Here is a 106,928-nt window from a genome sequence, read left to right as displayed (position 1 = left end):
AAGGTGTGGGCTTTCCTCCAGAACTGACCATGTGGCTAGACAAGGATTCAGGAGAGGATCCAGGTTTTGGGGACACCAGGGGGAGCAAGATGAGGCCCTGCCCCCTGCTAGGTGGGCGCTGGGGGATGCTGACCACAGCAGGACGCCGTTCCTACTCACTGTCTCGGATGATGGTCCTGGGATGTCTTGTCTCAACCTCAGCATCATCAGAGGAGTTGGGGGACACACATGTCTGTTTCTCAGGACAGGAGAACTCATGGAAGCCACATGGCCAGCTCAGAGCCGCTGGACTCAGATCCCTGCCCGGCACCAATGTCTAAGTGCATGCATGCTCAGTTGTATCCAACTCTCTGCGACACCATGGACCAGCCCACCAGGCTCCTTTGTCCATTGGATTCTCCAGGCAAGAATACTGGAGTGAGTAGCCATTTCTTCCTCCAGAGGATCTTCCCAACCCAGGGATCAAACATGTGTCTCCCGAATTTCCTGCATTGCAGGCAGTCTTTGCCACTTGAACAAGACTGCTTGGTAAAAAATCTACAACTCCAGGCACCTGTCTTGGAGGCAGGGCACTTGTGAGCTTTAGTGTGTAGTTGAACCCGGTGAAAGTGCCAGTATGTAGCCAGTTGTTGACCTTCAAAAGTACAACTTTTGTATTCATCCTGGAACATTAAATTTCAGAACACAGCGTGGGCTGATGGTGATCCTCCACACTGTGGCTGATGAGATGTCAGCACATTGGAGCTGAAGGCCAGGACCCCTTCCTGGAGCCCATGGACAGGCTACATGTGAACATCACAGAGCCCAGCCTGTCACAGACCTGGAGGAGTCTCCAGGCCTCTGCCTCTCTGCTCCTGTCCGCTGTCTGATCTGCAGATTCTCCCGGCCAGAGGAGCCAAGCCCTCATCCTCTGTAGCCCCTGGCTCTGTCCCCTGCCTGTGGACTGACCACAATGCCCTTCCCAGACAGCCCTCCTGGTCTGCACCTCCCGCCTGCTGAGGCACTTGCCATGATGTCCATGCTGTCTAGGCGTGTGTGCCCTGTGGACCTGGGGCCAGGCCAGGTTCAGAAGGCAGCAGACCTTCAGGGAGTGGGAAGTCAGACCACCGAACTGGTTTCTACAGGGGAATTTAGGATACAGGACACCTCAAGTGGTGCACAGCACACAGAGCCAAAACTCAAAGCCTAATTTAAAAATATACACAATATCATTAATTAATGAAATAGAGAAACATGGGCCCTGAGAGCCTGGAGGAGGCCATGTGCCCCAGGACAGTCCAGGTACAGGGGGTAGTCCTGGGGCACTGAACTGCTGGGTCACCACACAGCTATGACTGGAGGCCCCCATCCACCTCACCCCTCTAGACGCCCCCAAAGCCTGAATTCACCTGATGTGACTGAGCAAGACTAGGGATGTAGTGGGCCAGGGGTTCACCCAGGACACAGCTGCCAGGAGAGACCCTAGGACAGAAAGGGGGTGAGGCTCCCCTCAAGTGAGGCTGGAGGTGTGCCCACCCTCCGCACTGGCCTTCCCAGCTTCCAGGCCCTGCAGTACAGGCCCATGTGCAGCTTGGAGCTGGAGGAGCTGGCCGCCCAGCTGCCCTCTTGTCCCTGTGAGCTTGGCCGGCCCCTGACTCATCCCGGTGTTGCTGGATATACCCAGTAGCCAGTCAGCTCTGGCCTTGGGAACGTCCCTCAGTCTCGTGTGCACATGATGAAAATGGATTCAAAGATCCCTGGTGTTTCAAGAGCTGCAACCCTGGAAGTCTGTGTCCCCTTGCTGGAAGCCTGGGAGGGAGATGTGGGCAGGGGGCAATGCAGCCAACCCCAAGATGCTGACATTGTCGTGTGGGGTGGGGGTCCTCCCCCAACTTCACCACCTCCAACCAGCCACTGAGCTGCGGGGCTGCTGGGGACCTGTCCAGAATGTAGGACCAGCCCAGCCAGCACTTGGAGTAGAAGCCAGCACTGGGACTTCCCTGGTGGTCCAGTGTTTAAGACTGCACTTCCACTGCAGGGGGCACGGGTTCCATCACCAGTAGGGAAACTAAGATGCTGCATGCTGTGCTGTGCACCCAGCAAGTGGAAAAAAAATTTTGTAATAGGAGAAGACAACAGGGCACCTGAGGACCCACGGCCGCTGCCCTGCAGCCTGAGCTGGCACATCATGGGCTGTGCCTGGCCCTGCTGCCTGTCCCTCGGCAACCCCACACTCAGGCCTCTTTCCTGGGCTCCTGGCTGCAGCCTCCTCCGCCTTCCACACCAGGCTCACTCCTGCCCCAAGCCCCCACCAGCCCTGGTTCACTTGAATGTCACTTCCTTATCCTCGGTTGGGGGTGGGGGGTGCTGTCGAGATCACTCACAACTGCTCCCACTGGTCTCAAGCCTTCCCTGGCCATCCTGGGAGTGAGCTGTCCCAGGAAGTGAGCCATCCTGGGAACCAGGAGCTCTTCACCTGCTGCATGCTGGGCCCTACTGTTCAAAAGACACCAGCAGAGAGGCAGAGCTGGTGCTGCTGGGCATGCTGGGTCTTTGGGAGGGGCCTGGGTGGCTACCCTGGCCCCCACAGTGGTCTTCCTAGGATGTGTCCCGCCCCCTCAGACCTTCTCCACCTGTCAGCTTCAGTGTGTGGTGGGCGGCAGGGGGTTGGGGTGGAGGGGACGATCCCACGCTTGGCTGCGCTGCATCCACAGAAGATGGGTTCAAGTCCCAGCCCAAGGACCTGGGAGTGGCCTGAGTGGGAAGTAGGGTCTTTGCAAGTGTAACCAAGGTGAGTACGGCAGGGAACCTACTGCAGAATAACTGTGTCCTCATAGGAAGAGGAAGCAGAGGCTCCGGGAGGAGAAGGCAGAGTCCAGGGAGGCTGCCAGGAGCTCCACCCTCAGTCGCAGAGTCTGCTGAGCCCTGGATTTCATCCGCACACTCCAGGGCAGACACCTGAGACCGCTCAGCTGCTGGCTGGGCCCAATCTCACCACCTCCCAGGGCTCAGCACAGACCCAGCCGTCTGGGGGCAGGCTTCCAACGTCCAGGCTCCAGGGTGGGAGCACGTGGCCTATGGCAACCGCTGGCGTCCCCATGGACTGTGCCTCTTCTGCCTGATCCCACATTCCCTGCATCCCTTGGTCCCCTGCCCACTATCTACAGGTCTCACAGGGGCGGCCAACCCTTGTCTCAGGCCCCCCGCCCCAAGCACACATTCACATCACGAGACCACCTACTCTTGCCCATCCAGGGCCCGGGGAGCCCACAGCAGCTGCTGCAGACAGGCCTAAAGCACAGCAGGTGCCCAGTCCCCCACGGGGCCTCCAACATCAGAGAACCCAGAGTCAAGATCACATCCAGTTGCTGCTTGATGCTTGCACTCTGGTCCAGGGGCGTGACGACGGGTGTGGGCTGGTTTCCCTCCCTAGAAACACACTCTGGGCTGAGCCGACATCTCTCTCCCACTCTGAGTCCAAGAAGCAGGTGAAAAGCCGCCATCCACCCAGCCTCCTAGGCCTGGGTCTCCCCTGGGGGTCACTCTCCCAACAGCCCTGGGAGCTGGAAGACCACTCACCTATCACCTGGCCTCTGCGGGCACCCACCAAGGCCAGCCTGGGCCCCCTAGGCTGCACCCTCTGTTCTGCTCCCACAGAAAGTGTGCATCAACCCCCCTCCACGCACTCCCAGCTCTCCCTGTCCCCTCCCCCCACTGGCCCCCAGCACCCTCCTCCATTTGTGGATGGCAGTATTGGCTCCCAGCCCTCCACTTCCCTCCCGCCCAGACCCTCCCACCCTTACAGAGCCTTACCCCCAGCAGAGGAGGCACTACTCACCACTGCCACACTGCAGCCAGGAGACCCCTCCTCAGCCCTGACGCCGGCCACCCGCCGCCCCCCCTCCCCGGGTCCCCGGGTTCCCTCCTCTGCCAGGGGTCCCTGGAACTTTCCCCACCCTTTCTGATGACCCTGAGCCTCCCCAGTCATGGAGCCCACCAGAAGGGTGACGGGAAGAGAGCGGGAGGCGAGGGGGAGACTGCCAGCCCAGGCCCCTGCTCGGGCCACAGTGACCAGTGAGACCCTGCTCATGGCCTCGTGCCCATCCCGTGAACTGTGGCTGCAGCACCAGCTCTGCCCAGGGCCCAGCTCTGGCGGGAATCAGCCAACAGCTGAATCTCCACTGATGCCCCTCCCAGCTGCTGGGGCCCCCGAACAGGACTCAGGGAATGAGTGAAATCAGGAAAGGTAAGCAGTTCCTGTGAGGCTGGGGCAGGGATCCCAAGTACCCTCCAACCTGGGCTAGGGCCAGACCCCGCTCTGAATGTCAGCCTTAGTCACCCAGGTCAGAAGACTGTGCATAGGTACACCCCCCAGTCCAAGCACTGGCAGGCATGGCCGGGTCCACCGAGCCCCACTGACTGACGAGATCTGCCCTCACTGCCCCCAGGAGAGCCAGCCTTGGCTGGGGCGGGGAAGGACCCTCCTTACCACACCGTGCCCTGGGCTCACAGCTGGTGCCTCATCGCCCCTGACCCCAGGTCCCGGCACTTCCCCTGCCCACAGCCCCTGGGGTTGGCAGTGTCCACCAGACAGGGCTCTGCTGGCCGCAGTGCTGGGCAATGCTCAAGGCTGGGGAGGAACCTGGAGCCATGGTGGCCATGGGAGCCTAGACAGGGGTTCACTCTGTCCCTTAAACACTGAACCTCTATGGCCCTGCCCACAGGACGGGCGCCAGGGCAGGTCTCGGTCCAGCGCCCACCTCCTGCTGACCCAGGGCCTGACCTGGCCTGGTGATCCAAGAAGAAAGAAACCTGAGCTCTGCCCCTCCCTCCAGTGGCGTCTGAGGGTCTCAGCAGCCCAATCCCTGAGGGGATCCTGCACCCCTGCCGCAACCGCTCATGTGGTGCCTCGCAGAGTCCCAGGCAGATCCCAGGCTGCCCCTCCGGCCCCAGAGGAGGGACCCGCAGCCTCCAGAGTGAAGGCCAGGCTGATCCCGCTGCAGGGCCTGGAGCAGGGCCGCTTCGCTTCGGGTAACGCCCTTTCCTGTTGAGTTCTGATCTCACACACCCAGGCCCCTGGAGGGGTGTGGGCACAGGTGGCCATCTAGGCTGGCCTGGCCACCACCCCAGGTGTGTGTGACATGCCAGCTGTTGCAACACCAGTGTTATCACACCAGAGGAGCCTGTGAGTCACTGCCTTAGAGCAGGTTGCATCCAAATCCTTCAGAACAAAGGTCTTTTGTCCCCGTGCCCCCACCCTCCCATCCCCCACACACTGTGGGCGCCATCAGACGCACCCTCAGATACCCCAGCCCCCCGACACCATTGGCGCTGTCTGACACACCCTCAGATGCACCGAGGGGCAGGCATGCTGATCAAGGTGGTGGGCATAGACATGGACACGGGTCATGGGGGAGGGTGTGCCTAGTAGCCAGCCAGGTGGGCTCCCCAGCCTATCTTGACCCAGCTCCAGGGGCTGAACTGGGGGAGACCCCAGGCTGCTGGAGGCCTCAGCTCCTGGATCAGCTCCTGGATCAGTCAGGTCGAGACTGAGCACCTCCAGGACCTAGGGCGGGGTTGGAGCGGCCTGAACGTGGAGCCCAGAAGGCATGTGGCCAAGCCCAGTCAGTGAACACAGCCCCCCAGCACCCACTGAGCGAGGGCCCCTGGGCGCAGCCAGGTCCCAGGTCAGAACACCGAGTGCCGGCTGGGGGCCTCAGATGAGATAAGGCTCCCTACGGCCCCTGAAGAGCTTCTGCCCCAGGTTGGGGGTCTGGAACCCCTCTCCCTTCACCGAGAGTCCCTGTTCATCCGGGGAGTCCAGCTTCAGGTTTCAGGGAACTGATCCCTCCCCACCCAGGATCAGTGATGGTGTGGTCACCAGCCCAAGTGTCAGAACAACAGCCTCCAGAGCTGGACAATGCCAGTAGTTCTCCCAGTGCCAAGAACCCTGACTGTACCAACCTGAGCCCAGGGACTGCCTGGCCAGGGGCTCAGGCCACCAGTGCCTGGATACCAATTCTGCATCCACCCTTGGGGGCCCAGTGATTCCAGCTCAGGCAAGAAAGCCTAAGCCCCAGGGCAGAGATGAGGGACACACAGAGACCCCCAGACACACCACACAGACACAACGGACTTTGGCGGGGCTCCACTTGGACCACAGAGTCAACGTCATGATCAGCACTGGAACATTTGGGGTCAACTTGGGAGGCCAAGATACACACAGGCCAGGAGGAGGGTCAGGGCCCCCCAGAGGACACATCCACCCAGGCCCCAAGAAGCCCCCCCACACCCCCACACCCTCAGGGCACTCTGGATCCTTGGTCGGGGTCACAGGAGTCAGCGGTCTAGTCTGGCTGAGGATGGGAGCTGTGGTGGGGAGAGGCAGTCCAAGAGGCCCTTGGAACAGGCCCCCCTCCCAGCCCAGGCCCAACCTGAGGGGAAGATGTTATACCCACGGTGAGTCCCTGGCCACAAAGAGCCCCAAAGGGCCAGTGTGTCCTGGCTGCACCCTAAGGGCCACACCCTCCCTGGAGCCCTGGCCCAGGCAGTTGGGTGGCTCTCGGACAGGCCTCACCCCTACCCTGGACTATCTGCAGCCCCCAGAGGGACCATGAGGGTGGGGCCTGGAACACCCAGCCTGCCCACCCCTGTCCTCCCCAGTTCCTGCCACAACTATTCCCAGCCCCCAAGAGAACTTGCTACTTTACTAAGTCAGAGGCCCATTTCCTGTCTGCACTCCAGCCAGATAACAGCAGAAGGTGCTGGGAGCAGGCTCTGACTTGACTGGGAGACATACTGGCCCCCAGAACCTCAGGGACAGCCTCAGCCTCAGGGCCAGGAGGGATGGTCAAGGGAAGCTGGCTACAGCCCCAGGCCCAGGGCTCAGGGAGTGTCCTCCATCCCAGGAGCCCTGGCATGGCCAGTCCCCAGCTCTGGCTGCAGGCAGATCAGCGGAGATTGAAGGCAGTGAGCCCTAGAAAGGCCAGCAAGGTCAGCCCAGCACCTCCTGCAGCTCCAGATCAGGGCTCGATCAGGGCTCAAGCTAAGGCTGCCCAGTGCAGTGCTGGCCATCCCAAAGCCCAGCTTGGAAACCAGAGTCTGGGCCAGAAACGAGCCCTGTCCCCAGGCCCCCCACCCCAGACCCCAGTGAGCCCCCCTACCCGGAGCAGCAACAGCTCCTGCAACCCACCTGAGGAGCCCCTGCTCAGGCCAGGTGGGTGTGACCCAAAGGGCCCAGGGCCCAGGGTCCTGCAAACCCTTTCAAGGCTCGGAGGCTTAGCAAACACCCCAGTTTGGGTCTGGCTCCAGGAGATGGCGGAGCTGAGAGAAGATGATGCAGCTGGGTCTAGGGTGGAGTTTCGTGCGGGCTTTACCCTGCACTGGCCCCTTATCTGTACTGAGGGGTCAGCCTACGTCCTTAAGCGCCAGTGTGGGCCTGAACTCCCTGCCTCCGCACTCAGGTGCCTAGACCCGCCTATAACAGCCACTGCTGCCCACACAAGCCCCCTATTTCTTTGCTCCTGCACCCCCAGCACCATGCTGGGGGCTCAGTTGGAGACGGCATATTCCAGGGGAATTATAGTTAAGTGGTTAATGACCTCCCATTAGGGGCAGAAGCCGGGAGGAAGACGAGACAGACCGGGAGGTGGTGGAGTCAGGCGCCAGCCCTGGCCACCTGCCCAAGGGAGCCCGGGCAGCTGGCTCATCTGTCCTGTCTGTCTCTCTTCTCTTCATCTCCTGTCTCCCACCTGTTACCCCAGCAGAGCCTGGGCCGAACCCTGTCATCACAACTCCACGACAGGACCAAGTGAGGAGGCAATCCCTGCCCCCTCTCAGGCCAGGTCGGGTGAGGGATCTGAGAGGCTTCCTGAGCCAGAGGCCCATCTCCTGTCTGCACTCCAACCAGATAACAGCAGAGGGTGCAGGGAGCAGGCTCCGACCCGACTGGGAGACATGCCGGCCCCCAGAACCTCAGGGACAGCCTCAGCCTCAGGGTCAGGCGGGATGGTCAAGGGCAGCTTGGTACCAAAGGACTGTCAGCAGAGTCCTGGGAACAGGGAGGAGTCTGGCTGTGCGTCCTGCCAGGCACAGCCTCAGTGTCCCCCGTACGTGGGCAGCAACACTGACTGTACTTGCAGCCAAGCCGGACTCCGGATGGATGGCTGCCCCAGGAAGCCTGGGCTCCGGGGCCCACACAGGCCCTCAGTGATGTGGAGCAGTGACCCTGGCTTCCCCTATTCTCCTCCCTCGCCCAGCAGAGAGACCCCAGCTTGGCACTCACGCATCCCCCTTGCAGGGGTGGATACACCTGTCTCAGATCATGCCGCTGTGAGGCTGAGAACCACCCCCCAGACCCCTGGCTCCTGTCGCCACTGGGTGGGAGGCGGGGGGGACAGGTCAGAGGCCAAGCCCGCAGCTACAGGGACTGGCGCCTGCCCGGCACCAGAGCTTTCTTGCCTCATTACCCAGCGGGCTGCAGGAGGGTCGGGGGAGCAGCTGGTAACCTGCCTGCTATCCCCCCACCCCCCACCCCTGCCCCTGAGCCCCTACTCTTCCCTGCAGCCTTGGAAATGGGTCTCTGGGCCCCACTACTACAGAGCTGAGCGCCCCCTCACCCCCACCCTCCAGGCTTATACAGAGGGGTCACGTGGGGCCACCCACTGCGGGCCCAGGGGCCAAGCAGAGATGGTATCTCGGCAGCTCTGTAGAGGCCTGAATGACCCACCACAATTTACATTCTTCAGTCTGAGTTTGCCGAGGCTGTGAGGGGTGGGGGCCAGACCTCAGGGTGGCAGCCGCCAAGAAGGTGGTGAGAAGTCAGCTCCCTTAGGGAATGAGGGGATTTGAGGACCCTGGGGTTCATACGGGGGGCTGGCGGCCCTGTTCACCCACAGGCCCAGGCCCCCCTGGGGCACCTTGCCTTGCCCTGCATGCCCCGACATGTACCATCCTGCACCCCAACCTCGAGTCCTCCATGGCCCTGCGAATGTCCACAGACTGCTGCCCTCTGGGGTGGGACTGGCCCGGGCTGGCTGAGGGGCAGCCCCAGGTCATGGGCAGGGCCAAGTGGCAGCTTGAATGGACAACTGTCCTTGTCCTCAGAGTAAATGTGGCTCTTAACAGAAGCAGGGGCTATTGGGGCCACACCCACGCTGCCAGGGTGATTAGCCAGAGCCTCCACCTCCCCGGCCAAGCCCTCACCCATACCCATGGCCACTCTGCACCACCCCCTGCCCCTTCCCCAGTGACCAGGCGACGGTGGGGGCTGGGGAACCTTTATTTATTGCTATGATCACAGGCCTACCAGCGGGCAGAGTGGTGGGGGCGGCAGGGTGACTACTCTGAGGCCCTTTCCATCCCTCACGGGCCCAGGAGCAGGCCGGAGAAGCTGGAGCTGCTCTGCACAGTGAGAGCTGCCCCGGAGCCATTGTCCACGAAGACGGAGGTGTACTGTCCAGCCTGCAGACACCCACAGTGGACGTCACCACCCATGGGGCCCAGCTGCTCTCTGGTCGACACCCAGCCCCACGAGGTGGCCCCTCCCCAGGCCTTGCAATGCCCAGGCTGAGGCTTAGAGGTCCAGGACCCCACCCCCGGTGTTCCTCTGACCCCCGCACCAGTGGCTCTGCCTCACCTGCAGCTGCAGCAGCCCCTGCACGTGCATCGAGAAGACGCTGCCACTGCTCTCCAGGCTGGAGATGGCTTCCAGGGACCTGAACGTGGGGTCCAGGGATGAGGGGCCAGGGCACAGTGGCCGTGGGGGGAACACCCCTGTCAGTGCCCAGAGACCTGCGTGCTCCCACCTCAGGGCTCACCACGGTACTCTGTGTTCGGGGCAGCCCCCCTCTGTGGGCAAGGCGGTAGGTGGTCCCCTGCCCCTCAGGACACCTCAGCGACCCCCAGGGGGCTCACTCACATGTGGCGATGGCACAGGGACTCAATGCAGACCAGCACCCGCACTGTGTCCCGGGCCCTTGGCCGGACCCTGCCCTGCAGCTCCCTGGGATCTGGGGAGACAGGCCAGGTCTGCAGTGCCCACAGGGAGGACGGAGCAGAGGGGGAGGGGCCTGGGGGCCTTCGGGGCACACTGTGGGCTGGGGAGGGTGGGCATGAGGGCTGTCCAGTCCCCAGTGGGTGCAGGGTTAAGGCAGGAGGTGTCTCTGCAATGGGACTGAGGCCTGAGGTCTGTGACATTGGGGCCCACCTGGAGGGCCAGCCCCTCCCCATCACCCACACCCTGGCCAGATCTGCTCACCCACATGCAGGCTGGCGGAAAACTGGAAGATGGCAGTCACCGGGGCTGTGAAGCGACCAGAGGCCAGGCTCAGGCCAGACCCCCGCAGGAAGGCACCCTGGGCCGCAGGCTGGAGTGGGACAGCAGGGGAACGCAGCTGCAGTCTGGAGCCCAACCTCCCACACCCAGCCTGGTGCAGGAGGGTGCCTGCAACCAACAGCCCTCAGCTCAAGCAGACCCCAGGTGGGCAGGGCAGGACAGAAGGGTGACCTGTGCATCCATCCCCACCAGGACTCTGGGCACCAAGAAGCCCCACAAGGGAAGGCATCTCTGCCCCGGCTTCCTCACACCCTACCCCAAGCCTCAGTGCTGTGTGGAGGCCCAGGGTTGGACGGGGGCCACTGTGGCCTGCTCTCCTGTGGGGCCCGCCCGCCACGTCCACTCACGGCCTGGAAGCCCTGCAGTTCCACCAGCGTCTTCTTGTCCACCAGCACCGGGCCCCTCAGCCGACAATGGAAGGCCTCAGCCACCAGCTGCCTGCCTATCCCCTCAGGCAGCACAGGGCCCAGCAGCCCCAAGGACCGATGCTCGGTGGCCTCTGTGGGGACAACGGTGCAGGTGTGGCTCGTGGCAGCATGGGGTTCTCTCCCACACCCAGGAGGAGAGGGGGTGGAGGGGGCCTACCCTTCAGCATGTCCTGGAACTCCCGCAGTGCAGACTCTTGGGGGGCCTCCACACTGGGGTGGCCGGGGGGGCCAGAGAGGCCTCGCTGGGGGAGGCAGGAGAAAATGAGGCTCCCAAGGGGGCACTCACAGCCACCCCGACCTGGGCTCAGATCCCGGGGCTCACCGATTTCTTGTCCTGACCTCGGCACCGCTTCTTTGAGGGCCCATGATCAGGGCGCCGGACAAAGTTCAGCCACGTCACATGGGCATCTGTGAACTCAGGCCCTGAGGCCTCGGGCAGCTGAAGGGTCAGAGGACAAGCCTGTAAACTGACCACCAGGCCCCGCTGGGTCCTGCCCCACTACCCCCGGCGAACAACAGGAATCTTAGGGCCCAGGCTGCTGGGGTGGGACTCGGTGCAGACACAGGAAATATGGCAACGGGACACTGCAGGGCTCCCCTTGGGCTCAGGCTGGGGACCCGTGTCCAGAAGCCTGCGGTCTGCTGCTGTGTTGGGACCCACATGGCCCCTCCTGCTGCTTCCTGTTCCCAGGCAGACGGGCATGGCCATGTGCACATGGAGCCAGCCCTGCCTGTCCCAACAGAGGTCCAGCCTGGCTGAGGCAGGCAATGGACAGGAGTGCTTTCCAGAGTCATGGTGAGGCTGGGGAGAGTGGGCGCTGGGTGTGCAAGCTGGCGGCCCAGGATCAGACCCTCCAGACATCTCTCGTACACCCCATTTCTGCACCAGGGCAGTGGGAGGGATAGGAACACACCCAGCCCCAAAGTCAGGGCTGAGTGAGGGGGTGTGAGCTGGGGGTTGGTCCCTCTCTGTATCCAGGTCTCACACAGGAGGGCCACAAAGTGACCAGGAGCACAGCAGACACTGGTCTGGTGGGGGAGAGCTACTGCCACGAGGCCAGTGGAGCCCCGGCCACTCCTGGAGAGCCAGCTGTCCAGGAAGACAGGCCAAGAGGTCCTGACCAGGTCTGGGGGTCTGGGAGGGCCAGGGTTTCTCCCTTCTGCAGTCCACCTGTTCCTCCGGTCACCATAGACCTGAGCCATAGTGGGCGGACCCGGGGGGCAGGTGGAGCAGGAGCCCACTTTCAGCAGGAAGAGTGGGTCTCCTGACGCCTGCAGAGGGCTGTCCTGGGGTGGGGGTGCCATGGTCAGGGACAGCCCTTGTCTGCCCCCAGATTGCCTTGCCTTGCCATGGCTCTGGAGGGGCAGCCCAGGCAGGTGGGGCCAGGCAGAGCAGGAACTGCCCCCAAGGATCCTCCCCCGAGCAGCTTTCCCAGAGCTTGCTGGCAGCCCACTCCCCTGGCAACAGGGCCAGAGGACTTGCTCTCCTCAGCCTGCCCAGCTGGAATATGGGGCCTCAGGCTCCAACGGGGCGCGTAGGCCGAGAGCAGCCGGGCTGGCCGCCATAGAGACGCCCGCGGGAGGTGAAGGCCAGGATCAAAGGCTCAAGGGCTGGCAGGGGGCCTGGCCCAGCAACCGCTGCCTCACTTCAAGTCCAGGAGCCACCAGGCCCTTGCTGACGGGGTCAGCTCCGAGACCCCCTCAGGGAGCCCCAGCCCAAGAGGGTGGAGACCGGAGGCTGAAGCAGGTGTGAGAGGCTCTCTTAGAGGGGATGCCAGGGGGTAGGCTGGAGCCAGGGGCCTCCCAGGACCTGGCCTCCTTCCCCATCCCAGAGGCCGTAAGGGATGCTGGCTACTCAGCAGTGGGTCAGGGCAGGGCTAGCCTTGGCCACCCCAGAAGCCCGAGTTGGAGCACCAGATTCCATCCAGGGGTCTGAGCCAGCTGCCCAAAGCACCTCCCCAGTTTGCAGTCTCACCTCAGGGCAGCAGGTTACTCAGGGCTTGATGGTCCTTAGGCTTCAGTGGGTTCAATGTAGCCCCCACAGAAGCCCCTCCACCCCCTACTCCCTCCCCAGGCCCAGAGAGGGTCCCCTGATCCACACTGTTATGGTTCCTGCCCAAAGTCCCACCCCACTCTGACAGGGGAGGCGGGCTGGAGAATGGCTCACGTGGGCCCGTAACAGATCATGCATACCTTGGGGAAGCCCAGTAGCCCCTCGCTGCCCAGTGTGGTGGTGCTGGGGGCCATGGGGCGCTGGCTGGACTGCCGAGGCCTCTTGGGCTCCCGCCGGGCCCCGTTGCCCCCGAGGAAGGAGATCTGTGGCCAGAGGAGGACTGTGGCGGCCACCCAGGCCCAGCGCATGTTGGCTGCGAGCTGCCGGGTCCGGAGCCCGCAGCGGCTCAATGCTGTTGAGCCCAGGCAACCGGAGGCACTCAGAGGCTGGGCGTGGGGGCGCAGCCCCGAGGGACGCCTGACTGCCACTGGTGCATGTCTGCACAGGATGAGCTGGGCTAGTGAGGGACGCGCCCCCAGTCCTGCAGACTCCCTTGTGAGCAGTGCCCTCCCCGCCCGCGCTCCCCTCCTCCCCAAGGCTGGCGGGCTCCAAGGGGGCGGGCCCACAAAGGAGGAACCTCAGCCTCCCAGGCTTCAGGGCCTGCGGCAGGGGGCGGGGTGGGCGCGTGGAGGGGGGCGGAACCCCACTGACAGACCACCCACCTCCCACATAGCTGCTACCCAAGGGGAGAGGTTGTGCACTCCCCATCTCAGCCCCTTCAGGGCGGAGCCCAGCGACCCCAGGCGGGGACACACTCCGTGGGGGTTCACAGCCCCTTCCTGTGACCTCACAGCCTGTCCCTCTGGCCCTGCTGCCCGGGGCCGTGGCTCTGCTCCCGGGAGGGCTCCCAGTTGATCCCAGCCTAGGTAACCCTGGGGGTTCCTCACCAGGGGCCAGTGGGGCTAGCAGGGAAGAGACAGGTCAACCTATAAGCAAAGGCATGGCACGCATCTGCCCCTCCTCTTGGGCCTGCCCAACCCTCAGAGGGGTTGCCTTCACCCAGCTGTGCCCCTTGGGTCCTCCAGCCTCCAGGCCTATCCCCCCACTGGAGGCCAGCGGAAAGCTGAGGCCCCAGTGGCTGTGCCCTGCCAGACAAGCCACTCTGGCAATGGAGAGCAAGCGAGAGTGGGCAGGTCCCCAGGGAGAGCTGGGGCCCTCCCTTACCTTCCTACGAGCTGCAGGCAGCATGAAGCTGTGGCCCTGGTGGGGCCAACACCTAAACCAGGACCCTCCCCCTTCATCAGCTGCCCCTTGGCTAGTGCTGCCTGGGGCTAAGGGTGGTCAGAGTTGTGGCTGACCTGCTGCTTGCAACCCAGACTTGAAAAGGGTGGGGTTCCCTGTCCCAGGGGCAGCACGGAAGACCCCTCCAGACCACCCCCACCCCTGACAGAAGTCCAGCACGAACAATGTGGGAAGGAGACAGCCAGCCTTGGGTCACGTGCAGGGTTGGCAGATTCAGGCAGAACCACCTCAGAGACAAGCTGGGTGGGGACGATGTGAGGAGTGTCTGCTCAAGGACACCTGTCCCGCTCCTTACTCAGGTAGAGGTGGTCACCTTCCAGGACAATAGCAGCCAGTCTCTGAATCCTGAGCTCGCCATTGGGTCCTCAGCTCTCTCAAGTGTCCAGCTGGCGAGCCCAGTCTCAAGGAGGTCACGCCACAGAAGCCCCTCTGCATCTGCCCAGTTAAAGCCTTCACGTGCCCTTGGCCAATGCCCAGCAGGAAGGGACTGGCAGACAGACGACTCCTCTCCAGGCTGAGCACCTGAGTCCTGCTGGCCCGGCACATGTGGATGCGCCAGCTGTGCCAGCCTCCGGCAGTCCCCACGAGCCCCAGCCCTCCTGGCTGATTGAGGCCAGACCAAAGGGAGCCTACTCTTTGAGTTGTCCACACCTCCTGGCCACAGCCACCAACTGCTCCCTTGAACAGGCTCAGGTCAGCTGACCTGGACCCGACAGTGGACACCCCAACACCCCACAGGAGGACAGGACCTTGGGAGCCCCCATTACAGCCCCCATCGGGTTGTCCACCCACCGCCCAGGGGAGGTATCCCACCCTCTCAAACCAATGAGAGGACAAAGTCATCTTTTATTCAGGGTCACATCAGACAGCAAGCCGCCATGGGCGCCGGGGAGTCTCTGTACAGCACGGACCTGCTCCCAACGTTGGCTGAGGATTTTTGAAAGTCAAGATTTCATATACAGAAAAAATCCATCTGCTAAACGCTCTGCCTCCTGAGGCCCTCAGGCAACATGGCACACCTGGAAGAGGTAAAGGCCTCCACAGACACGCCCCCGTGCTGGCAGTGGGGGGAGGGAGGCCCAGCAGAGCCACTCCACCAGTGGCCAGGCCCTGCAGTGAGCCCAGGCAACAGGTCCACTGCTGGTCACAGGACGCCCAGCTCCTTGGCACATGCAGCAGCTCTGGCCCCACAGGCCACCTCAGCACTGGGTGGAGATGGGCTTGTGGTTCACACACACGAAGAGCACAGAATTTAGGAACAAAGACAAAAGGATTTTTTTCACAGGAGTGGGTCAAATACACAGAAGTGGTAAATCAAAGAGTACTTTTAAGTTGATCAAAAAACAAAGAATGCTGAAGGTGCATCAACGCCTGCCGGCACGCAGTGAAGTCACCACCCGCTGTCTGGTGGCCCCCAGGCACAGCACCTTCCAAACACTAAACACTGTGCAGGTGACATCATTAAGCAGAGACACAGAGGAGGAAGACATTGGCAATCCAGGGAGTCACAGATCCCAAGCCTGAGAGGGTGCACACTGGCCCTGCCCCTGAACCCAGCTGTCCATCCCTCTTTGCCAGGTAGCCAGCCTCTAGGAACTAGACACAGATCTGCTGTGAAATGATCTTTGGGAGCCTGTCTCCAGGGCAAACAAAGGTCTGGACCACAAGTGCGGAGCCTGTGGAGCAGGTGGGACCCAGGGAACCGCTGAGGGTCTCCTCCTGCCACCAGCGCAGCACATGGAAGGCTGCAGGTGTGAAGGGAAGCGGGCAGTGTGACCAGGCAAGAAACAGCTCAGCCTTAGTGAGAAAGCAGATTTTCAACTTCAGCACAACAGCCCGTGTGCTCCCCTAAGAGAAACCTGCTCGTTTCTAGTGAACACAAGCATGTCTTAAACACTAAGGCCAGACAGAGCCCACACCCTCTGACCCACCCTTGGCCACCTGCCAGGCCCCGCCCCTGCCTGCCAGGTCAGAGTTCTGCACTAAGAACACACGCAGAGTGTTGGATAGGCATCGAGTTTTATATTTTTAAGTGACCAAATCTAATAAAATGAAAAACAGGTTACTAAAACAGGTCCAAAAGACAATACGGGAGATAAGCTATAAAACCAAAGCGTGAGGCCTCCTCGTGGACATGGAGCCCCTCAGCCCCTGCCAGATGCCAGGGCGAGCATGGGGGCTGGGGATCTCACGTTTCCTCCAAATCCAAACTACACGCTTTGGTTCTTGTTTTCCTTTTAAAGGTTTTTAAAAAGCTAACCCCAGGAGTCAGCCAGGCCTGAGTGCTCCGCAGCACGTCCAGCCAGCCCACGTCGAGCTCGGGCCCAGCGTCCTGCGTGTCCGACCCCTCTGCTGGTCGTGGTGGCAGCTCACTCCTGCGCTATGCTCCTCAGCACGTACTTGACCGTGTAGGCGAAGGCCGCAAAACCAACTATAACAAACAAGTTCGCCAGGGCCCCGCCCAGAAGTCCATGGTGCCGGTTGGCCTGCTGGAGCCCCGCCAGGTGCGGCCCGGCCCCCGGCGCGTGCCCATTGAGGAGCGGGAGCCCGTGCTGGCCGTGGTGCGTCTCCCCGTCTGGAACCACGTCCGGTAAGGGGAGAGCCTGGGGTCTGCTACTGAGTTCGTCTTGTGCTTTCTGTTTTTGTTTAATTTCCTAAGAGAAAAACAGCAGGAAACAAGGGTTGGTTTAAACAAGCCACTTCCTTCAGGGCCTAGAAGGGGACTATGGTATACCACGGAGACCCTGCAGGGTCAGTGGTCACCAGCTGTACACATTTCATCCTAACAACTGCCTTTGAAGGTTGAGCTGCTGCTAATCCTGTCTAACAGACGCAAGGGCCTGTGGGAACAGTCAGAATCACCATGCCTGTGCCTCAGGGACTGGGACTGAGCCAGATCCGATCTGCTCTGACCCACCAGGGCCCCAACCCCCATGAGGCCCAGCCTCCCCTGCTCACAGCCACATTCTCTGCTCCAGCACCAAGACCAGGGAGTATGCCCGCCCCTCACTCCTGGCCACCCATGACCTCAGCAGGCCCACCACCCTTTCCCTGACCTGCCCCCATCTCCAACCCACCCTCCAGCCCCGAGGTGCCCCAAGGAGAGGGGCAGGTCTGCAACACCTGCCTGTTTGCACCTCAGTTCCCCTCTCCATGTTTGTAGCACAAGAACACACAGGAATACGTTCTCATGGAAAAAATAGAATCAAAGTGTTCCTGACTTGGGGAAAGCAAAACCGATGGCAAACTTTCACTTTCTTACCTCCACAACTTCAGGAAATAATTCACAGAACACTTTGTCTTTTAAATTAAACACTAAACTTTGTGCAGCCAGTTGTCTTTTCTAGGAAGAAAAAGAAGGAAAATGTCAGTCTGGTGGCTGCTTTCAGTTCCTTCATGTTCCAGAAACAGACTAAATGACAGTTGAGCGACTGGTGTCTTCATGTTGTGGAAAGCAGTCCACAAGCGTGCTCCTCAGGACAGATTGACATGGAGTCTCCCAAGGCCATTTACCTTTCTGTATCATCAACTGATCTTAGACCTGATGCCAACTAGTAATGGAGGAGTCCCTGTCCTAACTGGGCTGAGGAGACCAAGCATCCTCCTCACCACCCCCAAGCTCACCGTGAAGTCCGATGTCTCGATGCTGCCCAGGGTGGGGCCTTTCTCCACCATAAAGCTCAGGAGCCCCGTCAGGATGGTGGAGACGGACCAGGCCGGGTTCCACGTGTCTGGGTGGAAATCCGTGATAGAAAGACACAGCCTGGAAAAGGGACCCAGTCAACGGGGCACAGGTTCCTCAGGACCCCAGTCCCGCACCCAAGCATGCAGGGGCACCTTACCTTGTATTGCACTTAAATCTTCCATTGGGAGTTATCATATAAATACTAGGAGGTTTAAAAGGAAATTCTCTGGGAAAAATTAGTTTTCCGTGGTAATAGCCACCTGCAAAAGAAGAGAGAAGCAGCCTTGTCATCGCCACAGTGGGCGCAGCCCTCACAGTCCTCAGTCTCCCACACACCCTACTCCTGCCCACGAGCCCTGGAACACACATGTAGTGCTGGCCATCTCGCTGTGGCTCACAACCACCAACCTAGAGAGGCCTTACCACCCATCTCACCCCATGCCGAGCGCAAGCCCCTCTTCCCTCATTGCGCACCTCTCTTCCCGAGAGCAGAGCATCAAGACAGAATCTGCACAGGCTCCTCACTGGCCCTACCCCCATATTCTGGTCCCCTCATTCCTGCACCTCTTGCCTCCCATTCTCCACCAAACCACACCCAGCAACAGGTGAATAGCTGTCATTCCCCCCTGAAAATGAGTCAACAACGCAACGTTGACCCCTACCCCCTCCAAGCCCTGTGAGCTACTCCCTCCCCTGGAGAACCTTGGGCCCACCCAGACTGGCAAGGCAGAAGAACGTCACTTGACAGGACTTCCAGCAACATGCACGTGTCTGTGTGAGTGTGTGCATGCACAATGAGGCTTGACAGAGCTGCCATCTTCCCACTGGGGCTCCCTGCTGGCCCCCAGCCCCACAAGTCTCTGCACAACTCTCCCAACTGTCTGGGGCAGTCTCCCATGGTGAAGGAATGATGGAGGCAGAAAAGTGTGTGTGGGGGGGGGGCGGCGGTGACGGGCAAGTGCCACCTGAGGCCACCTCTGCACATAGACAAGCCAGTCAGAGAGGGATTAACTCTCGAGACGACGCTGGAGCACGCCCGCACCACGAGCACTGAGAAAAACCAAACTGGAAAAAGCGCAGGAGGTGGAAACAGGGGCTCAGCCCAGAGGAGCAGGAACATTCACACACATTAGTGGAGACCACTTAGCGGGGGGGGGCAGTGCAGGGTGTGTGCAGGGCGGCCAACGTGCCCGGGCAATCCAGAGGACTGTCAGCAGCACCCGCAGCCACTGGTCCCCGGCAGGAAGGCCTCCGCATGCAGTCACACACTGAGGGGCTGGGGCAGAGCCACGAGCAGGGCCTGCAGTTCCCCCGGCACCCAGATGCCCGCTCTCACCGCAGAGCATCTGTCACAGGCCTGGGGGGTAGTGCATCTGAGGGTGTGAGAGGCTGGGGGTGGGGGGGCAGCAGGAGGGAGGGGTCTCTCCTCTGGCTTCATTCCAAGCGTCCCAGCCAAGCCCTAGGACAGACACCACTGAGAGTGCCCGGCTCTGGAGGAGGGAGGCCTAGGAGAAGCACACCGGGAGCCAGGGCAGTGCTGCCCCCGACCTACTGTAGGGGAGCTGAACCCGCACCTCCCTCCAGGGCCAGCACACCGTCCAGTCAACACGACACCACTAGGAGTCTCAGAACCAGGCACAGTGACTACTTCCGCTTTATGATTTTAAAAACCATTTTAGCTTCTCTGAGTCCCTCACTTTTCCATGTAAGTTTTAGAACCAATTTTTAGAATAAACCTGTGTGTGTCTACAGAACACTCTCCTAGGGTTTTAAAGGAATAATATAAAACCTCTAGACACAAATCAACACTCGTGTGTCAGGAAGCCCACTTGAACCGTGAGCCTCCCAGTTCTAGAGCAGCACTAGCAGAGTTCAGAGCAAAGATGGGGTCAGCGGGCAGCTGACATGGAACTAGACAGATGTGGACGTGGGAGAGTGGCTAAGGAGACTGCGAGGGAAGGGTCAGAACACCCACAAGTCAGAGGAGCAAACGAGGAGGGAGCCAGAGTCTATGCATCAGAATCCACACAGGCCCAAACACTGAGACCCAAGAGCTGTCCACCAGGTACGGCAGCTGAGGGTCCCTGGGAGACCCTGACGGAGCAGAGTCATTGGAGGGTGGCACTGTGGGCAGCGGGGCCCTGAGCTGAGGCAGGGACAGGCATCAGGAGGGGCACAGCAACAAGTGCGAAGGGGAAGGGGGAAGGTAGTGGCAAGGTGGGCAGCAGAAAAAGCCCTGGTCTCTGAAGGAACCCTCCTGAGGAGGAGGTGGACTGTCCCAGCCCGAGGACCAGGAACAGCAGGACACACAGGAGAGTAGACCAGACCTGGGCCAGCAGAGTGACGGGGCTGGGCCGGGGAAGAAGGGACTTTTATCATCAGTCAGAGCGGCTGGGCGATGGGGAAGTTCCTGCAGTCCAACCTCCCACCCCTCCTATATGGAAAACACTAAATCCACAAAGAATAAAAAACCTTTAAAACCAGGCATAACCCTACTTGCGAAAGAACACTGCTCGTCCTTAGTGTCTCTTCAGGTTTGTTAAAAAAACAGCATGTATTTGGTAAGTACGATCCACACAGGCTGTCCTGCAGCCCATCTTCTGCCCTGTGGTCTGGAACCCCACGCAAAGCCATGACCAAGCCTGACACCCTGTGGCAAAAATGACATGCCACCCAAGTGCTTTCTGTACTATTTCCTCAAGACAGGGGATTCCCAAGCCAGCAGAGTCCCATGAGGCTAGTGACGTTTCTGCCAGCCTACCCACAAGGCTCGTAAGTGGCTTGTAGGTCACCCCACCCTTCCTCCCAGCAGCACAAGCCCTCTAGGGAAATCGCACACAGAACCCCATGGCAAAGCAGCAAGCGGGCTGCTCCAGCAACCAGAAATCAGGACCTAGGCCTAGAGAGCGGCCTGTCTGGCCACAGCTCTCCCCTGGGCTCCAGCTTCACCTGGAGGCTGGCTCCAGGGCTCAACTCGAGCCCTGGAGACTCACTGACTGACAGCTCCAAGTTCTACTCACAAACACCAGAGGCCACTGGGTGGCAGCAGCCACCCTTGGCAAGCCCTGCGGGCCCCCACGTTTTTGTGCCCCACCAACACAACGTGCCATGCCGGAGCTCAGAGGACACGGCGCAGAGCGAGCACTCGGGAAATGACTTCCTTTCCCTCAACAACACACACGCTGGTCTTCCTCTTCCCCGTCTGTTCTCCCAGCGCTGACTCCACTGAGACAGGACGCTGAGCAAACTTGATACTTTAGCAGTCCCTGAAGACAGAGAGGCGAAGTGAAGTGAAGTGAAAGTCGCTCATTCGTGTCTGACTCTTTGCAACCCCATGGACCATACAGTCCATAGAATTTTCCAGGCCAGAATACTGGAGTGCGTATCCTTTCCCTTCTCCAGGGGATCTTCCCAACCCAGGGATCGAACCTGAAGACGGAGACACATCAGCAAAACCAAACCCTGAGCAAACACCTCTAGGACTTGGAGGAAACCAGAACAAGCTCCAAATGTGCGCAGTCTACCTCTCGCACATCCAAACCAGAAAGAGCACTACTGACAAACAGACGGAGTTTCTCAGGTAAGGTCTCTTTGGAACACAGACGCTACCTCTTGTTCATCTAACTCAGAGCAAAGACTTACCTTCATAGGGAGTCATCTCAGGGCCTCGGACCACATAGTGCCTGAGGGACGAGAGAAAATGAGTTGGCTTTGGGGATGGCATCACTCCAAGGCTGGGGTTTTTGGGGCCCACCCGAAACTAATATACTCATAGACATCAGCAGGTGACTAAACTTGACCAGCTACACAGCTCCCTGCCTTGCCAACAGGATCAGAGAGGCTGTGCCCTCCAAGTTTTCTACAAAGTGCCTCTGAATCCACAACACAGTATGCAAAAAGCTAACCCTCTTTGACCATTAACATCAACTGACAATTTAAAAATTCACTTCACAGGACTTCCCTGGAGGTCCAGACGTTAAGACTTGGCACTTCCAATGCACGGGGTGCAGGTTTCAATCCCTGGTTAGGGAACTAAGATCCCACAGGCCGTGCAGTGTGGAGGAAAAAAACAAACAAAAAAACAAAAATTCACAATTTATAGTTGAGATGTACTTGAAATCTGATGCTTTTCAGTGTGCCCAAATATCATGCAGTAGCTCACCAGGAATAGCTGGAGACACGCAGAGACTGTGCCCCTGGCCCTGCTACCCTGGAAGACTCAGACGTGACCTCGAGAGCAGCTATCTTCCAGCAGGAGGAACAGGGACAGTTCGTGGTGGTCACCAAAGGCCTCACACAGAGGGACCACAGCCCCATGGACTCTGCTCTCCACACAAATAAACAACACTTCATCTCTATGGCAAGAAGCATTGGAAATACTCAATTTTTTGGGGGGGCTGCTCTGTGTGGTTGATGGGATCTTAGTTCCCTGACCAGGGATGGATTCAAGGCCCTTGGCAGTGAGAGCTGAGTCCTAACCACTGGATCACCAGGGAAGCCCTGAACTTACAAATTTTCAAAGAAAACAGAAAAGCACAAAGAAGAATACAGAACCAACCAGAAACACAAGACCAGACACAACTGTGCACACACGCGTAACCACCTCGCCAAACACTACTTCCCACCAGGACACTTCGACAACCCCTGCTCTCTACTGGCTGATAGGTCAGATTCAAAAAATACCATCATCCTATGTCAGCAGACCAGGAATAAACTGGGAAAGGTGGCCTTAAAATGGGGAACGTGGCCTTAATTTGTCACTGCTCCCAATTCCTCTGTCCAATCTAAGGACATCAGGAAGGGCCGGGCAAGCAGTGCTCTGAGTGCCTGACAGCCCCAGGGCAGCAGAGTGAGGAAAGCCTCGAGTACAGCCCTCTCCAGGAGACTGCTCTCTTCTCCAGCGGCGGGGACAGACACCCCGGCTGGGAAGAGCCCACACAGCAGGCCCAACACGGCCGTCCTCAGCCGGTGTCTGGAACTGAATGCCAGGGGGTCTCATCACCTTAACGGCACCTCAACTAGGCAAATATGTGGTCAGTGCTGAAAGGAAGCCTGCAGTCCTTCTGGGAGTCTGGAATACTGGGGGGCTCCAGGCAGAGGTTCCTGTGACCCACTCCCCCTGAAATCTCTGGTGCTCAGTCCCAAAGGAGCTTCCCTGAGGACAACCCGCCAGCATACAGCTTGTCGCAGCTCGTGGCAAGGAGAGGAAGCCTGTGTCTGGTCTCCAATGGACTCCGTCTCGCGCCTCTCTAGGGAAGACCCTAGTTAACAGTAGAACCTGGGACCTGACCCCCACTCAGGAGGGTCCCCCACATGACAAGGATGTCCCCTAGACTGCCACAGAGTCCATCTGTCCATCTGCTAGCTACATCCTGGGGGCAGGGCGGGTTGTTATACTGATGTCTCCCCCACACACCAAGGCTGGACTCCCTGAGACCTTCTGCCCACCTGCCAGCGCTGACCCTTCTCTGCAAGCCAAGGAATGTGGATCCAAAATCCTTGAACACCTGTCCAACCTGGAAAAGACTTTTCTTCAACTCAGATCTCTTTCTTCTAGATCTAAAAATTTTTTTTACAGCATTTAAGATCAAAACATAAAATATTAAATACCCTCCAAACAGAGAAAATGCTCCTTAATGTTTCAGCCCTACACTGTTTCTCACAAAATCACCAGCACACTTGATAAGGGCAGCGCTTCTGTGGCGTGGCAAGTTCCCATGAAACGCACGTCCACAGGCACAGAGCAGGGTTCAGGACCCATCATCCCCCATCACAAACTTGCCAACGTAGGACAGGCCACCTCACAGCATCAAGAAGCAAAGAGCAGAGAAGAAGAGTCAAGACAAGGAGCTTCTCCAACAGGCGTGAGTCTGCAGGCCCCAAAGTCACCCCTAGGAAGGACCCTCTCTCTGGCCCCAGCGTGCACAGCTCAAAGACAGCCTGCCACATCCCGGGTTGCTATCCATTGTGAAGACAACCAGAGAGCATCTGCAGGCCTTACGGTCCACTCACGCCCGATGAGGGTACAGGAACCCCCTTCCCATGCTAAGAGGGCCCCTCTGGCCCTAAGCCCATCAGGGAGAAGCCAGGTGGCAGGTGGTACAGGGAAGGAGGCGGCAGAGCCTTACCACTCAAGGATGTTGGAAGGGAGGGGCTCGGCACAGATGTAAGGCACGGGGTCTTTCTTAATCCGGAGATAGTCCTGCTTCAGGCGCTGGGTCGCTGTCGTCGGTGCTCTCTTACCGCTGTTGCTGCTCATCTGTGGAGACAAGTCTACACTGACACAGGACAGAGCAAGGCAACCCCCACTGCCCACACCTCTGCCACCCGGAATCAAGGCCCCTGGGCTGCTCCAACTTGCCCGCCCTCTCAGACACCCATGAGCCTTGCAGAGTCTTTACTGCCTGTCCCAGCAGGTCCTTCGCCAATGTGACTTTCCTCAGATACAAAGGTTAAGAGAGACCCTGCAGACTCACCTGTGTCCTTGAAGAAGCTTCAGAGGGAGAGAGCCCTTGAATTCGTCAGTCGTGAGTGGAAGCGAGCTAAAGCCAGCCCCAACCACCTGCCATGTGCATGTCTCCCCCAGCGCTGCACTGGGTTCCATGCCCCTCCCAGAGCTCCTTGTTAAACATTTTCCAGCATGTTTACCACTGACCACAGGTGGGTGGGAAGAACAAGGGAATAGAGGAATAGCCTCTTTCTGGGACTGGAGAGAGAGAGGGGGCCCCAGAGAGACCCAGACACACATGCAGCACAGAAGAGGAAGCAGGAGCAGCTGGACAGGCTAAGGTAAGGAAGTGTGCTGTGTCCAGGGCACAGCACTGGGCCGAAGCACTGTGAATGGCAGCTGACGAGGCCGACCAGGGACTCAAGGCCAGGCTGTCAGGTGGCACCCCACAAAGTTTTTAGGCCCAGGTCTTAAGTCAAATCAGGTCTTCCGTTAGAAAGGGCACTCTGGAGGCCCAGTAGAGGATGACTGGGACAGACTAAGACAGACAAGATGGCACGGGAGGGACAGGACAGTACTAAGGCTGGGATGGGAGGGAGGGAGCAGCCATCATTCGAGAGAAGAGACCTGGCCTGGATCAGGGGACCTGGGACGCCTCAGCTCTGCTCCAGAGGTAGGAGGGCAGGACGGGGAAGTAGAAGTCGGGCTCCCCACTCTCAGGGGCACCAGAACAGCTCCAGCTCCGTCTACTTAACAAACTAGAACGTCTCATAGATGGAAATTAGGTGCATAAATGAAAAAGTTCTGCTGCTAAAAATAAAGCAAGAAAGCCACTGGTGTAAAACAAGGTGGAGATGGAGGACACACAGGGTGTGCAGCACAGGATAGAAAGAAGACGGGGGAGGCTGACTAGACAGGGCAGCAAGTGAGCAATCACTCTGCCCAACCTGTGTTCCCAACCTGTCCACCACAGCACAGGACGTCAGCAGCCAAACCTCCACACAGACCTCCCAGCCAGTACCCACTTGGCACTGCTCCCCGCCCCAGGCCGGACCCTCCTCACCTCACTTGCACCCTTCCTCCCATCAGTTTCTGCACATAGTGCCTCATTAGAGGCTATGGACTCCTGCCCTGTGCCCATGGGATCCACCTCAGAGCACCCGCCCCGCCAGATGACGACCAGGGCTTGCTGTCTCACTCTGCACTCCCACGGTGCAGCAGTGGTCCCTCCACATGCTCAGCCCTGCTTCCTGCCCTGGGGTCTCTAAACCTCAGATACCCATATGCTTCCACTCTCTCCATCCCACCACACACCCCCGATGCAGGGCCCACTACACTGCCCATCAGTTATCACGAGACGTCCAACCAGCCTCTGGCTTCCAGTCTCCCCCCATTTCAGTCCATCTTGTTCACTGAAGTCAAGCTCTGGCTGGAGCTTAGGGGTGGTGCTGGGGGAGCGCTCCCCTCTCAGACCCTTCTCATCGCACAGTTCAGATCACAACCTTCGGGACTCACTCAAAACTGAACAAATATATGTCAACACCTCTGCCACCTGCCAAGTCCTCAGCCCCAGGCCGCCCTCTATCCCCTGATTTGGACTCCCACAGCCCCTGACACTCCTACAGCCTGAGCCAACCCCTCCTCACCCCAACCACGTGGCCATGTCCTCGCCCAGCCTCTACCAGTGGATGCCTTGCCGAGGCCCTGCCCAGTCCAGTGCCTGACTCCCCTGGTCAAGTGCCTCCACATTCTGCCCTTTGCTGGCCTTCCTGTTACCCAGCTGCATATCGCACAGGTGCCACCAGGCCCCAGCAGACACTGCTGGCTGGGGTGCCCACTGCGGGTAGTTAGGGTCTAGCCTGAGAGGGGAGTGCTCCCCCAGCACCACCCCTAAGCTCCAGCCAGAGACGGCAAGAGGGCCAGGTGGTTCGCCATGGGCAACATCTAGTAACAAACACCATGACAACTCAAAAGCAAGACCATCCATCACCCAGGACTTGTTTCCTTTAACTATTCAACTTAAGTCTGACATTCTGCCACACACAAACCAATTCACTGGATAATTCAAACACACTTGTGCTTGAACTGCATCGAAGTGGCCGACTTCGATGCTTCATGAAGGTTAGAGGACAGCCACACAAAACAAAATAGATCCTGCCTGGCTCCTCACAAATGAACTTTCCTCTCCCTCTTGCTTTTGAAATCATAATCTTTAGAAGCCCACTTACAATTCAACTGCTCCGTTTATTAAAGGAAAGGGATCTCTCCGCCTCGCTCAAAGCAGTGCCTTCAGGTCCCTCCAGATGACAGGCGAGCCAGTTTCTCTGTCTTCCCCAAGCACACAGGGTGCATATCGGGTGCCTCCACAGACCCCAAAGTGCATCTCAAGGTCCCTTCAGGCCAAGTCCCCACAGACAGAGCACAAGTGTTACAGGAGACATTAAAAAACAAAACAAGAAGCACAGTCCACAGAAAAAACTTCAGTGCAGACAGCTTGAAGGCCAGTAGCCTGAAACAACATCCCGGCAAGAGTCCCTTCAGTACCACGTGTACAAAGACTCGCCCCTCACCCAGCACTGCCCGCCCGGCTCCTCTGGCTCCTTTCTCTCCGCCCAGAGACCTTGGTCTGACCCACCAGAGCGCACGTGACACCCCCGTGCCCAGGACTTCCACGGAAGTCTCTTCCTTCACCAGTGGGACTGCTTCACAGGCTGGACGGAGGCCCGCGGCTGATGGAGGCCACTGCACCTGCCACTCACTCCCATACCTGCACAGAGGTCGGCTCACCTAAGGTGTGCTGATGACAGAGCACTAGTTCTAGGCACTGGCATCCAACCGTACCTGCAGAGAGCCTGGGCTTTTCAAGTAAGCAAGACCCTAAAGTTACACCGAGGGTCCCTCACCCAGAGAGAACAGAGCCCTGACCACTGCCCAGAAAACTCTCAGGCCCTCACTAACTCCCCAGGGGCTGCCCCGGGACCTCTCTAAGCATTTCCAAGCCGGGCCCGGCTTGAGTTTGAGAATGGATGTGAACTAAACATAGTCCAGATAAGTGGTGTTAACTGGGAAGGGGGCGAGAAGCGTACATCTGGCCAGGGGTGGACCCAGACAAGTAACTGGCAGACGGGGAGGGCAGGCAGGCACAGGCGAGAAGCCGGCCCAGGGTACTCTCCAGCCACCCAGCATGGAGCTTCCCAGTCTGACCGCCCGAATTCTGTTTCCACCCCAGACGTTCATTGCTCGGGGGACTTAAGAGGCGGTCTGGGGTCCTAACTGATCGAGATGAAGCGGCGGCGGCGGCGGGCTCAACGGCAGCCACCCCACCCCGATACCGATTCCCAAGATACGTTTACAAACCAAGCTCTACGCCGGCTCGTCCTGGCGGCGCCCGCAAGTGTGCCACTAACGGGAGCCTTTCCATGGGACGTCAACCGTGTGGCCACCCGAATCCCTAAGTTGGCCGGAGGAGGGACGACCCGGCCCGGAGCCCCGGGCGCCCCGCTATAACCGACCTCGGGTTCCGCGCACAGAAGCTCCGGGCCGGGCCCCGCGAGCGCGGACGCGACGAGGACGGGCAGTGCGGAGGCCCCGCGCTCCCCGCTCGGGCCGGCTCCGGCGGGGCGGACGCGCGGAAGAGGCCCCGGCGGGGGCCCGCGGCGCGCGCTCACCTCTCCCCGTCGCCGCGCGTGGGCCGCCGCCGCGCTCAGGCTCGCCGTGGTCGAGGCCGGAGCAGGGAGCGGAGAGTGGGGCCCGCGCCGCAGAGCTGCACCGCGCCGGGAGCGAGCCCACCCGACCGCAGCCGCTACCGCCGCCGCCGCCGCCGCCGCCGCCGCTTTTGCTGCCGCCTCAGCTTCCAAGATGGCCGCCCACGGGGCGGGGCAAGCCGCGCTTCCAGTTCCGGGGCGCGGTTAGTTGAGGCGGCCGCTCTAGACGGCCAGGCGGAGGTCGCCTGCATCTCGCTGTCGCCTTTAGTCCCGGGAGGCAGAAGCAGTCGGCGCATGCGCACTGACAGGCAGCTCCGAGGGGCGGAGAACGAGCTCAGGGCAGGTCTGGCCCAATCAGCCACGGCTGGCCCTCCTGTTGGTCCCTCGGCCACATCGCTGTCAGCGGCCGCCGGGCTCCGGGGCCCCCCGACCCTGCACGTTCCCCTTCTCATGATCCCCTGCCTTCCGCGGGAAAACAGGCCCAGTTAGAAGGTAACCCCCGAGATGCCGGGATGAGCCCCGCCCAAGTTCCCTGGTACCTCGACCCTCCCACCGCCCCCTTCCAAAGAATCGGCCCAGTCCCGCCTGGAGGACCCAGTTCTTGTGCCCACTTAACAGGGAAGCGCTGAAGGCAGTCCGCGTCCCTGGCGACTGAACCACCTGGGTCCCTGAGAATCGAATCCTTGGTGACCTTGTGTGACCGCAGTGATTGTGGAGCCAGGAACCCCACTGGAACCTGTGCCAGGTGGGGTCCAGCGTAGGAATCCTGCCCAGCCCCTGCCCAGGGGGAGAGCTGTCCTCATAAAAAGAGTTACACTGTTCTCCGACTGAATTTTCCGCCTAGCCCATGAATAGGGTCATTATTGCAGCAGTGGCCGCTGCACTGAGCCTCACTTTCTGCTCCCACGGTCCCCTCCCAGGCCCTGGGGGAGGGGGAGGCAGAGCAGGGAGGTGAGGAGTCCAGGGAAGTCCCTGGGGAGCAGAGAGTCTCTGGGATAGCACTGGGAAACACTTTGGAGCAGGTGAGGATGGCATTCGGGTGGGGGTTTGGATACAGGAGGGCTGGGCAGCAGGCGGGCCAGCACACTCCTCACCACCCTTCCTGGTGAGTGGGGGCTGGGGTGTGCCCCCACAGGGCTGTGCCAGGGCAGACGCTGCACTGACTGTGAGACAGGCCTTGGTCATCAGCTGGGACTAATCCAGAGAGGCTGTCGCTAGGCAGATCTGGGGTTCAAACCCCAAAGTCTCACCCTTGACCACAACCCTGACTGCCTTTCAGTATACAGCACCAGTCAGGGGTACTAACCACATGACCATTGACAGTGGACCCCAAGCTCCAACGGGTCCAGCCATGGCCACTGGCAGAAGGCAGACGGGGCCATGATCGCCACTGAATCTGGCCCACCCGGGGCACCTCAGACAAGATATGAGCAGTCACTGCAGTGCTGGCCCAGGCCCAGGGGCAGAAACAGAAGTGCCCATCGCCCCTCAGGCCAGCACCAGGCCAGCCAGCCGGGGGGAAGCAGCCTGCTACCTCCCCCTGCCGTGAGTGAGCTTCGCTGGCCCTGGCCCTCCTTCCTCATGGGGAGGCTGGCGGTCCCAGGCTCCACCTCCTGCTGCCACACTCAGAAAACATCTCAAGCTTCCTTCTCTCCCCTGCCTCCTCCGGGCTCTGCCATCCCCACGCAGGGCGGGCCCAGCTGTTTTTAGCTTGAGGAGAGTTATGTAAGGGAGGCTGCCCTGAGGCGCTGGGTGTTTCAAGCGCAGGTGTGAGAGAGACACAAGACCAGACCCTGAGCCCCACACGGGCAACATCACACACTCGGCCCATCTCTAGTGGCCAGTACCTCGAGGAGCCCCCTCCGTGGTGGCCGGAATCCCTGCTTGACACTGCAGTCAGGACCTGGGGGACAGGGAGGTGCTGCAGTAGCACCGAGGAGGCTTCCTACTTGCCAGTGGGCAGGGACTCCAGATGGTGCAGCCCCCCAGGCTGGGGCGGATGCCCCTGGCCCCCAGAATCTGGCACACATGCAGAGCCCATTGGCTCAGACTTCATAGCTGCTGCACCAGAATCCTTCCAGGACCAACTCTTAGCTGTCTCTGAGGGTGGAGACACCCACAGGTGTGAAAGTGGAGCCCAGGGGTCCCATGAAGTGCTGGGTGTCCACAGTCTGGAAGGAGGCACATTGGTGTCCCTAGGTCCAGCTTCAGGGAAAGCCACCACTTGAAGGCTCAATGGGGCCATGCTCAGCAGGCTGGGGCCAGCTGTCCCTCTGGAGAGAGGGTGGGGGACATAGGGCCCTAAATAATTTCTCTAATTCTCTCAACACACAGCTGTCAAGGAGCAGTCACACAAGCCCCTGTTGTGTGAGAAGCTGGAGATGCCCTGTCTGGTCCCAGACAGCGCCTTCTGCTCCTCCAGGCACTGGAGGAGCCTGGGGAGGCAGGAGAGGGGTCAGGCAGGGAAGGGAGGAGGGGGCTGCTGGCCTCACTGCCACTGGCCACAGTCTCTGTGTCTCTGGCCTCCCAAAGGTGGGTTCTGGGGCAGCCTCCTCAGAAGCAGGAAGATGGGGCTCTGATGCGAGCTCCGTGACATCACTTGGTCTCACCTTTGAATCTCGAGCTTCAAGAGGAAACTCAGCCCCACTTTGTGCTTGAGGAAACGGGCTCAGAGAGGTTGAGTAATTTGTTCAACGTCACACAGCCGATGACTGAGGAAGCTGTGATTCGCACTCACACCTAGATGAGTCCAGGGCCAGCTCTTCCCTGAGCGTGACTTCCCTCTCCCAGAGGTCCCCGGCTGCCATCTGCCCCTTCCAAAGGCAGGAGGCTGATGACCTCACCCCTCCTCAGAGCCAAACCCCCACCAGAAGGGCCTAGCGAAGGTGGGGGCTTCCTCCCTCATCTCAGCACCCATTTGGGGTGGGCCGTCAGGAACCCAGAGCCTGTGTGGGAGGGGCAGAGGGCCAAGCGGAGGGTCTGATTATTTGGGATGGCGAGGCCTCTGGCCTCATGGAACCCTGTTGGGTTCCCCGTGGGTCCTCCTGGGGGCTCTCCAGCCTTTCACACACTGTCTGGCCTCAGGCAATCACTCTGGGGCCGAAGATTTCAGCCGGGAGGTGGTGGACTTGGACCCTGAATGTGGTGTGTGGCTGGCGCAGGGTCTCTGTGCCTCCTGGGAGGCTGAGCTATGGGCACCACCTGCCCACCCAGGCCCCAACTTACTCCCACAGTAGGTACCTGTCCCAGGGGCTGGGCAGCCAGCACCAAGGGACACCCATGTTCTGGGAGTGGAGGCCCCTGCCTGGGGACCCCTGGCCACAGACACCTGTGGTTAGAGCTGGGCAGGTGGAGGCAAGCAAGCATTCTCCCAGGCCAGGTGGGAGGAGAGTGGACAGGGGAGGGGGCCAGGCACCCCAGGGTCTACCGGAGTGGGGTCCCTCTTCACCCTCCAGAAACCTGGAGCCCCTCACCCACTGCCAGGGCCAGGCCCCCAGACCTCACTTCCAGGAACGTGGGCAAGAGAGCCTCACTGAGGTGAAGGACCCCCATCCCTACCCCAAAGGCTTCCCCTTCCGGGACCAGAGCAGATGTGGCTTTCCCTGCCAGGCTCCGCCCCACCACCGCTCCCCACGCCCAGCCTGTTATAAACAGGAGGCTGCTTGGCCAGCCTCGGGCCACAGCCCACTTTGTCACCTGCTAGAAGTGCCATCAGCACTGCTACAGTCACCGCTGTTGCAGCCGCCAGCACCAGAGGATGGATGCCCATGCACAGGGAGGGTGCAGCCTCGAGGTACCAGGGCATCAGGGCGGGCCGTCACTGGGGTCTCCCCGGCTTGAGGTGGAGGGGCCATGTCCCCCACATCGTCTGGAGCACAGGCACAGGCGGGGCAAGGGCAGAGGCTCCCATCCACGCCTTTGTCATGCACCCCTACTGACAGAGGGCTTGCTGTGTGTGAGAGGAGTGTGTGTGTGTGCACAGCTGTGCGCGTGCGTGTACTGTGTGGAGGAGTGGTGCACCCCCACTCCTGCCGTGGCTGAGGTGTCGGGGACCCCACCCCCCATCTCAGGAAGCTACCTTCCTCCTGCCTGGCAGCCCCAGCCAGGGTGGGAGGTGGCCAGTCTGGAAACATGGTTACTGGAGTCGGAAAGAACCTTCTGGAGGCCCTTTTCCCTCGCCTATATCACGAAGCTAAAGGTCCTGCTGCCCTGTGAGGGCTCCATGTGGTCACGGGACACCCGTGTGGGCAGCGCTCTGTGCCACAGGGGGCCCACCAGCAGCACCCATGCTGGCACATTTTTCTGGCCTGGCCGCCTCCACAAACCTGAGGCCCGGGCTGACCACCCCCACCTCCTACCTGGGCCCCAGGCAGCTGGTGGGTGCTGGGTGTCCAGGCCAGCATGTGCTGGCTGAGACACACCAGGCCCTTCCTTGGCTCAGCCCCCTCCCAAGGCATCAGCCCAGGCCCAGTTGCCTAGAGGGGCCAGAACCCAGGAGGCTACACCCCAGCTGCAAGAGGCCTAATGATTCAGACCAAGATGGGGACACTCTGGAAAGTCCGTAGGAAGCCCAGGCAGTGACTCAGTGCGTGTCCCGGGCCAGCCAGCCTGACCTGGTCAGGCCCCATGGCCCTGTGCACTGAGGGACCAAGGTCCCAGGATGCTGGAGCCTCCGGGTGGGAGTGGGGCCAGGCAGGCCTCAGGTCAACCTCCCTGGAGCCCTCAGGTCCCCACCATGTCTGGCCAGACTGCTGCCTACTTTCTGGAAGCCCGAGGCCCACAAACAGAGCATCCCTGGACTCAGCTCGGCGGACAACACCCCCACACAGGCCCACAGTTCCCAACAGGCTACAGGCCTGACCCTTGGCCCAGATGTGGCTGGACTTGTGTGGCTCCATTGGCCCCAATCCAGCATGGCTATGCTGGCCACTGAGGTTTGTTGGAGGCTGTTGGGGCCCAGGGTTCAGTCAACCCCCAATGCTGGGCCCTAGGCCCACTCAGAGCAGGTCACCTGGCTGCCCCTCACCAGAGGCCCCTGCCCCACTTGGCAGATGGCAGCAGAGACCCACCCAAGCCTCCAGCCTTGAGCCACCTTCCAACAAGGCCTGGCACAGCCTAGAGCCTATGTCCCCTGCTGTCCCTGCTCCACCACCCAGGCTCAACTCTGGCCATAAGACACGCCTGTAGAGGCTGCTTGGTGCCCTGCTTGTCACCACGGGAGTAGGGGCAACAGAGTTGGTCCCATGTTATGGACCAGCTTCTGATGGGGTTTTTCTCAAGCATCAGCAAGCCGGGCTAGGCCACAGGTGGCTGAGGGATGTGACAATTCTGGGAATTCCCAGGCATGGAGAATGGAAGGCTGATGGCCCAGGTGGGGAGACCCGGGTGGGGTCAGGCCAAGTGGTGGGCTGGAGCCCCGCTGAGTCTCACTTCTCAGATGCAGGCTGAAGGCACGGGCCAAACAGTGGGTGGGGGGCCAGGAACCTGGACATGCCCCCAGGCATCCCCACCGACGCTGCCCGAGGAGGAACATGGAGAGAGGCTGGTAGAGCTGCACGCCTCCTTCAGGGAGCTGGTCACCTTCTTCTGCACCAACTCCACTATCCACGGCACCATCCGCCTTGTTTGCTCCAGCCAGAACCGCCTCAAGACGGCCTCCTGGGGGCTACTGCTGGCAGGAGCCCTGGGCGTGCTCTACTGGCAGTTCGCACTCCTCTTCGAGCAGTACTGGCGTTACCCGGTCATCATGACAGTGTCCGTGCACTCGGAGCGCAAGCTCTTCCCATCGGTCACTCTGTGCGACATGAACCCACACCGGTGAGGGCTGGTCCAGCCTGGGGGCCCCTCCCCTGGTGCGGTCACAGCAGGACAACCCACCTCTTCCTGCTCTGTGCCCCAGGGGCAGGGCTAAAGGACAAGAAGAATAAGCTGAGTGTTACTGTGACCAGTGCCAGGCTGGAGGGACCTTCAGGAGTTAGGCAGCCCAGGATGGGGAGGGGAGGAGAGCCGGAGGCTTTCCAGAAGAGCAGGTGCCCAGGAGAGGGGAGCAGGGTAACATTGCAGTGTGGAGTCAACAGAGCAAAGACAGGGAAGGGCTGTGAATGAGCCAGAGGAGGATGGGGTCCCGGGGGTGGGAGGCAGGCCAGGCCGGGGGTCTGACTTCCCTCTGCAGCCCCGGCTCTGTATTCAGAACCACCTTCTAGGTTTCTGAGGATGGCACGGGGTGGGGGGCTCCTATCCTGTCTGCGACTTCGGGATCAGTGCCTGGGGGCCAGCTTGGCTCTCTCCAAAGTGCGCGTGCTAAGGGGCCCTGGCTCTGACTCTGACCCCCACCCCTGCCCTGCCCCCAGGCCACACTTAGCCCGCCACCATCTGCGGGTTCTGGATGACTTTGCCCGGGAGAGCATCTACTCCCTGTATCGGTTCAACTTTAGCGACAGCATGGACGCCCTGGGGGCCGAGGTCCCAGGTCCAGAGCCCGCCTTCCATCTGGACCGTAGGATCCGCCTGCAGAGGCTGAGGCCCTTGGACGGCCAGAACAGAGTGGGCTTCAAACTGGTGAGTGTCCAGCCCGGGGGGTCTGCATGGGACTCGGGCAGGCCAGTCGCGCCCACACTGACCCCATGCCCCACAGTGTAACAGCACTGGCGGCGACTGTGTTGAGCGGGCCTACTCCTCCGGCGTGGTGGCCGCCCGGGAGTGGTACCGCTTCCACTACATAAACATCCTGGCCCTGCTGCCCGCTGCCCACGAGGACAGCCACGGCAGCCACTTTGTCTTCTCCTGCCGCTACGATGACCGGGACTGCCATGCCCAGTGAGTACAGACCAGTGTCCGCTCCCCCCACCCCACCCAGTGGTCTGCCGGCCCCATGGCTCCCTCCAGAGACAAGGCACCTGTGCTCCCCTCCCCAGAACCCCAGGCCACACACAGCAGGGTGGTGGGTGGAGGGCGTGTGCTTGTCTGAGCATGGCCCCTGGTTCCAGGCACTTCCAGACATCCCACCACCCCACCTACGGCAGCTGCTACACTTTCAACGGTGTCTGGGCCGCACAACGACCAGGCGTCACCCACAGTGAGTGCCAGCCGGGACTGGGTGCGGGCGGGGTGTCCAGGCCGACCTGGCCTCACCCCTGGCCTCCCCCAGGGATCAGCCTGGTCCTCAGGGCTGAGCAGCTGGACCACCTCCCTCTACTGTCCACGAAGGCTGGCATCAAGGTCATGATCCACCCACAAGACCACACGCCCTTCCTGGAGCATCAGGGCTTCAGCATCCGGCCAGGGACAGAGACCACCATTGACATCCGTGAGGTGGGCCTCCCCTGCCTCCAGGCTCTCAGCCTGTTTCCAACCCTGGGGGGTGGGGGCAGGACCTCCAGCTCGAGGCAGCAGGACTGAGTAGCCCCCCTTCCCCCAGGACGAGGTGCACCGGCTCGGGAGCCCCTATGGGCAGTGCATGGACAGCACAGGCAGCGTGGACGTGCAGCTACTGTACAACACCTCCTACACCAGGCAGGTGAGTCTGGGCGTGGAGGATGGGGAGGCGGGGAAGGGGCCCAGGGAAGGGGCTGGGGAGTGGGTGGGGGAGCAGGCCAGTGGGAAGGAGGGGAGGCAGGCAGGCCAGGGAGAGGGGCAGCTGCTCCGGACCCCCAGCTTCAGCCCCCACTGTCCCCCTAGGCCTGTCTGGTCTCCTGCTTTCAGCATCTGATGGTGGAGACCTGCTCCTGCGGCTACTTCTTCTACCCTCTGCCGGCGGGGGCCGAGTACTGCAGCTACATGCGGCACCCAGCCTGGGGTGAGCTCCCCGCCCCACCCTACCAGCCTGTTTGGCCGACAGCAGACCTCCCCACCGCCCCTGGGTCGCTTCTCATAGGTTCACCCGTGACTGTCTCCCCAGGTCACTGCTTCCACCACCTCTACCAGAAACTGAAGACCCACCAGCTTCCCTGCACCACCCGATGCCCGCGGCCTTGCAGGTGAGGGGGTGTGCTGGGCTCTGTTTGGTCTGCCGGGGGCCAGCACACAGGGGTGTGACGGGGCTGTCTCTCCCAGGGAGTCTTCGTACAAGCTCTCTGCCGGGACCTCCAGATGGCCTTCCTCCACATCAGCTGTGAGTCCCCAAAGTGGGGGTTGAGGGATGGACAAGTAGGGAGATCATGGGCAGAGAGCCCTCCCAGGACTGGCCTGTGTCCCCACAGTCCTGCCCTCACACCACCCTGCAGCGCCCAAGGGCCAGGAGGAGCCGCGGCCACAGCAAGTTTTTTGTGTGCAGGACTGGGTCCTGGCTGTGCTGGGTGAGCCAAGCCGACGGAACCCATGGCCATCTTCTGCCTCTATCAAGTCCTGGCCGCTGCCCCTGCCCTCCTCGCCCTCCAGGGCCCGCACAGAGGGCCCCACCAGCAGGTCTGGGGCTCAGCCCCTCTCACCTGAGCCCTGCCCCAGCATCAGCCTGGCCAAGGTGAACATTTTCTATCAGGAGCTCAACTACCGCACGGTGGACGAGACACCGGTCTACTCGGTGAGCTGCCTCCTGGGCCAGGGCCGGGAGAGGGGTGGGGCCAGCACCTGGGCCTCTGCTCACCACTGCCAACACCCGCAGGTGCCACAGCTGCTCTCAGCCATGGGCAGCCTCTGGAGCCTGTGGTTCGGTTCTTCCGTCCTCTCGGTTGTGGAGGTGCTAGAGCTGCTACTGGACGCCATAGCCCTCACCCTACTGCTGTGCTGCCGCTGGCTCTGTGGGTCTCGGGGCCAGCCCAGGGCGGCCACAAGGGTGCACCCTCCGAGCCAGAGGCCAGCCAGTGGACCAGTGGCTGCAGACACAACGTCGAATGCCCCGGGGCCTGGCTGCCTTCACCTACCAAGATGCTGCCGGGACTTCAGCAGGAGTCTCGGCTGAGTTCAGCCAAGCGTGGGCCCCAGAGACCCCTGACACCTGAACCAGTCTGAACCTGGCCTGATCCTAGGGGCAGTGGCAGCGGTGGGCTCTCCTGACTGCCCAGGGTGGGCCAGTCAAGCCCCATGGGGCTTCCTGGGCCAACCAACCCAAACCTGGGGCCCAGGAAGCAGCAGCACCAGAGCTGGGGGGTGGCTCGCCGCCAGGCAGAGCACAAAAGGGCTTCTTGTTAGCCAATCCACCCTGCCCTGTCCAGTGGTGGCCTCACAGGTCTCAAGGAGGCCCAGGGCAGGCAGGGAATAAGGGAGCATCCCCACCACTCTGGATTCCCGTGTTCTGGTTGTGATGGAGCATCTGCCCAAGTGGAGTGTGTGCCCGTGTGTGGGGGGCGCTCCACATGGGAGTGTGTGTTTGTTGCCAGTGACATATGTCCGCATGTTTCTGTGTCAACAGGTCTGTCTGTACCTACATGTAGGTGTGTGCAGGCATTGGGCAGAGCCTCACTCAGCTTGGGGCCAATGGGAGGAAGGGCAGGGCCAGGCCCAGGCACTCAGTGACCTGGGGACACTTTGCAATAAAATGATTTCACCTGGTGGCTAGGGTGTTTTCTCCTGCCCTCCTGGTTTCCTGAGTGAGCTGAAAACCTCCAACCAGATAGTACTGCCACATCCTCAGTCACAGATTCTGTGGGGGTTGTGGGGTAGGGGACATGGGGCAGAGTTTGCCTAGGGGACAAGGCTAGGACCAGACCATCCTCGCCAGTTAGTGTCTATCCTAGAAAAGGGCGGGGCAGCCAGAATGGAGTATCAGGAACTGATTTTAATCAATGGAGCCCAGGTTTCAGGCAGGCCCTCAGGTTCCAGCTTACTGCACCCTTTGAGGGCACCACTGGTGCTGTCCCACGCAGGGCCGCCCCTTGGGGAAGGCAGGTGACCCCCCCACCCCAGTCGAGACAGAGCAGAGTGAGGCGGGTGAGGCAAGGAAGCGGGTGCAAGCGGCTGTTTATTAACTGTGATCTGGAGTGGAGGCGGGTCCCGCCAGCTGAGGCCCTAGCAAAGGCCCTGGCGCAGGCAGTGGGGTGGGAGGTGGGGGCAGAGCTCAAGCAGGGAGAAAGGAAGGAGTTAATTCTGCTCTCTGGGTGTCACAGCCAGCAGGCGAGGGAGTTGGGGGCCCACCTTGCTGCCCATGGGGCCTCCCTGGGCAGCCTTTGCATAGTGACCAGCCAACTGGCCTTGGACTGGCCGAGGGTAGAGATGGGGAGAGGCCCAGCCACTGCCCCAGGGCTCCAGGAAGGGGAATGCAGAAGGCATCAGAGGGCCCTGGGGGTGAGCTGAAGCCCCATGGGCTGAGCCAGGGTCAAGGCTGGTGAGGGGGCAGGGCTGAGCTGCAGAGCCCCCGCAGCAGCGGGCAGAGCTGGGGGTCAAGGTGGTCCTTGAGTCCAGAGAAAAGACGTGAGACAAAGTGAGAACGAGGTCATTGTAGAAAACCCCTCAGTCCATGACAAAGGACATCAGATGCAGGGGTGGGAAGAGCGACGCACTTGCCACTCGCTCTGGGAAAAGGCAGGGACAGATGGGGCTGCATGGCCAGCCACACGGCCTCAGGACGTCCGTGCCCAGTCAGGGCTGAGGCCCCAGGCCAGAGCCCCAAGCACCCAAGAAGCCCAGCCTGGATGCTGGGGTCGCTAAGTGAGGTACACGGGTTGATTCCCTGGATGGGCGGTCCCTTCTGCCCTCACAAGGTGCCGGTGGCCAGCCACCAGCCCCAGGGCCCAGCGGAGGGGCTAGGGGCATGGGAGGGACCCAACTAGCAGGTCAGTGTCCTTGGGCAGTAAAGTGGGGGCACGAGGTGACACAGGCCCTGAGGGCAGAGTGGGGCACCAAGTGGCATGGGCCCAGGGATAGAGGGGCAGGAGGTGACACGGGCCTGGGGGAGCAGAGAGGAGCACAAGGTGACATGGGGCCTTGAGAGTGGTTTGTGACACGAGCAACCCAGGCCCCCTAGGAAGGGGTCACCTGAAGACACAGGGTCCCTGGGCGGGGAGTGATGCAACACCTCCTGGGGAAGACTGGAGCTTCAGAAGACTCAGTGCTGGTCCTGCTCCGGCCCGGGGTGGGGGCCGCTGGAGGAGGAGGGCAGAGCCGGCAGCAGGGCCTCCAGGAGCTCCGGAACACCAGTGCTCTCCGGAAACAGGCCGGTGGGGGGGTCCCGCCCACCCCGCTGCCCTAGCTCTCGTCCAGGTGAAGGCTGATGAATTCCTGGATGCACCTGCGGTACTGGAGCTCAGTGGGGCTGCTGCCGGTCAGAGAGCCCGGCTGGCCAGAGGGCGCCTCGGCCTCACGCATCTCCTCGGCCATTCGCGCCAGACGGAGCCTGGAAGAGGGCGGGCCTTGGGAAGAGCCTAGCCCGCCCCCACCCCACTGCGTCCCAGACCTGAGGAGGGCGGGCCTTGTGAAGTGCTCCGCACCGCCCACAGGGTCCCCCACGCACACCGCCCTCCTGCTCACAGCGTGACGATGTCGGCGTTTGCTTCCTGCACCGCGATGCTCAATGGGTCCTGCTGAGCGTGGTCCAAGGCATGCTGGTCCGCCCCCCTCTTCAAGAACAGGCAGACCTGGCTGAGAGCGGAGGGGTCAAGTCAGGTCAGGCCTTGGGCAGGTACTGGTGGGCTGGCAACCCGGGCCCATGGGGCGGGGGGAAGTGAGGGTATGACCAGCCCACGACTCACCCAGTACGGCCAAGGAGCGTGGCGTGGTGGAGGGGAGCCCGGCCGTGGCTGTCTCTTTGGTTCACGTCCGCTCCGTTTTGCAGGAGGAATTCACAGACGATCAGGGAGCCCTGGGGAAGCGGGCGTGGGGAGGCGGTATGGTTCAGACGGAGCCAAGCCACGGAGACGGTTCCTTGCAGGCCCCCCACCTCCCACCACACCCCGACGCCCCTTCAAGCTGGCGCACCAAGGGAGAGCCGCTGTGAAGACGCTGCACCTGGGCCCAGGCGCAGCCGGGCGCCTACTTACCCCCAGTACAGCCTGCACCAGCGGCGTCTTTCCCTCGTCCTCCGCGTCAGCCCAGTTGACCTCCGCCCCGTGCGCCAGAGCCGCCGCCAGGGCGGGAAGGTCGCGGGTGCGCGCCGCGCGGTGCGCCAGCAGCCCCGGATGCAGCTCGCGCACGTCTGCCAGGCCCCAGGTCTCCGCCTCTCCGTCCGCCTCGCCGCTGGACTCCTCCGACTCTGCACCCTCTGCGAGGACAGGGCGATCAGGGCCGGTAAACCGGCCCGGAGCGGGGGAGGCGCAGGGCCGGAGATGGGGAGCCGCGCACTCACCCTCCTCAGCGACGCGGTCCACCACAGAGCCCACGCCGAAGGCCAGGACATCTGAGCTGCCGTCGGAGCTGCCCCCTAAGCCGCTGTCGCTGCTCAGACCTGCAAAGTCCACAGCCAGAGGGGGTCCTGAGAGCGTCTGGGGGAAGGCTGGAGGGCCGCCCACACTCCCGGGGATGCTGCCTGGAGCAGGATCAGTCCCCACTAGCGGGCAGAGGAGAGCCCTGCCCAGGATGGGAGGAAAGGTGAGGAAATCAAGTGACAGCTCAACAGAGTCAAGGATTAAGCGCCCCCTAGGAGCACAGCCGTGGGTGTGATCCCCACCCTCGCTCAGGCCGGCCCTAGCAGGACGGATGGGCCGAAGCGCCGCCATAATGCAAGCGGGGAGGTCTCCATCCAGACGCGGTTCCAGGCAGCAGTGAGCGGCACCCAAGAGCAGCCCTCACAGAAGAGCCCAGAGCTGAGGGACGGCGAGGCAGCGCCCTCTGCTGCCCGAGGGCACCCGCTCACCCCATCAGCCCTGCCAATTCTTGGCCCCCGTCTATGTCTTCTGTCCACACTGCCCAGAAAGGCGGCCCAGACGCCCCCGGCCAGTGGGTGCTGTTAGACACTTTACAGGCAGGCGACAGGGCGGGGAGGGCCCCAACCTGCAGCATGTGCCCCCTACCCCCACTCCAGGAGGAGCTGGAGAAGATGCACACAATTGTCTTTCAGGAGCTGGTCTGGCACACAGCTGTCCACGAACACACATGTATGTGCACACACCCATGTGTGTACACATGTACACACTCACATGTATGTACCCATGTGCACAGTCATGCCACACACACACTCCTGTGTGCACACTGCACACGGGTCTCCCTGAGGGTCATGGCTCCAGCCTCCAAGTCAGTGGCTGAATTACCCCCAGCCCCTGGAGATACTGTCCCAGCCTTAGCCCTGCTTGGCCCCCAGACTCTCCCCATCCCTACACTAGTCCCTCCTGCAAGGAATGCCCATCCTTCCGGTCCCTGGGTGAGTGGCCATAGCTGTCCCGTACTTGTCCACCCTCTGAGCAAGCATGCCTGGTCCCTGCTCTGAGCTGCCCTGGCTGAGCTGGGGGTGGTGGGCAGCAGGGGACTTACTGCGTGGGCCGGCTGCAGCAGCCCCTGCATCGAAGTAGGAGAAAAGGGAGTCCAGTTCGTCCGGGCAGAAGAGCGAGTCCCTGCGGAACCTGGGCTCCATGGAGCCTGCAGCAGGGCAGTAACCGGGCCAGGCTGGGAGGCAGGCAGAGCTTGGGGCTCTGCTCCTTCCTTCCCCCACCCCTGGCCTCCCTGGGGTCCATAGTCTGGAGGCTCACCCCCTGCCCAGGCCTGTGAACTGGGGTGCACCTGCCGGCCCCCTCCCACCTGAGCACAGGGCTGCCACAGAGGGCAGAACGGGCTCCATCCGGACTTTGCTGCGGCGGGGGGCAGGGGCTCGGGGAGAGCTGTGGTGACGCTGGCACTTCTGCACCCTCCAGCGCTGTGGGGCCTCCCGGGCTGGTGCTGAGGGCGGCCTCCGCACAAACTTCTTCTCCACATATTTGTCCTTGATCCAGGCCTCCTTGTCCTGTCTGGACCAGGACCAGACATGAAGCCGCACTTGTGGGTGGGGGCTCCCCAGGCCTGCCTAGGCTACCCCACACCTCACCTGGGGCTGCTGGCTGTAGGCTTCCTACTGCCCGGCCCCTCACACTGGGCCTCGTAGATCTGGTTCACGGTGCTGTTTCCAAGCTCACACATCAGCTGGCAGGAGAGGGTGAGGCCAGCATCAGCCCAGCCCACAGACCTCCCCTCAAGTGGGCAGACCCGGCTCCTGTCTCCCCACCCTGCTACCCCCCCCACCCCCGCCAGCTGCCTGAAATGGACCCCACACACCTTCAGTAGCTCCGGTTCCCATGAGTCCAGGGTCAGGGACCGCACCTTGGAGCAGTGGACGCCCAGGCTCCTGGATGATGAGGGAGGAGGAGTCAGGGCGCGGCTCCGCCCCCACCCCCTCCACACCGCCCAGGAGGCCCACCTGTGGATGCCTGAGCACTCGATGCAGAGCAGCACACCCAGGTTGATGCTGGCCCAGCGCGGGTCAGGCTGGCCGCAGTCACCACACTGGCTGTTGCCGGCCACGTTCTGCACCCGCTGCAGCACACTCTCACCCTTGACGCTGCGTTCCCGAGAGTCCGTGGCAGAGTCAATGCTGCTTGTGGACGGGGAGGCAGTGCGGTCCAGCCTCTGGGGACCGGGTGAGGGGTCACTCAACCCCATGGGAGCTCCAACCCCAGTCTCCCCAGCGGGGGCCCCCTCTTCCTCCCCAGATACAGGGGCCGACACAGGACAGGGTGCCTGAGGCACGAGCCTGCACCCCCATGTGGGCACACACACTGATGTGCACATGTGTGCTGGTGTGTGAACGCACATGTGTGCTGGTGTGTGGCCTGTGGGAGTTGTACATGCACATGCAGGGAAGGCCCACCTCACTGTAGCAGCTGTCAGGGCTCTCCCGATAGGCGGAGGCAATGCTGGCTTGCACCGCCTGAACCCAGGCCTGCCGCAGTTTCTCTGAGTCGGCTTGCAGCATGCAACTCCTGCAGGAAGGGGCCTGTCAGCCTGGGCAAGCAGGGGCTCTTGCCACATCACGCCCTGGGCAGGACCTGCTTACTTGGTGGGCGACACGACCTCAAAGCAGAACCTCCGCTCGACGTCCTCACAGGGCTTCACAGAGCAGAGCCGGAGGTCGTCCACTACCACAGTCAGCACGTCCTGTGGGCATGACCGCCTTGGTCCTCGTGCTCAGCACCCACCCCTGCCCCACCCTGACCACCCGTTCACTGCTCTACCCAGGACACAGATTGCCTGGGGTTCAAGTGGTCTCTGTCCCTGGCCACTCAGGCTATGGTGCCCATCCGTGTCCTCAGCCCTGTGATACCAACCCCCCCAACTGCCCACCCCCAGGCCAGGTGAGAAGGCCCAGGAGTTGCTGCCCTGGGCCCAGTGCACCTTGAGCTTCTTCTGGTAGACCAGCTGGCTGTTCTGGATGGAGAACCAGCGCCTGGGTAGGGAATGGGCCAGGAGGGGTCAAGCCAGGCTGGGCACCCTCCCCCACCTATCTGCCCTGCAGTCCCCTGAGGAAGGGCCTCCCTTACCGGTTCCATGTCTTGAAGGCGTTGCTGGCCCTCTTGAAGAGGTAGCCTTCCATCACTACCCCACTGGGTGCATCCACATCAAACTCCACCTTGGGCTCATCGTAGGAGAAGTCCTGGGAGCAGTCGGAGCCCAGCCCCCATGAGCACCCACCCACTGCTGTGTGGACACGGCTGCCCTCCCAGGCTCCCCCCAGCCAAGGTTGAGAGGGTGGGTCTTCACAGCCACTTCCTGACCAAAACCCCATGGGGGCAGATGCCTCCTGCCACAGCTGGGGGCCCGGAGCGCTCTGGCCCCACCCCCTAGCTCCCCCCGCCCAGCACAGACAGCAGCCTCTGGGTAGGATCAGGAAGGAAGCCGCCTCCCTTGTCCTCAGTCCCCCATTCAAGTCGCCAGCTGGGCTGCTCCAGCCAGCCTGACAGAGCTCCATTCACACGGGCCAGGGAGACACTGAGCGTTGTCCTGTATGTCCGGCAGTGGGAGAGGAGGCCCAGCCACCTGCTCCCCTGGCTGAGTGGGGGCGGGAAGGGACAGCTGCAGCTGCTCCCGAAGGGGACTCGGTCCCAGCTCAGCAGCCTCCGCTGGTGCTGGGCACACCCCGGGAGGTGTTCAGGGTCGGAGCGCCGGGGCTGCGGAGGTGTCCTTGGTGCTGAAACAGGGCGAGGCGGACAGAGGCCCCACCCACCTGTCCCCCCCCCCGGTGGGTGCCCACTCACCTGCAGCAGCGTCTGAGGGCGGGAGCGGGAGGAGCGGGAGCAGGGAGAGAGAGAGCCAGTGAGTGAAGCCCTGCTGCCTCCTCCTGGGAACTAGCAGCTCCCACCAGCAGTCATCTCCGCCCAGGGCAGCGCCATGACAGCCGTCTGGCCAGGAGCAGAGAGGCCCCAGTAGGACCCTCCACCCAGCCCCAGCCCTAGCGCCCGTGGGCTGAGGGGGCTGGTCCTGGCCTCTAAGTGACCTCTCACGGTGCTGAGACCCTGAGGGATGAGGACTCCCACCTCTGACTGCTCTTCCAAGGAGGATCAGAATCAGCCTGAGCATGGGCAGGCCTGGGGAGGGACGGGGAGTGTGTCTTTGTGGCAGGCTCCCAGGTCCACACTTGGAGAGGGCTGAGGGGCCCCTCCACAGGGAGGCCAGGGCTGCAGGGCCTCACCCGCTGTTGGATGGCGGCATGCTTGCGCTCCATCTCCCGCTTCTCCACTGCTGAGTCGATCACCAGCTGGTCCAGCTGTGGGGAGGGGTACAGAGAGGGAAGTGGACCCCCTCCCCTGACACGCTGGCCCTGGCTTCCCCTCCCCGCAGGCTCACCTCGGCTGCCAGCTTCTTCATGTAGGGGTCCAGCTGGTGCAGCAGGCTATAGCCCTGCTGGAAGAAGCTGTACTGGGCATGCATGAAGGACAGCATCTGGGGGGGTAGGGACACAGGTGAGGCCCGGCTGCCAGCCATGGTGCCCAGGGCCCCAACAGGTGCACCCAACCCCAGCACTCACAGAATCCAAAATCTCAAACTTCTTCTTGGCTTGGAGGACGTTGATCTGCCAAGGAAGGAGTGAACAGGTGAAGATATCAGGGCTGAGCCTGGACCTTGCTTGTGTTCACTCAGGGTGCTTGTGGCTCCCCGAGACCACCAGCTCATCTGATGCTCCCTACACTGGTACCCATCCCTCCTCTCATGGTTTCTCCATGGACAAAGCCATGAACTCTACCCCATGCTCCAAGCCGTCCTGCAGCCTCTGGCCCTGGCTTGTCCCAAGCACGGCCTCACCTCTGGGCCTTTGCCCGGGGCATTCCCCCCTCCAGGTCCCTCCCCAAGCATCTGAAGTTTTCTCAGGTCACAGGGGCCCCTCCAGACACCAGGTCCCTGTCTGCAGTGACACCCAAGGCCCAGCGACTCACCTGGAGCACATAGTCCAGCGCCAGGTGGCGGAAACACTTCCGGGCGAGGATCAGGGCACCCGTAGCTTCCTCTACCTCGTGGGGCCGGTGCCTCGGGGCCTGGGCATTCCTCACCAGCGACAGCTCCATGTCCTCCCGAACTTTGTCAAACTGCTTCTTGGTCTCCTTGAACTTCCGCACGTCCCTGGAGGCCGGCGGGTGTCAGGTCAGGGAGACTGAGGAGGGGTGCACTGGGGTCTCCCCCCTTCAAGAAAGGCCCTCTTTCTGCTCCTAGCCCCTCTGTGCTCCACAACCCTCTTCCCCACCTCCCTGTCCTGGCCTCCCACCCACTACAGCCAGCACTCCCTGCCGCCTCCTCCTCAGGTCCCTTCCCCAATCCAGGGCCCCCTTTCCCTTCACCACCTCACCCACAGGATTGGTCCAGCTTGGGGTGACCCCTAGCCTTACCCTGGACTCCAGATGCTCCACTTGGGGGATTCCCAACTATACACACAGCACTGAGCTGAGACCCCCGCCAAGTCCCCACCTCCTGCTCTATGACCCCGACCCTGACCCTTCCATGGTCCTGCCCTCACCTCTGCCTGAGGGCCCTCTTGCTGCCCTCTGTGGTCCCTGCCCTCCAGCACTGTTTCCTCAGCCCAGTCTTGGCCTACACTGAGCCCCCCACCCAGAGCCTGCAGACCTTGTGTCAGGGCCCCAGACTCCCTCAGCTCAAACACCCCAGCATGGGTGTGGCCTCGTGCCCTCCTGGGGCCTAGAGAGGCCAGGCCTCCCTTGGGGCCACTCACTCTTTGACGAAGTTGTGGAGCTGCTGCCGCACAGACCTCTGGGCCTGGTCAAACAGGATCTGGGAGCATAGGAAGGTGGAGGTATCAGGGACCTGCCCCCACATGACCCCAGAGGCCAGGCCCCATCCCCTCAGGTAAGAACCAGAGAATGCCCTGTCCAGCCCCACTTAGGCCCCAGCTGGTCACCCTCACAGAGCAAGCCTCTCAGGGTCCAAGGGACCAGGTGCAGCCCCCAGGCCTGGGTCGGCGCCCAGAGACAACAGCTGTGACCACCTGCCCATCTCCCCGACTTGGCTCTCAGACTCGAGGCCCAAGCTGTCCCCCTCCCATGGCCCAGACAGAGCAGGCACACCCAGGGTCCCTAGTGACAGCCAGTGCCCCAGCCTGGGGAGGGGCCACCTTAAGGATGACCAGCCCTGCAGTTGGAAGGGTCCGGCTGTGGCCGAAGCTCCTGAGTGATCTGGCCTGGGGGCAGGGTGAAGTGGTTGTAGGGGGCTGGAGGAGCTTCCCCCACAGTGCTAACTGGACCCAGAATCAGATCCGCTCAACATGGGGAGAGGGTTGGGCCCTAACCAGAAGCAGACAGACACATAGACAGACTGCTGAAGCCGGACGAGCTGTCCAGCACTGGTTTATTTCTGAACTTCCCCTGTGGGGGAGGGGCCCCTTGTTTAGTCTGGGGCTCTGGTTTCCAGGCCACGGTCTGACCACCCACATGGGCCTCATTCTGTTCTGTGTGTCCATGCGGGGGGCCCTTGAGGGGCTCAAGGTCATACAGACCCATCCTGGGAAGCAGTGGGGTCAGCCTGGCCAATGACCCTTGTCTGATGGCCCTGGATAACCCTCTAAGGCACCTATGCCAAGCCCCTACCACCCTCAGCCCCAGACGGGCAGGTTCCAGGCACCTCCTTGCTGGCTATCCAGCCCTCACCTGGGACACAGTAGAGTTTCAGCAATGTGGGCCCCCCACACCCAGACTGCAGGAGCAGAAACGTGGCCTCCCCCACAGCCCGCCCCTGCCAGCTCAGCTCTCCCAGAGCCAGCCCAGAGCCTTCCAGGCTGGGTGGGGCCTGCAGGAAGCCCGAGGGGTGGCTGCCTGGGAAGGGATGACAGCGATTATAAGGAAGCGCAGTGCCCCCCTACTCCCCCCATCAGGGCTCACCATGTGGTAGGTGACCATCTCCTGCAGGCTGTCTCCAAACCTCTGCAGACATTCCTGGGGGTGGGTGGGGAGACCCTTGCTTAAATGGGACTGCCGTGCCCCCAGTGTCAGTACCTCCCACCCACTAGCCACAGAGTGGCCCCTGTGGCCCAGCACAAACGCCCACCTGCTCCCAGGGCAGGGGCACCCTCAAGGGGCTGCCTGCCTGTGCCTGCCCCTGCCTAGAGGTCAGAGGTCAGCTGCCCCTCACCGATATAACAGTGTCGCCCTGGCACTGCTGGGACAGGTCGCGGATGCCACTCACGAAGAGTCTGTTGGTGGTGACGTAGGCCTTGCCTGCCTCGATCATGCTGCTACATAACTTCACCAGCTGCAGACAGGAGAGGACGGATGGGGGACACTCATGCCACCTGTGCACCCAGCCCTCACCACCACCAAGGCCAGACCACATGGGCTGGGACCCTGCCAGGGCAGCCGGAATTCAGCTCAGGGCCCATCAGTGCCCAGGACACAGCTGGGCAGCCCTAGGCAGAGAAGGCCACTGCCCGCCACCTGTCCTAAGCCCACCTGGTGCTGGGCAACAGCTTGGCACTGCCCAGGCCTTGGCTCCAGTGTGGGAGGTGGGAGCAAGAGAGGGAAGCCAGGAGCAGGGACCCAGGACTGGGGTGGGCATGCAGTCCTGGCCAAGGAACAGCAGGATCAGCCAGCAGGGGCTCATGGATGCCACCCCTCCTCCCCTCCTGCTTGTGCCCCAGGCCCCTAACCCAGCCACTCAGAGGCACAGCCCCCCAGCAGCTGCCCCTGCCTCCCCCAAGACTCCCCTCCTTGGCTTGGCGAGAGGAAACTACCCAGACACAGGTGTGTGTGCGGCAGGTATGAAGGCCAGTGACAGCCAGGCCCACGTGCTATGCATAAACACACACTTGTGCTCGTATTGGTGGCTGTGAGTGAGCTGGACCAAGCCCTCTGTGTGCCCCCAGGCCCTTCCCTCACCTTGTCCAGCTTGGCCTCGATCTCAACCACGTCCGTTTCCACCTCATCGATAGTTGCCCTGCGACGGGTACAGGGTGGCTGGAGACCCGCCTGCAGCGAGCCTCCCCCACCGACTTAGCCGGTCTTCGTCTCCCCAGGCACCTCCCCAAAGGGGTCTGCAGTGGGAAGGGGCTGCTCTGTCGATAGCCACTGGCTCCTGCAGGGCCACCTTCCTCCACGCCCCTTGGACAGACTAAGACATGGGGACTGGGGTGGGGGCACGGAAGAGGGAGGACGAGAGGGGGCAGGACCTGGACCGTGACTCCACGGCTGCAGAGCCTCCAGGGCCCACCACCATCCCAGGCAGATAGAGGCCTACTCAGCTGTGATGCCCCCAAATGGGGTCTGTGGACAGGAGAGGGGGTGGTCCCTAGCACAGAGGGAGGGGCCGGGGCCCTGTGGAGGGGGACATGCAGGGCCTCACTAGTCACTGCCCCCCGGCCCAGCCTATACACCTCTCCAAGGCTAGAGTTGACCCCAGACCCCATCTGGACCCCCCAATCCTTAGCTTCAGCTGTAGCCCACTCTGGCCTGGGGCTGGCGGACCCTGGCGCAGACCTGTGTCAGCAGAGCCTGCAAACCTGGGGCTGCTCCCTGGCACAGTGAGACATCCAGCAGAGGCATGCCCCTACCTCCCAACTACTCCCCCAACCTCAAATACCAAGTTGGCCCTGTCTGCCTGGAAGGAGCAGTGGGTCAGACCTTGGAGGAGCCCACTCCCACTGGGACGGCCTAACAATGGGGCTGCCTTGGGGAGGGAAGAGTTAACGATGACATCACCAGAGAAGCCAGTGGACAGAGAATCCCGGAAGGCGAGGCGAGAGGCAGATGGATCAGGCACGTGACTCCCCACCCCCCCGCCCCCAATGCTCTGGGAACAGGAAACAGGGAAAGAGGGCCAGGATCCCAGGGCCCCCCCAACCCACTCAGCTGGTGAGCTGGGCCCATCTGGCTTCCTGGGGACAAGGGACAACGTGGAATGGAGCTCGGGCCAGGGGCTGGAGGCAGCCTCCAGGGCCAGGGCCAGGGCAGAGGAGGCTGTCCAGGTCTAGTGGCCCTTTGCTGCCCTGTGGCTGGTAGAAGAGGGCCATGTTCCAGGGTTTCCCAGGCTTGGGGGAGAGGGACTTAGTCCCTCATGTGCGGGGCAGCTCAGTACTCCCTCAGTTAGGAGCTGTGGGGGAGGGGTGCCAGGCTGCCTTGTCAGGGCCCTTGGAAGATCCCCTGTCCTCCTCCACTCTGAGCAGCCCTCATCCCTGCCCCAGGGCTGAGGGGTCTCTGAATTCCAGAGCAGGAAGGGGTCAGAGGGGACGTCTGCTTAGACCAGTGTTGCCCCACCCCCAGCAGGATGCCCAGCCTGAGACTACAGGATCCTGACCATCGCTGTAGCCTCTCCCCTCCCCACAACCCAGGGGCCCAGGGTATGGAAGGACCACCCGCCCAGGAGAGGATACTGCAGAGCAGAGCAGAGACACGGCCCCTGGAGCCCCAGTCACCCCAACTGCCCTGGGCAGCTGCATGGAGGGCCATCTCCCCTGAGCCAGGAGGGTGGGGAGGGGGCAGCTGGTCCCTAGAGAGCTGGTGGGGGGCGCTGTACCAGATGGTGACAATGTGCTCATGGGGGTGAGGTGGGCACTCAGCAGAGAGCCCATCCTGGGGGCCCCATGCCCCTCATCTCTCTCCTCCCACCTCCATGGACCAAGGCCTCCTCTCCTGCCATCCCTCCAGGATTTCCTCAGCAGCTTGGATGGTGGGTAGGAGGGTGAGGCTGGCTTCCCCACCAGAGCCATGACTCAGCGCCTGAAGCCCCACCCAGGGGAGGGGGCACTATGAACAAGGGGTGGGCGGTGCCCCGGTGAGTCTAAGAGAGCCTGGAGCCCTCCAGCCACAGGCACCCAGGGCTCTAGGGCTCTGCCCAGGCCACAAGCACACAGACAGGGTCCCTCTTCCCCCAGGGCTGGGGTCACTTGGCCCTATATGCTGACCACGTTCTCCCACCCAGCTCTACCCTAACCCTGGCCCCCAAGCTGGCCTCCAGGAAGTCCATGTTACATCCTCAGCAGCACCTGAGGGCACACGGACAAGGGAACCCCCCAAAGGCCTCAAAACCTGGTTAAATCTCAGCCCAACCCTGAAACCCACACAGTGCAGCTTCTGTGGCCCAAGGTCAGGGGCATCTCCCTGGCCCCCACCCTGGGGTCTTAGCCAGGTACTTTCAAAGAAAACCTAGCAAAGCCCAGGCATCAGCTGCATCCACTGCCCCACTGTGGGTGCCCCCTGGCAAGCAGGCTGGTGTGGGAGGGAGGGCCTGGAGCTGCCCCACTGTGGGTGCCCCCAGCCCAGGATCATAGGTACCTGAGTTGCTCACATTCCCCCCATCAACTGTCAGGAATGTAAGATGGGAGAGCAGAGGTGACCATTAGCCCTCTGCTCAGGGCCAGGGGCCACTCTCTGGTCCAGTCTCAACCCCTCATCCAGTCTTCCCTGGCCTTCATTGCTGACTCCCTGTGAAGCAGCTGGGCAAGGCGCTGGATCCAGGGACTCAGAGGTGAGAGCACCGATGCTGAGGCCCACAAGGCACCGCACACAGGCCCTCTTGCTAACACACCTCAAAGACTCAGCACACACACATACACATGCACACAACCCAGTGCAAGTGTGCCAAGGCCTGACAGGCACATGTGCCATCAAACATGGACGCACGCAGAAGCACAACACACACAAAGTGTGTACTCATGGATTTGCTGCATAAACACGTACCCTGTGCTGGGATACAGAGGAACAAACTAACATGCGCTTAGTGCCTAAACTCATCCTTGCATGATAAACACCCACTCTGTATCTAGCAGCAGTCCAGGGGCGCAGCTCACCCACACATTCATGTCCAAGGGCTGGCACCTCAAGGGAGGGTGCAGAGGGGCAGAATTCATACGAGTGTACCCAAGCACAATCATGAGCACCTGACACACAAGAGGTGCCCCGTTAGAGCAGATGCATGCACACCATGAACATGTCCACACAGATAAGCCCGCCTGCACTCCCAGGAAGGACTAAAAGCACAAACCCATGGCCAGGCACAGCCCAGAACCTCCACCAGTCTCTCGAATCCAGTCTGCTCAGATAGCCCCCACCCTGCCAGGCATCTAGGTCACCCTGCCAAGCAGCTTCCCCAAGCCCTAACTGTGGCTCCAGCTGCCCGCCCCCTTGACTACTCCGGGCACAGGAACCAAGACAGATTCCAGGGGCAGACACCCGACGCACCCAGACGACCCTAGCCAGAGTCGGGCTGCAGGGCCCGGCAAGGTCTCAGCTCTGTGCAGGTGGCCCGCAGAAGGTCTAGACACAAAGCGGACGGACACTCCCACGGAGAGGTGGCCGCGCCAGAGGCCGCCCCGCCCCACGCGCGCACCCTTCGCGCGCGGCGATCGGCACAAGGGGCATCTTTTGTTCCGGGCTCTAGGGCTGTGGTTGCTGAGGGCTTTGTCCAAGGCGAGTCCTCCTGCTCTGGCCTCCAGCCCGGGCGCCGGGTACAAAGGCGGCACCGGCTCCCCCTCCCGCGCCCCATCCCCCGGCGGTCCCGGGTACCCAGAGGGGCTGCGAACCGGCGGATCACAAAGGGCCGCGCCGCGCCCGGGGGGCGCACCTGAAGCGCGGCGAGTCCTTGATGCACTCCTCGAACTCCACCGTCATGGCTGCGGCGGCGCGCGGCGCTCACTGGCACGAGGACCGCGGCGGCCCGAGCGGCATCCCCGACCGGCCTGCCCGCCCGCCCGCCCGCCCGCCCGCGCCGCGCCGCGCGGCGATCGGCGCCCGCCCGCCCCGGAACGAGGCCGCTGCGCCACCGCCCCGCCCCGCCTGTCACCGCCGGGGAGCGTCGCTAAAGTCCTCCGTCCGCGCGCGCCGCCCGCTGTCACCGCCGGGGAGCGTCGCCAAACGCTCCGACGTCCCGCCCCCTTCGTCCCGGCAGCGGGTCGGAAGAGTGGATGGGGCCAGTAGCAGTCTCAGGAGCCGCTGGGCCGCGCGCGCTCCTGCGATTCGGCCTTAGGCAACCTGGGGGATTGGCAACATGCGCTCATCCGGACCGCGGCGGGAGGATTGGGGTGGGTGCTAGTGGGGTGGGCGCGGGAGCTTGCGGGTCTGCGAGAGGCTGCGGCGGCGTTTCCCCTGGGTGGGGACTTTGCATCCGCTCCCTAAGTCTAGTCCCGCCTCGGCTCCCCAGCCCTGGGCAGCCTTGCTAGGCTGTCTGGGCGGGGCGAGAGCACAGGCGCAAGCGCCGGAGCGGCCAGGGGGCGTAGACAGACGGGGTGCGCGCGCGCGTAGCCCCACGTGCGGTTCCAATCTGCCTGGCTCTCCGCCTGTCCCGCTCAGCTCCTGCGGCTCCACCTTGTCCAGTCTGGCTATGGGCGCGGGCTCGGTGCCGGCGCGCTACCTCGTGTACTTCCAGTACTTGGGAACGGACTTTAAGTACGTCCTCTGAGCCTCCTACCCGTGCCCGCGACCCCCGCGTGGAGCCCGGCGCCGCGGGGAGCACCCAAGCTCGAGCCGGAAAGCAGCCGAGGACTGGCGCCCGAGGGGATGGCAGAGGCTGAGTTTAGGGTCCTCACCTCCGGCCTCCGGCCCGGGCAGCCAGGGTGGAACGGCCGCCTTTGATCACAGTGGGCGGGGCGGGCGGGGCCCCGGGCTCAGCAGCCTCCGCGCTCTAACTTCCACCTTCCCTGCCCGCAGCGGGGTCGCGGCCGTCAGGGGCGTCCAGCGCGCCGTCGGAGTCCAGAACTACCTAGAGGTGAGCTCCAGGCCCGTGCCCGGGAGGGAGGAGGGCGACCCCGGGGAGAGGCAGATGGGAGCCCGGCCCATCTGTATCTTATACACCCCTAGGAGGCCGCAGAGCGGCTGAACTCCGTGATGCCGGTAAAGTTCACCATTTCCAGCCGCACGGATGCTGGGGTCCACGCCCTAAGTAACGCGGCGCACCTGGACATCCAGCGCCGCTCAGACCTGCCACCCTTCTCCCCTGAGGTCCTGACGGAAGCCCTCAACACCCACCTGAAGCACCCTGCAATCAGGTGAGCACCGCTCTCCTGGGATCGTACACTATGGTAGAGGCGGGAGGTGAGGACAGAACTCCTTGGGGTGATGGGGGAGATGCCAAGGTGTCACATCGCTGCGGCAGAGGGTCATTCCTGGTCTCGCTCCCACAGGGTGCTACAGGCCTTCCGTGTACCCAGCCACTTCCATGCCCGCCATGCAGCCATATCCAGGACCTACCTGTACCGCCTAGCTACCGGCTGCCCCAGGCCTGACAGGCTGCCTGTATTTGAACGAAACCGGTGCTGGGCGCTTCAGGCAGAGTGAGTGGTTTGAGTGAGCAGGGGCTTGCCAGGCCTGCCTGGCCAGCCATTCGCTCCTGACCACTCATTTGGCTCCCTGCAGCTGCTTGGATGTGGCTGCCATGCAGGAAGCCGCCCAGCACCTCCTGGGGACACATGACTTCAGTGCCTTCCAGTCGGCTGGCAGCCCAGCCTCCAGCCCGGTGCGCACCTTGTGCCGGGCCTCTGTGTCCCCCGACCCCGCCAGCCCCTTTGTCCTCCCCGAGGAAAGCAGGTGAGAAGAGCAGCCTGCACTCCGGTCTGGAGGCTGCAAAGGCTAGATTTAGCTCCAGAACCTTCCCTAGTGCTGCACTTGGGGCTCCCTGGGTACCCACCCATCCAGCTTCTGGGAAGAAGAGGGTGGCTGTCAGCCATGGTGTGGGCCTTCTAGACCCATGAGCCTCGGTCCGGAAGGCAGAGCTCACCAACTCAGATGAATCCTGGTGGTCAAGGACAAGGTTCTCCTGGGGGAGAAACACCAGGCCAGTGGTTCTGGTCTAGGCTGACAAGGGTTGTTTCTACTGCCCCCCACCTCACCCCACCCTCACTGTCCCAGGGCCTCCAGCCATCCAGCAGCTACTGGATTCCAGAGCCTTCCCAGTTAGGCCCAGCCTCCAGCTCCTGCTGAAGAGCCCAGGGCTGCCTTACAGTTGCCTCTGAGCTCACACCAGGACCTCAGCCCCGACAGCTCTACAGTCACCTCACAAGCACCAGTCATCTGGCTTTAGTCTCCCTTTCACTGGGCTCAATTACAGTAAAGCAGGAGGGGGGTGGCATTTGGACCCCAGGGTGGGAAGCCATAGGTCACACTGTGAGGTGTCTGTGTCTGCAGGCAGTTGCAGTTCTGGAGCATGGAGTTTGAGAGCCAGTCCTTCCTGTACAAACAGGTGAGCTCCAGCCTGGGGTCTTCCCTGGGGGTGGGGCCTGGGGCTTGAGCAGCTGCAGCAGTGTTTGCTTTGGGTCACAGGTGCGGAGAATGACTGCTGTACTTGTAGCCGTGGGGCTGGGGGCTTTGATGCCTGCTCAGGTGAAAGCCATTCTGGAGAGCCGGGACCCCCTGGGGAAACACCAGTCCCGTGTGGCCCCTGCCCATGGCTTGTTCTTGAAATCAGTGCTCTACGAAGGCCTTGGTAAGAGGAAGTGACCTGAGGAGGTCCCTGCTTGTACCCTGACTGGCTGACCCTGCCCAAGGTTGAGCCTTCACCAGAAGAAGGGTGCTTGGTGGCAGTGCCATACCCCAGGAAAGCCCAAAGGCAGGTAGCCTGGAGTGGGTGCCATAGCCCCTCAGCCAAGCCCCGTCCTGACCTGGCCCTGGGTGGTGGAGGCGGGGAGGGAAGCTGAGAGGATCCAGTCGGCAGCACTGGGTGGAGGGACTTGAACTCTGGGGCAAAGGCAGGGGCTCTGCAGTTCCATGGAAGGCTCTCGCCTGGCCCTTGTAGGGACCTTCTTGCCCCCAGGATGACCTGGGGTCTGTCCATAGGTCCCACCTCCATGCAGCCTCCTCGCAGGCCCTCAGAGACCCAGTACAGAAGTCACAGGTAACCCTCTGCTGCTCCGCTGCTTGACCTGCCCTGCACCGTGCAGCAACCACAGCAAGCCTGTACCTGCCACAAGTCCCCACTTCCCTGGGCACCTGCCCAGGTGGGTTGCCACAGAGGAGTGGTGCAGGAGAAAGCATCAGAAAGGAAGACGCCCAGACAGCCTGTGGTGGTTTTTATTGGAGATCAACACCCCAAGAGCCCCCACCCATCTCCTGGGAGGCCAGGAGTAGAAATAAAAGGTGAAAAGCCTCCCAGATCCGTTTCTTTGGCCAAAAGCAGCCACTCGAGCAGGTACGTGGCCCTGTGTTCTCTACACAGATGAGCGATGGGATCTACACCCAAGGACACGGGGAAGACGGGGGCATAGACGGTCCTGGAGCACAAGCCAGGTCCCTCTACTGTCCACGGGGCTTCAGCTGGCCTGGGGCAGGCCCTTCTTGAGCAGAGATGTGAGGTAGCTTCCTAGCTCCTCGTCCTGCAGCCACAGGCAAGAAGGGCTGTTGGTCTATCCCCCTGACCCGCCTGCCCCGGGTGATAGGGAGACCCAACCAGTCCTGCCCTCACCTGGTAGGTCCAGGAGACCAGTAGCACCTTGGTGCCTGGGTCCTCGGAGTGGGCAGCGGCCTGGACTAAGATGGACTCCACGGTCACGGAGCCGTCAGGAAGGTGCTGCACACAGTGGTCCTTGAGGACACTGCAGGGAATCCCAGTGAGGCCCAGCCTGGCGCCCCCACGTGTGCCCTGCACCCATGGGGAAGGGCGGCCAGGACGCCTACCTCTTCAGGTGGCTGTACACGCGCATGGCCATCTCCTGCTCCTTGCGTGTGTCGTGCAGGTGTACACGGCAGGTGAAGCGCAGCTGGTGCTCGGCCAGGCCCAACTCCTTGAGGGCCTGCTCTGAGGACACGAGCCGGAAGTTCTGTGGGGGAAGAGTGGGTCAGAGCCGGCAGAGACAGCCCCCCAGCCCCATGGCGACTGCAGCACTCACACTGTCCTTCATGATCAGGGTGCCATGCAAGAGCCGAGGCTTCTTGGCGTCAGGGAGCAGCCCTGTGGGGATGGGGCACTGGTTAGCACTGTGAATGGGGCCACCTGCCCAGCAGCTGCCCTGCCCCCCAACCCCCACCGCAGCTGGCCTTGCCACTCACCCTGTGCCATCTCCCGCTTCAGCAGCCCCAGTGAGATGCCCACAGGGATGCTGGGGCTTGTGGGCAGCGTCACCGTCTCGCCGTTGGCCGGCATGTAGCAGTTGACCCCTGGCCGGGAGATGGAGAGAGCCTCAGTCCAGGCTGGAGGGCCCCGCCTGCACCAGACCCCCCCACTCCCCTACCCTTGCCTGGACTGCCTACGGAATTCCTGCTCAATCTTCTGCTTCAGAAACTCCATCTTCTTGGCCTCGCCATGCACCAGCAGCACATTCTCTGGCTCCGCCTGGCCCACCAGCTGCATGATGCCCTTGGCATCTGCGTGGGCACTGAAGGACATGTACTCCACCTGCATCTTGACCTCCAGCTGTAACATCGCAGTATGTGGGCCATCAGCACAGGTGGTGGTTCCGAGGGCCTCCACCCACCCAAGTGGGATCCACAGGGCTGGTAGAGAGAGGTGAGGACTCACCACCTGCCGCCCCTCCATCTCCAGCTTGCGCTGCCCACTGAGGATCTTGTGACCCACGGTGCCCTGCACGCAGTAGCCAGGCATGATGACCTGTGGGAGGGAGGGATAGACGAGTGGCTCCCCTGCACCTCCTGCCTCGGGGCTTCCTCCTGGGACATTCCCCCCACCCACCCTTCTGCCCACCTGAACCTGAACCCTTGATGGAGAGCCCTCCCCTTCAGGGCCCACTGCAGACCCTGCAGAAGCAGGCTCAGTGGTCTCAGCACAAGCCCACCCAGGCCTGACCCCCATGATGGCGCTCAGGAAGCCAGGGGCTTTCCTGCCTGGTGCAGATGGTCCAAGACACAGTGAGAGTCAGCCTGGGTCAGACCCCAGGCACCAGCATGCCCAGCCTGCTCCTCCTAATGGCAGCAAGCCCCCAGCCAGGGCAGCCCCTGCCCCCAAGGAGCCAGCCCTGGGGCCCAGACCCCTCACCATGTTCTTCTCGTTCCCTGCCCACTTCCGGAAGATCTGTAGTGACTGGCCAGCATGCAGCATCCCTGGGGTTGCAAACACGACCTTCGGGGCAAATGTGGGGACAGTCAGGGCAGCAGATGCTCCCCCTACCCTCAGAGCCTTCTGCCCTCCCATCTTCCCAGCACAGAGGCACACTGCACCCTGCAAGCGAGCCTGAGCCTGGTGGAACTCCCTGCCCCCCCCCAGCTGCACCGGGGCACACCATGGGTCCTGGGCTGTCAGCAAATGCCCGGTCAAAGGCCTTGATGTGCTTGAACTCGAACATGTTCCTCTGTACAAAGGTCTTCCGTATCTTCTGGTTGGTCCAGGGAATGAAGAGTTTGTAGTAGTGATTGGCCTTCTCTGTCAGGCCCGTGGAGAAGTAGATGGGGGCTTTCAGGTCCATGCGCTCCCTGCAGCCAGAACAGGGCATGGTGGGGAGACTGTGGAGCAGGGCCAGCCAGTGGCCCCCATGTGCCCTCAGCCTGGGTCAAGTCCAGTGCCAGGAAGGGTGTTCCCCCACCCACAGCTAGCAGCACAAGGCTTAAAACAACCATCTTGGGCTGCACCTACCAGAAGGTCTCCAGCAGGATGCAGAGCTCCTGAGCACGGCCCAGTGCAAACACAGGGATCAGCACCTGTGGGGTGGGGCTGTGAGGCCAGCTTGGGCAGGAACCCCTGGCCATGCTGTCCCCCTCCAACTGTGTCAAGCCCAAACCACACGGGCAGGCAGTCACTCCCTATGGCTGCCTTCTCAGAAGACCAGCCCTGCTGGCAGCTCTGGGGGCTTGAGGCCCTGTGACAATTGTGTGTAGCTCCTATTTTGTCCCAGCAAAACTGACCAGTGGTCAGCAGACACTCTGGCCAGCCCTTCACTGGGGTCTGAGGTATGAGGGGTGAATAAGCCCTGGCGGAAGGGTCTTCCCAGGGCTGAGCAAACCTTCCTCCCTCTGTCCCTACCCTGACCACATGCCGGAAAGCCAAAAGACCTGTGCAGCATGGCCGGGGCACATGTGGCAAGTCCCACCCGGGGCCCCTGCGCCCTCACCAGCTACCTTCCCACCGCGCTCCACGGTCTCGTGGACCTTCTTCAGGAAGTCTCGCTCCCTGCAGCGCTTGGAGTCCCGGATGGTGGTGGCATAGGTGGACTCTGTGATGAGCAGGCTGGGCCGGCACTTATCAATCCAGGCGGCGCTAGAACACAGGTGGGGGTGGCCAGAGGGGGACAGTCCACACGGGAGCTAGGCTGTACACGGCCACGGCCCTCCTGTACCCTCTGGCGGGCAGCCTGCCTTCTCTGCACAGGCCCAGGCCGCAACGCTTGAAGGGAGATAGGAGGACACCCAGGGGACAGTGATACAGACCACTCAGGTACCCGACACACCCCGCTGAGGGTCACTATACCCTTGCAGGGACCTCCATGAATGAAACAAATGCACAGGCCTGCTTACCCCAAATGCCGGTCTGGGGTCATGTTGTAGTCCCCCTGGCAAAGAATGTGGTGATGAGGAGGGGCCTCCTCCCTCTCCTCAACCAGGCAGCCCTTCCTGTGCCCCAAGTTTCCACTGACCGTGTACACCACAGACTCTGAGCCCACTTTAATCTGGAACATGGCCGCCCCCAGCACATGGCCCGCATAGTAAGCCTTGATTTCCAGCTCATCGTCCACCTGCAGAGAAGAGGGCTGACCTCAGGTCTGTGGGCTGCACCGGTCAGAGGGCTGGGAGGTGGAGTCTGGGACATCATTCCAGCCTTTCACTGTGCCAGTTTTTTTTCCATATGCAACATCCAGTTCTGGTCAGAAGCAACTGGACACAGGAAATGGGACAATAGGGAAGGAAAGAGGAGAAACAACAGTCTACAGAAGCAGACTCGGGGCACCTGGGGTTTTCAAGCACAGGCTTTAAAAGGATTGCTTTTAACACATTCAGAGAAAGAATTAAGAATATTAGCAAAAGACTAGAAACTATTAAATACAGTGGAAATCTTAAAATGAGAAAACTATAACCCAAATTAAGAATTCAATAGAGCCATACTACCCAAAGCAATCTACATAGTCAGTGCAATCCCTATTAAAATACTGAGGCTTTCCCGATGGCTCAGTGGTAAAAAAAATCTGCCTGCCAATGCAGGAAATGCAAGAGATGCAGGTTTGATCCCTGGGTTGGGAAGATCCCTGGGAGGAGGAAATGGCAACTCACTCCAGTATTCTTGCCTGGAGAATCCCATGGACACAGGAGCCTGGTGGGCTGCAGTCCATAGGATCACACAGAGTTGGACATGACTGAGCAGCTGAGTACATAGCACATCAACATAACCATTTTTCACAGAACAAGAACAAATTTTTCACAGAACAAGAACAAATAATTTTAAAATTTGTGTGGAAACACAAAAGACCCTAAAAAGCCAAAAGAATCTTGACAAAGAACATAGCTGAAGGAATCACACTCCTCAATTTTAGACTATGCTGAAAAGCTACAATCATCAAATCTACATGGTAAACGGAGAGAAAAATGAAGAAAAACAGAACTGGAGTTATCAGGCTCCCTGACTTCAGACTACTACAAAGCTACAGTAATCAAAGCAATCTGATACTGGCACAAAAACAGAAATACAGATAAGTGGAGCAGGATAGAAAGTCTAGAAATAAACCCACACACTTACGGTCAATTAATCTACGACAAAGGAGGCAAGACCATACAATGGAGAAAAGAGAGTCTCTTTAATAAATGGTGCTGTAAACACTGGACAGATACATGTAAAAGAATAAAATTAAAACTTTAGCACCACATACAAAAATAAAACAGATTAAAGGCCTAAATGTTAAAGAGCAGACACCATAAAAGCCTTAGAAGAAAACAAAGACAGGATACTCTGCAGCATAAATAACAGCAGTATCTTTTTGGATCCGTCTCCTAGAGTAATGGAAATAACAAATGTAAACAAATGGGACCTAAATTAAACTCAGAAGCTTTTGCACAGCAAAGGAAACCATAAACAAAACAAAAAGACAACCTACAGAATGGGAGAAAATATTTGCTTATGATGCAGTCGACAAGGTATTAATCTCCAAAATACACAAACAGCTCATACAGCTCAATTATCAGAAAAACAACTCAGGACTTCCCTGGTTATCCAGTGATTAAGAATCTGCCTGCTACTGCAGGGGACGTGAGTTCAATCCCTGGTCCAAGAAGATTCCACTCGCTGCAGGGCATCTAAGCCCGTGCACTACAACTCCTGAGCCATGGGCCACAACTACTGAAGCTCTTGTGCTTCGCAACAAGAGAAGCCACTGCAATAAGAAGCCAACACACTGCAACTAGAGAGTAGTCCCTGCTCACCACAACTAGCGAAAAGTCTATGCACAGTAACAAAGACCAGTGCAGCCAAAAACAAAAATTATTAAAAAAAAAAAACAAAACACCTCCAAAATCCAAAAATGGGCAGAAGATCTAAACAGACATTTCTCCAAAGAAGACATACAGCTGGCCAACATGCTCCTGAAAAAATACTTATCACTGCTAATTAACATAGAATTGCAACTTAAGACTACAATAAGGTACCACTTTACAAAAAAGTCTACAAATAATAAATAATACAGAGGATGTGGAGAAAAGGGAACCCTCCTATACTGTTGGTGGGAATGTAAATCGGTGCAGCCACTATGGAGAATGGTATGGAGGTTCCTCAAAAAGCCAGAATTAGAGTTGCCATATGATCCAGCAATCCTACTCCTGGGCATACATCCAGAGAAAACAGTAATTCAAAAAGATAACATGCACCCAAATGTTTACTGTTTACTATTTACAATAGCCAGGATATGGAATCAACCTAAATGCCCCTCAACAGATGAATGGATAAAGATGTGGTATACACAGACACACAGGACTACTACTCGTTTAAAAGATGAAATTTTGCCATTTATAGCAACATGGATGGACTTGGAAGGCATTATGCTAAGTGAGATAAGTCAGATGGGAAGACAAATACTGTATTGTATCACTTAATGTGTGATATATAAAAAAATACAACTAGTGAATGTAACAAAAACCAAACAAGGCTCACAGACATAGAGAACAAACTACTAGTAGGAAGAGGGAAGAGAGAAAAGGTGAGAAGCATGGGGGATTAAGAGGTACAGGCTCTTATGCATCAAATAAGTTACAAGGATACACTGTACAGCACAGAGAAGAGCGCCAATATTTTACAATAACTATACATGAAGTGTAGCCTTTACTGATCTCCTAAAGGAAATCAGTCCTGAATATTCACTGGAAGGACTGATGCTGAAGCTGAAACTCCAATACTTTGGCCACCTGATGGGAAGAACTGCCTTACTGGAAAAGACCCTGATGCTGAGAAAGACTGAAGGCAGCAGGAGAAGATGATGACAGAGGATGAGATGGTTGGATGGCATCACCGACTCAATGGACATGACTTTGAGCAAGCTCCAGGAGTTGGTGATGGACAGGGAAGCCTGGCATGCTGCAGTCCATGGGGTTGCAGAGAGTTGGACATGACTGAGCAACTGAACTGAACTGACTGACACATGAAGTATAGCCTTTACAAACCATGAGTCACTGTACTGCATTCCTGCAACATGTAATATTGTAAGTCAATTATATTTCAACTTTAAAAAGAAAATTCAACAGATGAATTTAACAGCACATTATACACAACCAAGAAAAGAATTAATGAACTAAAATAAATAGAAAAGGCTATCCAGCATGAAATATAGACATGAGGACAATGGAGGGTCTGGAGGAGAAAGATCTCTATTCAGCCTGGAGGGAGCTGGGGGCAGCTCCAGGGCCTCACACCTGAGCAGGAAGGGAACAGGTGGAGCCAGCACAGCCACCTGCCAGTCTGCAGGAAAGGACAGAATCCCACAAGTCGCCCAAGAGAATTCTCCTACAAATAGCAGATGGAAGACTTGAGTCCTGGTAGTACCTGCTGCCCTAGAATTCTGAACCTAAGGGAGAAAGTCTTTAATAATAAAGGCGAAATAAACCCATCTGCAGACAAATAAAGTTGAGAACATTCATCACCAGCAGATCCATACTGATGCTCTTCATTGCAAATATGAAGTGAAAAACATGGGAAGGAGCAGGGACACAGCTAGGGTAATGCAGATGGTACGTGGCAAATGGTGAGGGCCTTGGGGTCTCATAGGCTGACAGAATTAAAATCCTGCTATATGGAAACAAGAGCTGGTGAGTAGGAGAGGGGTAAGTGAATTTAAGATGCTCTGAGACGCTTTCATTGTCCAGGAAAGAGGCAAAAGTTCCAAGTACCTTAGAGCTGAGTTGTCATGGATGTGTTTTGTAATCTCTGCCACAAAAAGAATTACGAAAGAACATATAATTACTTACAAAATAAGAGGACAAATGGAGTTTTAAAGACTCAGTCCGGAAAAAGACAACAAAGGAAATAAAACATAGAACAGGATGGACAAACTGGAAGTAAACGGAAGAAGATACACCTAAATCCCAAATTATTACACGTGGAGTGCACACCTCTCCTACAGGACAGGCCATCAGGTTGCATTAAACCCAAGCCGTGGAAAAGAGTCACATTTAAAATATGATGCAGAGGGACTTCCCTACTGGTCCAGTGGTTAAGACTCTGCACTTCCACAGCAAGGGGAGCAGGTCTGATCCTTGGTCAAGAAACTAAGATCCCACATGCTACACAGTGCAGCCAAAAAACAAAAATAAAATATGCAGCAGAAAGGATAAAAGTACTAAGAAGGGCAAGGATTCAAGGTGTGGGAGGGGCGAGCTTTCGCCAGAAAGGTAGACTCGAAGATAAAGCATTATTGAGGATACACAGAATGATTCAACTCGACAAAGGGTTCAACCTGAAAAATAAGATGACCCCAAATGTCAGACTCATGAAAACAAGCAAAACCTAGACTCTTGAGAAGAAGACAAATCCATAATCCTTGTTATAAATTTTACATTTGATGTCACTCGCCTGCCTCAAGTCTTACCCCTCCACCCTGAGTCAGTCCACTGCAGTGAGCCCACACTCTGGTCTCTGACCCACCCGGCCTGCTCCTATGTACTCAGATGGCACAGTGGCCCTCTTTGGCCTCTTCCACGCACTCAGGCAGAGCCAGGGAGTGGCAGGGGCCCTGCTCAGTGCTGGATCTGAGCTGGGCCCCACGCTCACCTTCTGCCTCCAAGGGTCCCTGGGATGGCAGCAGAGTGAGTTGGGGGCGGGTAGTGGGGGGCTGACCTGCACTGTCTGGTGGAGATGGACGGCCACCACTTTCTTCATGCAGTCCTTGATCATCTGGGACGTGAAGAAGTTGGCCTCGCCCTTCTTGTCCACGGCAATTTTGCGGTAGTCCTCCAGCAGGATGGGGCAGATGGCTTGGGTGGGCTGGGTCATGTAGATCGGCCCATCGTAGCCCACCATCTCACTGAAGTAGGGGAGTGCCCCGCAGTGGTCCAGGTGGAAGTGGCTGCGGGCGCAGCACCAGTCAGCTGGATGCCCCCCAACCCCCCATTCAGCAACCCTACTGCCATTCCTCTGCTCACTGAGGGCCTACTGTGTGTCAGACACGGCCCTGAACATGGAAGAGGGAGAGGGCAAAAGGGACTCAGGCCCAGGTGTCCAGCGACGCCACCAGCAGGCAGTTACTGTGGGATCAGCTTCACGTTCCAGGAAGGAACAGGAAGGGGCTCAGGGCAACACGAACCAGGATGCCACTTGGGTAGGTGGTTGGGTCTGGGGTGGGGAGGGCGCCCACCTGATGATCACGCAGTCCAGAAAGTCGGTCAGTCGGCCGCTGCGGGTGATGTAGGAAAAGTCGGGGAAGCGCCTCTGTGGGGGAGAAGCAGAAGTGTCAGGATGCCGCCCACCCAGGGTTCAGGTGACTGTCGGGCAGCCAGGGCTGTGGGGACGGCCCCTGGGTCAGGGTGCAGTTGAGCCTGACATCCACACCCTGCAGGCCCACTGAGGCCACCAACTGCTCAGAACCCCTGAGCATGTAGGGCAGAGGTCAGGCTGCTGAGCCAGTACCTGAGAGCTGAGACCCCCAGCTGTGCCCTGGCTCCAGTACAGTCTGGCCCATGCAAGTGCTCCACCTGTTGGGTGACCGTGGGGGCTGCCCTCCTACCAGTGCCCACTTGCCCCCCTGTTCCCCCTCTGTAGTCAGAGCCTGAGACTCTGAGGCCCAGGTCCCTTGGTGACGACGCCGAGGAGCAGGCTGGATGCCAGGCATCCCACCCTCGAGACTCACATCGTCGCTGAAGCCCATGTGCATCCCACAGTCCAGCATGACGTTCTTGCCCGCAATGGACACCAAAATGCAGCTTCGGCCCACATCCTGGCCAGCCCCTGTATGGGAGGACCAGTCAGAGGCACGGCCATGCCCCCCTCTCTCCCACTGCCCGGCGAGGATTTGGGGTAAAAGAAGCAGTAAGAAGACAGAACTGTTCAAAAGTGAGCGGTGAGAAAGATGCCATAGGGGAAAAGAGGCTGGAAGGAGAACCCTGCAGAAGCCCCTGGAGAGGAACCAGGTGCGAGGACAGCGTGGGGCTGAAGTGGCCAGAGGGGAACCGGAGCCAACAGGTAGGAGAGGCGTGAGGGCACCTATGGCGGGGCGGGATGCGTGCTGTGCCCTGGTAGGCCAGGGGCTAGGCCACTGCAGCGGGAGGCTGGGTGGGCTATTCTGAGAGTGCACCACAGAAGAGAGCATGGAGAGCTGCGGGGGACAACACTGCTAGAAGACGCTGCGGACATATAGCCGTGGCAGGGGGGCAGGTTCCCGAAAAGCCCCTGGCACCTGTGCACAGAAACCCCGGCTGTTCCGATTCTGAGTGACCTACTGTACCTCCTTCGCACCAATGTACTGTTTGGGCCTTTAAACTATGCACTTACATCTTCCGCAAAAGGCAAGCTGGGGGGCGGGGGGCGACGTTGGTTTTTGTTTTTAACGCTGCGCCGGTCAAGCAAAACAAGGTCTGACTGACGTGGGGTGAACGGCTCACGGGTAAACGGAGGCTGCAGGGAAGCCGGGCTCGAGACATATGGAACAGGTGGAAGGCAGCGAGTGCGCGAACGCAGAGGCAGGAAGAAGGTGCACTGAGCACCGGCGCTGGGAGGGGGGCCGCGCGGCGAGGAAGACACGTCCCGGGGTCCCCAGACCTCGGAGCCCCCAACCAGCCTTCCTCGGGCGCTCCCCGCGCCGCCCAGCACTCACCCAAGGGCGTGACCCTGATCTCGGGCATCCTGCTGGGCAAGCCAAGCGAGCGGGCGGGACCACCACGGTCCCACGAGACCCCGGGGCCCGCGACCGGGTCCCGGCCACGCGCACCTGATTCGCGGCTGCGCACTGCGCAGGCGCAATCCCAACGGCGCCAGTTTCCGGCGCGCCGGACGGAAACGCTGGCCCGCGCAACGGGCTTTCTGATTGGGCGGCCGGCAGCCAGTCCCGGGCGACGGGGCGGTGGAGCTGTGGCTGAGGTCCGGGCCGCCGGCCCCGCGGCTGCAGCGGCAGCACAGGTGAGCAGCTGAGGCGCAGGTGAGTGTGGCGCGACGGGCTCAAGGCGGCGCCGAGGAATCCTAGCTCAACCGAGCTGGGCCTGGGTCTTGCCGAGGGGTCGGAGCGGGACCCCCCAGGCGTGGGAGGAGGCGGCCGAGGACCTGGCCTGGACCCCGAGCCCCTGTCCCCTCCCTAGGGACTCAGCTGGAGCAGGACCCGCGCAGGACAGGGGCCCACCCTACCCGAGTGGGTCCCAGCCTGGCGCCACCTGGAGCCCCCTTCTCAGGCGAGATTTCCAGGACTTCCCCGCTCCCACCCTCTGGGCCTGGGGTGCCGGAGGGCCGCCCTCTTTTCCTGGGGACCTTCAGCTTGCCGTCAGTCTCAGGACGAGCCCTGACCTTGGGGCCATGGGCTGCCCCTGGGGGAGCCTTCGCGATTCCCTGCATCACCTCCTCGGAGCTGGCAGCCTGCCCGACCCCGCTGCGCCGCCACTGCCCTTCCTGTTGTTTCCAAGCTCTGAAAGGCTGCTGGCACCTCCCGTTGGCTGCTGGCTCAGGTTCCGGGCAGGAAGGCTAGGCCCACAGGATGGCTGGTGACCAGGAAGGTAGTCCTGAGGACCTCAGAGGCCATCTGTTTGGTGGACAGGACACTGAGGCCCTGAGAGAGGGGAGGGTTATGCTGAAAGCCTCCCAGTGTCTTCTTCCTGAGGTCAGGCACTGCTGTCCCCCACACCTGAAGACGGGGTGAGCTCACCACCGGGCACTCCACCTAGTGCCAGGCGTGTGACAAAGGCATAGGGCCTGCAGGGCCTCAGCACCCACTGGGCCCCATCAGAGGCTCCCAGCAACCTGGGTGGTGGGTAGGGCAGGATGTGCTGGCCCATTTTCCCTAAACCTGTGGGACAAGATCTTAGGTCAGTGCATGACTTGCCCATGGTATGGAAGGGATCCACGTGTGCTCTCTTGGCTGGGCTCTCACCACAGCTCAAATGGCCGCCTCCCATGCAGGCTCTCACAAGACTTCCAGCACTGAGGGCCCAGGAACCCCTGTGCCCAAAGGGGTAAGATCTTGTCCTGGACAATGAGATGAGACACAGCCTAGTCTCCAGGGCCCATCAGAGCCACACCACATTGCAGCCCTGGGCACGCAGGGAGGCAGGGGCTGGGGTGTCCAGGAGCACCTGCTAACCTTGGGCACTTGAGTGGCATGACTATGGGAATGCCAGCAGAATCTAGAGGAGTTCTGTGGCCTGGGGCACTTCTGGAGTCCCTGGGACCGGGGGAGGGCCTATGTCCAGCCTTCCTTCTGTGTGGGACATGACATCTCCTTGCCCTCTTCCTACATTCTCACCGGGCTCCAGTTACTGTAGGGGTGGAATATCTGGTGTCTGTCCTCTGGCAAACGCTGACCCCACAGCCTCTGTTCTGGGTTTTGGGATATAGCTGCAAGCATGGAAGGGCATGACGCCCCCCCTGCTTCCGCCCACAGTCTGTCTCTCCGTGGTTCTCATCCTTTTACTTGCTACGTTGGACTTCCTGTCTTTGTTAAAAACCACACACGCACACACCCACCACGAGGATGTCATCCCAGTGGGCTGGGCTGTTGGTTGCACTCACAGTGCACCCAGGTGGCTGCCTGGCTGTGCGTGGGGACTCAGCAAATACTTCTCCAGTTAGTAGGAACAGACACACCCTGGAGAGACACAGACTGTAAACAAGCAAGAAAACCTGAGCACAGATGCTTTCCACAAGTGAGATGTATCAGGTTTGAGAAGGCTGAGTTATGGGGGGCCATGCTGAAAGCAAAGGGTCCTGCTGTGGCCCAAGCAGAGCAAGGTGGCTTCTGGGGAGGAGGGGCTGACCTGGGGGTGGGAGTCCTCATGGGTTTTCACTGGGGAGCTATGGGATCCCAGCTGTTTCTTTCCAACTGCCTCTACTCCCCCTCCCCAAAATAATGACCCAAAGAGGAGCCTTCTTACCGGGAGACAACCCACAGCCCAACCCCCTGTGTGTTCCAGCTCCTGTTGAAAATGGATGACTTGGAGTCAGAGTTCAATCTGAAAGTCGTCCTGGTCAGTTTCAAGCAGTGTCTCAATGAGAAGGAGGAGGTGCTACTGGAATACTACCTCGCTGGCTGGAGGGGGCTGGTCAGGTGCGCAAGGGGCTTCCCCGGCCACACGTCCTACCTGTATCCCGTCGGCCCAGTGCAGGTCGGCCATACTCACTTGCGGCCCAGGAGGTGGGAGTGGTCTCGCCCACACCCAGGCTGAGAGTGCCTGCTTTCTTCCTGCAGGTTCCTGAATAGTCTGGGCACCATCTTCTCATTCATCTCCAAGGATGTCGTGACAAAGCTGCAGATCATGGACCAGCTGCGAAGCGGCCCCCAACAGGAGCACTACAGCAGCCTGCAGGCCATGGTTGCCTACGAAGTGGGCAACCAACTGGTGGACCTGGAGCGGCGCTCACGCCACCCTGACTCAGGCTGCCGGACGGTGCTCCGGCTACACCGTGCGCTGCGCTGGCTGCAGCTCTTCCTGGAAGGTGTCCGCACAAGCCCTGAGGATGCACGCACCTCCGTACTCTGCACCGACTCCTACAACGCCTCGCTGGCCACCTACCACCCCTGGATCATCCGCCGGGCTGTCACTGTGGCCTTCTGTGCGCTGCCCACACGCAAGGTCTTCTTGGAGTCCATGAATGTTGGGTCCTCCGAACAGGCTGTGGAGATGCTAAATGAGGCCCTGCCCTTTATTGAGCGTGTCTACAACATCTCCCAGAAGCTGTACGCCGAGCACGCCCTACTGGACCTGCCATAGGGGCTGGCGGACCCACGTGGGGTGGGCTTCCCCTGATCCAGAGGTGGGCAGGGCAGCCAGGACCCATCAGTCCCACCATGGAACTTTCTGGGCTCCCCTGTGAGCTGAGCTTGTCAGGAGCCACTCAGATTGTGCACATGGGCCACAGACGGGCTTCAACAGAGAAGGCAGTCACTGGCCATCTGCTCTGTACCCGACCTCTCCCTTGCCCAAGCGTCTCATTTTTACCCTCTACCAAGTTACACCCATGTAGTTAGGCCTCTTCTGGGTGGGTGAAGTGCTGGAGGTGGGGGGCAGGAAGGATCAGTGTTCATGGAAAAGCTGCCCCTATTTGGGGGTCAAGTCTGTGGGCTGGGGAAGTCACAGGGCCCTGGATGTAGTGTTTGCCCACCTGGGCTGTCTTGAGCCTTCTATATCAGCTAGCTGACCCCAGAACAGGGAGAAAACCCCTGGGCAGGGGTCAGCTCTGTGGGATTTCTCCCTGCCTCTGGCCTCCTCCTTAGCTAGAGGTGCACATGTCCTTGGCTGTGATAGCAGGACCTGAAGCCCCGAGGGAAGGCCTGCTCTGCCTCCACTGCCCTGCACGCACACACGGCCTCCTGCAGCCTCAAGTCTGCACAGCACAGTCCTGGATGAGAATCCCAGAAGCCCAGGACTCCTGGGCCAGCGCTCGCTTCTGCCTCCTCAGCGTCCACACATCCAGATGCTGTGTCCCCTCTTCCTGGCCCCATACTGCTCTGTCCCCATGTAGCTCAGGAGACCTAGAATGACATAACACGGGAGGGAGCCTGAGCCACTTCACCTTGGTGACAGGCTGACAGGTGACCACACCCAGCCTGGCCATCATCCAGTGATTGGGGGTCTGGTCCCACCCACTTCCTCTTTGCGAGCCCAGGATGTCAGGAGCCAAGGGGACAGTATCCACCAAGAGCAAATGTGTGTAAGTATGAGCTTTCAGGGACCCTAGGCGCTGTAATACAGGTGATGGCTTTTCCAAAATAAACAAATTGCACTTACAGAATGAAGTACTGCGCTCCAGGACAAGGGTGCTGCCAGGCCATCAGGGCAGTGTCAACCACAGGGGCATGAGGCATGTCCTTGCCAGTGTTGGGGTCCTTCCCATCTCTGTGCAAGATTGGTCCCTCAACCAGTGCCAAGGTCTGAATTATCTTCGTTGGACAGGTGAGAAGACTGAGTCACAGAATCACCTGAGTGGCTGAGTTGGAAGTGCAGATCTGAGGTCAGCTACCTCCCCTGTAGAGAGAGGAAAATCTGCCGAGCTGCAGCCAGTGGAGAGGCTGCTCTGTGCAGGGCCGTGGTCTGGACAGAAAGAGGACGTGTGTCAGGCAGGGTCCTCACAGACGCTGCTTGATGGCCAGAGCTGAACAGCAGCGCCCAGCACAAGCCACTTCCTGGTCTGCTGCTGCACCCTGTCCAGCTCTGGCCATACCCATGGGGGCCAGAGCCTAGAAGGTTACTGACAAAGGCCAGAGAGTAAGGGCTGCACGTGTGCCTGTGTGCATACGTGGGTGCTGGTGTAGGCACTGTGTGTGTGGTGTGCGTTCTGTGTGTGCTGTGCCTCGTGCGCCCTCCCTAAGGGTGTGTAGTGCGTGTGTGTGTTTGTGGTGAGCGTGCCGTCCATGTGTGCCCCCCCCAAGGCCATAGTTTCAGGCAAAGACCAGGTTCCTAGACCAATTCCGTGAACGTCTGCCAGACGCCACTGCACCCTGAAGGGCATCTCTAGCCTCCCCCAGCTCCCTTGGGTGCCTGTGGCCTGGTGTCAGTGAGGCCCCCAGACCCAGACTTGGGGAGACCAGTCCCCGGGCACCCAGTGGCTAAGCAGGAGCCACCAGCCTGGGCCTCAGGTCCATTGCCACACCTGGTGCTGGTATGACTGCTGCAGCCCATTTGGTTACAGCATTTCCTCCCTTGTTTGCATGCCTCCCCACCCAGGCCCAGCTGTGAGCTCTGTCCCTGAAGGAAGGCACCTGCCCTCTGAAACCTTGTGGCCTCCGAATCTTCTAGGCCACAGACCCTCAAGGTGCACTGTTCCCAGGCAGGCTGAGGCCATGACCCCCACCTCGGGACCCTCCCCACCCAGTCATGGGTGAGAGCCATGCTGGCCAGCCATCCACTGTACTTTTGGTTGCAGGGCTGTGCGATACCCCCCCTCAGGCTGCCCCTGGGCTTGCAGTCCACCCTGCTCCACCCCGACTATAGACAGTGCCTCCCTGGGCTGGGGGGATGGTGTGCTGCCCCACTGGCACCTCCATGACTGTCTCACATCAGCTGGAGACTCCAGGGCAACCCCTGCAGAACAGGTGGGTACCAGGGGTTTGGACACAGGTAGCAATGTCATGGGCAGTAGCTTCCTAGAGCCTGCCTGCCCAGGTCACCATCACCCAGAGGGCCTGTTGGTGCCATCAGGATAAGCCCAACGTGAGTACACCTGAGAGGCCCAGGAGGTGGGGGCGACTCCAGGGCCCCAAGGAGGCAGGTGAGCAGGCAAGCACTTTGCTAAACAAATCCTGTGCCCCTCCCCGCCTGACTCCCCATATCTGGGGCCCCAGTCTGCCCGCCCACTTGCTACTGGAAGTTCAGGTGCAAGCAGTCTGTCCTGCTGCTGGAAGATGCCGCCTGCCATGCTAGGCCTGACCTTCCTGGGCCTTGTGGCTGCACTGGGTATCAGGCCAGGGGCCCCATTGTGCCTGTCCCAGCAGCTCAGCCTGCCGGGGGACTATATTCTGGGTGGGCTCTTCCCCCTGGGCTCGGCCGATGACACCGGGCTGGGTGACAGGACGCAGCCCAATGCCACCGTGTGCACCAGGTAGGGAGGCTGGGATTGTGTGCAGGGGTGGGGCTGGGGGAGGTTGGTCAGGGGGAGAGGGGTTGGCCACCCGCAGCCCCTGTGGCCCCAGGTTGTCGGCCCCCGGTCTGCTCTGGGCACTAGCTGTGATGATGGCCGTGGAGGAGATCAACAACGCATCCACCCTGCTCCCTGGGCTGCGTCTGGGCTATGACCTTTTCGACACATGCTCGGAACCCGTGGTTGCGATGAAGCCCAGCCTGGTGTTCATGGCCAAGGCAGGCAGCCGCAGCATCGGCGCCTACTGTGACTACACGCAGTACCAACCCCGTGTGCTGGCTGTCATTGGGCCCCACTCGTCCGAAGTTGCCCTGGTCACTGGCAAGTTCTTCAGCTTCTTCCTCATGCCCCAGGTGCGCCCCCTCCCCACATCCCATCCTCCCGCCCACCTCAGGAGCCCCCGTGTCAGGAGCCGCCTTCGCCTGCAGGTCAGCTACGGTGCCACCACCGACCGGCTGAGCAACCGCGAGACATTCCCATCCTTCTTCCGCACGGTGCCCAGCGACCGCGTGCAGGCGACAGCCATGGTGGAGCTGCTGCGGGGGCTGCACTGGAACTGGGTGGCCGCCGTGGGCAGTGATGACGAGTATGGCCGGCAGGGCCTGGGCCTCTTCTCCAGCCTGGCCAATGCCAAGGGCATCTGCATCGCTTACGAGGGCCTGATGCCACTGCCCCGTGCTGGCGGCACGCGGCTAGGCTCTGTGCAGAGCCTGCTGCACCAGGTAAACCACAGCAGCGTGCAGGTGGTGGTGGTCTTCTCCTCCGCCCAAGCCACCTACAGCCTGTTCAGCTACAGCATCCGCTACAGGCTCTCACCCAAGGTATGGGTGGCCAGCGAGGCTTGGCTGACTTCAAGCCTGGTCATGACGCTACCAGGCATGGACCGGGTGGGCACGGTGCTCGGCTTCCTGCATCAGGGTGCTGAGATGCCCGAGTTCCGATCCTATGTGCAGACCCGCCTGGCCCGGGCTGCGGAGCCCGCCTACTGTGCCTCGCTAGAGGCAGGGCGGCTGGGTCTGGAGGAGCATGTGGTGGGGCCACGCTGCCCGCAGTGTGACCGCGCCTCCCCGGAGAACGTGACCGATGGGCTGCTATACCACCAAACTTTTGCCGCCTACGCAGCTGTGTACAGCGTGGCCCATGCGCTTCACAAAGCACTGCTCTGCAACTCCTCCGGCTGCCCTGCACAGGAGCCCGTGCGGCCCTGGCAGGTGAGGTCACAGAAGCTGTGCCTCTTGGCTCGTTCCCCAATTCACTGGCACCCCTGAGGAGGAGATGGGGGACGGGGAGGGGGGTCTGGCCAGTGGCGACTCCCTGCCCAGCCCCACCATCCCCTGATTCCCCCACCACCCCCTGATCTCCCCACTGCCAGCTCCTGGACAACATGTACAACATGAGTTTCCACGCATACAACCGGACCCTGCAGTTCGACACCAGCGGAAATGTGGACCTTGCTTATGACCTGAAGCTGTGGGTTTGGAGGGACCGGATGCCCATGCTGCGCACTGTGGGCAGCTTCAACGGCAGCCTGGAGCTCCAGTTCTCCAGCATGATCTGGCACACCCCAGGAAACCAAGTGAGCACCAGTCCTGCCCGGGGAGCAGGGGCGGCCCCCAGGGCTTGGGCCAGTGTGGCCAGCCACGCAGAGCCTGAGCCCTGCCGCCCGCCAGGAGCCCGTGTCCCAGTGCTCACGGCAGTGCAGGGAAGGCCAGGTGCGCCGCGTGAAGGGCTTCCATTCCTGCTGCTACGACTGCGTGGACTGCAAGGCAGGCAGCTACCAGCGCCACCCAGGTGAGCCCTCAGGGTCCAGCCCACGCTGAGGCCTGAGTGAGGGCGGGTACCATAGGGTCAGGTCTGGGGCAGAAGGAAGGCCAGGAAAGCCAGTGGTCCCCAGCATGCCCTCTCTCCTCCCTTGCCTTAGACGATGCCCTCTGCAGCAAGTGTGACCAGGACCAGTGGTCCCCAGACGGTAGTACCCGGTGCTTCCCCCGCAGGCCCAGGTTCCTGGCGTGGGGGGAGCCGGCTGTGCTTGGGCTGCTCCTGCTGCTGGGCATCGTTCTGGGTCTGGTGCTGGTGGCCCTGGGACTCTTCACCTGGCACCGGGACAGCCCACTAGTTCAGGCCGCAGGGGGACCCCGGGCCTGCTTCGGCCTGGCCTGCCTGGGCCTGGTCTGCCTCAGCGTCCTCCTGTTCCCTGGCCGGCCCAGCACTGCCAGCTGCATGGGCCAGCAGCTGCTGCTCCACCTCCCCCTCACCGGCTGCCTGAGCACACTATTCCTGCTGGCAGCCGAGATCTTTGTGGGCTCAGAGCTGCCACCCAGCTGGACAGACTGGCTCCATAGCTGCCTGCGGGGGCCCTGGGCCTGGCTGGTAGTGCTGCTTGCCATGCTGGCAGAGGCGGCGCTCTGCTCCTGGTACCTGGCAGTCTTCCCGCCAGTGGTTGTAACAAACTGGCATGCGCTGCCCACGGAGGCACTGGTGCACTGCCGTGTGAGCTCCTGGATCATGTTCGGAGTGGTGCATGCCACCAATGCCATGCTGGCTTTCCTCTGCTTCCTGGGCACCTTCCTGGTACAGAGCCGGCCTGGCCACTACAATAGCGCCCGTGGCCTGACCTTTGCCATGCTGGCCTACTTCATCACCTGGGTCTCCTACATCCCCCTCTTTGCCAATGTACATGTGGTCTCCCACCCCCCTGTGCAGATGGGCACCATTCTCTTCTGTGTGCTGGGCATCCTGACCACCTTCCACCTGCCTAAGTGCTACCTGCTGCTGTGGCGGCCAGACCTCAACACCCCCGAGTTCTTCTTGGGAGGGGGTCCCAGCGATGCCAGAGGGCAGGGCGGCAGTGGGCACGGGGAGGAGACTCAGGGGAAAAACAAGTGATCCTTGAGTCAGTGACCTCACCCCAGTGAATTCAGACCTCGTTGAGGTATCCCCAAACCAAGTCTCCATGCAGCAACCTGAAGACTGTGCTTTGACTCCACTGAGACTCACAGCCCTAGATTCTGCTCACGTTGACCCCAGAGTGACCTCCAGAGTGCATAAGCAGCCTCAGCCCAATGGGATCTCATCACCTGGGGCCCCAGAGTTAGGCTCTGTCTTGTCCTGGCCGAGCCCTGGCCTACACAGGTGACCCAGCCCCACTGTTCCAGTCAGAGGCCCATAGAGGATTCTCGGGGCTCCATGAATCCTACACTGAGCGCTCAGGGAAGACCCCAGGGACCACATGAAGGCAAAGCTGGGTGTCACTTGCCTGGCTGGGCCCAGTGGGAGGCCCCCACCCAGCATCCTCTCCAAGCATCACAAGAGTGGGATATTGGGAGGTGGGTGGGGCTTTCTCAACCCCTCTGCAGGGGTGTGTACCTGACCTGGGCCCCAGCATAAGGCAGAGGCCTCCTCAGAAGGGAGGGGGCACCCAGCTTCCTTCTCTCTCCCTGGCCGGTGAGCCAGCAGAATGGGGGCCAGTCACCTCCAGCACCACGGACAGAGCCCAGGCAGGGTTGGGGGGTCAGCACTATGGCCAGCACCAGCCACAGGGACCCCTACCCCCCACCCCACCCCTGCCCCAGAGCCAGGAGCCAGCACCACAGATACAAGACTGCCTGCCAGGTCAGCTGTGGGCAGGGCCTTGGTGAGCTGGCACCCAGAGGACAGCACCAAGCCAGTCCTGGGTCAGTTCTCAACTGGACCCTGGGGAAGTTGACCCAGCCCCTGCATCCCAACCTCCTGAAGTGTGGAAGAGACACAGGTCACACATCAGTCCCATAAAATTAAACGATTTTTAGTGTTTAAAATAGCATTTACACAGAAGCAGCTCTATTAACTATCTGGATGATGCTCCCAACTAGATATAGTATCTACAGTGCAGACATGTGCAGGCCAGAGACGCCGGACGGAAGCGACGTGTATGTGTGTGTGCGTGCGTGGGTGGGTGGGTGGGATGCCACCCCAAGATCGCGAGGAAGGCTGAGCTGGCCATGCCCTCTGCTCTAAACTCTGCCCCTGCAGCAGCTGTGCGCGTCTGTGGCCCTCCCCCGCTCAGGGTCCCCCATCCTGCCGCCTCCCCCTCACTGTCTTCCCGCACACCTCCAGACATGACCTGTGTCCCTGCAGGGGGGATACACGAAACTGTTCCGGTGGTTGGGGTAGGGGACAGCTGACTTGGCCGCCACCCCACAGAGCACACAGGCCAGACAATAAATAAATAAATTAGATCCCTACCTTGGGCAGCCACAGAGGGACCTTGGGGCTATGATTCTAACCCCGAGAGGAACCCCCCAATCCTGGCCTAGGCAAGATGGGTGGGGCCTGTGAACCTGGTGGGGCCCAGGCCTAGTGGCCACCTCTCAGCTCAGTTTGAGGCCCCATGTGCAGCTCTGTGGGCAAGCTGGGGTCCCTGAGGCATATGCCAAGAGGAGAGGGTCAGACTTGCCTAAGCACAGGGAGATGCCCCTCCTGCCCAGGGTCTGCACTGACAGCTCCAGCCAGGGATGGATGAGCCACCATCCAGATCACGGTGGTCTGGGCTGCCCTCAGCCCCTCCCCTCCAGCCTGCTGCCACTTTGTCCAGGCCCAGACTCCATGGCAGCAAGCACAGGTCTAACCTGGAATGGCCGCTAAGGCAAGCCCACACAAGCTCCAGGAGCAGAGCCCTCCTGCAAGAGCAGGACTCTGGGACTCCCCACAGCAGGGCTGGGCCGAAGGCACTCTCGCCTCGGTCACATGATATCCACGAAGAACTCACAGGGGTTCCCCATGGCCTTTTGGAAGGACTGGCGGCTGCCCGTCAGCTCTGGCGGGACAGCGGCCAGCTCCCGGACAGGTGGCCCCCCAGGTGGCCCACCCACCACTGAGTAGGCCTTTGTCAGGGGGTGCAGCGGGGGGAGCCCTGGGGCGGCGGCTGAGGCCTGGCTGCGTGGGCTGCTGCCACGGCTGAGCTGGCTAGGGGGACGCTCCCGCCAGCCACTGCCACCCGCCCCGCTTGGCGCTGTGTGGTCTGACTCGCTGCCACTGCCCCCAGCTCCAGCCGACCGGCTCTCCTTCTCGCGGCCCAAGGCCCGACGGCTGCTCCCGCCAGCACTCCGGGTGGACCCACTGCTTTTGCTTCCTGGGGTCAAGAACGGGGGAGAGGAATGGGATGGTCAGTACTAGACCTTGCCTCTTCCAAGACAGACGGCCATGGCCGGGACCACCAGGGGCAACACCAGCGGTCCTGAGCGGGTGCAGGTTGGGGTGGGCAGCCATGCAGATGTGAGGGCTGGACTGGCCCAGCCCAGGGAAGCAGGAGCAGCTGCAGCAGGCAGAGAAGAGATGCAGTTGTGGGGGGTGGGGGGTGGGGGGCAGGGCGGGCAGTGGCAGACAGGCAGGGATGCTCCAGGGCCAGCTTGGTCCCCACTCCTCACACCAGTGCCTGGATCGAGGGCCGTTTTGCAGCTGAGAAACGGAGGCCCAGAGGAGGCCATGTGCCCGGGGCACTGCCAGCCATCGTGGGCTCCCCACCCAAGACCCGCCTTTCATCTGCCCCCAGAGCCCTGGCCGGCTACTCAGCTCAGCCCCTCCTGGGCACTCAGGACATGTCGGGAACCTGAAGATGCCCACTGGCTAGGGACGTGCGGAGGGGGACGCCGAGCAGGACCCTGGCTTACCGGCCCCGAGGGTCCGCTCCGCTAGTCCTTCAGTCTAAGGCTTGCTCAGCACAAAGCAAGGGATAGAGGAGTTACACACCAGCGGCCGGGCACCCACACCGCCAGCTGGGCCTGTGCAAGGTCCACCGGCGCCCAACACGCTTCCCCTTGGACACTGCTGCCCCTGATCCACTGTTCTCTCTCCCCATCCCCTCCTGGGTCCACCAAGCCACCCACCAGACCTCTCCCCAGACACTGGGGGCATGTGCCCACTGGCCTTAGCACCCGACATGCTTCCCTTTGGAGACTGCTGCCCCTAATCCATTGTCCTCTCTCCCTATCCCCTTCTGGGTCTACTGAGTCACCTACCAGATCTCTCCCCAGGTGCTTTTAGGAGCATGTGCCCATGGGCCTCACTAACCCCCGACTCAGCCTCAGGACAGTGTCCCAACAGGTGCTCCTCTGTGACACCACAACCCCCCTGCTCAGCTTCCCTTCACGTCCCAGCAGCGGGCTGCAGCTATCTATGGAACTGTCACCTCTGCTCCCTGCTGTGCTGCAGGTGCTGGAGGGAGGGTCCCAGGACCCCTCTGCTGCTCCCCCACCCTGGGCCATCACATCCCATGCCCCCATTTCCACACCATCTCTCTCTGCCTTTGCCACGTCTGGACCACCAGCACACCCACACAACCCCTTAAGACTCTAAGCTCTTCTCCCCAGCCTCTGACCACTCACCCCTTTCAGAAGAAGCCACCCAGGGCCCGAGCACAGAGCAGATGGGAGTGCAGGGCAGGGGGCGGGCACGCAGGGCAGAGCCAGGCTGTGGGGGATGGGGCTGGGCTTGGAGGTAGGGGCCCTCACCTTCACTCTGCTGACTCCCAGCACTGCCGCTGCCGTAGCCGAAGCCAGGGTCCTGATATGCAGGCGGGAAGCAGGGCGGGGGCCCTGGGTACTGGTAGGGGTAGCCCTGACCCAGAGGCCAGGGGGCAGCCGGGTGGGGCAGTGGGGCCAGCGTGTCCTGATCAGAAGCCCCACTAGAGCCACTGTTGAGGTTCAGGGCGGCAAGATCTGCGAGAGGGGAGGGCAGAGGGAGTGCGGGTGAGGGTGGGGAGGGCGGCCTTCCCTTCTGGGACTCCACTCCGCAGCCCCACTCACTGCTGCACAGGTCCCCGAAGACGTAGTAGCACTGCTCTGAGAAGGTGACCTTGTTGACTGTGTGCCGCAGGAAGCCACGCTTCAGCATGCTGCTGGCGTACTTGCGCGCCTCCCGCCGCTCGCGGAAGCCCTCCAGGTGCGCGTACAGCCAGTCCACCACATCTGCCCCTGGGTGGCAGCAGGCAGCAGTCAGGACAGGGACCCGGTCCCGCCCCCTCACCCCCAACCACCCCCACCCACCCACCCACTGCTTGCGGAAGCCCTCCAGGTGCAGGCACAGCCAGTCCACCACATCTGTGCCTGCGTGGCAGCGGGCACGTCAGGCAGGGACCTGGCCCCAGCCCCGGGTACAGGACCCTCACCGATGACGGCATTGGCGATGGTGATCTTGAGCCACATGCGGTCCCGGATTTCCAGGCCCGAGTCCGGCAGCTGCATGACCCGGACAACAGCACCCATGTCGCTCTTCACCGTCAGCGGCGCCTCCTCCAGCTCTGCAAGGCATGGCCCCCTCCTCAGCCCGAGTGGCTGACGGGCGGCACAGGGTCAGAACAGACCCCAGGCCCGGCCTGCTTCCCCACTTCAGAGGCCAGGCTCTGCTGGCCAAGCAACTGTGGGGCTCAGTGCCAGCGCTCAATGGCCCTGCAGGGTCAGGGAACAGGCACTAGGCGGGAGGGGTTTGGACCTGCATCTCCCACCCTGTCCAGCTAGGGCAAGGCCCCCTGACCCTGCAGACCAGAGCCCCAGGGGCCAATATCAGGCGTCTTCTACCCCCTCCCCTGCGGGCTGGGGCTATTAGTCATGTTAGTGGCAGGAAAGCAGGGTGAGGGCCCCACACAGGCACCTGCCTCTCCCTGCCCCCGCCACGCAGACCCCAGGGCTCACTGAGCCCCTCCAGGCATCTCCCACTCCCATTGCTGGGACAGAGAGCAGGGAGGAGGGCGGGACCAGGCAGCCCTACATCTGATCATGAGGACCCGGCAGCACCGTGAATACTCAAGGCTGGTGTGGCCCTCAGGGGCGACCGCACCCAGTGAGTGCCTGGCCAGAGCCTCGGTTCCCAACCTTGTGAGCTGCCACTTACGCGGAGCGCCAGGCACAGAGCTGGTTAGTGAGGAGGAGCTGGTGCGCGTGACGGCGCTGGAGCAGGGGCTCGTACCATAGCGGGGCAGGGCTCCCGTCAATGCTGCCGTGTGGGACAGCCAGGCAGCTGGGTCGATGGGCCGAACTGGATCCGCTGGGCAGCCATAGCATGGCAACAGACGGACAGATGGATGGTGTTGGGGGGAAGTGGAACACAGGACAGAGAAGAAGCCCTTCAGGCTGGGCTAGGTGCCCCACTCCCACCCCACTGGCCCCAGGGGGTCACTCACCCCTCGGGATGGTGAAGTAGCTGCGGGGCGTTGGGTCCCAGCACTTGGCCACCGTGAGGCTGATGGGCCTGTGGGGTGGGCGGGTCACAAGGTGACCCAGGCGGCCCCCTCCCATCCACTGTCCCACCCCTACATGTGTCACCCCCACACGCCTCACCCCGTCTGGGACACGATCTCCCGCAGGACTCGCACAGCATCATCGTTGCTCATGTTCTCGAAGTTGACGTCGTTCACCTGGGGGCAAGAGGTCAGCATGGTGGGTGGGGGTGCTGCTCTTCCCCCCACCAGAAGCTCTCCCAGCCCGCACCTGCAGCAGCATGTCGCCTGGCTCGATGCGGCCATCAGCAGCAACAGCCCCACCCTTCATGATGGAGCCGATGTAGATGCCACCGTCGCCCCGGTCATTGCTCTGGCCCACGATGCTGATGCCCAGGAAGTGGTGCCTCTCTGCAGGGCAGGGTGGGTGGTGAGCAGGTGTGCCCCCAGCACCACTGTGCCCTGCCCAGCACCCCCCAGAGGCCTCACCCATGTTGAGTGTGACGGTGATGATGTTGAGGGACATGGTGGAGTCCGTGATGCTGCTGAAAGAGGAGGCCTGTAGGGGACGCCAGGTGAGGGGCTGTGAGTGGGACCCATCTGCCCGCCCCAGCCTACACCTGCTCAGTCCACACCTGACTGGTTCACACCTGCCAGCCCACACCTGCCCAGTCTGCACCTACCCGGTCTGTCTGCCGCAGGCGCTGTTTCCGCCGCCGGCGCTTGTGTTTCCGGATGAGCCTGGAGGAGGTGCTCTGCTCCGTGGAGCTACTCAGCCTGGGGGGGCCCAGAGTCAGGGTCTGGCCACCCCCACACAGTTGAACTCAAAGGGGCAGGGACAAGGCTGAACCTGGGGAAACCATCCCCACCCTGCAGACAGTGAGCAGCCAGCAGGGTGTCCTGCCCATGTGCACACGCACATGCATATATACATGTGTGGTCCAGGGCACACACCCTGCCCCAACTTACACCCCCACCCTCACCCACCGGCTTGTGTTGTCATCTTCATCCGAGTCGATGAAGCTGCTGGACTCAAGTTCACTGCTCAGCACGGTGGACGCACTGTCAGGGGGCAGCCCCAGGTCCCGCCGCCGGTCCCCCCTTGGGTGCCCGTTGGTCCGGGCTGCTGTGGGGACAGCAGGGACGGGGCCTGGCCATGGGATCCCCTGGAAGTCATGGGAAGCCCCTGCAACCTCATGCACGCTTTCACCTGGGAGCTGGCAGGGTGACTGCAGGGCTGCTGAGGGGTCACTAGGGTCCAGAGTATTTGGGTCTGGAACCTCTGCCAAGGGACCCCCAGGGGAAGAGGGGCCAGCAGGGGCTTGGGGTGCCCACGGGGGTCCCAGGGAGGTCAAGGGCATGGCCTCATTACCCTCTTCACGGTTCCGGCGTCGGGCTCGCTCCCGCCGGTGGCTGACCAGTGACTCCGTGCCAGTCTCGTTATCCATCCCATCGCGGCTGCCGGCCACATTCGGGCTGTGCCGAGGAGGGCTGGGCTGGGGCGGCCAGGCCACTCATGCCTCAAACACCCTCTCAGCTCCTCTCCTCCCAACATCCAGTGGGACCTCAACTCCAGCAGAGCCCCCATCTACCCGCCGGCCCACTCTGGGCCTCTCCACTTGCCCCTCCTCTGCTGACCAGCACCTACTGACCGTGGGTCCCTGCTCAGCTGCCCCTCCCCACTTCCAACAGGCTGGCAGGACGCAAGCCCCTCAGCTCCACTGGGCTCAGCACAGCCCCCCAGAATCCTTACTGGAAGGAGGGAGGCCGGGAGTCCCCGATGCCACCTGTCCGCTCAAGAGGCGGGGGCAGGTCTGTGTGTCCATCAGTGCCCTGAGACCCTGCATCCGAGTGAGCACCCTCAGCCAGAACCAGCTGTAGACAAGAGCAGGGCTCAGGAACCAGCGTCCAGGTGACCCCAGCAGGGCACCGGCATGGGCAGTCACCTTCTTCCACTCCCACCAGCCCAGGGCCCTCTGCCAGCATCCCATGGACTTACCCAGGAGACCACACGGCCGTTGAAGCAGGGCAGCTTGGCATTATCGTCAGAGATCTCCTCCTTTACAACCCTGCAGGCAGACGCAGCTGTGAGGCAGCCACACTGGGGCCTGCTCCCATCACTGGGCTCTGGACTAAGGCCCCCAGCTTGTCCGGGGTGTGGGTCACATGGGGTATCTGGCCACACGGGGCATCCGGCCACACACCCATATGCCAGTCTGTGCGGATGCCCTCACCCAGCACCTCCGCTTCTGGGGACCATCACCATCCTTCCAAGGACTCCACCCAGGGCCCATGGGGCCCAGATACAAATACAAGTATCCTCCTTGCTCTGTGTGACTCCCCCAGACTTTGTATTGTGACGGCAGGGCTCAGTTCACAGCAGGCTTCAGCACAAGTAGGGTGTGGGCAGAGCCCCCAGGAGATGCACGGCACACAGACCTGCAAGCTCACACTCCAGGAACGGGCCACCACCCTCCTGACCTGTTGGCCCAGCCAAGGAGACAGAAACAGATCCCCACTAACAACACTGGCCCAACTCGAAGGGCGGACAAGTGCAGGGCCAGCAGGGCCCATGGAGAAGCCTCAGGCCCTGAAGGTCACCAGCTCTACCCACTGCCCAACGGCTAGCCTGGCCTGTCCCTTCATGCTGCCCCCAGCAGGTGGGCCGGTGGGGACAGGAGAGGCAGGTGGCCAAGGCCCAGTGCAACTCTAACTGGGAAGGAAGCCAATGACCCTGGGGTCAGAAACAGGTTGGGGAGGTCCAGGAGTCCGGTTCAAAGGGGTGAGAAGGGTAGCAGAGAAGGGCCATGGGGCAGGGCAGACAGTGCTGTGGCCCAGACACATCCCACACTGTGGCCTCCCGGAGGCCCAGGGAGCAGGGTAGGCAGGGCGGGGCCAGCAGCAGGCCCCTGGAGCGCAGCCCTGCCCAACACCGCAGATTTCCACACCTGGGATGAGGGCCCAGTGTAGAAATAGGAGCTACAGACCAAGCAGGAAGTAGCCTCGTGGCCTCTGGGCCCAGACACCTCAACTCGGCATGTCCGAGGCAGCAGCAGGGGGCAGGAGGCCCCAGAGAGCAAGGCTCCAGTCCACCCCACCCACCAGGAGAGGCCCAAGACCTCAGGGCAGAGTGCACAGAGGAGACAGGGCAGCCTGGAGGGGGCACTCCGCCAGGGTCCTATGGTGACTCCATCAGATGCCTCCCAGGCCAGCCACACAGGCACAAATGAGGTGGACAAAACAATGGACAAGAGTCATTTCTCAGGAGCCCCTCTCCCCAGTGAGGAACAGACAAAGTGTCTGCAGCCTCCATCATGCACCACAGTCCGGCAGAGCTGAGCTCTGAGGAGGCCGAGACCCAGCCCAAGATGACAGAAGGTGTCACCACATGAAGACCTGTGGTGGCCTGGGGACACTTGGGGTTCTGCTGGCTGCAGCCAGGAGACAGGGGGTTGCAGCAAGCCCTCCAGGGGACCCAACAGGCCCCAAGCACCACCTCTGAGTCACTGCAGCAAGAGACCCAGGGGGACCTGGTTCTCACTTCACAGCCCAGGTGGCCTGGCCCGCAGCCTCCCCTCCCTCCCTGCACTCATGTTCCCGCCCTTTTGACTCACAGCACAAGGTCCATGGGGCTTCCCAGAGGTGGACACCTCAGGCGGCACCCTGAACCCCCACTGCCTGCACGGCCAGTGCCTCCAGACAATCGGTCACCCAGAGCTGCCTGAGGCCCCCATGCAGCCCACTCACACATGAATGCCCTCGACCAGGGCCCAGAGGCCCTGCTTCCCCAGTCCTCTCCAGTCTGAGAGATATACACCTTCTGGTCAGAACTAAAGGGCACCCAGCCTTCCCCCTGGGGGTCAGGGCATCGAGGAGCAGCTAGTCAGGATAGCAGGGAGGGAGAGGGAGGGCCTTGCCTTCCCCAGGGGCACGCCCAGCACCAGGGGCACGGTGCTGCCCATCCCTAGTGATGGCCAGGAACAGGGACGAGGTTGGGGGTGGGGTTTGGGGAGGCCTCAACCAACCCTGGGGAAATGCCCCCCAAACAACCAGAGCGCCTTCCCTGAACCTGAGAGTAGACCTCAGGAGCTGTGGTCAGCAAAGACACGAACCCTCAGGGTGGCCACCCAGGGGAACCTCCATTGGCATGTTGCCCCCAGCTCTGGGATTCCTGGTGAGATCCATGATAACCTGGAACTTGGGCTGTCCAGCCCCACCCGCCACCCCCGCAGACGCGCCCCAGCCAGGAATCTGCTCAGAGCAGGGCCCATACAGAACAGGCTCCCTGCTCCGAGCCAGGAGCCCAGGGACCCTTGGGCTTCCAGAGACCCAGTGGGATGCCCCGCCTGTGTCCTCAGAGACACAGGGGTGCCCCAGGAGTCAGGATCCTCAGTTCCCACAGAGCCTTCATCTGTCCCCCTACTGCCTCCTGACCAGGCTTGGGCTCTGAAGGCTCCAGGGTGAACGGTCTAGACCCTAGACGCTCCACGCCTGACCGCAAGCTCCAGGGGGTGAGGCATCTAGAACCTCTCAACACCAGGGGCACTGGCTGCAGAGGGCAGAGCTGCAGAGGGCAGAGTGGGAGCTCAGGCAGCCTAGACCAGGCCAAGCACAGCCCCCACCACAGCCCCCAGGGCCCACAGACAGATGGCCCTGCAGACCAGAGCTCCTGGCCCAGAGATGCAGGGCCCAGGGCCACTGCCAAGTCCAGGGAGGCCTGGAGTCCACAAGGCAGTGGAAGCCTGTGAGCATGGCTGCACACCAAGCCCAATGCTTAGCACCTCTGGGTCAGACCAGCACAGGCTCTGAGAGCCTCCCCAGCTTCACTGGGACACACAGCTATGACCTGGATGGGAAGAGTGGGAGGGAGGTGCAGGACTCTCTACCCACTTGCCAAAGATGCTCTACCCACTTGCCAAAGATGCTCATGGAGAGTGGGGCCTGGCCAGAGCAAGTGGCTATGGCCACACCTTAGACTTAGCAAGGTTTCCCTTCCTGGCCAGAGAGGCCAAGAACTGAGACTTTAGGAACAGAGGCCTCAGCAGGGTCAGGGACCTCACAGTCCCCAATCTGAGGCCACCCCTCTCATAAGGGGGCCACTTCCCCAGCCCAGCCAGGGCCTGACCCCTCTTTCTCCAATCTCCAGCTATATCCATTAGGTAGCCAAGGTGAGACTCTAGCTCTCATTTATACTAAAGTGTGGGTGACTAATCAGACACTCCCAGAGAAAATTTATTCCACTGAGTAAATGATTCTACAGAATAAACAGAACCTGGAACTCTGTAGGTAGATCTCAGGAGAGGGAAAGAAGGAAGCAGATCCCCTCCAAGGGTCCCTGAGGCCAACAGGCCACCAACCACAGGTCTGGGGGTGGGAGTGGAGGATAAGATGAGCCACCCCTGCTCTGTCTGCCCATGCCCACTGCACCTTCCAGAGTCACCCCAATCCCTCCCTCTGTCCCAGCCCAGCCTACCAGCCCGGTCTTGTTCCCTCCCTCACATCCCAGTCATGCTTAGACAACCTGAAGAACACCTACTCTTGCTTCAAGACCCATATCTTGCCTGCCCACCATGACCTCCTGGGCCAGGGCACCCATGGGTCCTGAAAATCCTCTAGCAGGCACAGCCTCTGCTGAGAGTGCACCTGGCGTGGGGCAGGGGTCTCTGCAGCTCAGTGGCTATTAGACACAGTAGGAGGGTCGGTCCCTCAGGCTGCACCCCAGATCATGGTCCCAGGGCAGCAACCTGGGGGGTTGGGCACACAGTTTGTCACACACTCCCTTCAGTGTGTGAAAGAGCATGTGTGATTTCAGTAATTTTTGTTAAAATGATAAACTAAGTTAAAAAACAAAAGCACCCTTTCACATACCTGATGCTCACAGCCAAAGCAGAGCAGGCTCAGAGAAGTGAGACTGTAGGCGATCAACCAGCTGAGGCGGGTAGGGGGCAGCCAGTGGCCAGGACCAGGCTCCCCAGTCTATGCCCTACCCTGTGAAGCCTGGCCTGGGGGCAGCTCCTAACCTGAGCCCAGCAGGGCTGGGGGCTGCCAAGGACCCATTCCTCGTTCTCTGCCTCTCCCTGGTGTTTAGGGTATGAGACAGTCTAGTTGCCCCCATGTCCCTCAGGCCTCCCTGGGAGCCACAAAGTGGCCTCAGCTTAACCTGACCTGGGACTGCCCAGGGCCAGCGCAAACCACAGAATCCAGGAAATGGCCTCAATGTCAAAGTCCTAAGACGCAGCCACAGACAAGGACACGGGCTGCCTAAGGGCGCCCAAGCACACCTGCTCGACCCAGGCGGCCTCTGGGTGCCCCCCCAGCACTGCCGAGCGGGGGACTCAGGTTACCCGTGGTTGTGCTGGGTCAGGGCTCGAGCGTCCAGGCAGCCTCCAGTTCACCACTCACCATTCCAGAGGCCTGGCCCGGCACAAGCAGGAAGTCCCCTCAGCCGGGACAGCCACCCCTAAGGGCAGACGTGGGAACTCTGACCCAGAGGCTGCCCGAGTCAGCAGCTGGCCTGCACTGCTCTCAGGAACCCAAGTGGCATGTAGTTCAGCAGGGACACAGGCCCTGTGGCCAGCAACCCCAAGGCTGGGGTGGGTGGAATAAAGCCCCATGTTGCCCAGTGACCCTTGGCCCCTGCCCTGTCCTGAGGACCCTGGAGAAGGGGGCCAGAAGAATGCTGTTTTAAGCCTCCAGAAACTTCTGCAGACCCCTGCAGACAGATCTGTGCCCTTGTCCCGGATCACCTCATTTCCCCCGTGCTAACTAGGAGACCCACTGGGTGGCTGGCACCCTGTCCCCTCCCTAACCCCTTCCCCCCAACGCTTGGAAACTCCTCTGACCCCAAGCCTCATGAATCCCACCTGCCCTCCACATAAGGGGGTCAGCAGACCCTGAGTCTGACAGGTGCCAAGATGGGATTTCGGAGGTCCACTTCGACTACAGACCTCCACCACAAGTAACACACACTCAGAACAGGGCCCAGGGTGAATGGAGAAGCCAGGACTGCTGTCCGCCCACCGTCCAGTGCTCTCAGACCCCGGGACAGGCAGTCAGGGGCCCAGGCGTCCCATGCTCAGAGCACAGACAGGTGGGACACACGCACCAGGGCGCGCAGACACCGCCCAGGTCACAGTCCCAGGATCCCCTGCCCTGCCTGGCCGGACAGGTGCCTACCGCGCGCACCCGCGCACAGGCCCTACGTCCCACTGACCCGAAGTCCTGGTCCATGGACTTGAAGAAGAATTTGTAGGCGTGCACGGGCCGGTTGCTGAGCACGTTCTTGAAGTCGGCCAGCGTGACGCGCTCGGGCGCCACCGGCAGCTTGACCAGGTACGGCGTCTCCTCCTCATCCATGTGATAGATGATCTTGGTCTCCGCCATGGCGCGGCGCTCAGGCCCGGCCCGGGCCTCGGACGCGGGCGCCTCCCCGCTGCCGGCCCGCGCCCCGCCCGCGCGCCGCTCCCGGCCCGGCCGCGACCAGGCCCCCGCGTCCCCGCCCGGCCGCTCCGGCCCCGCCCGCCCTGCCGGCCTCAGCCCAGGCCCTGGCCCCGGTCCCGACTCCGCGAGCACCCCGGCTGCTGCCCCGCCGCCCACGGCCGCCCATGCGCCCCGGGCCCGGGACGCAGGCAGGGAGGGCGCGAGGCCCGCCGCGTCCGTGCGCCCCGCCGCCGCCCCCTCGGGCCGCGCGTTAAAGGGACCGCGGATCCGGCTACGAGCGGCCGCTGGGGGCGCCCGAGAGCGGCGTGCCTGACGTCACCGGGCGGCCAGCGGCGTGGGGGCGGGGCTGCGCACGCGCGCCTGGGGGGCGGGGCGCGCTAGGGGCGGGGCCTCCTGCCGTGTCCAGGCCTGGAGCCTAGGGCGCGCGCTCCCGGCCTTCGCCACGCGCATTGGTGGGCAGTCCACAGGGTCAGGCTCCGGGCCAGTGGGCGGCCGGGGGCGCGCTCGGCAGGAAGAAGGCGGGTGGGGGCCCTCAGGAAGCTCCGAGCCCGGCCTGGAGCCCTCGGAGGGGTTCTGCGCCGCCGGGCTCCGGTCCTCCACCTCTTCATAGTCCGGCGGCGCCTTGGTTACACCGACGTGCTGCAGCGGCTACGCGGGAAGCTGAGAATTCTTGTGTCCGGACCGGAACCGATGCCACTCTGTCACTTTGCCCCCCTACCCCCACCCCGCGTCAGCTCCGAGTTGGCGCGCCCTCTGCCAGGTCGCACGGGGGCTCCAAGAAACACGGGCCAAGCGTTTTGCGGGTCCCCGTGTGGACGCGACAGTAGGGTCAGCGCGAGCAGCTATGCGCACACAGGAGCACGGCCCTCCGGCAGCAGGTGTAGAGATTTTTTTTTCCTAGCTGCTGTCCATCAAACCTGCGTGGGGTCCTCCGTGGGGCAAGGGATATGAGGAGCAGCGCCCCCCCTGGCAGTGAAGGGTCCAGCCACTGGGGAGAGCGGCTCTCCCTCTCCGACCCCAGGAGGAAAACTTGAGGCCACTAGAAGGAGGCCCACGCTGGCGAGAGTGAGATGGGAGAGGACCTAGGGTGGAGCCTGAGAGTGATGGTGCTGCCCTCTTTGAAGCTGGCTTGGAGCCTAGACTCTCCCATCTGCCAGGTCAGGACCATCCTTGCTCAGTGGACCAGCACAAGAAAAGGCCACATTAGTCCATCACTGACTGGAGGAGCCAGTTTTTCCATAAGTCCCTGAGTCCAGGCCAGGGACCACCCTCAGGTGAGCCTCGGCAGGGGTGTTGACATCCGTTTCCCTAGGCTCTGAGGGCTCTATGAGGTTGGCCCACTCAACAAAGCCTGGGCCTTCTCTTGGGTCTCAGCTTCCCCAGAGGTGATCTGAGGAAGCCAGGAAAGATGGCCTTGAAGGAAGGGTCAAGGCTTTCTGCTTTCTGCTGGGTGTTCGGGGGAGGGAGGAAGACAGTCCCTACCCTGAGAGCTCACCAGGGACCAGATCCCCCAAGTCAAATAGCTGCTGGTCACACTGATGCAGGGGCTCTGGGGTCCCAGATGCTCTCCTGCCCTTGAACCTCTCTCTCCTACCTGATCACCTAACTCTCAGCCCAAGTCACAGGACAGAGGCTGGTAGCCAGAGGCCAGTCCCAGGACCCATGTTCATGTGGTCGAGCTGGGGTTCTGCAAGGGGCCTGAGTTTGTGGCCAGAGCCTGAGCTCTGACAGGAAGGGCCTTGTCCAGTGGCAGTGTGGCCACTGTGATTCGGGGGCCACTAGGCTGGGGGGAGTCACAACTCCCTGCCCCAGCCTCCCTCCCTGCTTTTGCCACTGGGGGGGTTCTTGAGGGGTGTAAAGAGAAAAGAGCTATTTTGAATTGTCGCCCAGGTGTTTTACTGCATGTCAACCCTGCTCACGTACAGAATCTGGACAGGTAGGTGAGGACCCAAGCTCAGGATCCCCACCACAAGTTCCTGCCTTGCTTTTCCCCCAGCACCTTTTACAGTGACCACTCAGAGTCGAGCCCGTGACAGTCAGTGACCGCTGCCCCAAGTGCCTTATAAATTTTAGGTGCTTGCTACCCTGGGCTATCCATCTCCGGCCTGCAGCCCTTGCTCCAGAGAGCTGCCCTTCCCCTGGCTCACAGAGCATTCCCATCCCCCAACCAGGAACTGTAAGGAACAAATATTGTGGGTCTCCTTGTGTGACATCTTGAAACTGTGGCTTCAAAATGACAGGGTTTCACCTTCGGCAGGTGAGAGTTCCAGTGCTGGGAGAGCCACACGCGGACTCTGTGAGGGTGGCTGTGCTTCCTTGCTCAGCAGGTCATGATCTGTGAGTTGTCAGTCTACCACTCTGGGTTTTCCGACTTAGGGTGACAGTTGCCCCTCCTCCCCCCAAGGGCCTTGGAAGACAGGGTCAGGGCTGGAGAAACAGGCTTCTTTCTACCTCATACTCTTCCTGTTCTGTTCCTGTCCTGCTGGCACCCCTGAGGGCTCTCCCACTGACTGCTTCCTCCCCCTTTTTCCTCGTGAACTGAAGCCCATCCTGGCATCTGCTTCTCTTTTCAGAGGACTGAACTAGTACAGCCCTCTGTCCTCATATCCCCCATCATGCTCCCCTCCCCCATGTCCAATAAACCCTCTGAAGAGGACCTGAGGCCCCTCCCCAGGACACCCAGACCTTCCACCCAAAGGAAGGGGTGATGACAGTGCAACTTCAGATGAAAGAAAGCACTTTGGGGTCCCCAAGGCACAGACTCTGCCCCCGGGAGACGGAGTGGAACAGCAGAAGCATCCTTGGGCCCAGGTCTAAAATCGATGTGGTCTTTATTGAGACGATAGCAATTCCCCAGGATGAGCAAGTTTAGGGTGTCGGGAGTGGCAGCACTGGCCACTCTAAGACCATCTTGACACCATCCTCCGGTCCTCAGCCAAAACAGAGTCAATGAGGCCTCGTCCCTGGACTCCAGCCCAGGGAAAAGCCGAGAGAAGGGGGTCAGAGTCAGAAGTCACATGGAGCCCAGTGACTGTCAAGGCAACTTGTTGAAAATGGGGCTGGAGCAGGGTAAGCAGAGAGGCGGCCCCAGGTGGCCAGATGCAGTGCAGAGAAACACTAGCCCCAGGCCTGGAGTGCATAGGCTTTGGGTTGCCATGCAGAGCCCGCTACAGTCTGGCAGGGTAACATGGGGTGCAGTCGAGGGGAGCCAGCAGGCAGCTCTCCTGAGGACTGCCAGCCCTGAGGCTGACCCAGACGCCAAGAATCCCCACTGAGCCCTGTCCTGCCCCTGCAGAGGTGGGGCTCCTAGCCCCCAGTGGGCAGAGGCCAAGAGAGCCTGAGGGACTGGTGGACATCAGCAGGGTCTTGGCCACGTGAGGAGGGAAGGGCACCTGGTGAGGGCTGCTGAAGGGGCCAGCTGCAGCGCTGGCAGATTCCAGGGAGCCCACGAGCGCGTCGGAAGACTAGGTGGTCCTGTGGGCCTGGAGGCAGCCTCACTCTGCACCAGTCCGGGCCAAGTTCCTGGACAGCGGGACCAGCCGCTGGAAGGGGGGCCAGGTAAGCTGCGTGGGGGTCAGGAAGAGTCCTCCAAGGTGGACAGACAAGAGTTGGCAGAGCTGCTGGCCCAGCCAGGAGCCCAGAGTCGCCTTATTTGCAGTACTCCTTCCTGAACTCTGGAAGCCAAAGGGACAGGTGGTGTCTGCCCTCTGCCCCGGCAAAATGGGCCGACTTCTATCAGGACCATCCAGGGACTTCTGGAACCCCGAGGGGGCAGGGGACTCCTTGCAAGGCTGGCAGGTGTCTTGGGGTTCCGAGTGGATGGAAAGGGGGTACAGCCCAGCTCTGAGATGGGCAGGGGTCTCCCTCCCTCCCCTTCACTAACCTTTGTCCAAGTCGATGTTCTTGGCCGGTGGGAGGCTATGGGCCACCTCAGCCCTCTCCTTCAGGATGTTGTTTTTGTAATCTGGAGCAGGAAGAGAGCAAGGTGAGGGCCCCTCAAAGACGTGCCTCCCTCATCCCAGGCCTGGGAGCCACAGTCTGCCCCTTGGGTCTCCTCACCTAGTCGAATGTCCTCACTCCTGTAAAGAGACTGGTCCCCGGAGGCCACAGCAAACTCTGCCATGTTTATGTCTTTCCTGGAGGCAGGAGGGTGGTGCGAGGTCAGAAGGTGGGTGAGTCTGCTCGGTCCCCGGGGAACCCAGAAGGGATACTTACCCCTTTGACTTGGACTTCTTGTTGGAGTATTCGTAGCCTGGGGAGGAAGACTCGTGTTGGGGGCAGCCTTGCCCACTCCCCAGCTCCTCCAGCCCAGAGGAACCCTCGCAGCCCGGGCAGGAGGCTCCAGGCCCGTCTGCTTTGGTCACTGTGCCCTAAGTCCCGCCTCCGGCCGGGAAAGGCTTCCTGAAGCTGGCCCAAGCCAGGCAATCGGCTCACCTCCACGGCGGCGCTGCCGGGTGGCCAGAACGACCGTGATGAGCAGCAGGATGAAGAGCAGCAGGGTGGCCAGCACGTAGCCCAGCTGCTGGAAGAAGTGGGCTCGGCCCTCGGGGACGATGACGTTGATGACGCTGCGGCCTCGCGTCAGGGTGGGATCTACGGGGACCGTGCGCGGGACAACGTCAGGGAGCGCACCGTGCGCCCCGACCCAGCCGATCTCAGCCCGCGGAGGCCAACCCCCCAACACCGGGATCCCTGATTTGGGACGGGAGGGGGCCAGGTGGGTTGCTGCCCCGCAGACGTACCTCTTGCACCTGGGCCGGGCGCGCCGCTGTGGCTGGAGCCATTGCCCGGGGAGTCCCGCGGGGGCGGGGGCGGCCGGGCAGCTGGCTCGGTGACCCTCAGGTGGAAGACGCGGCGCTCGTGCAGGCCGCAGTAGTGGTGGTGCAGGTGGCAGGAGTAGGTGCCCTCGTCTGCAGGCTCCACCGGGTCGATAAGCAGCGAGAAGTCGCCGCGCGCGAACGCGTCCGCCTCCACGGCCACGCGGTCGCGCAGGAAGGGCGGCCCGTAGGCGCGGCGCTCGCCGGACGCGTAAAGGTCGAGCAGGCGGTCCGCACGGTCGTGCGGCACCCCGGGAGGCTGGCGGTCCCAGTGCACAACCTGCTGCGCTTCCTCCAAGTGTCTGTCAGTCCACACGTGCGCGCGGTTCACGCACGTCAGCAACGCAGGCGCGCCGCGCTCCACAGCCAGCACCTCTTTCTCGCCGTCCCAGTGCGCGCCGGCGGCCCGGGCTGGGGGAGCATGGTGGTCAGGGATCCCGGGCCGGGAGGGAGCCGGGACGGGGCGTCCAGGGTGGCAGGGGTGGGAGCGCAGGGGCGGGGTGTTGGGGGGGCACACTCACGGTCGTCGGTAACCTCGAGGCTCACGGCCAGGCTCTCGTAGAGGTGGCAGTAATGGTGGTGAAGATTACAGGTGTACAGCCCCTCGTCAGTCTCCTCCACCGCTACGTACCGGGGGATGGGCGGGGGGAACCCAGCCGTAAGCTCCGCGGCCCCGCCTGCGCCCCGGAGCCCCCGCCCCCCCGCCGCGGTACCCCGGCTAGTACCTCGGATGAACAGCGAGAAGTTGCCATCGTGGAAGGCGGAGGGAGGCAGCAGGAGGCGGCCGCGGTCGCGCGGCTCGTACACGCGCTGCTCGCCCACGCGCTGCTCGCCCAAGCGCTGCTCGCCCACGCGCTGCTCGCCCGTCGAGTACATGTCCACCAGTCGGCGCGCGGGGCCGCCAGCCTTGCTGCCGCTGAGGTCCCAGTGGACGACGCGCTGGCGGTCATGCAGCCTGTCTTGGGTCCACACCATGCGCGGGCTCTGGCAGCGCAGCACCGCCCGGGCGCCTGCTGCCCAGCTTACTGTGGACTCGGACACCACGGACCTGTCGGAGGTCGCGGGCCCTGATGGCCCTGGTGGGAAAGGGGAGTCTCACCCTCTGGAGGGATGAGACTCCAGAGGACAGTACAGGATGGGGCTAGCAAGAAGGCAGGGAGACTGACAGGTTCTTAGGGGAGGGTGGTCACTAACCTGAAGACAGAAGGACGGCAGAACCTGGAATGAGAGGAAGTGAGGGTCAAACTGGGGAGGGGGTGACCTGAGCCTTCACATGTGGCTCACCTGCTGAAATTGGCTCCCCACTTGGCCCCTGGATCCCTTCTTTAGTCCTATTTGAGGTGGGTGCTAAGGATACCCTGGTAACAGGTAGGGGTAGGTCCAGAGAAGCCAGGAGGGGACAGTGGGGGGTCTCCTATTCCCCCTACCTCTCCCAGGCCCCCACTTAATCCTCGTGGCCACCTCCCTGGGCTGCAGGGACAGCACCTGCATCTCTCGGGGTGAGTGGTGGGGCCAGCCCAGCTCTGGATATGTGCTTGTCACCAAGGGCCACCTTCAGGAATGGTGGCTACCCTAACCATCACTGCAGCAAGGCCACAAGAGCGCCAGTGCCTGACACCTCAGCTGGTTTGGGGGCTACATACATATCCAGGTGTGGCACCTGCCCAGGGCCATGCTGCACTAACCCTCCAGGGTCCTCAGGCTGCTGGCACCCCACCCAGGAGGCCCTTGGCCTTCAGAAGGACAAGAAGGCTGGATGTGGAGAGTGACCCCACCATCTGCCACCCCACATGCTAAATTCCTGCTCCAGAGATGTGGCCTGGCGCCCCAGCTGGACAGAGGAATGTGCCGGGTCAGCAGGCCACCCCCGGGGAGCAGGCTCCGGCGGCCCGGGAACGGACCCTATGATACCCATGCTTCCCGGGTCCCCCTCAATCCTTCACCCATCCCCTCCTGACAACAGATAAGCACAAGGCTAGAGGGGTGTCCCAGAGAAGTAGAGGGTGCAAGGGACCCCAGGAGGAACCCCCATGCTCAGCCTCCCTGCCCTGTCCAGCCCTGTCTCCAGCATACAGTGAGGGGAAGTTCTGTAGGGATCTAACATCAGACTTCAGCCCCTCCGTGTCCTGGGGGCCTTCTGGTGAGCGGCAGCCTCTGAGGTCCCCAGACCCATCCGCTTCCTGGTGGGGTGTCCCCTCACCCCAGAGTTCAGACAGGCTTAGCCCCAAACACAAACTGGCTCAGACTAGATGTGACTCCTGCCACCCCACCCCCCATGAACTCACTCTGCAGAAGCACAAGTCTCCAGAGCAGGACCCAGGCCCGCAGCTCCATGGCGCCCGCCTGGCCCGGAGGCGCTTTGTCTCCCTCAGTCTCAAACTCTGCAGAAAAACAGCCCGGCCCCCTCCTCCTCCCCCTCCTCAGCACCCGCCATGACATCACGGAGCCCTGGGCTGGCTGACAGTCTGCAGACCGCCCCCTCTGCTCCTGCCCGGCCCCTTGGCCTCCCCTAGTACTTGGCTGGCTTGATGGGAGGCGTTAGGGCCTTGGCCACTGTATCCCAGAGGGTGAGGGGAGTCACTCTGGCTTGGGTCCTGGAGAAGGGGGCAGCAGCCCAGCCCTGGAGGGGCAGGGGCCTAAGGGCATGGCCCCAGATGCCTTGTGGGTATTTGTGACAGACGGATCCCCACTAGGGCCACTGGAGGTCTAGGGTTCTGGGGGGAGCATCTCCTCACCTGCACCTCTATAGGGGGACCCCAGCCATTTCCCCTCCCAACCCCCTGCAGGCCAGTAGAAAGGCCCCCCAGCCACCAGCTCTTCCCGCTGGCTGTGTGGTGACCCCTGGGGCTCCATTTTTTCAGCTGTGAGGTGGGGACAAGAGTAGTGCAGGCCCTGGGGGTGCAGGGGCTCCCTCCTGGCAGCATGATGGACACCACGGTCTATCAGTCAGCTTCAGCACCCAGAAAGCTGCCAGGGAGATGAGTGGCAGGGACCAGGGTTCCCTGTCCTGGTGCCCCCACCCCATCTGCCTTCCACCCAGACCCAGGTCCACTATTCCCGGGAGCACCACCCTCCCCTCCTGGAGGAGAGGGAAGAAAGGGGGGTATGGAAGCCTTCCCAACAGAAGGCACAAATTTGAAGCTCTGGGAAAACTCACAAAGTCACGTAAACAAATGTGAAATAACAGAGCATGCACTGTGTACCAAACCCACTCTTTCTAGTTAAGCAAACCTCAAGAAAAAGAAAGGAAAAATCCACTGAACAACCACAAAACCCACGGTGCATTTTTGGACTGCCCATTTGGACTGAATTATGGTCACAGGTCCCAGACCCTGGTGGGCTGGAGTCTAACTCTTGAACCCTGCCCTGGTCCCCAAGTTCTCAGACAAGCAAGGAGCCCAGCTCAGCCAGACTCCTGGGCTCCAGGCAAGGGGAGGAGGCTGCTGATGCTGCAGCAAGAAGGAATGAGGGGTGACAGCAGGTAGGACCGGCTGAGGACACAGGACTGGGAGGACGCCCCACCCCCAGTCTAACGGACCGTTTCCTCAGCAGGATCCAGGCCCTGGTAGGCAGAGCCCTTTTTCCAAACTGGAATCAGGACTTGTCTCCACACCCCACCCCCAGCTCCTTCCGGGCCTTTCATTCTGGAAAAACAAGCCCAGCCTGGCTGGCCTTGAGGCCTGGCCTCTCCTGTTTTTCTAACTGGTTTATATTAGTGCTGGTGGCCTCCCTCCCAGTCCGCCTCCCTCCTCTGCGCACCGCCCCCCCCACCCCCCCCCCCCCACCCCAGCCCCTGCGATGTGTCTGTCTCTCTCCATGTGCCTCAGCCTCTGTCCTCCATCTCAGCCCTCTGTCCCCGCCTCTGGCTGCCCGGGCTGTCTTTCTTCCACAGAAGGAAGTTGTCCAAGCAGGGCGGCAAGAAGGCAGACACCCAGGTCTGGCCTCTCAATCTGGAAGAGGACAGGGTCAGCTCCCAGCACTGAGCTAGGAGGCTGGAGGTGCTGGGTCCACACCCTGAACTCCCTGCAGAGCCCCTCCACCCCCACACCCGACCAGGCCTGCATGGAGGTTGGTGGGTTTATGGCACCGCAGATCCAGCCCTTGGCTCAGCCCCAGTGTAGAAGCCTGAAGGAGGAAGCAAACCCTGTGGCACCACTGGGCAGGATGGACAGGGCAGTGGAAGGCGGCATCACCCTCCTCCCTGCTCCCTCCTGTTCTGCTTGAGCCCACCTCCCCCGTCCTTGGCAGGAAACACAAGTGAGAACAGAGGCCCAGAAGAGAACAGACCAGAACTAAATGACCGCATCCCCTCTCCCAAAAGGCGGGTCAGCCAGGCAGCCCCATGGAGACTGAGACTCAGCCTCTGGCTCCAGTCCTGGGGACCCGGACATTCCAGGCAGCCAGGCTCATTGGGAGGAAAAACCACAGGCACTCAGAGGCACAACCCGACACAGACACGTGTTAACACGGGCTGTTCCGTCATCCAGCAGAGCTGAGCACCTACTGCTCACCCGGCACAGAGCTGAGCACCTACTGCTCACCCGGCACAGAGCTGAGCACCTACTGCTCAGCCGGCACAGAGCTGAGCTGTGTGCCAGGCCCTGGGGTTCAGCACTGCACCCAGGCCAAGCTCCTGCCCTCTGGGAGTTGTTAGTGGGGAGGCAGCCGGCTCGCTGAGGAATGATGTCATTTTAAATGCAGCAAGATTAAAGCCGGGCAGGGGCTCCCTCCGTGAACTGACCTGGACAGCCTCCAAGGGACCCATTCCTCCGAGGATGGACCAGGACACCCTCTGAGGGACCCACACCCACAGCAAATGGCCAGGCAGGGGCTCAGGAAGCTGCCTGCCAGTAGGTGTTGGGGAGGGGGGTAGGCAAGCTGGGCAAGGAGGTCTGTGGGCCACGCCCAGGCTCTCACGTGAGCACAGGGAGGCCTGAAGAGGCCTGGTGGTCTGGTGACGCAAGAAAAGCCAAATGGTTAGTTTAGAGCCGTCAGGGTTTACAAGAGCACACCAGGAAAATGGACATCCGAGGACCAGGTGGTGGACGGAATCTGAGATGCTCCCCAGGGCACCCAGCCCTGAAGGAGCCTGTGGCCGGACAGCCCTTTGTACCCACACAACAGGTGCCTGCCAGTCACTCCTGAGGCAGAGTCTGCATTGCTGCCAAGGAGCCTCAGCTTCTCCTGGAACACTGAAACTCCCTCCCCTAAGAAGAAAACGGACCGTCACACTGCTTTTCTGTTGGTCTGAGCAGTTCTCCTAAAAGCCATTTGTAGAACTTCACTGGTGGCCCAGTGCCTAAGACTGAACTTTCCCAATGCGAGGGGCTTAAGTTTGATCCCCGGTCAGGGAACTAGATCCCACAGGCCACAATGAAAATCCAACTAAGACCTGGTACAGCCAAATAAATAAATAAATACATTAAAAAAAAGTCACTTGAGACTGTGTAGGCCCTTCTTCTTGGTTCCTGGTGGCCTGCCTGGCCCCAAGAGGCAGGGGGACTCTGCAGCCCTCGTGTCTGAGGACCCATGAATCCCATGGAGGCTCTCTTCTCCTCTGACTGAGAAAACAGGGCTGTCCTCCACCATCTCCTGGAGTTTGCTGTAACTCATGTCCATTGAGATGGTTATGCTATCTAACCATTTCATCCTCTGCTGCTCCCTTCTCTTCCTGCCCTCAATCTTTCCCAGAATCAAGGACTTTTCCAAAGAGTCAGCTCTTCACATCAGGTGGCCAAAGTATTGGAGCTTCAGCTACAGCTTCAGCATCTGTCCTTCCAATGAATATTCAGGGTTGATTTCCTTTAGGATGGACTGGTTTGATATCCTTGCTATACAAGGGACTCTCAGTAGTCTTCTCCAGCACTACAATTCGAAAACATCAGTTCTTTAGCACTCAGCCTTCTTTATGGTCCAACTCATATCTGTACATGACTACTGGAAAAACCATAGCTTTGACTATACAGACCTTTGTTGACAAAGTGGTCTCTGTTTTTTATTGTCTAAGTTTGTCATAGCTTTCCTTCCAAGGATTCAGCATCTTTTAATTTTGTGGCTGCAATCATTGTCTGCAGTGATTTTGGAGGCCAAGAAAAATCTGTCACTGCTTCCACTTTTTCCACTTCTATTTGCCATGAAGTGATGGGACTGGGTGCCATGACCTTAGTTTTCTGAATGTTAAGTTTTAAGCCAACTTTTTCACTCTCATCAAGAGGCTCTTTAGTTTCTCTTCACTTTCTGTTATTAGAGTGGTATCATATGCGTATCTGAGGTTGTTGATATTTCTTCTGGCAGTCTTGATTCCAGCTTGTGATTCATCCTGCCTAGCATTTTGCATGATGTACTCTGCATATAAGTTAAATAAGCAGGTTGACAATATACAGCCTTGATGTATTCCTTCCCCAATTTTGAACCAGGCAGTTGTTTCATGTCTGGTTCTTCTAACCATTGCTTCTTGACCCTCATACAGGTTTCTCAGGAGACAGGTAAGGTGGTCTGGTACTCTCATCACTTCAAGAATTTTCCACAGCTTGTGATCCACACAAAGGCTTTAGCATAGTCAAAGAAGCAGATGTTTTTCTGAAACACCCTTGCTTTCTCCATGATCCAATAAATGTTGGCAACTTGATCTCTGGTTCCTCTGCCTCTTTGACACCCAGCTCGTACATCTGGAAGTTGTTTCAGGGACTGCTGAAGCACAGCTTGAAGGATTCTGAGCATAAGCTTGCTAGCATGTGAAATGAGCTCAATTGTATGGTAGTCTGAACATTCTTTGGCATTGCCGTTTTTGGGGATTGGAATGAAAACTAACATTTTCCAGCCCTGTGGCCACTGCTGAGTTTTCCAAATTTGCTGAAATGGGTGCAGCACTTTAACAGCACCATCATTTAGGATTTTAAATAGCTGAGCTGGATTTCCATCACCTCCACTAGCTTTGTTCACAGTAATGCTTCCAAAGACCCATTTGACTTCATAGTCCAGGATGTCTGACTCTAGGTGAGTGACCACATCATTGTGGTTATCTGGGTCATTAAGACCTTTTTTGTACAGTTCTATGTATTCTTGCCATCCCTTCTTAATCTCTTCTGCTTCTGTTAGGTCCTTACTCTTTCTGTTTTTTATCATGCCCATACTTGCATGAAATGTTTCCCTTGATATCTCCAATTTTCTTGAAGAGATCGCTCGTCTTTTCCATTTTATTTTTTCCCTCTACTTCTTTATATTGTTCACTTAAGAAGACCTTCCTATCTCTGTTATTCTCTGGAACTCTACATTCAATTGGATGTATCTTTCCCTTTCTCCCTTGCCTTTTGCTTCTCTTCTTTTCTCAGCTATTTGTAAAGCCTCCTCAGATGACCACTTTACCTTCTTGCATTTCCTTTTCTTTGGGATGGTTTTGGTCACTGCTTCCTGAACAATGCTACAAACATCTATCAGTAGTTCTTCAGGCAGTCTGTCCACCAGATCTAATCCCGTAAATCTATTTGTCACCTCCACTGTATAATCATAAGGGATTTGATTTAGGTCATACCTTAATGGCCTAGTGGTTTCCCCTACTTTCTTCAATTTAAGCCTGAATTTTGCAATAAGGAGCTCATGATCTGAGCCACAGTCAGCTTCAAGTCTTGTTTTTACTGACTGTATAGAGTTTCTCCAACTTGGGCTGCAAAGAACATAATCAATCTGATTTCGGTATTGACCATTTGGTGACGTCCAGGTATAGAGTCATCTCTTGGGTTGTTGAAAAAGCGTGTTTGCTATGACCAGTGTGTTCTCTTGACAAAACTGTTAGCTTTTGCCCTGCTTCATTTTGTACTCCAAGGCCAAACTTGCCAAGTATCTCTTGACTTCCTACTTTTGCATTCCAATCCCCTATGATGAAAAGGGTATCTATTTTTGGTGTTAGTTCTAGAAGGTGTTGTAGATCTTCACAGAACCATTCAACTTCAGCTTCTTCAGCACCACTGGTTGGGGTATAGACTTAAAGTAATGTTGAACAGTTTGCCTTGGAAACGAACTGAGATCATTCTGTCATTTTTGAGAGTGCACCCAAGTAATGCATTTTGGACTCTTGTTGACTATGAGGGCTACTCCTCTTTTTCTAAGGGATTCTTGCCCACAGTAGTAGATATAATGGTCATCTGAATGGAATTCTCTCATTCCTATCCATTTTAGTTCACCAGTTCCTAAGATGTTGGTGTTCATTTTTGCTATTTTCTGCCTGACCATGTCCAATTAACCTTGATTCATGGAAAGGAGAGTGAGAAAGCTGGCTTAAAACTAAACATAAGGAAAAAAAAAATCATGGCATCTGGCCCCATCACTTCATGGCAAATAGATGGGGAAGCAGTGGCAGATTTTATTTTCGTGGGCTCAAAATTCACTGCAGGTGATGACTGAAGCCATGAAATTAAAAGACGCTTGCTCCTTGGAACAAAAGCCATGACAAACCTAGACAGCATATTAAAAAGCAGAGACATCACTTTCCTGACAAAGGTCTGTTTAGTCAAAGCTATGGCTTTTCCAGTAGTCTTGTATGGATATGAGAGTTGGACCATAAAGAAGGCTGATTGCCAAAGAACTGATGCTTTTGAACTGTGGTGCTGGAGAAGACTCTTGAGAGTCCCTTGGACTGCAAGGAGATCAAACCAGCCCATCCTAAAGGAAATCGGACCTGCCAAATAAATAAATAAATGTATTTTAAAAAAGTCACTTGAATAATGACTGTATGAATAGTGACAGTCACTATTCAACCCTGTGTTGAAGGGATAAAAGGGAGCTTCCAGACGATAGGGAGATCTGTGGGACACATGCTCATGCATAGCACTTAACAATTGTGAACATAGTGTTTAACTTTACCTCCTGTGTTAAAAATGTTTTTTACTCAGGACCAGAGAGTGGTCTATACATAATTTCATGAGGGCTCTTATCCAAGGCTGCTTCTAGGGGACACCGGTGTATGGAGAGCAATTTGCAAGACCATGTCTTGTGTTAGATGAGTTTTCCGGCACAGCCTACAAGAGATGTCTTAATAATCTCAGTATCTTTAGAAAAGATCCACATATTTGCTGCATAAGCAACACAACCACAAGCTGGGGGAGGGATGAATGGTAGAGCACAGGGGGTTTCTCCAAGCAGGAGATCAGGGAACAGGGAACTGTTCTGCATGACCCACAATCAGGGGACACGTGGCACCATGCCTTTATTAAGATCCAATGAACTGCATGGAACATGGAGGGAACCTTAATGTGTGAAAAGTCTAAAAAACTCATGCAGGTGATCAGGAAACCAAAATGTGGCCAAGAAACCTGCTGAGTCACACATGGAGTAACAACACGTAAGGGGTGTGTGAGCGCCAGTCTGAGCAACCTCAGGAGTGAGCAGAGCCTGTGACTAAAGGAAGAGGGGCCTGCACACAGCACTGAGGTTGAGCTGGCAAAGCTGTTTCCTGCTGGCTATGGTTTATCAGCTCCACTACTGCCTATAGGATGTGGGCTAAACAATTAGATGAGAGGTTATGGAAAAGCAAGAGAGGGGCTGGGATGAACCACAAGGTCTGGATCACAACTGGAGATGCTGCTATGAACTCGTGTTCAGCCTAACAGAAACACTGTGGATGCTTGTGGCAGCAGTTTCCTCTGTGTGAACACATGGTCAAGTGCCATCTGAGAAGGGCCCACAGCTGTGTGCATACCCAGCTCCAGATCTTGGTTTCTAAGATCATTTTCTAAGAACAGGAACCAGGGCTCCTTGGAGAAATGCCTGATTTTAGGGCTGTGTGAAGAAATACACAAAAGAAGTCTGTAGTGCCAAAAAGGAAGGATGTGCTAAAAAAAAAAACAAACCCAAAACTAATGATGGGGGTGTCAAAGGTCACAGGGCCCAAGGCTGGAACCAGAGGAGCAACAAAGTCCAGGGGTTCTGGACTGTGAGCCAGAGGAGGAAGTAACCATCCATGTTGACACCCACAGGAACAAGTGACTAGAAATAAACACAGCTTTTCCAGGCAGGAGAACCCCAAGGTTGAGGTGGAGAGAGAACAGAATCGTGGCTCTCACCCACACCTAGCACAGGGGGGTACAGGGCTGATGTTGTTGTCCTCTACTGCCCACAATTCTGTGGGTCAGGAGTCCTAGCTCCACATGGCATTGCTGGGATGGCTTGATGGGGCCTGGACGATCCACGTGCTTCTCTCCAGAAACTGGGGTCTTGGTGTGGCCCCTTGTCACTCAGCAGTCTAAACCAGGCTTCCTTCCTGACAGAAACTGCTGGGAGCCTTAAGGCCGAAGCTCAAAAGCATCTGCCGCTTCCGACTGGTCAAAGCAAGTCACAGCCCAGACTCCTGGGAAGGGAGACAGCCCCTGGCTTTGGTGGGGGGACCAAAGCAGGACCACAAGGCCAAGGGGTTTGTGTACAGGGAGGGGTTCTGACATCCGTAGTGACCATATACCAGAGGTGAGAGGCAGGTAGCACAATAAAACGCGAGTAGTTCAGAGCATGTCTCAGGTTTACCTGAACAAATCCTTTATAAACGAGATCAGCTCGGACTTCCCTGGTGGTGCAGTGGATAAGAATCCACCTGTCAAATCAGGGGACATGGATTTGATCCCTGGTCTAAGGAAGATTCCACATGTGGTAGAGCAACTAAGCCCATGTGCCACAATTACTGTGCCTGTGTTCTAGAGCCCCCAGCCACAAATACAGAATCCACGTGCTGCAACGACTGAAGCCCGAGCACTCTAGGGCCTGTAAGCCACAACTACTGAGTGTGTGCCACAACTACAGCCCGGGAGCCCAGAGCCTATCCTCAGCAGCGAGAGAAGCCACCGCAATGAGAAGCCCCAACACTGCAACAAAGAGTAGTCCCTGCTCGCCACACCTGGAAGTCCACACAAAGCAACAAAGACCCAGTGCAGTCAAAAGCAATAAGTAAAACAGATCAGCTGTTTTGTTTTGTTTTTTTCCGAAGAGGAAGGCGGGGTATAGGGACATCAGTGCTTTTCTTTCAAAAAAAATATTTATTTATTTTTGGCTGTGCTGGGTCTTTGCTCCCTTGCGTGTGCTTTCTCTAGTTGTGGCAAGTGAGGGGTACTCTCTAGTCAGAATGCGAGCTTCTTATTGTGGCGGCTTCTCCTGTCGTGGAGCACAGGTTCTAGGGCAAGCGGGCTCAGTAGTTGTGGCACGTGGGCTCAGCTGCCCTGTGGTATGTAGGACCTTCCTGGACCAGGGACTGAACTTGTGACCCCTGCATTGTACGGTGGACTCTTAACCACTGAGCCACCAGGAAAGCCCAAGATCAGTTAATTTAATCAAATATAGTTAAACACAATACCAGACCACCTTACGTGCCTCCTGAGAAATCTGTATGCAGGTCACAGAGCAACAGTTAGAACCAGACATGGAACAATGGACTGGTTCCAAATTGGGAAAGGAGTACGTCAAGGCTGTATATTGTTACCCCGCTTATTTAACTTATATTCAGAGTACAACATGTGAAATGCCGGGCTGGATGAAGCACAAGCTGGAATCAAGACTGCCGGGAGAAATAGCAATAAGCTCAGACACGCAGATGACACCACCCTTATAGCAGAAAGTGAAGAACTAAAGAGCCTCTTGATAAAAGTGAAAGAGGAGAGTGAAAAAGTTGGCTTAAAACAACATTCAAAAAACTAAGATCATGGCATCTGGTCCCATCACTTCATGGTGAATAGATGGGGAAACAATGGAAACAGTGACAGACTATTTTCTTGGGCTCCAAAATCACTGCAGATGGTGACTACAGCCATGAAGTTAAAAGATGCTTGCTCCTTGGAAGAAAAGCTATGACCAACCTAGACAGCATATTAAAAAGCAGAGACATTACTTTGCCAACAAAGGTCCATCCAGTCAAAGTTATAGTTTTTCCAGTAGTCATGTGTGGATGTGAGAGTTGGACTATAAGGAAAATTGAGTGAAGAATTGATGCTTTCAAACCATGGTGTTGGAGAAGGCTCTTGAGAGTTCCTTGGACTGCAAGGAGAACAAACCAGTCCATCCTAAAGGAAATCAGTCCTGAATGTTCATTGGAAAGACTGATGCTGAAGCTGAAACTCCAATGCTTTGGCCACCTGATGTGAAGAACTGACTCTTTGGAAAAGATCCGGATGCTGGGAAAGATTGAAGGCGGGAGAAGGGGACGACAGAGGATGAGACTGTTGGATGACATCACCGACTTGATGGACATGAGTTTGAGCAAGCTCCGGAAGTTGGGGCTGGACAGGGAAGCTTGGCATCCTGCCATCCATGGGGTCACAAAGAGTCAGACATGACTGAACTGAAACACATATGTTTACATTTTTATGACCTTAAATAGTTCTTGGAAAAAAATAACTTATCTGACCCATAAAACCAGACTAAGAAATGTAGGAAAGTTTAATTAAGCTTTGCATACATAAATAAACCTAATTCTTCCACAATGCTACATTATCTTTTCAGTGTTATGTGTCAGGAGAAAGATATATAGTTGTTTTAAGTCAAAATTATGGAACCAGTCTAATGTGGGGCTTTTCCTGGTGGCTCATAGTAAAGAATCTGCCTGCCAATGAAGGAGACACAGGTTCAGTCCCTGGTCCAGATGATCCCTTGGAAAAGGAAATTGCAACCCATTCCAGTATTCTTGCCTGGAAAATCCCATGGACAAAGGAGCCAGGTGGACTACGGTCCATGGGGTCGCAAAGAGTCAGACACAACTTAGCCACTAAACAATAACAGTCTAATTTGTTCAAGGATTCATCCTGATTAAAAACACTACCTAACCTTTTTATAATATAGATTGTTAAACTCCACATTTTCCACCCTGACATTTTTTTTCTTTAGCCATGGACTTTATTGTTTGAGTATTTGCAATTATTATTCTATACACAAATGTTAATTTCTTACAAAACTCTGTATTCCATATTGCTAGGTCACTTCACTCTTCATTTTATGTCACATTTCCATCAAGAACTATTTCCCCAAATCACCATCTGCCTGATTGTGTGTTGTTGTTGTTTAGTTGCTAAGTTGTGTATGACTCTGCGATGCCAGACACTAGTCCACCAGGCTCATCTGTCCATGAGATTTTCCAGGCAAGAATACTGGAGTGGGTTGCCATTTCCTTCTCCCACCCTGACATTTAAACAGTATTAATGTTTCTATGACATGAAGTCTTCTTGGCAATATTTGCTCTCTGCCAGAATTCACATCTCTCTGTTTCTTATCCAATGATCAACCACTGTCTCAGGTGTTTTGTTCTTTTTTAACTGTGGATTCTCCAAGAAAATGACTTTCTTTTAAAGGGTGAACACTTCTAAGGCATTGCTGTTTGCTCTTCAGTAGCTAGGTTGCATTCAACTCTGCAACCCCATGGATTGTAGACCACCAGGCTCCTCTGTCCATGAGACTTCCCAGCAAGAAAACTGGAGTGGGTTGCCATTTCCTTCTCTAGGGACTCTTTCCAACCCAGGGATCAAACCCACATCTCCTGCTTGGCACACAAATTCTTTACCACTGAGCCACCTGGAAAGCTCTAAGCTGTTGTTAGGAATTCAGTTTCTCTTTTCTTTCTGGAATTCTCACATTCTCTAGCTTTTTTTTTCTTTTAGCTTTTTAATCATACAGACTGCTTTGGTTTCCAGGAAGACAGGGAGTTACACTAAAACACTCAGAGAATGCCTCCAGTCAGGCATCTGGAGACCCTGGAACTTGGGCCTCATCCTCCATGGTTGCCCAGAGAATGGGCTTCAATACACATCATACGCTTCAGTTCAGTGTGGCTACCCGCCTCCTATGGTCCATCTTTGGCCAGCAAAGCCCTTTGTGCCCTCCAAACTCCTTCCATGGCCTCTGCCATGAAGAGACATGGTGGGCTCTCAAGAATTTCCTGCTACAGGTCTGGCATTAGGGCTGCCAGGTAAACACCACACGGGACATACTTGTACTAAGAAATTTGTTTATCTGATATTCAGATCTAACTGGGAGACCTGTACTTTTATTTGCTGAAGTTGGCAACCTTCCTAGAATCAGCCATAGTCCCAGAGTCCTGGCTTCCACCAGAAGTGGAGTGGAGGGCACTTAAGAGCCACTGCTGGGGGTCTCAGTTTGTAGACCCCACTCTCAAACATAAGCACACAGCTTATGTGCCACTAGAGGAAGCCCACTTTCATGGGAAGCAGAGGCTACAGTCCACAGACCGACGGATGAACTGGGAAGAAGTGGAAACAGGACTTGGTGGGGGAGGGAGGTGGAGGAAATCCACAGCATCAGTATCCTCACAGAAGTGACCTGACCACACCCACAAAACACACAGAAAACAAAGGGGTCTTACAAATGAAGAACAAAGTAACAGAAATGAAAAAATGCATTACATGTGTTAGAAGAAAATGTTGAGGGTGCCAATGAGATAGAATATAGAAAGTGATCCAAAAAACAGGAGCTTCAGAAGAAAAGAAATACAGGGAAGGAAATAATGACAAAATGGTTCAAGAAAATGTCCTAGAACTGAAGGAGGGTTAGGCGTTTCCAGATAGAATTAGGCTCCCGCAGGGCAGAAAGAGACCCACACCAAAGCACACATCATGGGAGAGTTCACACCAGTGAGGAAAGAGGAGCTTTGAAAAAGGCACAGAGGCTCTGGAGCCAAAACAGATGCAGTTTTCTCAACAGTAACACTGAGAATGGGAACATGAGAGAGTGACATCTGCAGAGCTTGGCAGGAAATAATTTCCAGCCTAGAATCCCATATCCAGCCAAACTGTCAACCAAGAAACAGGATGCAATAAAGCCATGTGCAGATTTACAAAGTTTCAGAATTTCTCCTGTTTTTTTGTGTGTGTAGGAAACTATGGAGGATGTGGGCTTCCCTCATAGCTCAGTTGGTAAAGAATCTGCCTGCAGTGCAGGAGATCCGGGTTCGATTCCTGGGTTGGGAAGATCCCCTGGAGAAGGAAACGGCAACCCACTCCAGTATGCTTGCCTGGAGAATCCCATGGGCAGAGGAGCCTGGTGGTCTACAGTCCATGGAGTCGCAAGACTCAGACACAACTTAGCAACTAAATTACCACCCACCATGGAGGATATGCTCTTTCAAAGTGAAGGAAGGAAAAAGAATTTAAAAACATAAGTGAACACGAGGGGTCAGGGGAGCAGAGA

The 106,928-nt window shown here is 59.7% G+C and overlaps 10 protein-coding genes across 27 annotated transcripts; 4 read left to right on the top strand and 6 right to left on the bottom strand.

The window, feature by feature from the left end:
- Positions 1-9,241: 9,241 nt before the first annotated feature.
- C1QTNF12 (C1q and TNF related 12) lies at positions 9,242-13,294 on the bottom strand. The gene is made up of 8 exons (XM_027565256.1): positions 12,937-13,294; positions 11,066-11,182; positions 10,901-10,985; positions 10,663-10,814; positions 10,238-10,346; positions 9,899-9,989; positions 9,617-9,695; positions 9,242-9,441 (listed from the first exon to the last, which is right to left on the bottom strand). Exons 1-8 carry the CDS (start codon positions 13,102-13,104, stop codon positions 9,343-9,345), a joined length of 900 nt encoding a protein of 299 aa, XP_027421057.1. The 5' UTR covers positions 13,105-13,294; the 3' UTR covers positions 9,242-9,342.
- A 2,744-nt stretch (positions 13,295-16,038) lies between these two features.
- UBE2J2 (ubiquitin conjugating enzyme E2 J2) lies at positions 16,039-28,020 on the bottom strand. Of its 3 annotated transcripts, none has more exons than XM_027565254.1 (7): positions 26,400-27,632; positions 23,852-23,982; positions 21,366-21,406; positions 17,881-17,983; positions 17,663-17,801; positions 17,301-17,381; positions 16,039-16,692 (listed from the first exon to the last, which is right to left on the bottom strand). In XM_027565254.1, the coding sequence occupies exons 2-7, from the start codon at positions 23,980-23,982 to the stop codon at positions 16,408-16,410; spliced, it is 780 nt and encodes a 259-aa protein (XP_027421055.1). In that variant the 5' UTR covers positions 26,400-27,632; the 3' UTR covers positions 16,039-16,407. The 3 variants fall into 3 exon arrangements, with proteins under 3 accessions (XP_027421055.1, XP_027421056.1, XP_027421054.1); XM_027565255.1 differs by lacking the exon at positions 26,400-27,632 and adding an exon at positions 24,200-25,592; XM_027565253.1 differs by lacking the exon at positions 26,400-27,632 and adding an exon at positions 27,840-28,020 and having other exon boundaries at positions 16,041-16,692.
- Positions 28,021-28,122: 102 nt separating this feature from the next.
- Positions 28,123-37,361, top strand: SCNN1D (sodium channel epithelial 1 delta subunit). 2 transcript variants are annotated; one of them, XM_027565252.1, is made up of 13 exons: positions 28,123-28,367; positions 28,494-31,668; positions 33,313-33,692; positions 34,226-34,433; positions 34,510-34,691; positions 34,862-34,950; positions 35,023-35,186; positions 35,293-35,391; positions 35,553-35,670; positions 35,773-35,851; positions 35,928-35,985; positions 36,148-36,393; positions 36,475-37,361. In XM_027565252.1, exons 2-13 carry the CDS (start codon positions 31,633-31,635, stop codon positions 36,769-36,771), a joined length of 1,956 nt encoding a protein of 651 aa, XP_027421053.1. In that variant the 5' UTR covers positions 28,123-28,367; positions 28,494-31,632; the 3' UTR covers positions 36,772-37,361. The 2 variants fall into 2 exon arrangements, with proteins under 2 accessions (XP_027421053.1, XP_027421052.1); XM_027565251.1 differs by having other exon boundaries at positions 28,494-33,692.
- A 206-nt stretch (positions 37,362-37,567) lies between these two features.
- ACAP3 (ArfGAP with coiled-coil, ankyrin repeat and PH domains 3) lies at positions 37,568-51,920 on the bottom strand. Of its 3 annotated transcripts, none has more exons than XM_027565248.1 (24): positions 51,759-51,920; positions 48,080-48,137; positions 47,337-47,456; positions 47,087-47,140; positions 45,925-45,983; positions 45,137-45,320; positions 44,731-44,775; positions 44,550-44,645; positions 44,395-44,469; positions 43,961-43,972; positions 43,247-43,359; positions 43,101-43,152; positions 42,763-42,863; positions 42,577-42,688; positions 42,127-42,335; positions 41,985-42,054; positions 41,758-41,852; positions 41,475-41,680; positions 41,211-41,315; positions 40,090-40,188; positions 39,785-40,005; positions 39,497-39,606; positions 39,276-39,386; positions 37,568-39,141 (listed from the first exon to the last, which is right to left on the bottom strand). In XM_027565248.1, exons 1-24 carry the CDS (start codon positions 51,803-51,805, stop codon positions 38,994-38,996), a joined length of 2,502 nt encoding a protein of 833 aa, XP_027421049.1. In that variant the 5' UTR covers positions 51,806-51,920; the 3' UTR covers positions 37,568-38,993. The 3 variants fall into 3 exon arrangements, with proteins under 3 accessions (XP_027421049.1, XP_027421048.1, XP_027421050.1); XM_027565247.1 differs by lacking the exon at positions 51,759-51,920 and adding an exon at positions 49,805-51,354; XM_027565249.1 differs by having other exon boundaries at positions 43,247-44,290; positions 51,759-51,907.
- A 44-nt stretch (positions 51,921-51,964) lies between these two features.
- PUSL1 (pseudouridine synthase like 1) lies at positions 51,965-55,273 on the top strand. Of its 5 annotated transcripts, none has more exons than XM_027565238.1 (8): positions 52,424-52,579; positions 52,841-52,898; positions 52,991-53,178; positions 53,314-53,463; positions 53,546-53,716; positions 54,314-54,368; positions 54,449-54,611; positions 54,962-55,184. In XM_027565238.1, the coding sequence occupies exons 1-8, from the start codon at positions 52,515-52,517 to the stop codon at positions 55,021-55,023; spliced, it is 912 nt and encodes a 303-aa protein (XP_027421039.1). In that variant the 5' UTR covers positions 52,424-52,514; the 3' UTR covers positions 55,024-55,184. The 5 variants fall into 5 exon arrangements, with proteins under 5 accessions (XP_027421041.1, XP_027421044.1, XP_027421039.1 ...); XM_027565239.1 differs by having other exon boundaries at positions 54,939-55,031; XM_027565240.1 differs by lacking the exons at positions 52,424-52,579; positions 54,449-54,611 and adding an exon at positions 51,965-52,215 and having other exon boundaries at positions 54,962-55,273.
- Positions 55,178-65,499, bottom strand: INTS11 (integrator complex subunit 11). 2 transcript variants are annotated; one of them, XM_027565237.1, is made up of 17 exons: positions 65,350-65,499; positions 64,387-64,484; positions 63,895-63,968; positions 63,378-63,606; positions 58,705-58,803; positions 58,586-58,620; positions 58,190-58,328; positions 57,708-57,772; positions 57,358-57,547; positions 57,114-57,197; positions 56,640-56,729; positions 56,372-56,534; positions 56,171-56,278; positions 56,011-56,072; positions 55,799-55,941; positions 55,587-55,716; positions 55,178-55,497 (listed from the first exon to the last, which is right to left on the bottom strand). In XM_027565237.1, the coding sequence occupies exons 1-17, from the start codon at positions 65,375-65,377 to the stop codon at positions 55,435-55,437; spliced, it is 1,800 nt and encodes a 599-aa protein (XP_027421038.1). In that variant the 5' UTR covers positions 65,378-65,499; the 3' UTR covers positions 55,178-55,434. The 2 variants fall into 2 exon arrangements, with proteins under 2 accessions (XP_027421038.1, XP_027421037.1); XM_027565236.1 differs by having other exon boundaries at positions 58,586-58,803; positions 65,350-65,495.
- A 53-nt stretch (positions 65,500-65,552) lies between these two features.
- Positions 65,553-69,462, top strand: CPTP (ceramide-1-phosphate transfer protein). Of its 2 annotated transcripts, none has more exons than XM_027565245.1 (3): positions 65,553-65,651; positions 67,649-67,782; positions 67,924-69,462. In XM_027565245.1, the coding sequence occupies exons 2-3, from the start codon at positions 67,661-67,663 to the stop codon at positions 68,444-68,446; spliced, it is 645 nt and encodes a 214-aa protein (XP_027421046.1). In that variant the 5' UTR covers positions 65,553-65,651; positions 67,649-67,660; the 3' UTR covers positions 68,447-69,462. The 2 variants fall into 2 exon arrangements, with proteins under 2 accessions (XP_027421046.1, XP_027421045.1); XM_027565244.1 differs by having other exon boundaries at positions 65,579-65,670.
- A 98-nt stretch (positions 69,463-69,560) lies between these two features.
- On the top strand, positions 69,561-75,529 carry TAS1R3 (taste 1 receptor member 3). Its single transcript, XM_027565246.1, has 6 exons — positions 69,561-71,273; positions 71,365-71,665; positions 71,741-72,523; positions 72,685-72,888; positions 72,983-73,103; positions 73,234-75,529. The coding sequence occupies exons 1-6, from the start codon at positions 71,077-71,079 to the stop codon at positions 74,196-74,198; spliced, it is 2,571 nt and encodes an 856-aa protein (XP_027421047.1). The 5' UTR covers positions 69,561-71,076; the 3' UTR covers positions 74,199-75,529.
- Positions 75,081-86,961, bottom strand: DVL1 (dishevelled segment polarity protein 1). 7 transcript variants are annotated; one of them, XM_027565235.1, is made up of 16 exons: positions 86,717-86,961; positions 81,503-81,572; positions 81,257-81,378; positions 80,876-80,979; positions 80,491-80,629; positions 80,187-80,280; positions 79,993-80,062; positions 79,775-79,914; positions 79,625-79,701; positions 79,468-79,535; positions 79,179-79,331; positions 78,457-78,588; positions 78,095-78,262; positions 77,801-78,007; positions 76,961-77,000; positions 75,081-76,422 (listed from the first exon to the last, which is right to left on the bottom strand). In XM_027565235.1, the coding sequence occupies exons 1-15, from the start codon at positions 86,884-86,886 to the stop codon at positions 76,990-76,992; spliced, it is 1,725 nt and encodes a 574-aa protein (XP_027421036.1). In that variant the 5' UTR covers positions 86,887-86,961; the 3' UTR covers positions 75,081-76,422; positions 76,961-76,989. The 7 variants fall into 7 exon arrangements, with proteins under 7 accessions (XP_027421036.1, XP_027421030.1, XP_027421033.1 ...); XM_027565229.1 differs by lacking the exon at positions 76,961-77,000; XM_027565232.1 differs by lacking the exon at positions 76,961-77,000 and having other exon boundaries at positions 79,254-79,331.
- Positions 86,962-89,750: 2,789 nt separating this feature from the next.
- Positions 89,751-94,148, bottom strand: MXRA8 (matrix remodeling associated 8). The gene is made up of 10 exons (XM_027565228.1): positions 94,046-94,148; positions 92,955-92,978; positions 92,486-92,836; positions 92,282-92,383; positions 91,686-92,171; positions 91,378-91,536; positions 91,159-91,195; positions 91,003-91,079; positions 90,827-90,907; positions 89,751-90,617 (listed from the first exon to the last, which is right to left on the bottom strand). The coding sequence occupies exons 1-10, from the start codon at positions 94,092-94,094 to the stop codon at positions 90,592-90,594; spliced, it is 1,392 nt and encodes a 463-aa protein (XP_027421029.1). The 5' UTR covers positions 94,095-94,148; the 3' UTR covers positions 89,751-90,591.
- Between the last annotated feature and the right edge of the window lie 12,780 nt (positions 94,149-106,928).

The sequence above is a fragment of the Bos indicus x Bos taurus genome, chromosome 16 (assembly GCF_003369695.1).
Source record: "Bos indicus x Bos taurus breed Angus x Brahman F1 hybrid chromosome 16, Bos_hybrid_MaternalHap_v2.0, whole genome shotgun sequence".
Lineage (NCBI taxonomy): Eukaryota > Metazoa > Chordata > Mammalia > Artiodactyla > Bovidae > Bos > Bos indicus x Bos taurus.
This window is presented reverse-complemented; position numbering and strand designations above follow the sequence as displayed.

Excerpts from the sequence above, each read along its gene's own strand:
- C1QTNF12 (XM_027565256.1), bottom strand. The coding sequence starts at position 13,104 with ATGCGCTGGGCCTGGGTGGCCGCCACAGTCCTCCTCTGGCCACAGATC. Across the intron at positions 10,986-11,065 it reads GAGGTCAGGACAAGAAATCG|CGAGGCCTCTCTGGCCCCCC; the intron begins GTGAGCCCCGGG and ends TGCCTCCCCCAG. Across the intron at positions 9,442-9,616 it reads AGGGGCTGCTGCAGCTGCAG|GCTGGACAGTACACCTCCGT; the intron begins GTGAGGCAGAGC and ends GGGTGTCTGCAG.
- UBE2J2 (XM_027565253.1), bottom strand. The coding sequence starts at position 23,982 with ATGAGCAGCAACAGCGGTAAGAGAGCACCGACGACAGCGACCCAGCGC. Across the intron at positions 21,407-23,851 it reads CCTTCCAACATCCTTGAGTG|GCACTATGTGGTCCGAGGCC; the intron begins GTAAGGCTCTGC and ends CTCGTCCCTCAG. Across the intron at positions 17,984-21,365 it reads TGAGATGACTCCCTATGAAG|GTGGCTATTACCACGGAAAA; the intron begins GTAAGTCTTTGC and ends CTTCTTTTGCAG.
- SCNN1D (XM_027565251.1), top strand. The coding sequence starts at position 33,220 with ATGGAGAATGGAAGGCTGATGGCCCAGGTGGGGAGACCCGGGTGGGGT. Across the intron at positions 34,951-35,022 it reads ACGACCAGGCGTCACCCACA|GGATCAGCCTGGTCCTCAGG; the intron begins GTGAGTGCCAGC and ends GGCCTCCCCCAG. Across the intron at positions 35,852-35,927 it reads CGATGCCCGCGGCCTTGCAG|GGAGTCTTCGTACAAGCTCT; the intron begins GTGAGGGGGTGT and ends TGTCTCTCCCAG.
- ACAP3 (XM_027565247.1), bottom strand. The coding sequence starts at position 49,905 with ATGGCTCTGGTGGGGAAGCCAGCCTCACCCTCCTACCCACCATCCAAG. Across the intron at positions 43,153-43,246 it reads GCCTTCAAGACATGGAACCG|GCGCTGGTTCTCCATCCAGA; the intron begins GTAAGGGAGGCC and ends TTCCCTACCCAG. Across the intron at positions 39,142-39,275 it reads AACGCCGACATCGTCACGCT|GCTCCGTCTGGCGCGAATGG; the intron begins GTGAGCAGGAGG and ends GCCCTCTTCCAG.
- PUSL1 (XM_027565243.1), top strand. The coding sequence starts at position 52,515 with ATGGGCGCGGGCTCGGTGCCGGCGCGCTACCTCGTGTACTTCCAGTAC. Across the intron at positions 52,899-52,990 it reads GAGTCCAGAACTACCTAGAG|GAGGCCGCAGAGCGGCTGAA; the intron begins GTGAGCTCCAGG and ends ATACACCCCTAG. Across the intron at positions 53,464-53,545 it reads TGCTGGGCGCTTCAGGCAGA|CTGCTTGGATGTGGCTGCCA; the intron begins GTGAGTGGTTTG and ends GGCTCCCTGCAG.
- INTS11 (XM_027565236.1), bottom strand. The coding sequence starts at position 65,377 with ATGCCCGAGATCAGGGTCACGCCCTTGG. Across the intron at positions 58,329-58,585 it reads ACCCCAGACCGGCATTTGGG|CGCCGCCTGGATTGATAAGT; the intron begins GTAAGCAGGCCT and ends CCTGTGTTCTAG. Across the intron at positions 55,942-56,010 it reads CCCTGATCATGAAGGACAGT|AACTTCCGGCTCGTGTCCTC; the intron begins GTGAGTGCTGCA and ends CTTCCCCCACAG.
- CPTP (XM_027565245.1), top strand. The coding sequence starts at position 67,661 with ATGGATGACTTGGAGTCAGAGTTCAATCTGAAAGTCGTCCTGGTCAGT. Across the intron at positions 67,783-67,923 it reads GGCTGGAGGGGGCTGGTCAG|GTTCCTGAATAGTCTGGGCA; the intron begins GTGCGCAAGGGG and ends TTCTTCCTGCAG.
- TAS1R3 (XM_027565246.1), top strand. The coding sequence starts at position 71,077 with ATGCCGCCTGCCATGCTAGGCCTGACCTTCCTGGGCCTTGTGGCTGCA. Across the intron at positions 71,274-71,364 it reads AATGCCACCGTGTGCACCAG|GTTGTCGGCCCCCGGTCTGC; the intron begins GTAGGGAGGCTG and ends CTGTGGCCCCAG. Across the intron at positions 72,524-72,684 it reads AGCCCGTGCGGCCCTGGCAG|CTCCTGGACAACATGTACAA; the intron begins GTGAGGTCACAG and ends CCCCACTGCCAG.
- DVL1 (XM_027565229.1), bottom strand. The coding sequence starts at position 86,886 with ATGGCGGAGACCAAGATCATCTATCACATGGATGAGGAGGAGACGCCG. Across the intron at positions 80,063-80,186 it reads GCCTGCGGCAGACAGACCGG|GCCTCCTCTTTCAGCAGCAT; the intron begins GTAGGTGCAGAC and ends CGTCCCCTACAG. Across the intron at positions 76,423-77,800 it reads TGGGAGTCAGCAGAGTGAAG|GAAGCAAAAGCAGTGGGTCC; the intron begins GTGAGGGCCCCT and ends TCTTGACCCCAG.
- MXRA8 (XM_027565228.1), bottom strand. The coding sequence starts at position 94,094 with ATGGAGCTGCGGGCCTGGGTCCTGCTCTGGAGACTTGTGCTTCTGCAG. Across the intron at positions 91,080-91,158 it reads AAGAAGTCCAAGTCAAAGGG|GAAAGACATAAACATGGCAG; the intron begins GTAAGTATCCCT and ends TCCTGCCTCCAG. Across the intron at positions 90,908-91,002 it reads GAGTGAGGACATTCGACTAG|ATTACAAAAACAACATCCTG; the intron begins GTGAGGAGACCC and ends TTCCTGCTCCAG.